We start from the raw sequence: 144,179 nt of genomic DNA on the forward strand, positions 1-144,179 counted from the left end.
GACTACCTGGTGCATACTGTGCATTTGGTAGCTCAAGACACTTCCTGCTGCCCTTGGATTGGCCAACGCTGCTCACGTGAGCAATGCCAGCCAATCGATGAACAGAGCTGGACAAGCAGGAAGTGTCTCAGTCACAATATGCATCAGGTGCAGCCATCTTGGATGCCCCAGGAATTAGCATATCTGCAATTTAACAGACGAAAACGAGGGCAGCATGTAAGTGTTCTGCTTGTTCTTCAGTTAATGTGATTTTATAGATATACCTACTGCCCTCTGGTCCAAACAGCTGGTATCCGCGGCCTGGATTCAGACTGCGCTCCGACAGCCGACTAGGCCTGTGTTAAAGAATCCCAAGTTTTCGTGCTGTTGATACAAATCCACTCCAAACCACATCTTCACTTTTAAAATCCACTTTATTTTGCTTTTTTCATACAGGACTTAAGGCATCTGCACAAGACACACAATTCTTGCAGAGGTTATAAAATCTTTCCTTTTTATTCACTATTTCATCTTTATTCGTTTGTACATGTTGGTCAGGTACCATTCACTTATTTGTCATTTTTGTTCCCTAAAACTGTGTAGGCTTTTGAGATATGACCGTTAAACCAGTGTTAACTCAATTAAATATTTACATAGCACAACACATTAAGCTTGAAACACTCACAGAGGGGCTTCGGGGAGGGAATAAAATCACATCAAAAATAGGACGAACACCACCAGTATTATGTTCGGAATCAGCTATTTACAGGTCCCCTAATATGAAATGATAATTTATTTGTTCTTTTTATGGTCTGTAAACTGGCCCCCAGCACTGGGGCAGAGAAACGCGTGCACGGACGAATTTAACCTCTTCGCGGCCCGAGGGGCTTGTAAAATTCTAAGTCGCCTCTCTAAGCTCAGAAGAGGTTAAAGCATCATGTTGGAAGCACATTGTTATGCTACCCTGAATCATGTGCCATTTACAATATCTTCCCAGATGGTTTCAGGTCCTACAAAAGCAGGTATGGCTGATTAAAAAAAATTATAATAATAATAATATTAAAAAAGAAAAAGAAAAAAAGAAAATAAAAATAAAACTATGTCTTCAACTGGACATTGTTCATCTGCCTATCTTAATCTTTAATCTCTAATTTAAAATTCACACGACCAAGGAACTTGTCTCGGTCGTCGTTATTCTTCAAGTTTGGGGATCCATAAAGCTTGCACTCGAGCACTATTTCTGACGTACCAGTGGAATTTGAAGAAGGTGTGACTTTCACAGCGACCAGGGGCTGCACGTAGTTCACCTGCAGAGAGAATTGACTTTTTTTTATATCCCAAAGAGAACTTGATTAATTACAAAAGAACAGCAAACAAGGATATCCTTTAAGGCAGGGTACTGGCTCCCCTTAGAGAGACCAGATATGTATGAAGACTTATAGGCAATGCTCCATGGGAAAATAATATGCAAAGAGGTATCTCCCAGGGAAGGAGAATAGTCTCACTAGCGCCACTATTTGGAAGTTTCTCCCTATGAGTCAAAGTCCAACTTTTTATCAAGCCTTGGGACATGACAAGGGAAAATAGCTAATTAGGGATAGCTAGAAAGATTTCATGCATACTACACAGGTCACTATTACACACCTGTAGGCACTTTGAGGGCTAATTTTAAAAGCCTCCATAAGCACAGTATGGGAAAATACCTCTGTATTATGGTATGTGTTTCTGCATGGTACATGGAGGTACTGTATAAGGCCACTGTAAGCTATGGACATCATATTTGGCATCTGTGTAATAGAGATCCTGAAAAAAGGCCTAAAAGTCTCAACAACAGCACAGCGAGGAGTGGTGGAAGAGGGAGAGTTAATATCACAATGGTCAGAGTGCTGTCCATGGCACTATGGGATGTTAGGTCGGCTGCAAAGTACTGCAAAATGAGGGCTCCCACATTATAGGCACACAAAAAGCTGAATTTACAAAAACCGGGGAAGAGGTAAAAGCACCCAAAAAATACTGGTTAGGAACTACATGTAATTTCCATCTCCAGCTGCCAAAGGATGATTAATTTTTAAATGAATAAGAGGTGCAAAGTCCAGTCAAACCTACATTTTTCATGTTTGTTTGGAGGATGGTTCCTACAGAAAAATATAGTCAAAAGCGCTAAAAAAAATTTGCTCCTTGTGGAGTCAATGACAAATGGTGAAAAAGTTGGATGTGTGGAGCTTTCTAAGCACTTCATGTTGGTCCTGAAGACTTTGTTTAACAGAGCTCAACCTATGTGGAGATGTCAAGGTTCTTACATTTACCAGGAACTCTGGGTGGATGGTGCTATAAAACAGGACTTACAGTGATATCACGAAATGCCAAAGAAGCATTTCTGGATCTTGAGGCCACCAGAGTAACAGGAACGATCTAGAGCTACATTACTCAAGCTACAGGTTGTAATAACTGCAGAGCAGTGATATCATCATTTTAATGAGCTGTCAGCCCTCAGGAGCCGCTAAGCTTCATGTGAATACAACCAGTCCTATGTACATGGAATCTCAAGCCAAAGCAAACGTTACATGAACCAGAGATCTTCTGTGACTTTACAAGTCAAAACTTAAACACGACATATACTCATATAAAAACAACAGTCACTTACGTGAGTTTTCTTGCCATAGTATGGATAGTACATCAAGTCGATCTTCCCAAACTCAGGGAAATACTGCAGGCTTATGTTCTCCGCCTGCACAAAAGAAATCGGATGTCAGACCTGGTCCATCAATGGAGGCATTGTCACACTGTACCACCGATCTAATCAGTTATGGATCTAATCATTTTTTATTTTTTTTTGCATAACTATCCTCTATGCTCAGATTTCTTGCTGCTTTCCTATACACCCTACCACAAAAGAGGTCAACTGGGTACAATACAAAAAAAATAAAAATTTCCTGTCTCGGCCAGAGTGGACTCTTAAAAGATGCAATGGACTGGGTTTGGAAGAAACAAAGACCCAAAGACCCAAACTCATCTATGGAGGCCTACCAGCTATCCTGAAGTTGAATTCCAACATGCCCGATCCCTAGTTCTCATAGGAGATGAGCAATTTATTCTCCTCTGCTCACTGAAATAAACATGTATGATATCAACAGAGCATGCAGGTTTATGGCATAACTGGGAGGTGTCGACAGTCAATTACCTTGACCATGTAAGAAAACATCAACCGACCTCAATCCAAATTTTGGTGGTCAATTATTAAGACCGGAATTTTCCACTAAGGTCTTAAGTCCCACTGTGCTGCTGGAGGAAGCACCAAAGTTATGTGGAGGAGCAGGCCTCTACATAACTTTGGCGTTTCCTCGAGCAGGCCGTGCAACAGACTTGGGCCCCTTGCAGACGAGCGTTTGTCTGCAGCACAGCTCCCGGCCTGACCTCCCAGCACTGACGGGGTCACATAGTATTATATTGATTTATGATGCTATGCAGAACTGGAAGGATAACATAGCATCATAAATCAATATAATGCTATGTGACCACGTCAGTGCTGGGAGGTCAGGCCGGGAGCTGCGCTGCGGACTAGCAGCGTGACAAATGCTCGTCAGCAAGGGGCCTTAAATCTACACCAGTTCCAAAAACTGGCGTGGAAAATGTTGAAAGAGACGATCCTGCCCGCTTCCCCGGCCCCGTTTCTCGCCCTGTTGGAAAAGTGTAGTGAGGGAAAAAGTCGCAATGTTTTGACGCGAGATGGCACTCAACAAAATCTGCAACTGATATGTGGCACAAAAGTGGCATAAATAAATTCCTAAAAGACCCCCATCTTTTTTTTTTTTTGTTAAGGCCCCTTGCACATGAGTGTATGCATTTTGTGGTCTGCATACAGTAATTCCTCAAAACGCGGAAACCGGCTGCAGGCATGTCGCCATTTTGTACACATCCTGTACAAATCTTCTATTCTCGTCCACAAAATGGACAAAAAGAGGACATATTCTACCTTTTTTGCGGGGCCACAGAATTTTGCATTTTGGGCCCTGTCCAAATGAATGGGCCTGCATCTGATTCAGAAAAAGCGTGGATCGGATGTGGACCGAAAATATGGTCGGGTGCACTGGGCCTAAGGGGTAATCATGTGCACAAGCAGGACACAGAGCTGCAGCAGGGAATACTTTTCGACCAAAATTTTTGTGCCCTGGTATCATGTCCAAAAAAAAGGAGAACTGGCATTCTTCCTAACCATGGTCTGGGCCTACACCTGGGTATCACTGCAGACTTCTAGGTACTATAAATATATTAAATAATATCATGTATTCACTACTACAGAAGTGCCTCCCACATGGGGCCAGCATCAGGGTCTTTATCTGAGAAGTGTATTCTCTGTGTCCCCCCCAGGCAGCGGGAACACAGTTTGTTTCGTGAGCAGATAACCACAAGGCACGAATCCTACAAAGCTTTATGAACATTTGTTCCACAGCTTCTGATGAGGACTGTGACTTTGTGTATTCAGCTGTGGATGGAGCAACTTACAGCTGCCTGAAGAAAAACAAAACACGTGAGGGAAGGAGCATGGGTGTGACTGTATGACAGGGGGTAAAGGGTGCTGGCTTACAGCCGCTTACACAGGAACAGGCCCCGCTGTGTCCTGCATACCCCAGCAGTGGGAAAAGCTCCACATACTCTAAGTAAGCAGAAGAAAATGGAGCCACAATCATAAGTGATCACACAGAACAAACAACGCGTTCAGCCATATATTTCTTGTGGTAATCCATGTTCTAGGACTACACCCAAAGACCCTAAAAAGTGATAGCGGTAACTTGCACGTGAAGGGGCTTTATGGTCAGGATAGGGCAAAAATATCAGCTTCAAGGGGGTAACGCTGCAATAATCTGCACTGCTGCTACTATGCAGACACCGCACAGGTAGAAGGACCCAAGAAATTACGAGTCTGCAATGCTTGCAGAAGTGCTGTAGACCCTTCAAACAGCTGATTGGTGGGTTGCCGAAAGTACAATGGCTTGGCTAGGACAATTCCTTCTTACATGATTATGATATAATCTCAGGTGGTCCTACTGCCAGTGGAAGCATGCAGGTAAGAAGTATCAGATATAGGACAATGAAATTAACGGGCCATCCTTGTAATCCTTGTCCACCGGACACAAGCTCTTTGTAATTAAATCCAGGTTCAACAAGGTTTAGACAATTTCCAAAATGTGGATTTTGCTGTAAATTCATCATGGAGTTACCCTTTGCGTCTTATTTGAATATCTGAAGGCACTTTTAAAATGTTTAACCGTGGTTGCCAGTAAAAAGCAGAAAGCTGCAAATTTGTTGCAGAAACTGCTTTCATCCATCTATATGGGGATTGTAAAAACCCCACGGCAATGTTGCCGAAACAACCTCATTCAGATGAATTCAACTGTCATGGACTTTTCTGGAAACAAATCTATGTGTAAACCTGGGAATGTCGGATAAAGATTTTTGTAGATTTTCTGAGACTAGCATCCATGTACTAATAGCCAACCGTTCCCTTTTCTTCTTGTTAGCAAATATCATGTGTGTCACACCTCGGAGGTATTCACTTAGGAATTTATAAGATCCTTATTATGGGGCACACTCCTTGCCTCTGATATACTGGTAATTTGGTCAATAAGCACCACTTACCTTAGAAGTACAGTTAATATGAGGATTTCCATCAGGTTTTAGTCCAATAATCTAAAATAAAAAGTGAAATATAAATAAGTAACGATGTGTGTTACTATAATATATCTGAGGCAAACATAGCATTTTCTTATTAAATATAGATATTAAACTAAAAAGCGACAACCTCCCACTAGCTAAATCTCTAATAGACCTGCATGATATAGACAACTTTTTGCTAGATGCCCTCACTGCTGTCGATAACCTGGTTTAGGTGCCCTCTTACTGCTGTAGCCAACCTTTTGCTAGATACATTCTTACTGCTGTAGATAACCTTGTTAGATACCATCTTAATGCTGTAGATAACCTTGTTAGATGCCATCTTACTGCTGTAGCCAACCTTTTGCTATATACACTCTTCCTGCTGTAGATAACCTTGTTAGATGCCCTCTCACTGTGGCAGATAACCTTGTTAGATGCCATCTTACTGCTGTAGATAACCTTGTTAGATGCCATCTTACTGCTGTAGATAAACTTGTTAGATGCCATCTTACTGCTGTAGCCAACCTTTTGCTAGATAAACTCTTACTGCTATAGAAAACCTTAGATGCCCTCTTAGGTAATGCTAGACTAACAGGTGGGACGTCTCCTGATTGGGTCTGTTCACAGCATTACTCAATGTTGGCTCAGGGTCTACAATGGAAACTCATTGACTGCAGTGCTCCTCATGACTGTTCAAGCCGAAAGTAGTAGCACTGACACCAAAGGGCCCAAAAATGGAACGGTGGTTGTCCACCCTCTTTAAGAAGCATTTGAAATGATTGTATATTGGCTAATAAGCACATCTGTAAAAAGAGGGGCATATGATTTCTTGGGATAATAAGACTATGCCACCAGTATGTGGTGCTACAATTATAGAAGTTACATAAGGGTCCATTCACACGTCCGTTTTGGTGTTCCGCATCCGTTCCGATTAAAAACGGAACGTTATGCGGATCCATTCATTTTCAATGGAATCCGCAAATAATCGGACAGCACTCATGGTGCTCTCCGATTCCGTGATTCCGTTCCGTTCCGTGGGTTCCGTTATTCGGATCCTGGAAAAAAAATATACCCTGTCCTACTATTTGTCCGATTTTGCGTTCCGTCATCCCATTCTAGTCAATGGATCCGTCAAAAATGCGGATGACATGCTAAAAGCATCCTCATGTCATCCAGATTTTCGGATCCGCAAAAAACAGGAACGTTTATCTGGAAAGGTAAAAATACTGACGTGTGAATGCACCCTTACTCTAATACGGGAGAACTATTAGCTGGCCATAGGGTAAATGTTGGCTGAATGCTCATTTGGCAGACCGCAATCTTTCTCGATCGTCGCTACACCCCCCCTCCCCTGCACACATTTTGCCAAGCACGCATGCATTGTGAATAGTAGGAAAGCTGTTGCCAGACACTCCTGGTGGGAGGCATATCTCCCTAAGAACAAAAGAACCGGAAAGTGAAAATCCAACTGCCGGATCCTTATTTCCCCCAAACACTTGCCATCAGGGGAGAGTCAGAAGATCCCCTATGCACATCGAATGGTCGGCTGTTCCTGCCAACATTTATCTATTGTGTAAGGTCGACTTAAAGAACTTCCTCTAAGACTGGAATGTATCAATCCCCCAGGAAATAAATGGAAGATGTGTGGAAATACTCTGGATTTGTCCTTTGCCATCATATGCTACTACTGTCTCTTACACAGATAATAAAATACACATACCCTGTTCATCTTGACTAATACACATGGACTCCCATCATTGTACCCGAAATACTCATTCCCCTCAAGTCCGGCACAAGGTCCCAGTGAGGACCTGTTGAACCGGCAAGACTTCTTTTCATTGACTCCTTCTTGCTCGTAGTAATGGCCTTGCGTGCAGAGCACATTTGAAGCTTGTGTGGAGTCATTGTATGCTGGAAGACACAAGGACAACATCTTTACAAGCAACTGTTCCAGGTAACCCTAGTGCAACCAACCTGGAACATGCTTCTTAAATTCATCACACATGTAAACAACGGAAAGCTAGGCTTTAATCTGACCCCCAAAAGGATTTAAGACCTAGACCAACAGTGAAGAAATATCTTGTTAAAATGTTGGAAATCGCAGTCTTTGCAGATATTTTTCTGCCTCACTTCTAGCAGGACAGAAGGTCACTTTGGCCCTGCTGAGAGCTGAACAAGTGACCTCCTGATCACAGCATGTCCAAGAAAGGCACATGTAACCATTTCACTGCCCAATGACCGAGCTGTACAGAGCACAGAAAGATTTCAACTGCTCCAACATCAAGGGACGAGGACCGCTGGGTTTTATAAAGCAGAATTCTGATAGCAAAATAACAAGGAATCTTGTATAAATGGTAAAATGGTGCTGAGCTCTTACTTTTTGTCATACAGTCAGGTCCATAAATATTGGGACGTCGACACAATTGTAAAATTTTTGGCTCTATACACCAACACAATGGATTTGAAATGAAACGAACAAGAGGTGCTTTACCTGCAGACTGTCAGCTTTAATTTGAGGGTATTTACATCCAAATCAGGTGAACGGTGTAGGAATTACAACAGTTTGCATACAGTATGTGCCTCCCACTTGTTAAGGTCCCAAAAGTAATGGGACAATTGGCTTCTCAGCTGTTCCATGGCCAGGTGTGTGTTATTCCCTCATTATCCCAATTACAATGAGCAGATAAAAGGTCCAGAGTTAATTTCAAGTGTGCTATTTGCATCTGGAATCTGTTGCTGCCAACTCTCAAGATGAGATCAAAAGAGCTGTCACTATCAGTGAAGCAAGCCATCATTAGGCTGAAAAAACAAAACAAACCCATCAGAGAGATAGCAAAAACATTAGGCGTGGCTAAAACAACTGTTTGGAACATTCTTAAAAAGAAGGAACACACCGGTGAGCTCAGCAACACCAAAAGACCCGGAAGAACACAGAAAACAACTGTGGTGGATGAAAGGAATCCATGTTCTTTATTATGTCAAAATGAATTCTGCTTTTTGCTGAAGTTTTGTTTCTATGTTAGGTACTAACTCTGATTGCTGTGAAACTAATATACTGTAAGGTTTCTATTCTCTGTAACCCTGAATCTTATCTCTTTGGCACTACTCCCGGACAATATTCCTAATATGGAAGTTCCGTTTTTGTTTCTATTTCTCTGAGCGTAGAATGAAACGTGTTAATATGATAGGTTAAATACATAACATACGATGATATGCTAATAAAGGGGGTAAAGCCCCCTCTATATAACCTGTGTGCATTAAAAATAAACCTCAGAGTGTTCATTCAGTACATCACTGTTGTGTCTTTCGTTACTTACTGAGTGAAGCGCTCTCCTGACGTCAGAAAGGACTCAAACCAAGCCGATACTAGAAGATTGGTGCCAGGGGTACCAAGTGGGACTCAGAGATTCCTATCAGTCAGAGATTCCTATCAGTTGGGGGCTCGTCCGGGATCGGGAAGGTTTTCCTCGTGTTCGGTAAGGAAGGCATCTGTTATTGTCCTCTAGCCGATCCGAGAACCACGTCTCGATCTAGTAAGTAGAACCTACAACTTCTAGTATAATTACTGTATCAGGGATACAGGGTACAGACTCCGGGAGTCTGGGGGAGTGACCCGGGGACTCCGGGAGTCCGCCGTGAGGATCACTCAGAGAAAATATAGTGCGCACTACATAATATTGTCTCAGGGAGACAAGGATGGAGCTTGGTTTGACTCTTTTAACGTTGTTTTAAAGTATAAGATTATTAGAGTTGAGATAAGGATACTGATGTCCGGGTGGTAAGTGTACGGACTGAAGTTCACTATTTGCATAGAGTTTTAAGGACATTGCATTGTTGTTTTACTGTGTTGCGGAGGTCTGCAATACGCCCCACCCCCGGCTGGGAGCAATCCATTAACCCGCAGATAGGTGAACACAAGCGGCAGACCAAAGCAACAAATTATATGTTTGATGAGACACTCTGATATTTTCTGATCAGACCTGAGTCCTTTGCCTAGTTGACAGCATTAATTTGTCGAATCCTTAACGCTTCAGTACAGCCAATCCTAGGAAAGTAGCATCATTAAAATATCAGACGGAATGGGGTCACAAGGGTCTAAAACAAATCATCCCAAACCTGAGACGGGAGAAACATGCAAAGTTTATGTTGCACGGTGTAGTCCCACAAATTACTTCCTATTTAACCCATGGGTGGATAACTTAGCTGGATGGACTGAGTTCATGCAAGCTGCTAGCCCCTTTTCCCAGGGACGGCGATAATAGCCCGTACCACATGGACATGATAAAGGGTCTTTGTCTGGGAGACAAAGAAGCATGGCCACATTTTGACCATGACCCGTCCTAGGATATGGATTACATGATACAAAGGAGTAGAGAATCCTGCAGAGTAAGTAATGTTATATGTGTAATATTATTATAGAAGACAAAAATTGTTCAATAATTTTCTTTCCCCAGCAGTGTAATGTGAGAATCCAGCTTTTAACAAGAATTATTATATATGTACAACATTAACTAAGAACACCTGACATATAAAATGATTTGGGTTTAACAAAATGACTTTATGATTATAACATGTATATTGTCTTACAGCGACAGACCATCAGCAATTCTGGGTGTGGTGTGGAAAGCTGTGTTTGTCTGTGCTGCAAGTTTTGGGATGAAACAAAGACAATTGTGTGATTAGGATGGAAGACAAATGATTCAGTGGAATGTGAATGGGTGTGGCTCTGAGTTGTAGTGGAGTTGAAAGTGTGAAAGAGCCCTAATGGATGCTTTAGGGGAGCTGTGTGTGCAATTCAGTTTTAATGTGTAAGGGCGTGGTTATGAGCTTTTTGTGAAGATGAGTACATGAAATGTATATGAATGTGTATGGAGTACGATATTTGTTTTCATATAATATGCGCATTGAGAATTTTATTTTATTTTTCTTGGAAGTTTTTGGTTTTTATTGGTGCCAACAGCATTGATCAAGCTGTAAAATTTTTTTTTTTATTATTGAAGTCAATGAAAAGTTTTAATGGGCCCTTTGTGTGTTCATGTCTGTATTGTCAGATCTGTTTGTTTCAATGTTTGAAGTTATGTGTTACATGTTAAGTGTTGTGCTTCACATCAGAGCTCTGTTCTCACGGACAGAAGGTGGACCACAGCGTCCGACTAAAAGGGGTGGACTTAGATGACTGAGAGTAGGATTCATGGTAGATAGCAGTGCAACCTCAAGTGTGTTAAGTAAAGATTTGTTCATTAAGCTTGACTTACAAGTGTCAGCCAAAAATCAGGGCATAAGAGTACACTCAGATCTCATTCCAGTCTCTACACCAGTGCCACTGATTCTTGCAAACATACAGAACCACCCAGAACTTAACAACATTAACCCTGCATTATGGTCTTCAAATGAATATGACACAGGATTCATAGATTGCACACCTTACAAAGCTACTGAAAAACCAGGTGTCATTTCAGTGTTCCAGAAACAATACCTACTGCCAAAAGAGAAACTCGATGGACTTAGGCCAATGATAAAAGAATTCCTACAAAAGGGAATCCTGGAAGAGGTGATTTCACCCTACAGCACGCCCGTGAATCCAGTGACAAAGGCAGATGGTACTGCCCGCTTTGTACAGGATTTAAGGGCCATCAACAACATCATTGTGCCTATAGCCCCTGTTGTACCTGACATCACTCAATTACTATCTGCCATTCCAGCAGACGCTGTTTGGTTCAGTGTGATAGATCTGAAAAATGCATTCTTTTCTATCCCAGTTGACAAGAAGACCAGACTAATTTTTGCTTTTTCCTTTGACAGATGTCAACTGACCTGGGGCAGAAATGCCCTAGGGATATGCTGATTCACCTGTAGTGTACAGCATAGTCCTCCAAGCCACGTTAAACCATGGCACCCCCCCCCAAGGTTCCGTGTTGTTGCAATACGTGGATGATTTACTGTTGTGCAGTATGTCAGTGGAGGCCAACATTGAGGATGGTATATCACTGTTACAATGGTTGTTTGAATGTGGACACAAAGTGTCATTAGGGAAAATGCAATGGTGTAAACAGCAAGTCGAATACTTGGGGTTTGTCCTGAAAAAGGGGGAAAGGAGGATCAGTCCAGGGAGAGTTCAGTCTGTAGCGGGATTGGTCACCCCGCACTCCAAGAAGGAAATGCTATCCTTCCTTGGAATGATAAACTACTGCAGACAATGGATCCCAGACTGTTCCTACCATGATAATATCTTGAGACAGGCAACACTGCAGGACAAACCTGATTTAATAAGATGGTCTTCAGAAATGTACAATGCATTTGATTATCTGAAATGTTCATTAATGTCAAGTCCAGGATTGGACCTCCCTGACTACAAACTTCCACATGTTTGCACGACAAAATTGTAAAACCATGGCGGGTGTACTGACACAAGAACACGGAGGCAAGTTGCGTCCTTGTGTATTTTTTCTCAAAGGTAATGCCCACCCCTGTTCAAGGGATGCCGGCATGTCTGTGTTCTCTTGCAGCCTGTGCTATGATGGTAGAGTTGGCAACTCCTTTCACAATGTGACGTTACACCATTTTGCACACCACTCATGATGTTGTAGGCCTACTCAAGGACATCCGCACTCAACACAGCAGGCAGCTGAGCTCATTGCACTCACTAGAGCATGTATTCTACATACGGATAGATCTGTCACCATTTATACTGATAGTAGGTACGCACATGGGGTAGTGTGGGACCATGGTATGATTTGAGGAGAGGATTCACGGCAGCAGATGGTAAGGATCATGTCTCACAGGGCAATGCGCTGGCAGATAAGGTGGCGAAACGAGTGGCCAAATGCAACCCCACAGGTCCATGTAACCATTGGGAGATGCCATGTTTGGCACCTCCAACCCCTGAGATGTCACAAATGCTTACTGATCTTCAAAGATATTCCACTGAACAGGAACAGCAAGACTGGTGTTATCCAGTATTGCAGAAAAATCCTAAGACAGGATTAGTCTGCAAAGAGGGGGTAGGATATAACAGTATTGAGAATCCTTACAGATACTCATGGGAAGGCCTTTCCCCACCCCCTGGGCAAGACGCCCAATGATAGTGCAGGAAGGTGATCTTGATTTAATAAGGGAAGAAAATGTCACCAAATTGATACAGGTTCTTAATAAAACTGAGGAAAAAGTTGCTTGTAAGTCTCCCTCTCTTCCACAGGAACCCACCCACCCATACAGGGTGGGGGATGAGGTAGTGATCAAAACACTGAAGAAAGGAAAATCCCAAGGTGACTTCGCATATGGCCAACCCACTACCGTGGTTGCAGTAACCAGAACAGCCGTGCTGACTGAACAGTCTCCAACTTGGATCCACGCCACCCGAGTGAAGCTTGTGAGAACAAGAGAGGAGGCAGGAACGGGGGCAGACAGCCCTGACCTCCAACGAGGCCCAGAGGTACTAACGGGGGCAGACAGCCCTGACCTCCAACATGATGAGCTCCTCACCCCTTTCTGGGAAATGGTTGAATGTACTGACTAAGATTGCTTCAATAATCTTGTTGATTTTACCAATTAGTAGTAAGGGAGAAGTAGCCGCAACTAGCAAGGGCGGCGTCATCACTTTTTGGTATAATTCATCTAACACTCATGTAGCCACCTACACCTTTTGCGTTTGTGATATCTTGAAAACATGTTCATATTATAACTATTGTTCCAACGACTATGTAGAAGGACAGGCCTATATATGTGTAACAGACTCATACTGGGGAAAAGGTTGTGGATACTGGGGATCAGTGGGATGGAATACAGGGACAGAATGGGGATATAAACCAGAAAGCGCCCTCAAAAGGAGGGATAAAAATTCTAAGTCCCTTTTGACTAGAATGACACTCCTTGAGAGAGGGACGTGTTATGTGGACACCTCCTCATTGAATTATTAAAAAAAAAAAAAAAGGTCAGCGGAAATGAAGATTGTATTGACAATAGACAACCCTGGTAAATATGATGAAGGAGATTATGTATTGGGATGGTACTTCCATAAAATGTGGGGAGCTGAGACTTCTCAGGTAACACAAATGTTCAAACTTAGAGATATGTATAAGTCTAAGGAATACCAACCCATCACAGGTGTCCCCAAAAAACCCACTAGCCCCACATATAGTTTATTTAAAAAACCTAAGGGCCATATCTAATCCCACATATGAGGATACTTTGGCCATGGAGACGGGTTTTTCTGATGCTAATTTGTGGCTGGAGTGGATGAAGTACAGTGCAGCCTCTGTGAATAAAAGTAACTGTTACATATGCGGTGCTGCCAAACCACACCTAGGTACCATACCCCTAGTGTTACCAGAAAGTGTGGAAGAATGTTTTTTGACTCTTTTTGTTAATATGTCTTATAACCACAGTGCATGTACAGAATGGAAATCAAAATACCCTCTTTTGTTAAAAAATCCTCGCCCAGGGGCAGGCATCCAGGTATATCCAGGTAACTACACATGTTACAAGGGGAGTACACATGGGAGGAATGTACAGAATTTCACCAAAGGTTATTGTCACAAATACAGCAATCTGAACATATCCCTCACTCAGAACCAAGTGTACTCCATAGGAGATGTGTACTGGATCTATGCAGATGGAAAGATAAGATCCAGATTGGAAGGTGCCTGGAAAGGTGAATGTGCGCTTGCCAAAGCTATAATGAACATGCACATTTTACTGAATCGGATATTATAGACAAAGGGGTGCTAAAGAGAAACAAAAGAAGCAGCCCCCTTTCAAGTTTTTGACCCCCATGTGTATATAGATGCAATAGGTGTTCCAAGAGGGGTCCCAGATGAGTTCAAAGCTAGAGATCAAGTAGCCGCCGGATTTGAATCAATATTTCCTATCATTACTGTGAATAAAAATGTGGATTGGATAAATTACATATACTACAATCAGCAAAGGTTTGTAAACTATACTAGAGATGCATTTCTAGGGGTAGCAGAAGAACTACAAGCGGACTCAATCATGACATTCTAGAATCAAATGGTGTTAGATATGATTCTTGCAGAGAAGGGCGGAGTGTGCCGAGTATTGATTGATCCAACCTCCTGTTGCACATACATACCAAATAATACTGGCCCCACTGGTAAGGTTACAATAGCTATAAAGAAGCTTGAAGATCTGTCAGTAGAACTGGAAAAGAACTCAGGTATAAATGATCCATGGGATCAATACTTTGGGTGGTTCACAAATTGGAAACAAGGTCTCATGCAACTAGGGATTGTCATACTAATAGTAATTGTAGTAATAGGTGTAGTAGCATTATGTGTTATTCCCTGTGTGAGACGAATGCTAGAAAAAGGGCTCTCTAATATGTCATTATATCAGACTACTGTACCCCAGGAGGATCGAAGCTCAGATGGGTATAAGAATTACCTAATATCGTATAGAGAGAAAAAGGACAAGGAAGGAAAGAACCATGTAGTGTGATCCACTAAAGGTTCTTAAGAGGGGATTTGAAAGGAATCCATGTTCTTTATTATGTCAAAATGAATTCTGCTTTTTGCTGAAGTTTTGTTTCTATGTTAGGTACTAACTCTGATTGCTGTGAAACTAATATACTGTAAGGTTTCTATTCTCTGTAACCCTGAATCTTATCTCTTTGGCACTACTCCCGGACAATATTCCTAATATGGAAGTTCCGTTTTTGTTTCTATTTCTCTGAGCGTAGAATGAAACGTGTTAATATGATAGGTTAAATACATAACATACGATGATGCTAATAAAGGGGGTAAAGCCCCCTCTATATAACCTGTGTGCATTAAAAATAAACCTCAGAGTGTTCATTCAGTACATCACTGTTGTGTCTTTCGTTACTTACTGAGTGAAGCGCTCTCCTGACGTCAGAAAGGACTCAAACCAAGCCGATACTAGAAGATTGGTGCCAGGGGTACCAAGTGGGACTCAGAGATTCCTATCAGTCAGAGATTCCTATCAGTGGATGACCAAAGAATGCTTTCCCTGGTGAAGAAAACACCCTTGACAACAGTTGGCCAGATCAAGAACACTCTCCAGGAGGTAGGTGTATGTGTGTCAAAGTCAACAATCAAGAGAATACTTCACCAGAGTGAATACAGATGGTTCACCACAAGATGTAAACCATTGGTGAGCCTCAAAAACAGGATGGCCAGATTAGAGTTTGCCAAACGACCTCTAAAAAAGCCTTCACAGTTCTGGAATAACATTCTATGGACAGATGAGACCAAGATCAACTTGTACCAGAGTGATGGGAAGAGAAGAATATAAGCATACCACCTCATCAGTGAAGCATGGTGGTGGTAGTGTCATGGCGTGGGCATGTATGGCTGCCAGTGGGACTGGTTCTCTTGTATTTATTGATGATGTGACTGCTGACAAAAGCAGCAGGATGAATTCTGAAGTTTTTCGGGCAATATTATCTGCTCATATTCAGCCAAATGCTTCAGAACTCATTGGACGGCGCTTCACAGTGCAGATGGACAATGACCCAAAGCATACTGCAAAAGCAACCAAAGAGTTTTTTAAGGGAAAGAAGTGCAATGTTATGCAATGGCCAAGTCAATCACCTGACCTGAATCTGATTGAGCATGCATTTCACTTGCTGAAGACAAAACTGAAGGGAAAATGCCCCAAGAACAAGCAGGAACTGAAGACAGTTGCAGTAGAGGCCTGGCAGAGCATCACCAGAGATGAAACCCAGCGTCTGGTGATGTTTATGCGTTCCAGACTTCAGGCTGTAATTGACTGCAAAGGATTTGCAACCAAGTATAAAAAGTGAAAGTTTGATTTTATGATTATTATTCTGTCCCATTATTTTTGGTCCCTTAACAAGTGGGAGGCACATATGCAAACTGTTGTAATTCCTACACCGTTCACCTGATTTGGATGTAAATACCCTCAAATTAAAGCTGACAGTCTGCAGTTAAAGCACATCTTGTTCGTTTCATTTCAAATCCATTGTGGTGGTGTATAGAGCCAAAAATGTTAGAATTGTGTCGATGTCCCAATATTTATGGACCTGACTGTATGTCGGACCAACTGGAGATCCAGATTATCAGTTGCTAGACAACTGGACTTTTTACTCTACAATGCGATTCAATGAGCGACATTTATTAAACACTTTACTCCATTATCATGGAGTGCAAAAGTCGCCAATTATGGAGCACCCCATATAAATTCGGAAAAATGCAGAGAAAGGGGGTGGGGCTTTGAGCTACCCGCCACATTTAATATACTTTTCGCCAGAAAGTGGTGAAAGTTATAGCCGAAGTCTACGCCAGTCTTGATAAATGTTCCTCAATGTGTATATATTAAAGGGGTTTCCAGGATTTTGATATTGATGGCCATCAATATCAGATTGTATGGGGTAGAACACCCTTCACCCCTGCTGATCAGCTGTTACCTTGTAGCTCTGGTGCCAGAAGTTGGCGCAGGAACTACAGAGCTCCGCCGATTGTGCAAGGGACAGAGCTGGTAACTGCAGCACTGTTCCCATTCACTTCTATGGGGCCAGGGCTGAGTGAAAAACGCAGAATATAGAACATGCTGCGTTTTTCACGCAACGCAGAAGTGATGCGTGAAAACAAAAGGCTCATGTACACAGACCCATTGAAACGACTGGGTCAGGATTCAGTGCGGGTGCTATACGTTCACGTCACGCATTGCACCCGCGGGGAAAACTCGCTCGTGTGAAAGGGGCCTAAAGAGTCAGAGCAATTTTGGGCAACAGTGGAGAGAAGCTGCAAGGAAATCCAATCCTCTACAGCTGCACTTTTATTAGGCTAATGTGTTCCCGAGCCATCGCCCAGGGAAAGAGAACCATCTCACTAGTGCCACCTTTTGGAAGTGGCTCCCTATGAGTCAAAGTACAACTTTTTAACAAGCCATGGGCCATGACACGGAAATATAGCCAAGCCAAATATCCATCCATAGGCAGCTTTTTCGGGGTGCTTGCTCCTCGTCAGTATGGAGTAGGATTCAGGCTGGCTGAGTCCAATGCCTTGGAAGAAGATTAGGTAGCAGCGTACTAGCTCTCCTTTTCCCCACTGGGAGACACTTCTAAAAGGTGGAACAAGCCAGAAGGTTCTCTTTCCCCAGTAGATACCTCTTTGCATAATGGAGCATTGCCACAAAGTTTCCCATGGAGCATTGCCACTAAGTCTCCATACACAGCTGGTCTCTTTAAAGAGGACCTTTCACCAGAGGAAAGCCTCTAAACTAACTATACAGAAGTGTAGAGCGGCGCCCAGGGATCCCACTGCACTTACTATTATCCCCGGGCGCCGCTCCGTTCGCCCGGTATAGCCTCCGGTATGTAAGTAGTTAGGCTCCACCCACTTGATCCTGCCTGCGTCTTCTTCTCCTATGCTGTAGCGCTGGCCAATGGCAGCGCTCAGCTCATAGCCAGGCTATGCCCGGGGATAACAGTAAGTGCAGCGGGATCCCTGGGCGCCGCTCTACACCTCTGTATAGTTAGTTTAGAGGCTTTCCTCTGGTGAAAGGTCCTCTTTAAGGAGAGCCAACACCCTGCCTAACCTGATATGTCGAATTGTGGATAAATCAATTCCCTTAGGCCTCATACACACGACCGTTCTTCTGGTCCGCGTCCGAGCCGCAGTTTTTGCGGCCCGGGTGCGGACCCATTCACTTCAATGGGGCCGCAAATGATGCGGACAGCACTCCGTGTGCTGTCTTCATCCGTTGCTTTGTTACGTAGCCCCGCAAATTATAACATGTCCTATTCTTGTCCGTTTTGCAGACAAGAATAGGCATTTCTACAATGGGCCGCCTGTTCCGTTCCGCAAATTGCAGAAGGCACACGGGCGGCCTCCGTATTTTGGGGATCCGCAAAAAACGGAACGGTTGTGTGTATGCGGCCTTATACAGACAGCGGTTCACCATAGCTAAGCCTGCTCACCCATGTAATAAATAACACATTGACTTACGTGATAGAAATGAGTGAAGAACTTTAGTATAGACTTCATACGAAGACTTATCACTCTTGCTGAATGAAATCTCCAACCCAGCAGATTTAGGAGAAATCATAAGACCTAAAAAACAAAAAAAACACAAAACTTTGTTAAAGCTACAATTGCATTAAAGGGGTTGTGCACTAATTTTCTGACCTCTCAGACTGGCAGTAGCCATGCTGGTGATCATGCTGATCCCTGGCTCGTTCGCTTCCTGGTCTCTGCTGTTTGTCTCGGGTCCTTCCATGTAAACTTCCTGTTTGACGCCGCTATAGGCAACCACTGGCCGCTGCTTCCCTTGCGTCAAATGAAGTGGTCACGTGATGCAAAAGAAGCAGATTACCGCTGCCGCCAGTAACTGGTGGCAGGAGAGTCAAACTGTAAGTTTACATGGATGGACTCGAGACAAGCAGCGGAGACCAGGGAGCGAACGAGCCGGGACCCGACAATCTGGTAAGTGACCACCAACGTGGATCTCGTCTGTCTGATAGGTCTGGAAATGAGTACACAACCCCTTTAAGCTATATTACTACAAAATTACAAAAATCAATCAAAAGTAATCACTTCAAAACCACATACAACGTTACTGTAGTGACGTATGCATCATCGTCATTAATGAATAAGTTGTAATCATTAAATCAGCATCTGAGGTTTACGACATAATGTTTGGTGACAAAAGGCGGCATGGAAAGGCTTGCACTCACAACAAGTTCTCCATGAAGCAATTCTGTATAGATCTGGTGAAAGGTAAAGCAGAGCATTTATAAATAGGGTGCTTACAGGGGGCAGCGCCCAGGAGACAGGCGGGTCAGGTCTTACAAAGCCGTGAGTGTCCTGCTGGGGGATTGACGATGTCATGTGGAATTTTGGTGTGAAAAGCTTTTGTGCTGCCATAGGGGGAAGGTGCGGGCTTCTGGGGCCTGAAGAAGGCTGCACACTAAACTTGTTGTCAGGGTGCTTTAAAAGGACAAAAAAAACAAAAACTAAACAGCACATACAGTACTCGACTCGTACAAGACCAAGCACTGGCACAAACCTAAAGATGAGTATGCCACAAACCAATGTCTACGCCAGCTCTCCACTTCTTTCTGTTGTCATTTACAGCAGTTTTCTGGCCTAAGTAATGTTAATTTGCCAGAGCATGTTTAGAAATAGCAGAATGTCACCAATTGTGGTGTAAAAGGTAAAGAGGACCATAAAAATCTGAGTTTCTGGTTCTGTTTTTCTGGAACAGGGGGCATGTCACAAGTGTCAAGTAAAAACCATAAAAACGCAATCTATGGACTCATCACAGTCTTCCAGGGACGTTCACACGAAGGCTTTAGAAGATAAGCACAGGTCATCTACAACGCACAGAGACCTACCTGGAAGGTCTCTGCGACAACAACATATCACACATGATGATGTGTGTGCGCTGTTGTCACCCAGTGCATGCATGGACAAATAGGGTCAGTCACTAATGCCTTGTTCTCCTGATGTGAAGTGAGGCCTGCACCTATCAGGTATTCGTGACATACCCTGTGGAGGAGAGTGCCCATTTACGGTAAGAAATAATACCTGAAATTCTGGGATTTACTTAAAGGTGATGGAGCTGTTCGTTCACAAGAGTAGCCTTGGTCCCACTGAAGGGTCTGACTCCACAGCGATAGTTCCTATAGAGTCCTGCCTGTGATAGAGCTCCATAGCAGCATAGCAAATATCCCATAGACTGTAATGGTAATTCACTGCAGTCTATAGGAGAAGTGATGATTGCATGTTAAAGTAGCATAAGGCCACTGTAATAAAGTGAAAAAAAAAAAAATACTAAAAATTGAAAGCACCCCCCATTCCCCACATTAAATAAATAAAAAAAATAATGCTCATAGGTACCGCCGTATCCCAAAATGCCTGAACTAAACCAAATATGAACATATTTATCCCGTATGGATAATGGTGTAACAGGACAAAAAAAATTGGCTCATTCAGCTGCGTTTTTTATCGCTTCAAAAAGTCATACACGCTCCAAAAAGGTACATTAAAAACAACAGATATCCTGGCAAAAAATGAACCCTCATACAGCTATACGCCATTTGAATTTATTTCCAGTTTCCCACTACATCGTAAGCAATCATAAATGATGCTGTTAGAATGTAAAACTTGTCCCACAAAAAACAAGCCCTTGTACTTGCACAGAAAAATATAAAAGTTATGGCGCCAGGAAAGTAGTGAGTAACTAAAACGCAAAAATGGAAACTCGCCTGTTAATGAAGTGGTTAAGATTCTTTATGAGGCCAGCTGAGGAACCAGATCACGGACATCATGATTGTTCTTTGTGCCCAGAAAACAGGCAACTACCCTTTCCATAGCAAACCCAGTGTGCAGTTAGCCCTAAATTGGTTTCTTCTGCCCTAAAAGGAATCTGGGTATTAAAGAGGACCTTTCACCGATTATTACCCTATGAACTAACTATACAGACATGGAGAGCGGCGCCAGGGGATCTCACTGCACTTACTATTATCCCTGGGCGCCGCTCCGTTCTCCTGCTATGCCCTCCAGTATCTCTGCTCACTAAGTTATAGTAGGAGGAGATACCAGTCCCTAAGTTATGGTAGGCGGAGTCTGCCCTTGTTCTGCTCTAGCGCTGGCCAATCGCAGCGCAGAGCTCACAGCCTGGGAGGTTATTTTCTCCCAGGCTGTGAGCTCTGCAATGCGATTGGCCAGCGCTACAGAAGAACAAGGGCAGACTCCGCCTACCATAACTTAGTTTTAGTGAACGGAGATACCGGAGCCTATAACGGGAGAACGGAGCGTCGCCCGGGGATAATAGTAAGTGCAGTGAGATCCCCGGGCGCCGCTCTACATGTCATATATAGTTAGTTCATAGTGTAATAATCGGTGAAAGGTCCTCTTTAATGTAAAAAGATTAAAGGGGTTTTACGAAATTTTAATACTAATTACCTATCCTCAGGATAGATCATTAGTATGTGATCTGTGGTGGTCCGACACCTGGGATCCCCTCCGATCAGCTGTTGGAGAAGGCAGTGGCGCTCGCAGTAGCACTGCAGCCTTCTTTCCACTTTTCCTAGGCCAGTCACAACATATTCATCGGTCACGTGGCCTAGGCGCAGCTCAGCCCCATAGAAGTGAATAGGGCTGAGTGCGATACCAAGCACAGCCGCTATATAATGTACAGAGCTGTGCTTGGTTTGCTGCAAGAAGGAGGCGGAGCTCACAGGAGCGCCGATACCTTCTCAAACAGCTGATCGGCGGGAGTCCCGGGTGTCAGACCCCCACCGATCAGAATGTAAATGACATTAAGGGTCCATTCACACGTCCGCAAAATGGATCGGGATCTGTTCCGCAACGTTGCGGTCCATCAGTATAAAAAATCTTAGAAAATCCTTTTAAATCCAAGATATTCAATAAGGCAGTCGCCATGGTTTTCAAAAAATACCATATTTTTAAGCTAAGATGTCAGATACACTCAGGTCATGTGTAAGAGAGGCACAGGCCATTAGGAAAACAGAATGGAGACTTGTCAGTCTAGTGTAGGCTTCGTGTCCTGCCTGGAGGCTTTCAAGAAATGGCAGGAGGAGGTGTAATGGTCAGCTGCACAAGGCCTTCAATGAAGCATGAATGGGATATGACAGGAGCCGGAGTACAAAGTGTATTGGGTCATAGGGCAGTCCTCTAAAAGTAAGTGAAGGTAGAATGAGGTGGGGCACAATTGGAGAAGATAAATGAGAAAATAATTTGAATTGTGATAAGAACAGATGAGAAAGAATTCAGCAAGACATTACATAGATTCAAGTATGAAGGGAACCCAATTTGACAATTCCATTAACCCATCCAGATGTGTTCTTCCTTATCTTTACCCCAGATTCAAGATAGCTTGAGGAGAGAGGTATGAGATGACCAGCTTTGTGAAAACAAAAAACAAAAGGTAAGCTGGCCAGAAACATTTACAGTACAGACCAAAAGTTTGGACACACCTTCTCATTCAATGAGTTTTCTTTATTTTCATGACTATGAAGGCATCAAAAAAACTATGAATTAACACATGTGGAATTATATACATAACAAACAAGTGTGAAACAACTGAAAATATGTCATATTCTAGATTCTTCAAAGTAGCCACCTTTTGCTTTGATTACTGCTTTGCACACTCTTGGCATTCTCTTGATGAGCTTCAAGAGGTAGTCTCCTGAAATGGTCTTCCAACAGTCTTGAAGGAGTTCCCAGAGATGCTTAGCACTTGGTGGCCCTTTTGCCTTCACTCTGCGGTCCAGTTCACCCCAAACCATCTCGATTGGGTTCAGGTCCGGTGACTGTGGAGGCCAGGTCATCTGGCGCAGCACCCCATCACTCTCCTTCATGGTCAAATAGCCCTTACTTTCAAAGTTTTCCCAATTTTTCGGCTGACTGACTGACCTTCATTTCTTAAAGTAATGATGGCCACTCGTTTTTCTTTACTTAGCTGCTTTTTTCTTGCCATAATACAAATTCTAACAGTCTATTCAGTAGGACTATCAGCTGTGTATCCACCTGACTTCTCCTCAACGCCACTGATGGTCCCAACCCCATTTATAAGGCAAGAAATCCCACTTATTAAACCTGACAGGGCACACCTGTGAAGTGAAAAGCATTTCAGGGGACTACCTCTTGAAGCTCATCAAGAGAATGCCAAGAGTGTGCAAAGCAGTAATCAAAGCAAAAGGTGGCTACTTTGAAGAACCTAGAATATGACATATTTTCAGTTGTTTCACACTTGTTTGTTATGTATATAATTTCACATGTGTTAATTCATAGTTTTGATGCCTTCAGTGTGAATCTACAATTTTCATAGTCATGAAAATAAAGAAAACTCTTTGAAAGAGAAGGTGTGTCCAAACTTTTGGTCTGTACTGTATGTCGGTCAAACCCACCGATTTCAGCCAACCATCTAATATCATCTCGCTCTGCTCATCTCCGAATATCCTGGAGCAACGGCAAAGGTAACGAAGAACACATCTGCACGTCATTGGATGAGATACGATACATGAAGATCATTAGGGTAAATTGCAGACATTATTCATTGATCAACGTCCCATAATCAAAGCTGCAGATCAGTAGATAATTAATAGTGAGGACATAACAGACAGGACTACCCATACTACAGGCCACATGAGTGACTCATCCATGGAGCCGGCGCACTGCGGAGAGAGAACAGTTTATGTAACAGGATAAGTACATTATAAAGGTCGACTATTAGGTCTACAAATAGACAAAGCACTTTACTAAGCTCCTTCAGGAAAGCGGCAAAATGAATTCCCTGGATTTCTGGAGCACCGAGACGTTCTCAAAATGGTCACAAATCCCACACAATGCCTTAATAACATTATATAAAAGGTACAACAGTGAACAGCTATGCGAGGCGTTTGGTGCAGAGATGTGGGGGCACTTCATCAATAGCTGGTATCCCCACACTGTTACGCTGCCCCATAAGTGCCAGACTTTGGTTGAAGGCATTAACAAGGATTATGGCTGGAATTTTAATGTGTGTCACCCCTCCTAATATCCTTCTAAGATGGCTCCAGAAAGCCCAGATATAAGAGTCTGGTCAAGCTTTAGCTTTTGTTTTGCAATCCGCAGAATATTGATGCTGTCATTGATGCTGTCAGTGTTTCATACTTTTTGCAGACCCACTGACTTCAATAGGTGCGCGGTCTGCATTTTGCAGACGAATTCTATCTTTCTGAGGAACAGACATACGGATGTGGAAAGCACACGGATGATCTGCATGCTTTTCGCATCCATATGTCTGTTCTGCAAAAAAAAAAAAAAAACATGTCCTATACTTGGCCACAGGCCCATTTTAAGTCAATGGGTCTGCAAAAAAAATAAAAAATAATGTGGATGCAACATGGAAGGTATCTGTATAATGTGGACCCGGTCTTGTGCATGAGGCCTTAAAATGTGTGTGTTCCCCTCTTTATGGCAACAATGTAAAAAGGTCAATAAGAAACCCTTCCTGAAAAAAATTGGCTACAGCATTCGCCTGGGTCCACACCAGTAGTGTAGCCTAAAGCAGTCCTCAGACTTTTATATTAATATACCCTAACCTTAGGTCCTCAATATCCTGCACCCAAGCCAATTGGCTGTTTTTCAGAAGCTCAGGAATAGGCACCAGAATATGTAGCTTCGCCCATAGTGCAGTGGATGGAGCTAGGGAACGGGAGGAGCACTGCTACCACTGCAGGGAACGGGAGGAGCACTGCTACCACTGCAGGGAACGGGAGGAGCACTGCTACCACTGCAGGGAACGGGAGGAGCACTGCTACCACTGCAGGGAACGGGAGGAGCACCGCAGTCATCAGCTCCATCCACTACACTATGGACGGGATCAGCAGGGGTGCCAGAAGTCAGATTGCCACAGATATTGATTGACTACAATTCCCAGCATGCTCCATTTATTTTTTAGGAGAGTTCTGAGAAGAGCAAGTATGCATGCTGGGAGTTGTAGTTTCACAATAGCTGCAGTTCCACAGGTTGCCCACCCCTGAATGCTAAAGGAAGTCCATCAATATAAAAATCCCGCAGAGGTTCTTTAAAGAGGACTAAGCATGAGTATATTTTTTTATTGCAAAAACTAATAGCTTAAAAAAAAAAAAAAAAAAAGTAAAATTCTGTACTATACCTATTTACAAAATATGAAAAAAGCCTTTTTATGGAACATAAATGACTTGCCGCGAGATCATACAGCTACAACAAAAAACTGTGCTGAATGAAGAATTTAATGGTTATGCACATCTACAAAGGAATATCATATAACACACATGGGAACATTTAAATACTACAGTATATCGGTCACTGCTACAGCCGTGAGATCTCGTGGCTTTGAAACACTATGCCGCTGGGCATGATGGGAGCTGCTCCTGCGGGGAGTCAGGTCATTTATAGATCTAGCATGTGCCATAAAAAGACATTTTTCTTTATTATATTTTTCATTGAGGGCTATTACATATTTTCAACAAAAACATACTATACACCCGTGACTGGTTGTCTTTACATATCCTGAGCTATATTATAATGTTCAAATGAACTTGAGAATATATTAAAAAGGGTCACTACCCTGCTCTCTCTCCTCGCTGCACAAGACGGGCTCCATAGAACTCTATGGGCTCGCCTCGATTCGGTCCTCAGCAGCAAGTGGAGAGAGCGGACTATGCGGGGGCTTCTCTCCCCTTGTTCTAGAGATGTGTCTGTCTAAGTCTCTGACATATCAAAGGTTTTGTGAAACGTTAGTGACCCTTTAAAGGAGGAAAAAGAAAAAAAAACAACATACCAGCACCAACAGTCCGAAACGCGCCACACTTATTCAATAATGTGTCTCATTTAGACATATTTGTACAGGTCATACAAGTTGAACTGGATGTAAATCCATACAAAACATCACTCTATATTGAAAGCTACTAATCTGATAAGGAGAGTTTGTGCTGTTCTAAACATGACTCCAAGGGAGAAGCTTCCTGCTAAAACGCGTGGGAATAAAAATCCTATAAGACATAGCAAACTGCTCTTCCTTCCCGGGTCAACATATCAATAAGTAGCTGAAATAATTCAGACAAAAATCTATACTGAGTATATATAAAATATAACTTTTACTATAATTTCACTAAAAAGCATTGGTGGTTGCAGTGAGACATAGACAAAATAACATACATACGTATAAACACATATATTGCCACCATCTAGAGCCGTGGTAAGGTAATAGTGGGTGGGTCTTACCCCGTCCTGTAGACACACGACCAAAGGATGGTGGGTGGCGTCAATGCTCCAGTGTGGTAACAGGCACTAGTGCCCAAGTGCTTTGTTGGTATGGCAATCTGGACACTCCTATAATGCCCTGGTCTAGAGCCCTCCCTATATGGATGGTCGGGGGCTATCCTCATAGACCTGCCTCAACGACACGGAGCACTCGCCCCGACAGGGACGACCCCATACGGAACCTGTCCCTAAATGGGGCCTATACCCTGTAAATCCCTTACTGTTGGGCCATACAGTAAGGGATTTACAGGGTATAGGCCCCATTTAGGGACAGGTTCCGTATGGGGTCGTCCCTGTCGGGGCGAGTGCTCCGTGTCGTTGAGGCAGGTCTATGAGGATAGCCCCCGACCATCCATATAGGGACGGCTCTAGACCAGGGCATTATAGGAGTGTCCAGATTGCCATACCAACAAAGCACTTGGGCACTAGTGCCTGTTACCACACTGGAGCATTGACGCCACCCACCATCCTTTGGTCGTGTGTCTACAGGACGGGGTAAGACCCACCCACTATTACCTTACCACGGCTTCTAGATGGTGGCAATATGTGTTTATACGTATGTATGTTATTTTGTCTATGTCTCACTGCAACCACCAATGCTTTTTAGTGAAATTATAGTAAAAGTTATATTTTATATATACTCAGTCCACATGTGGTAAATAAGTTTATAAGAGGTGCGACATATCTCTGCACACACATACCTGGTGCATAGAGATACTTTTTGTATATAAGTAAAAATCTATACTGCCATCTACAGTTGCACAATGAATGTTGTATGGCAGGTTATATTCAGCCAGTGTTTTGCCTGGTTTGGGGTTGTCCCAACATTTAATGTTAGTTTAATATAATTTTGCACAGAAAACTTTTTTTTGTAATTTACTTTCTGTATAGTTGTAAGATATTCCCCTTACTTTACTATGATGGCACCCTCTGGCTGTTGTTTAATCTGTATAATAATGTGCATGTCCACCTACTTAGCATGGTCGCCCATGCTCAGATCCATCCTTGAAGTTATTTTTGAAGTTATAATGGAGGTGGGGGGGTATGCCTTTAGGTATGTAAAGAGGTATTCCCATTCAGGACATTTATAGTATAGCCTGTCGATATGCCATAAATGTCAGATAGGACCCATTCCTATCTCAAGAATGGGGACCCACCATGAATGGAGAGCACGCACATGCTCCATTCACTGCTATAGGACTTCCAAAAATACCCAAGAGACCATAGCAGTGAATGGGAAAAAAAAACGAAAAAAAAAACGAAAAAAAAACGAAAAAAAACCCCACAACAACAACAGTGTGTGTGTCGCCTGCTCTCCAATCATGGCAGGGCCCCATTCTGGAGACAGTAGCAGGTACCGGGGGGTGGGCCTGCAACTATTGGACATTTCTGGCTTATCCTACTGATAGGTCATAAATGCCCCAGATGGGACAACCCATATAAAAACTGTTTGTCCGTATTAGAAGCAAGACATGAAGCATTACCTGGGAAGGAAACTCGATCCCGATACTTGGGTACATTGTCATCCAGTGTTTGCAGCATTACCCACATAGTTAGGGTAAAGAGTCCGGCCAGGAAGCCATAGAAGACCAGGTAAAAGAGCAGGATCAGAGCTGTGGAAGGAAGCAGAGCACAATTAATTCTCTATCACCGACAAGCGGCTACTAAAAGTGATTTATACCTTAAAAAAAATAATAAAAAGACGAGTAACCATAACATTAGCACAAGCAGATGTCAGGGGTGGAAGAGAGCAGCACTGATTCACTCGGCTCGGTGAGAAGATCCAGTAAGTTATCTCCTCTTCCCTCCCAGTCATACGTCTTCAATAATACAGCCTAGCCCGCTGTTCCATCTCTAGCATAAGGACTGTAGTAATGAACTGCCGAAAGGATAGCTTCCCTACCGGACACCTTTCTAGTTTACATATGGCGTTACATCATGAGCTCTCCTCTAGTCACAAGTCAAGAGGTTGCGTCATGAAGACAACACCAGTCCATCTCCACTACTAGGACATAGGATGACAGAATTACCAGCTGGCCTGTAAACACATAGCCCCTACCACTGCTGAAAATGTATCCATAGGTAATATTATTACAAAGAGGTCTTCATAAAGAGGGGCTTGCATAGAGAACACACCGGGCCAAACCTCTTCAGACTGCAAGATGATCGTTAGGGTGCCCCCCCGTTAGGGGGACCCCTACCTACTCAATACACAGGCATGAAGGGAAAACATAGAAAATACATTTTCCCTGGGCACCACTGCAGGAAGAACGATTCCACTGAGCCGATTGCCATGTCATGTGTACATCCAGCCTGCCAGTGTGGGACTAAGGCCCTATGCACACAACTGTATTTTTGCTTGCATCCGATTTGCATTTTTTGCGGGTTGGAAGTAGACCCATTCATTTCAATGTGGCCACAAAAAAATGCGGACAGCCAGTGTATCAAGGGTTTTCCAGATGTTTTTGGCTTAAAAAAATAAAATAATTTTTTTTTACATAACCTTCCCCCTCAATAAAATGTTTTTTTCCTGTATGCTTCTGGAAAACGGATGACAAAAGGGGGCAGGGGGCTAGCGTGAGGGGCAAGCCTCCACATGCTAATAGAGTTACTATAAATCACTCCATAAATTGTCTTAGATTGTTACACGGCAGCTCATACGCAAGTACATTTCAACTTGATGTGCCAAAATTATTAAGAGGCGCGAGTTTCTGCAGGAGGATTATAGTTGTCTCTCTAGCGCCACCTATCGGATGGCCACACTATAAGTCAATGTGTGACCCTAAGGCCTTTTTCACACGAGCGTGACAAATTAGGTCCAGATGCGTTCAGCGAAACTCGCACCATTTTGCAAGCAAGTTCAGTCAGTTTTGTCTGCGATTGCGTTCAGTTGTTTAGTTTTTTTTATGCTCGAGTCCAATGCGTTTTGATGCGTTTTTCACGCTCATGATAAAAAAAAACTGCAGCCGGAAAAAGCAAAGCTCCATTGAGAGATCCGGTGAGGCAGCGCGGGATCTATCAGGTAAGTAATCATCTATTCTTTATTGCAGGTCAATCCCATGAGTTGTCCATTTTCCAATTGAAACCGCTTTAAGTAACTGCTTTACGTAACCAGTCATGAGGGGGGGGGGGGGCAGCTGTGCATTCCATAAGCAAAGGCAAAAAATAGTAGGGAGCACAACGATGGCACCCAACTACTCAGCCCTACAAATGATGCACCTAATAGCAACACAAAGGTAGCAGCACCCAGCATGTCTGCTTAACGTAGTTATCCTAAAATTCTCCCAGCCCCAATAAAAGCCTGAAAATAAAATAACATCCTATTTTGACTTCTTTCCAGTCATTCTCTGCAACGCAGTGGAATACGGTTGCAGCAAAGTAGGTGTTAAAGAAGCTGTCCAAGTTATAAGAATATTTCCCCAGCAGCTATAAAAGGAATAAAATAACAGTCACGCTTCCACCTCTCCTCCACTGCAGCTTCCAGGGCCTGGTCTCTGTTTGTTTCTCTGGCTGCAGCGGTAATGTTCTGTGTGCAAAACATCACCGCTGCAGCCAGTCACCGGCCTCAGCAGTCACGTGAAGCAATCTGTTGAGGCCATTGATTGGCTGAATGGTGATCTGCAAAGCATGGAACGTCCCAGCAGCAGCCAGGAAGATGATTGAAGCGCTGCAGGACTGTAGCGCCAAGCTGGAAACGGCAGGGGAAATTAATGGTAAATTTACTACTGCTGGGGACGTATTCTTTTAATGCGGACAACCTCTTTATTTTCTTCCACATGCTATAGAAAATAATCCTGTATAATCCTTGCCTGGCTTGTCTCTGTATACCCGGCCTCCTGTCATGATGTTTAATCACATGCTGCAGTGATGGACCAAGACGTCATCGCAAGAGACCGGTGTAGGAACACAGATGCGTTTCTATTAGGGTACCAGGGAAGGTTAGTATAGTCAGTTTTTGTTTTTTGTTTTTTAAATTTCACACCCTTTTTCCACAGGTGAAATCTGCAAAAAAAAAAAATCTCGTTTGGTAGGGATTGGATGTTTTCCACTAAACCTGGACGTATCCCTCACGCAGTGAGGCAGGGGCTCCACATAAAAGTTCAACTTCTCACTATAGCCACTGAGGGCATTTCGATGGGATATTAGTGCACAACCATTGTGATGCCCGTTAGAATGATGTGACAGGATGGGTTCACCCGGTGGACCATTTTAGTCAACTGTGTGGGGTCCAACACATGAGAACACAGCACTTTTGTGGTGCTAATGCCATATCAGCAGCAGAATCTGAACATGGACGAGCTGAGATCAATTGAGAATGCAATTCTATGTAACCTAGCGAAAAATGCTTCAACGTGTACTATAACTATATATAAAGGAAACTAAAAAAGTGAATATGCTATAAAACTAAATTCTCTACTGGCAATCAGTAACGTAAAGCTTCTTGGTCTCTGAACAGTCCCATCAAGTTATCTGTTGGCTGAATGACCCGGCCTCTTGTTCCGTCATATCAATCACTTGTCTGCTGAAGAGGTTGGCAGGGAGCTGTGAAGTGGCTGCAGCCTCGCCCTCCATGACCTCAGGAAAACTAAAGCCTTACACAGCCCTCATTGATATTAATGGGCGGTCATAACAGTGCATGGATATACTGTATACTCCAGAGGAAAAAAAACGGTTTCTTTAGTGGCACCTCTAGGTAAGTACCCTATCAGTCAATGTCCAACTGATTAAAGAGCCTTCAAAAATGGTTAGAGAAAGCCGAATCAGAGATGGTTCTCGTCCTTCTGGTGGAGAGTCAATTGACACTTTTTTTCCCAAGGAAGCATTGCCTGCAAAAGTTAACATAACCATCAGCCAAAACCTTCACCCCCCAGTGGCAGATTAAGGGGGAATAAAAGGATCAGTCACCTCAATATGCTCGAACCTTAGCTCTCAAGGGAGATAGGCCACAGTCAGGGGAGTCTCGCAGAGGACTTATCCTCTGGATATCATCCGTATCTGACCAGTGGAGGTCAGACACCCGGACAATCAGCTGTTTAACAAAGCACCGATGCTCGCAGTAGCGCCTTGCAGCTTACCAAGCGCAGTGCCGTACATTGTATAGCGGATGTACTTGGTATCATAGCTCGGCCCCATTTACTTCTATGGGGCTGAGCTGCACCTAGGACAAGTGACCGATGAACGTGTCTAGGCAAAGCTTCGAGAAGGTCAAGGTGCAACTGCGAGCACCAGTGTCTTCTCAAACAGCTGATTGGTGGGGGTCCCAGGTTTCAGACCCCCACTAATCAGATACTGATGACCTTTCCTCTGTAAAAAATATCTTGTAAAACCCCTTTAAAAGGTTCCCTACCCTAGAAGGATCTCCACAAACCTTCTAAGAGACAAAGACAATATTTTAGCTGCTTTGGCCGAGAAACTACCCACTCACCATAATATACTCATCAATTTAAAAAACAGAAAACAGACCAACCAAAAGCAAATCTGAACCCTGGGAAGTCAATCATTCCAATGCATCCTAATGACCAACAAGTCACACAACTTTTTTTTTTTTGTTAAAACTCCATCTAATCCTGCCCAGATCATTGGCTATGCCAGTAATCTGCATAGAAATACCCCCCGACCGATGCCTTTACCAACAATATGACAGAGGCGGACATGTCACCCAGGGATCGGGATTGCACAATCATGCATACCTCATAGGAAAACACTGCTGCTGCGCTTCTTTACTGAGAAAAACTGGCCACGTGGCGTCTGCCTCCCTCCTAACAGTTTACAGCTGCCACTGCGCCAACAAGGGAGACGTCTCTTGTGTGGACAGTCATGCGATTTGTAGACAGACACTGATTGAAGCCATGGTCAGGATCCGCTTGCAGTTTAGCGCCAGTCAATGGAGCCAAGCTGAGAGCGGGCCCACAGCATCCAAAGTGACCAACCAAGAATTTATGATGAGGGGAATATCTCAAGGCAGTTTTGCTCGAATCTGCGTTGGAGTACTTTATGCCACATTTTCAAATGTCCATGTTGTAACCTCTAGAGCAGGGGTGCACAACTTTTTTTTGGTCTGGGGACCACATTGTCACATTGCTCTATTTCAAGGGTCCGCCTTGAAATTATTATTATTATTATTATTATTAAAAAAGTGCCATTCATTCCATAGCGCTGTACATATGAGAAGAGGTATACATACATAATACAGACAATTGCACTAATCATAAACAAAACTAGTTACAAACTGGTACAGAAGGAGAGAGGGCCCTGCCCGTGAGGGCTTACAATCTACATGGTATAGGAGAAGGACAGAGTAGGTGCGAGTTAAGTAGGTCATGGCGGTATGGAGGCAGCAGGGTCACTGGTTGTAGGCTTGTCTGAAGAGGTGGGTTTTCAGGTTTCTTTTGAAGGATTCCACTGTAGGTGAGAGTCTGATATGTTGGGGTAGCGAGTTCCAGAGTATGGGGGATGCATGGGAGAAATCTTGGAGTCGATTGTGGGAAGAGGTGATAAGAGTAGAGGAGAGAAGGAGGTCTTGTGAGGATCGGAGAGTGCGTGTGGGGATGTATCGGGAAAGTAGCTCAGAGATGTAGGGAGGGGACAGGTTATGGAAGGCCTTGTATGTATTTGTTAGTACTTTGAAGTGAATTTGTTGGGCAATGGGGAGCCAGTGAAGGGATTGGCAGAGGGGAGAGGCAGAGGAGTAAGAGGGTGAGAGGTGGATTAGTCGGGCAGCAGAGTTGAGGATAGATTGGAGGGATGCGAGAGTGCTAGATGGAAGGCCACAGAGGAGAATGTTGTAGTAATCTAGGCGGGAGATGATGGGGCATGTACAAGCATTTTCGCAGATTCAAAGTTGAGGAAAGCACGGATGCGGGAGATGTTTTTGAGTTGGAGGCGGCAGGTGGTGGAAAGGGCTCATTTGCATCAGCCTATTACACAGGTCAATGCAAAGTGAATGGGGAGGAATGATAGCTACCACAGTCATTCCTCCCTCATTCACTTCTAGTGATTATTGGTAGAACATCCCCGATTACACAGGGAGATGCACTGACGAGAACTGTACAACCTTTATTCTGATAAAATACGCAAAACAGCTGAAAAACAAATGATTGCTTATTTATCGGCAGCACGATTATACAGGCCGGATATCAGGAATTAGCGTACCTAATGAACACTTGTTCCCAGTAATTGTCCTGAATATAGTGCAGTGTATTAGGCGCTTAAAGAGGACCTTTCACCATAATAAAAGCTCTAAACTAACTATACAGACGTGTAGAGCGGCGCCCAGGGATCTCCCTGCACTTACTGTTATCCCCGAGCGCCGCTCCGTTCTCCGGTTATAGCCTCCGGTATCTTCCTAGTTAGGCTCCACCCAGGGGAACCTGACGCCGTCTCTTTCTCCTATGCTGTAGCGCTGGCCAATCGCAGCGCTCAGCTCATAGCCTGAGAGGTTTTTTTTCTCTCAGGCTATGATAATAATTTTTGCAATTTATTTTTTTGTTTTATTTGGAGGAAACTTACAAAAAAGTTTCCCACACTATTGCTCCTTATTCTTTAAATATACAAACTGACACCAAACTAAATTATTATAATTAGTTCCCTATTCTGTGTCGGTCGTTTTGTTATATAATATGTATCATTTAACCTGAATGGGGCGATAATGGCGTCAGTTTTGGTTGGTGTGAGTTTTTTTTCTTTTATGTATTTTATTTATTTTGAACTTAAATTTTTTATATATTTCTGCTACATAAAAGACTGTTGGTGGACACTAAACACTCATATTTTGCCATTTTTCCATTTTATTTGTATTTTATTATAATTTTTTTTATAATTTTCTAATATATATATTTCTTTATATATATATATATATATATATACATATACACACACACAGTATATCACAAAAGTAAGTGCACCCCTCACATTTTTGTAGATATTTTATTCTATCTTTTCATGGGACAACACTGAAGATCTGACACTGATACAATACGAAGTAGTCCATGTACCGCTTGTAGAACAGTGTACATTTGGTGTGCCCTTAAAATAACAACACACAGCCATTCATGTCTAACCCACTGGCAACTAAAGTGAGTACACCCCTAAGGGAAAATGGACAGATTGTGCCCAAAGTGTCAATATTTTGTGTGGCCACCATTATTTTCCAGCACTTCCTTAACTCTCTTGGGCACGGAGTTCACTAGAGCTTCACACGGTGCCACTGGAATCCTCTTCCACTCCTCCATGGTGACATCACGGAGCTGGTGAATGAGAGAGACCTTGCACTCCTTCACCTTCCGTTTGAGGGTGCCCCACAGCTGCTTAATAAGGTTTAGTTCTGGAGACCTGCTTGGCCAGTCCAGCACCTTTACCCTCAGTGTCTTAACAAGGCAGTGGTCATCTTGGAGATATGTTTGAGGTAGTTATCATGTTGGAATATTGCCCTGTGGCCCAGATTCCGAAGGGAGGGGATCATGCTCAGCTTCAGTATGTCAAAGTACATGTTAGAATTCCTGGTTCCCTCAATGAACTGTAGCCCCCACAGCCGGCAGCACTCATGCAGCCCCAAACCACGGTACTCCCACCACCATGCTTGACTGTAGACCAGACACACTTGTCTTTGTACTCCTCTCCTGGTTGCGGCCACACACGCCTTACACCATCTGAACCAAATAACTTTTTCTTGGTCTCATCAGACCACGGGACATGGTTCCAGTAATCCATGTCCTTAGTCTGCTTGTCTTCAGCAAACTGCAGGCTTTCTTGTGCATCATCTTTAGAAGAGGCTTCCTCCTGAGACGACAGCCATGCAGACCAATTTGATGCAATGTGCGGCGTATGGTCTGAGCACTGACAGGCTGACCCCCCCCCCCACACCGGCTCTTGAATATATTATATTAGAAGCGGCGCTGGACTCAGGAAGGCGGCGCTGGGCACCGGACTGAGGGGTGTGGCTGGGCACCGAGTTAGGAAAGGACATCCCCTTGGGCACCTTATGTAAGTCATTAGCATATCACTAAAATCGATTTTATAAAGAAATAAATCAAGACTATTAGTTAATAAGGGCATCATTTAATACAGCTCAGGGAGACCTACAAGTAGCTATGTTTTACTGTAGGGGGTAAAATGGGGTGACAGAATCCCTTGCATCCTCTATTGTTCGTGGAAATACAAATCCAGGCTTCCCGCTGAAAGAATAAATCAAGTAAGAGATTAGCATGTAGACATCTCCTGGAGACTACTGATGTAAGGTTGTCATCCACATTAAATGTATGAAGAAGAACTTGAGGCGATTTGCTGACCATCTAATGTATATGGGGCCCCTCTTGACTCTCCACCACGGCAGCTGTCCTGGCAAAGAAGAGTCAGAAAAGCTGGATCTTAGGGAGATAAGCTGCCCATCAGAGATTTCTGGCGGCATGTTCTACCATTCACAACACATGCACACTTGGCAGAGCTGAGCATTCAATTGAGGGGGGATCCACAGACAAGTGTTTGCAGCACAGTACTTTAAGGGCAGCTTACAGGAATATTAGGTTTCTGAACATCTACAAATGGATAATTAAATGACTTGCCTACATTAGATTACCCTCTTTGAAACACGTTGTGGAATTCGGGTGGTTTTTCTGAGTAGATTCCAGTGCAGAATAACCGCCGCATATTAGAGTACCAGCAAGGGGCTGCAGTCATTTTTACTCCAGGTACCCTAGGCCTCGTCATAAGTTAGACACTTTCTCCACCAGTGCAGTGGGGCAACAGAGACAGAGGTAAAACACTGGTCTTTGTAAATGACCCCCAAATGCGGTATAGGGCTAGATCAGAAAGTAGTACTCTTCTGAAGAAGTGAATGCGAAACGCGCGTTGAGGGGCATACCAACAGGCGATTGCGATCTCCACACACCACAGAGGACTTTAGGTAAGAGTGTATATATGACCAGGCTTTCAGATTTCCCTGACATGAGTCACGAATTATCTTATGTAGACTACCATGATACTGGTCTGTTTGTATGATAGATATGGGACATGAGGCATGGTAATTATTTAACTCTTTACCTCTGATGGTGGTGTGTGGTTACCCACTATGCACCACATATAGCGGCTAGGTGTATCCTAGAAGACATTGACATATATTAGGTCTAGGTCAGACTATAGACTGTAAGGCTACTTTCACACTAGCGTTAGGAGCGGATCCGTCTGATGTTTCCTCAGACGGATCCGCTCCTATAATGCAGACGTTCGCATCCGTTCAGAACGGATCCGTCTGCATTAAAACTTAGAAAATTTTCTAAGTATGAAAGTAGCCTGAGCGGATCCGTTCAGACTTTACATTGTAAGTCAATGGGGAATGGATCCGCTTGAAGATTGAGCCATATGGTGTCATCTTCAAGCGGATCCGTCCCCATTGACGGACCCGTCCCCATTACATTGTAAGTCTGGACGGATCCGCTCGCCTCCGCACGGCCAGGCGGACACCCGAACGCTGCAAGCAGCGTTCAGGTGTCCGCTCACTGAGCGGAGCGGAGGCTGAGCGCTGGCAGGCGGATGCATTCTCAGTGGATCCGCCTCCATAGAGAATGCATCAGGGCCGGGCGGCTGCGTTCAGGAACGCTCGTGAGCCCCTTCAAACGGAGCGCACGAGCGGACACCTGAACGCAGGTGTGAAAGTAGCCTTATCCTTTCGGGACCCTATATGGTGGTTTTATTAGAGGAATGCTAGCTATTGCACGTTGGCACTGACATGTTTCGCCGAGTACCGGCGTCTTCACGGGTTAGGGCGGAGTGTGAGCGTGTTTTAACTCGGCTTGATTATAAGACTTCTGTTTGTGATGCCATCACTTGGAGGCTAGCCTGTGGGAATGATCACCAGGCTAGCCTCCAAGTGATGACATCACAAACAGAAGTTTTATAATCAAGCCGAGTTAAGACACGCTCACACTGCCCTAACCCGTGAAGACGCAGCTACTCGGCGAAACATGTCGGGGGGCAGCGTGGATCTCACGTTTTAATACAGTACAGTCCTTCAGCCAATATACATAGGGGACAATTGATACATTGTGCCTGTACTCATACTGGCAGCGCGCAGCCAGAAAGGCAACAATGTATAATCCTAGATAGGTAATCCTAGATAGGTGATCACTAATAGGAATACAGATACTAATTCCAATTGGTTGAGATGTACTGGCAATTTTAATATATTCTATAGGTGTATATTATAAGTATTACCAATAAAGGTTAAGTTTTAGGATATAGGAGGTGTAGGATTAATAGGTGTAAGGTAGTCCTAGGGACATTGGGCCCACCCTCGGTGCAAAAAACTGCTCATTTGCATACGGATGAAGAGTACTTTTTCTCCAGAAAGAAGCAATGGATCACCAAGTCAAAGGTATCATTACATTTATCTGAGCTAGCCCTACTGAACATTGTTGCTGGTGTAACAGTGAATTTCCTGGTGACAGACCCCATTAGACGATGTATCCACCATGCAGTCACTCATTATGGTTGTTTCCCAATGGACAAGAGCACAAGTTGGTCTCTGGTTTACAACTTATACAACACTATTTCCCCCCATGACAACCAACGGCAGCTTAACAAAAGTCTATGGAGCCAAGGTTAACTGAACGTTAAGGACATACTGTATATATATGATTTTTTTTTTTTTCCTATTTCTATTAACTTAGGGCCTGAACACTACTGGGAAGCATTCCTCTATGATTGGCATGGCGTCCGGGCCTGCTGGAAGTATTGTGAAGCCAGGACTGCAGTCCAAGTTTCCTCACACATGTAGGAGGCCAGACTGCTCAGGATGTGAAGTTCTTCAGAAACTGACTGCCCACAAACAGGACAATATGCAGCATTTATACTGCGGCGTCCATAATGTCCAGTTCTGGCAGGTCACAGAGGACTGTTCTGGACCCTTCGTCAGGTGCTCGACTGTTCAGTAGACTACAAGAAATACCTGTAGAACTGAACAGGTATTCCTCAAGTTATCATCATGAAAAAGGTCACAGCAGTGATAATGCTGGGTGTACACCCTGTGCCCGCTGGAGGTGTTAAAACCCCGCCTAAAGCAAGTCAACATATTGTGGGGATTCGCTCTGGTAGGCAGTTTAGCGGACGCAGTACAGAGGCAAAAACAAAGTCTTTGACTTAAACAGTGCAGTGTTTATTCACATAAACAAAAATGACAGTTTGTCGTCTTGGTGTTTATTCACACCATGGCAAGTCCACAGAACAAAAAGCATTCACCTTGTCAGCGGTTTTGGCAGTAGCAGTCCCCAACAGGCTTTAGGACCTGCTTCCCAGCAATACGGCTCTCAGCCCTTTAGTACGGCACACATCATGCAGATCTCAAACCACAGAGACTCCACAGATTCATGTGAAATGAAGGATAATCTGCTGAGACTGAGAATGCTGGCTGGGTTTTATATCCCTAGCCAAAACCCGGCCTGGAACTTGGGGAACAGCCAACCACCCTGCACTATGGCTGCTCCCAGTAAGAGCCGGCCCAGATCGGCTTTACAGCCACACTTAGGCTCAGTTCACACCTGAGCGTTCTGAAAGGAGCGCTCTGTATGCGCGATTGTACGGACGTTTACAAGCGCGCATACAGAGACAAGTGTGCACACAGTGTCGCGCGTTCCCGAAAGTCTATGTACGGGAACGCGCGACAAGCGCCCAAAAAAACGCTCCTGTACTTGTGTGAGCGTCGGGCGTTTTACAGCGCGATCGTACGCGCTGTAAAACGCCCAGGTGAGAACCATTCCCATAGGGAAGCATTGGTTTCTCCTTGTTGAGCGGTTTACAGCGCGTAGGAACGCGCTGTAAAACGCTCAGGTGTGAACTGAGCCTTAAAATTACCGACTCTTACCTCACCGAGGCCAGGAACCTCGGTGACACATATCTTCCGTCTTCTCCCTGGTCTTCTCCAGGCCCACCCTACACTGTTCTGACTGCGTACAGCATCAGGATGTAGTGTGCACTGTGACCTCACGCTGTACAGTGCAGCATGGGCCTGGAGAAGAGCAGAGATTTTGACTGGAGAAGAGACCGCTGGCCCTTCAGAGTAGGAACAGAGCTGGAGAGGTAAGTTATTGTATTCATTTTTAGCTCTAATAAGGATCCTAGATGTGGGGGGGGTTGGGTCAGAGCTGAGGATCTGAGATGGGGGGGGGGTTAGAGCTGAGGATTTGAGATGGGGGGGTTCAGAGCTGAGGATCTGAGATGGGGGGGGGGGGGGGGATTTCACAGCTGAGGATCTGATCAAAAATATTTTTTTTTCTATTTTTTCCCCCCTCTAAAACCTAGGTGCATCTTATCAGGTGTGTCTTATAAAGCGAAAAATACAGTAGCTTCCTGCTCCAGGCCTAGTTATCATGTGATCACTGGGGGTATCTGCACGGCTTATAAACCTGCCCCCAGCAACCATAACCTATACATTCTCCATTTAAAAACAACCATTAGGCCCCTTTCACACGAGCGAGTTTTCCGCACGGGTGCAATGCGTGAAGTGAACACATTGCACCCGCACTGCATCCTGACCCATTCATTTCAATGGGTCTGTGTACACGAGCGGTGATTTTCACGCATCAGTTCTGCGTTTTTCACGCAGCCCTGGCCCCATAGAAGGGAATGGGGCTTCAGTGAAAAACGGAAGTGTGGATGCAATGCGTTTTTCACTGATGGTTGCCAAGAGATGTTGTTTGTAAACCTTCAGTTTTTATCACGCGTCTGAAAAACACATCAAAACGCATTGCACCCGCGTGGAAAAAACTGAACAACTGAACGCAATCGCAGACAAAACTGACTGAACTTGCTTGCAAAATGGTGCGAGTTTCACTGAACGCACCCTGAACACATCCGGAGCCAGTCCGTCACGCTCGTGTGAAAGAGGCCTTATGGAAAAGGGACCCAATTTTGAAAAGTATTTTAGTTGTACTTTGTGCTATAAAAAAAAGTGAAAAACAGACTTTTTTTTTTTACCTAGACATAAAAAAAAGACCCATGTAACCCCCGACCCCTAAAAAAAATAAAAAAAAATAAAAAAAAATAAAAAAAATTGTGGCTCCCAAAGATGAATCTAGGAAAGCAGAAAACGTCTCTAGTCAGGAAGAGTGGTAAATGGGCTCGTCTTGAACTAGTTTAAAAGTGCCACCAAAAATACTTTTTAAAAAAGTCATTAAAAATGCCTGTGAATATGTGTAAAGGGTGCCTTTATCATCTTCATCGTCCCACTGTTTCTCCACTCATTGCTTTGTTGATTTCTAGTGTATATTTTTCTATTCGCTTGACATGATCATACGGGCAGTAACCCTATCTAGGCCGCTAAAATAGCCCTTTCAGGTGCTTGCTTTACAGCAGGTACCTGAACATTGGAGAATCATTACTAGATAATGGAAGTACTGTTAAAAGGGGTTTTCTGGGATTACCGGGATTTTTAACAGACATGGTCATGTAGTTGTTTACCTCATGTACATCTTCTCCATGCTTTTTTTTTTTTACCGTGCTTGATTTCCATCCTGTTCTCATGATGCACTTCTCTGCCACAGCTCCTGCACTGCCTCCAAAAACGTCCAGCTAGTTTATAGCTCCTCCCACCAGCTAGTTACATAGACACTCCCCTATCACTGACACACCCAATCACAGGAAATAAGAGCTCCATGGACATGGTCATGTGACCACAGCCCAAAACGGCAGACAGGAGCAATAAAGGTAAAATAAATACATTACAAAATTACAGCTCTCTTCATAAATGATTGTTTTAAAGGATTCATCATCATCTGAATACTGAAAAATATTAGCACTCTGGTGGGATGAGGACACATCTCATGGCAGCTTTAGTCACCCGCTAGTCTTCCAAGATGAGAAGCAGCAACGTGATAATGTCCATTGTCTACCTCTGACTTCTTGGCTTTTAATGCGGCCTAATACAGGAAGCAAATCTAATTCCCAGAAGAATATCTGTCAGTACGAGCCGCAGGACAGCACGGTGAATACACTCTCATTTGGCTACGGTTCCTGCACTAAGTCAGGTAAACACAGCATGTCCGGTGTAAAAGAATGGCTTCCGGGACGCTCGGCTGTGGTGCAGCACTGGAGGAGACATGTATGCAGAGTGCTCGCTTACGGACAGCAGCAGAAAGTACATCACCGGCAGCAGCCACGCCTTTGACATCCGATGAGTTGGCCACAGACGTGGACCTCATAGCCCATTTCCACATAATTCAGATCAGCAAGTCCAGGTTTACCACATAACTCAGGGAAAAAAATCCACTCAAAGGGATTGTCTCAGACAACCCCATTCAAGACACAAACAGCTGCAGGGTAAATGTATGATTACACAGTATCTACATCCATGTAATACAAGGGCGGTGTCACGTTGTGTGCGCCGTGACACGGTTGCCGTGCATGCTGTTACCTGCGGCAACATGTTGTTGCAGCATATAGGTGGCTCCTTCCCTGTCTGGTGCCAGAGGGGTTAATTATCTGGCTGGTGTGGATTTAGGTGTGGCCTTGTGGCTCTTTACATGTTGTATTGTGAGTCTGAGGTCAGTGGCCCTCCAGCCTTTGTGTTAGCTGGAGTGTTGCTCCTTTCCTGGATATACCATCTATCCAGTGGGAGGGCCTCCTAGCTAGACATACTGTCACAATGGGGAGTGGGGGAAAACTCCCCACCATATAGCGTAGGAAAGTGGGGAAGCAGCTAAGCCTGAACACCAGGAAAAGGGAGCAGGTCACCTCCTAGAGCCGCCCTGACTCCTAACCGTATGAGCAGACCCAGATGGTAGGTTGGCTCATACACTGAGGGGTGGGAGTGTCACGGACTCAGTTGTGTGCGCCGTGACACGGTTGCCGTTCATGCTGTTTCTGGGCTCATACACAGGAACCTCAGACACTGAGTTGCCCTGAAGATCCCTGAAATGAGGTTAGGAGCAGGAGACGACCTGTTCATCCCAGACACGGATGAACAGGAGTCTCCACTGACCTAGCTACACGGAAAGGGACAGCCAGTGAACAGCTGGATCGGCAGGTAAGAGCCCAGAAACAACATGCACTTGCCTGCCACGGCCACAACAACCACCGGACCGCCATACAGACAGGAAGCATGGTGGCCCCAGGCAGAGCTGCTCACCGACTTGTGATTCCCCCTTTCGGGGAACCCTGACACACCCTTCCGGAGGTTATGTGACTCACAGGGGAAAATGTCTAGCAAACACGCTGGAAGACAGACACCACATGCCAGACATGTAACGACAACTAGACATACAACAGACCCCGCACATAACCCACACCAAACATAGATACAAGGGAAGGTATATACATAGGGAACATAGGGGAGACATTGATGTCTAACTAGGGCAACTGACCTCAGACTCACAACACAACATATAAAGAGCCACGAGGCCACACCCAAGACACACCTAAATCCACACCAGCCAGATAATTAACCCCTCCGGCACCAGACAGGGATGGACCCAGGGGAAAGGAGGAGCCATCTGCATGCTGCAACAGCATGCACAGCAACCATGTCACGGCACACACAACAGAGGCCGTGACAGGCAGCACAAGTCCACCACACAGGAGACACTAATACGAAGCAAAATCATATAGGGGCCCTCTATGGTGTCCATATGTCCTAATAGCACACATGAACAGTGGCTGTCTTCATGACACAACCCCTTTAATGTCTCCACAATCACAGTTGCTGGATCAAGCTAAAATAATACTTGTGTGGAGCCAAAGCTGACCATACACGAGGGCCCAATAGTAATTTACTGTGTATGGCCGCCACCTGTCTCCCATCCCCCTACTGAAATAACATGCAGTACAGGAGTCAATACATTGCCAACGCCGAAACAACTGACCGACTGGTAAACCTGGATTTAAGTTGGCCATCTTGTCCACTGTTCCCTGTTACCAGCCATTCCAGGCGTTCCTGTATCCAGGATCCCCATTTAAAACCGCATGTTCCCAAAAGCCGCTGTCACCTTCAGTTTGGTTTCTGAGGGCTTCTCAGGACTTTATCTAAATCCTTTATATCAGCTAACCTGTGGAAGAGAGAAAGTTTCAGCAGTACTTACCCTTCCATCTCGCCACCGATTCCACCATCTTGGCTGTGATCGAGTGGCCGTACGTGCTCCTTTGTCTTCTAGTCCGGAGGGGCCGCCAGGCCAGCGGTCAAGTGATCGCAGCCGGGAGTGCAGACTGGTGCCGCGACATGCTGCGAAAACCTTCCCTCACATGCATAGAATAGAAATTATACAAAACCCTTAGGCCCCGTTCACAGTTTACAGCCTGACCTGGTTGAGGATCAAGCTACCGGAGCTCACCGTCTCCGGCATTGCCGTATATAACTGTGTACTGCTGGATCCCCAGGCAGCATTTAGGCCACGTGTGGCTGCACTCTAAGGCTATGTTCACAGTACCGTTGTGAATCCAGAAGCCTGATCCGACAGGCTGTTCCAGCATAAATGGCGGGTTTTGCCTGGACTTTGGCCGCCATTTATGCTGGAACAACCCGTTAGATCAGGCTACCGGATTTACATTTCCTTAGAGTTAGAGTACAGCCACATGTAGCCTAAATGCTGCCGATTTTCTGGATGAGATTTAAGAACCACACCAAATCTGCAGTGTGCGAAAACAGCCCTAGATTATTTCACATGATTGACAATGGCTAGTGGAAAAGCATAGTAGATAACAGCTCATAGAGGAAACCCGATGCGGAGGACGGCGATGGAGAGATAGCAGCAAATAGCCTTACAAAGCAGGGGGCATGTAATACAAGCCCTAATACAAGATCAGCAGCAGGAAGGACAGATAAAACCTGAAAAAACATGAATACATTTTATATATATATATATATATATATATATATATATATATATATAGCATCAAAGGATGAGGCAGCACTCCAAATAAAAGTGAAAAATGGTGGATCTTTATTCCCCTTGCAACGTTTCAACCGCTCAATGCGGTCTTTCTCAAGCATACAATACAGGGAGTGCAGAATTATTAGGCAAGTTGTATTTTTGAGGATCAATTTTATTATTGAACAACAACCATGTTTTCAATGAACCCAAAAAACTCATTAATATCAAAGCTGAATATTTTTGGAAGTAGTTTTTAGTTTTTTTTTAGTTTTAGCTATTTTAGGGGGATATCTGTGTGTGCAGGTGACTATTACTGTGCATAATTATTAGGCAACTTAACAAAAAACTAATATATACCCATTTCAATTATTTATTTTTACCAGTGAAACCAATATAACATCTCAACATTCACAAATATACATTTCTGACATTCAAAAACAAAACAAAAACAAATCAGTGACCAATATAGCCACCTTTCTTTGCAAGGACACTCAAAAGCCTGCCATCCATGGATTCTGTCAGTGTTTTGATCTGTTCACCATCAACATTGCGTGCAGCAGCAACCACAGCCTCCCAGACACTGTTCAGAGAGGTGTACTGTTTTCCCTCCTTGTAAATATCACATTTGATGATGGACCACAGGTTCTCAATGGGGTTCAGATCAGGTGAACAAGGAGGCCATGTCATTAGATTTTCTTCTTTTATACCCTTTCTTGCCAGCCACGCTGTGGAGTACTTGGACGCGTGTGATGGAGCATTGTCCTGCATGAAAATCATGTTTTTCTTGAAGGATGCAGACTTCTTCCTGTACCACTGCTTGAAGAAGGTGTCTTCCAGAAACTGGCAGTAGGACTGGGAGTTGAGCTTGACTCCATCCTCAACCCGAAAAGGCCCCACAAGCTCATCTTTGATGATACCAGCCCAAACCAGTACTCCACCTCCACCTTGCTGGCGTCTGAGTCGGACTGGAGCTCTCTGCCCTTTACCAATCCAGCCACGGGCCCATCCATCTGGCCCATCAAGACTCACTCTCATTTCATCAGTCCATAAAACCTTAGAAAAATCAGTCTTGAGATATTTCCTGGCCCAGTCTTGACGTTTCAGCTTGTGTGTCTTGTTCAGTGGTGGTCGTCTTTCAGCCTTTCTTACCTTGGCCATGTCTCTGAGTATTGCACACCTTGTGCTTTTGGGCACTCCAGTGATGTTGCAGTTCTGAAATATGGCCAAACTGGTGGCAAGTGGCATCTTGGCAGCTGCACGCTTGACTTTTCTCAGTTCATGGGCAGTTATTTTGCGCCTTGGTTTTTCCACACGCTTCTTGCGACCCTGTTGACTATTTTGAATGAAACGCTTGATTGTTCGATGATCACGCTTCAGAAGCTTTGCAATTTTAAGAGTGCTGCATCCCTCTGCAAGATATCTCACTATTTTTGACTTTTCTGAGCCTGTCAAGTCCTTCTTTTGACCCATTTTGCCAAAGGAAAGGAAGTTGCCTAATAATTATGCACACCTAATATAGGGTGTTGATGTCATTAGACCACACCCCTTCTCATTACAGAGATGCACATCACCTAATATGCTTAATTGGTAGTAGGCTTTCGAGCCTATACAGCTTGGAGTAAGACAACATACATAAAGAGGATGATGTGGTCAAAATACTCATTTGCCTAATAATTCTGCACGCAGTGTATAGTGTCATAGCAGGGTATATATACCCACAATGCATAGCATAAGATAAAGTGATAATAATCCAATTACAAATAAAAAGTCATATGTGAAATACAATAAACATTTCAAACTTGTGAAAATAATATTCATAGTGATTCGTATACTTCGATACAGCATATGAAAAATCAATAACCATACTATAAGCAGAACAGTACATCAATAAGTGATAATCAGACACATTACCATAATGTGATATCACCTGTGTAGAAATAAAAGTGATCAAAATCAATAAAGTTTAAAATCAACACACGCTGCGGTACAAGGACCTGAGCGCCAGATGTCCGCGTCCTCACAATCAAACTGCACATGCCCCGGATCCCAGCAACGTCAACCCACACAGACGTAGCCCAGTGACGTCAGCAGACACGTGAACAGGCACCTGACCTGCCAAACTATCACGTGACCCATCAGGGGGAGGCGTCAGGACGCGTCATGCAGGAGGTGCAGGGCGAGCGTCGTCAAGGCAACGACGCCGGCATTATCGGCGTAGTTGCCCCAGTAACCGCCAGCCAAACAACGCCGGCAGCGACACGCCCATGCTAGAATGAGTGGGCCCGCGCAGCCAGACAAAAGGAGACAGGAGAGAAATACGGGGCATAGTAATCCTGAATTAACAAAGCAAGCATAAGGGAGCATATACATATTCCCACATGGCGACTATAATACAGGTTTACACATCAGAGTGAACGTGGCGTATGTATAGCGGCACCAAGAGGGAGCACCTTCAACTAATGTGCCATACCAGCATGAATGAGGTGGGGGGACAGGGGGCAGTGGTCCGGCCATTCTCATGGCACGACCACTGATCCATAAAGGGTTTTGGGTCAAGGACACGTGTCTGCTGACGTCACTGGGCTACGTCTGTGTGGGTTGACGTTGCTGGGATCCGGGGCATGCGCAGTTTGATTGTGAGGACGCGGACATCTGGCGCTCAGGTCCTTGTACCGCCGCGTGAGTTGATTTTAAACTTTATTGATTTTGATCACTTTTATTTCTACACAGGTGATATCACATTATGGTAATGTGTCTGATTATCACTTATTGATGTACTGTTCTGCTTATAGTATGGTTATTGATTTTTTTTATATGCTGTATCGAAGTATACGAATCACTATGAATATTATTTTCACAAGTTTGAAATGTTTATTGTATTTCACATATGACTTTTTATTTGTAATTGGATTATTATCACTTTATCTTATGCTATGCATTGTGGGTATATATACCCTGCTATGACACTATATTGTATGCTTGAGAAAGACCGCATTGAGCGGTTGAAACGTTGCAAGGGGAATAAAGATCCACCATTTTTCACTTTTATTTGGAGTGCTGCCTCATCCTTTGGTGCTATACTTACGATAGCCGTGTGAGCCTGCGGCAGTGAGGATTACCTGCACCCACCTCTGCTGGTCTTGTGCTGCTGTGGCCCTTTTTTTGTTTTTTTATATATATATATATATATATATATACACACACACATATTTTTATATATATATATATATATATATATTATATTATATATACACACAAACACACATACGATATAAAAAGAGCTGCACAAAAAAAACATCTTGAGTGTTGTGTCGAAAACAATTAACCCCTACATTCACTTCACATGAGAACGGTTCGCAGCCCCATGGGAACCAGGAAAATCTTCTAATTCGACTTCAACTAATTAATACTGCATGAATAGAGGCCATTTTAGTGAGGGGAAGGGAAGCCAAGTCAAGTGAGGTACCAGAGCCAAGACCCCTCCACAGAACAGCGCAGTGCAGCTCACGGATCTACACCTGCAATCTGCCAATGACTGCGGCACGTTAACATTGGGTGGTGGAGCCAGCCGGGATCTGTACTGCAACACGGGCAGAACTGCAAGACTGTCAGCAGGATAAGGCCAGGTCCAGGACACCGCACCAGTCTTCAGTACTGTACTGGTATGGCCAAACATGAAATACAGCAGGCAGCATCCTACTGGGTACAATCCATATACTGCATTTTTCAGACCGGTTTAGACAACCTGTTCGTTCAATGAAGTGGAGGGGTTAGGCCCCTTTCACACGAGCGAGTTTTCCCGCGCAGGTGCAATGTGTGACGTGAACGCATAGCACCTGCACTAAATCCTGACCCGTTCGTTTCAATGGGTCTGTGTACGTGACATTTTTTCACGCATCAGTTCTGCTTTGCGTGAAAAACCCCAGCATGTTGTATATTCTGCATTTTTCACGCAGCACTGGCCCCATAGAAGTAAATGGGAATTAAGTGAAAAACGCATTGCATCCGTAGGCAAGTGCGGATGCAATGCGTTGGTTGCTAAGGCCTCTTTCCCACGAGCATGTTACGCATCGCACCCGCATGGAAAACTCGCTCATGTGAAAGGGGCCTAAGAGATGTTGTTAGTAAACCTTCAGTTTTTCATCACGCGCGTGAAAACCGCATTGCACCTGCACAGAAAAAAACGGAACAACTGATCGCAATCGCAGACAAAACTGACTGAACTTGCTTGCAAAATGGTGCAGGTTACACTGAACGCATCCGGGGCCAATCCTTCACGCTCGTGTGAAAGGGGCCTAAATGTCAATAACTTTGGGGTCTGGCATAGAGGGGGTTAATAGTTTTGGTCAGCTCTCGCTACCCTTAGGGCTCATTCACACGACCGCATAAATGAGTCTGCATCTGTTCCGCAATTTTGCAGAATTGCAGAATAAGGGCAAACCCATTCATTTCAATGGGGCCGCAAAAGATCTTCTGTTCTGCCTCTCCGCAAAAATAGGCATTTCTATAATGGGCTGCCCGTACCGTAAGTTGCGGGAAGCACATGGACGGCATCCGTGTTTTGCAGATCCGCAATTTGTGGACCGCAAAACACAGTGTGAATGCGCCCTTAGTGTATGGCCACTGAAACAACCAGCAATGGTGCATGTGGTCACCTCATTAAATGTACCTATCCAAGTACATGAGTCTCCTGCGTTTACTCTGCGGTGTCCTGCCATGCCTGTTCTGCTAGATTCTACATTTTTTGGGGATGTTTTTTTTTTTACTCTCTATGTTGATAACATTATATAAATACACGCACACAGCTCCGCAGCACACACATTATATATACACACACAGCTCTGCTACGTATACAGCTGACAAATACTTCTACATATACATCTGACATACTGTACATACACCTCCGACATACTGTACATACACCTCCGACATACTGTACATACACCTCCGACATACTGTACATACACCTCCGACACACTGTACATACACCTCCGACACACTGTACATACACCTCCGACACACTGTACATACACCTCCGACACACTGTACATACACCTCCGACACACTGTACATACACCTCCGACATACTGTACATACACCTCCGACATACTGTACATACACCTCCGACATACTGTACATACACCTCCGACACACTGTACATACACATCCGACACACTGTACATACACATCCGACACACTGTACATACACCTCCGACATACTGTACATACACCTCCGACACACTGTACATACACCTCCGACATACTGTACATACACCTCCGACATACTGTACATACACCTCCGACATACTGTACATACACCTCCGACACACTGTACATACACCTCCGACACACTGTACATACACCTCCGACACACTGTACATACACATCCGACATACTGTACATACACCTCCGACATACTATTTATACACATCCGACATACTTCTACATACACATCCGACATACTTCTACATACACATCTGACATACTGTACATACACATCTGACATACTGTACATACACATCCGACATACTTCTACATACACATCTGACATACTGTACATACACATCTGACATACTGTACATACACATCCGACATACTGTACATACACATCCGACATACTTCTACATACACATCTGACATACTGTACATACACATCCGACATACTTCTACATACACATCCGACATACTGTACATACACATCCGACATACTGTACATACACATCCGACATACTGTACATACACATCTGACATACTGTACATACACCTCTGACATACTGTACATACACCTCCGACACACTGTACATACACCTCCGACACACTGTACATACACCTCCGACATACTTCTACATACACATCTGACATACTTCTACATACACATCCGACATACTGTACATACACATCCGACATACTGTACATACACATCCGACATACTGTACATACACCTCCGACACACTGTACATACACCTCCGACACACTGTACATACACCTCCGACACACTGTACATACACCTCCGACATACTTCTACATACACATCCGACATACTGTACATACACATCCGACATACTGTACATACACATCCGACATACTGTACATACACCTCCGACATACTGTACATACACCTCCGACATACTGTACATACACCTCCGACACACTGTACATACACCTCCGACACACTGTACATACACATCTCTCTTTCACACACTATTATCTTGTTTTCTTCTTTCTGGTTTGGCCCCTTCCACTCGTGACAGCAAAGGTCCTTCAGAAGCAGAGTAAGGCTACTTTCACACCTGCGTTAGGTGCGGATCCGTCTGGTATCTGCACAGATGGATCCGCACCTATAATGCAAACACTTGTATCCGTTCAGAACGGATCTGTTTGCATTACCATGAACATGCAAACTGATCCGTTTTGACTTACATTGAAAGTCAATAGGAGGCGGAAACATTTTCAATTGCACCATATTGTGTCAGTAAAAACAGATCTGTCCCCATTGACTTACATTGTAAGTCAGGACGGATCCGTTTGGCTCAGTTTCGTCAGACGGACATCAAAACGCTGCAAGCAGCCTCCAGAGCGGAATGGAGGCGGAACGGAGCCAAACTGATGCATTCTGAACAGATCCTTATCCATTCAGAATGCATTGGGGCTGAACTGATCCGTTTTGGGCCGCTTGTGAGAGCCTTGAAACGGATCTCACAGGCGGACCCAGAAACGACAGTGTGAAAGTAGCCTTAATTGGAGAGTTTTTCTCCTTTACCTTCAAGATAGAGACCTTCAAGATGTTGAGGGCTGTCTTTCTAAGGCCCCTTGCAGACGAGCGTGTCCGGATTAGGTCCGGATGCGTCCCGGTGCATTGCGGCAAACCCGCGCGAGTAGGAACGCAATTGCAGTCAGTTTTGACTGCGATTGCGTTCCGATGTTCAGATTTCATCGCGCGGGTGCAATGTGTTTTGCACGCGCGTGATAAAAAACCGACTGTGGTTTGGGTTAGTTGTTGTGTAGATTGTATTATTTCCCCTTCGAACATGGTTATGAGGGAAAATAATAGCATTCTGAATACAGAATGCATAGTAGAATAGGGCAGGAGGGGTTAAAAAAAAAAATAATAATAATTTAACTCACCTTAATCCACTTGTTCGCGCAGCCGGCATCTCTTCTGTCTTTAACTGTGAGCAATAGGACCTTTGATGACGTCACTGCGTTCAACACATGGTCCATCACATGATCTATCACCATGGTGATGGATCATGTGATGGACCATGTGATGAACGCAGTGACGTCATCAAAGGTCCTATTGCTCACAGTTAAAGACAGAAGAGATGCCGGCTGCGCGAACAAGTGGATTAAGTAAAAAAAAATAAAAAATTATTTTTTAACCCCTCCAGCACCATTTTACTATGCATTCTGTATTCAGAATGCTATTATTTTCCCTTATAACCATGTTATAAGGGGAAATAATAAAGATCGGGTCCCCATCCCGATCGTCTCCTAGCAACCGTGCGTGAAAATCGCACCGCATCCGCACTTGCTTGCGGATGCTTGCGATTTTCACGCAACCCCATTCATTTCTATGGGGCCTGCGTTACGTGAAAAACACACAAAGAGGAGCATGCTGCAATTTTTCACGCAACGCACAAGTGATGCGTGAAAATCACCGCTCGTGTGCACAGCCCCATAGAAATGAATGGGTCCGGATTCAGTGCGGGTACAATGCGTTCAACTCACGCATCGCATCCGCGCGGAATACTCGCCCCGTGTGAAAGGGGCCTAACAGTCCCCTCTATGCACTTAACGATCCTTCATGCTTGTTTCCTGCCAGCACTGATCACACAGATGTCGTGCAGGGAGAGAAGTATGTAGACACACACCCAAGCTGTCACTATGATTCTGTAGAAATAAGGTCAAGCAGAGGCACATAGCATTATAAATCAGTATAAGGCCTCATGCACGCGACCGTTGTTGTGTTCCGTGTCCGTTGTTCCATTTTTTGTGATTTTCTGCGGACCCATTGACTTTCAATGGGTCGGTTGAAAACTCGGATAATGCACCGTTTGTCATCCGCATCTGTGATCCGTGTTTCCAGTCCGTCAAAAAAATAGGACCTGTCCTATTTTTTTCCTATTCAAGTCAATGGGTCTGTGAAAAAACACGGAGGCACACAAGATTGTCATCCGCGTCCGTTTTTTTCCTATCATTTGCAAGGCAAACTTGACTTTGATTTTTTTTTCACTTTTTTATGTCTGGTGATCCTCCAAAAATCAAGGAAGACACACGGAAACGGATCACGGAACAACGGAACAGCTTTTTGCGGACCGCAAAAAAATACTGTCGCGCGCATGAGGCCTAATGCCGTGCGCTCCTGCAAGTCCAGAGCAGAGGATCACACTCACACACGGAGCGCGATTCCCGCAATGGACTCGCTCCTGTGAAACAGCCTTAAATCGTACACAGTGCATGCATGCATTGTCCAAGTCTTTGTTTTTCCACCGACTGTGAGACTAAGGCCCCTTTCACACGAGCGAGTTTTCCAAGCGGGTGCAATGTGTGACATGAACGCATAGCACCCGCACTGGATCCTGACCCATTCATTTTAATGGGTCTGTGTACATGAGCCATTTTTTTTTTTACGCATCGGTTCTGCGTTGCGTGAAAAACGCAGCATGTTCTATATTCTGCGTTTTTCACGCAGCCCTGGCCCCATAGAAGTGAATGGGGCTTCAGTGAAAAACGCATTGCATCCAGGAGTTCGGATGCAGTGCGTTTTCCACTGATGGTTGCTAAGAGATGTTGTTTGTAAACCTTCCGTTTTTATCACGCGCGTGAAAAACGCATCAAAACGCATTGCACCCGCGCGGAAAAAACCGAACGCAATCGCAGACAAAACTGACTGAACTTGCTTGCAAAATGGTCCGAGTTTCGCTGAACGCATCCGGAGCCTATCCGTCACGCTCGTGTGAAAGAGGCCTAACTAACTAAAGTCTATGGGGCTCATTTACTAAGACTGTCTTTTTATGCTGGTCTTATTTCCCCCCTCTGCGCTGCCATCATAAATGAAGCATGTCTGTGGCAGTCCGAGTAAAAACGATGGCAGCCCCTGGCTGGCATACTTTTTTTTTGCTAACATTTTTTGTACTTTTCATGGCGCAAATATTCATGGTGGACACGGCGCAAGAAAAGGGGACTATTTTAGGCCTAAAATAGTTGCAAATCCCTCATTCAATGTGCCCCTATGGGTCAGTGAAAACCACAGACCAAACATGAATGGCATCCGAGTTCTCTTGGTGGTTTTTCCACTGACCACTGCTAGGAGATACTCTGGAAATCCCTTTTCAGCCTAGCAGTGCACGTGACATACAGAGAACACAGAAAGAAAAAACATACACACGGACTAACTATTAACCCTTCCCAGACATCTTCACGGACACATGGTTAAAACTGGCATAATATATAAGGCTTCCTTCCCACACACATTTGCTCTGTTTTTTTTTTATTTTACCACTAAAGGATGCTACGGATCTAGCAGCAAAGAATGCATGTATTACTTGTAGTTTTTGCCACGGAAATGGCTGTAGACACTCCATTGCAAAGGGTTAAATCTGTGGCATAGATGGACATGCTGCAGATAAGGGGGTGTTCACATCTCCCTTTCATTTTCCGCTCTTCTAACCCATCAGATGAAAAAATAATAATAATGAGCCATTTCCACCTGAGATGAGATCTCTTTTTTTTTTTACGGTGGGGGGTGGGGGTTGGTACTGCAGACCCTTTTTTTTTCCCTTGTCTAAAAAAAAAAATATTGTATCTCAAATGGAAATGGATCGAATAGATGCCAAATGTGCAACAAGATCAGGTTTGGGGTTTTTTCTGTTCCTCTGACGGATCAGAAGAACAGAAAATGAAACGGAGATGTGAACCCTCCCTTATCCGCACCGCAAGTCTCATCCGCTTTGCCGGTACCGCACGACACAGCGGATCACTGCACAATCATCCGCGGCATATCCACCACGTGTGAACGCACCCTAGCTGTTCCATTTCACTTTAGGGTCTTACTTTTTTTAAGTAATGTGCATTGTGAGAATGCATAAATGACGGGTGACGCAATGTGACATGATGACGTACACCATATGCCATCATGCGGACTGCAGCTGACGCTTGAGTACCACAAGCGGTTTTCACAGGTGAAACATTCGACATGTTTAAGGCCTCTTTCACACGGGCGTTGCGGGAAAATGTGCGGGTGCGTTACAGGAACACCCGCGATTTTTCCACGCGAGTGCAAAACATTGTAATGCGTTTTGCACTCGCGTGAGAAAAATCGCGCATGTTTGGTACCCAAACCCGAACTTCTACACAGAAGTTCGGGCTTGGGATCAGTGTTCTGTAGATTGTATTATTTTCCCTTATAACCATGTTATAAGGGAAAATAATAATGATCGGGTCTCCATCCCGATCGTCTCCTAGCAACCGTGCGTGAAAATCGCACCGCATCCGCGGATCGCGGATGCTTGCGATTTTCACGCAACCCCATTCACTTCTATGGGGCCTGCGTTGCGTGAAAAACGCACAAAGAGGAGCATGCTGCGATTTTCACGCAACGCACAAGTGATGCGTGAAAATCACCGCTCATGTGAACAGCCCCATAGAAATGAATGGGTCGGTATTCAGTGCGGGTGCAATGCGTTCACCTCCCGCATCGCATCCGCGCGGAATACTCGCTCGTGTGAAAGGGGCCTTACTCCTGGTCAGTTACCGCATTGCTAAACCACATGCAGTTTTCACACACAGCTTGGGTATGTTTAGACAGAGGATTCTGTCCGTGACCAAATCCTCCGCCTATCCCATTGAATCCCACTGAATGGGGCTACATCAAGCTCCCGCTGCACCGCTGTGAGGGGTCCGCATAGCAACTGCGTCAAGAATGGACCTGTACATTCTTGGAGCGGTCTTGAAAACCCTGCGGCATAAACCCTTGGCCGCATGAACTGCGGTGTGGCACTCCTTTGAAAACAATGGGAGTCAGTTTCAGCTTTGGCCCAATTTTCCACACCGTATCCGCGCTGAAACCCGCACTGAGGATGTCTGTCTGAACAAACCCTTAAGCATACCTGTTCATGGGTGCGGGGTTTCACAACAGAAATTGTGCGGATTTTGATGCGGTTTTTACCCAATCTCATTCACTTTGCTGGTAACTGTATTACGAAAAGCCACAGCATATGCAGGTAGCCTTGGGGTACGAGCACACATTTCAGGTTACACGCATTTTTCCGCATGCAAAAACCTCCATGTAACGGCTCATGCACACAGCCGTTGCCATCTTTGCAGTCCACAAATTACGGATCCGCAAAACACGAATGCCAGGTGCGTTTCCGCATTTTGCAGAACGGAACATCCTACCCTCTATAGAACTGTCCTATCCTTGTCCCATAAAATGGAGAATAGGACGTGTTCTATTTTTATGCGGGGCCACGGAACAGACATACGGATATGGACAGAACACGTGTATGCTGTCTGGATCTTTTGCAGCCCCATTGAAATGGTTATAAGGGAAAATAATAGCATTCTGAATACAGAATGCATAGTAAAACATCGCTGGAGGGGTTAAAAAAAAAATAATAATAATTTAACTCACTTCATCTCCTTCTGTCTTCATCTGATCTCTGTGCAGCAATAGGACCTCTGGTGACGTCCCTTCGGTCATCACATGATCCATCACATGATCTTTTACCATGTGATGACCGAAGTGACGTCACCACAGGTCCTGTTGCTGCACAAAGATCAGATGAAGACAGAAGGAGATGCCGGGTACGCGATCAAGTGGACTAAGGCGAGTTAAATTTTTTATTTTTTTTTATTTAACCCCTCTAGCGCTGTTTTACTATGCATTCTGTATTCAGAATGCTATTATTTTCCCTTATAACCATGTTATAAGGGAAAATAATAATGATCGGGTCTCCATCCCGATCGTCTCCTAGCAACCTTGCGTGAAAATCGCACCGCATCCGCACTTGCTTGCGGATGCTTGCGATTTTCACGCAACCCTATTCATTTCTATGGGGCCTGCGTTGATTGAAAAACGCAGAATATAGAACATGCTGCGATTTTCACGCAACGCACAAGTGATGCGTGAAAATCACCGCTCATGTGAACAGCCCTATAGAAATGAATGGGTCGGTATTCAGTGCGGGTGCAACTCACGCATCGCATCCGCGCGGAATACTCGCCCGTGTGAAAGGGTCCTTAGTGCAGGTGGCCGCACATAAGGCTAGCTCTACACGACGACATTTGTCGCGCGACAGATAGGGCACAACTACACTGCAACATTTGTCGGACGACAACTATTTTGCGACGCAACAATCGCAGAAAAATCCATCTCCAATGGATTTTTTGGGACCGTCGCAGTTGCAGCATGTTGCAGTGCGACATCATAGACTATCATTATAAAAATTGTCGCGCGACATTGGTGCGACAAATGTCGTTGTGTAGACCTAGCCTAAGAATCACATGAATTTCCGTGCGGATCTATGTGCGTTTCTGCACCATATCCGCAACAAAATCTGCAATTTTCAACCTCAGTTTTTGTTGCGGATTTGATGTGGTTTTGCAGTCACATGCTGCGGATTTTGTTGCAGAAGTTTCCGTGACTTAAAATTAGTTCTGTTGCCCCCCCATTCAGATTAATGGAACTGATTTCCAGTTGCGGAAAGTTCCGAGACAAAATCCACAGGGTGTGAGTGCAATTTTTTTTTTTAAAAAAAATAATAAATTATTATATGCGACTTGCTTCTTGCATGACTATTTTAGAGCCGTGATTTGGCTGTAGAAATACTGCCGAGTCACAGAAATTCCCAAGCGTGTCGCATGCCTCACGCGACTTACGTTGCGTGTCGAACTGCAAAACCATTGACCCTCATTAGCGCCAATGTCGCCGTTAACCACATCTCAACCGCCGTTAACCACATCTAAAAGTGGCGCACCTCCCCAGGGGGCACAAGCTGAAGCCTGCCTCGTAACGTGCACCATAGTACACACGCTTGATGGGGAATATGGGGGCAGACCACTGGACGATGCCAGGTCTTGACTGCCATTGTTCAGAGCTAGCTCTGTACATAGGAACCCAGCAAAAATGATGTAATAAAAAAAAACTTAAAAAACCGTAGCTCGTAAGCTTAGGATTGGCGCTGCTTTTGTCTCATTATATAGTGATGTTCCTCGGACTGTAGGCTGCTGCTGAATATGCTAGCTCTATATAAATGATATATAAATATAAATATTTAAATCTCAGCAGTCATAAAGAGAGCAAAGGACCCGGCGGCACCTGGCAAACAGCAGATTAACCCCGAAAATCTGCAGAACAGCGAAGAAAAGAGCCGGCGAATTCATGCGGATGCAGTAACGGTTACTGTGACACTCACCTATTCATTCGACCTACGCACAGAATGAATAAAAAGGGGGAGGAAGAGAAAAGGCAAGAAAAAAAAAGTGCTGATTGGGTTCTGAAATCACAAGACGGCAGCAGCAGCGGGAGTGGAAATTTCCCTTCCTCTCTCAGTCAGCGGCATCACCAGGGTCTTATTTCCATTTCAATTGTGGGGAGGCGGCACATGACAAGAGCGGCCTGGAAGTCTTAGAAAAGGAGGACAGATCTTAAAGCTGCAATGTGATCCGAGGATTGAGCGTCCCCGAGAAGTGGGGGTCCCCCCCCTATTATAGATGGGCATCTCTGTTTAACATGTCCAAGTACCACAGGGACACTTACATAGCGGCAGAATGGCTGGCAGCGGTGACATTTACAAGGAGGGGGATGACAATGCGGGCACATTTGTATCTTCTTGCACTCAGGCACTAAAATAAATCGCCAAGCGTCTTCCAGTATAAGGTTAGACTTTGACGTCTTACCTGGAGGAGACGTCCCAGGGTCACAACTCTTCCAGGACAAAACATTTTAACCCTTTCAATCTCCTGTGGATATTCAACTAAATGATGTAATAAAAAGCCGACCAAAGCGAATACCGTGCGTCATATCTATAAGGCACCTGTCCACGGCATAGGAAGCCATTTTGTAGGCTGTGCTAGAAAAATCTTCGTCGCTCCATTGATTGCGAAGCCAGTCCAGGACGGCATAGAGTTCATAGCCGAAGCGACTACATGACTGTACAACGTCTATCAGTACATTACTATATATACCTCAGCCATGTCATCCATTTTATGAGCAGCCAAATTCTGAGGTAAGGCAGATAAAGCCCTCACAAGATCGACTAAATAATATATATATAGTCATTCATTTAGGCCACAAAATGGACTACTGGGCAAAACCCATTATAAGAAACGGTAATGATAGGGGCTTGGCCTGAATAGGCTTTGCACCTCATGGTGCCATTGAAACATAGGTTGCTATGGACTGGGTTTTCTGCCTTTTCTCCCCTTGTCTGTTCCCTTGTGTTTCTGTTTATTTCCCTCAGGTGAAGTAAGCCAGCTGGATACCGGGCAGCTTCTGGATTGGTCAGTGTGGCTGAAGGGTCAGTGTTTACTATTGGTTAAATCAGTTGCTGTCCGGTTGCTGGGCCTTGTTCTATTTTTATCTAGGTCCTGGATTGGTTTGTGGAGCGGTTCGGCGGGAATTCTACCTATTTAAGAAGGTGTCGTACCTGTGAAGATCAGTCGCCGTGTCAAGAACAGTGAAGAGGCTTGTCCCGCCCGCCCTCCCTTGATTATTGTCGCGGTCTTTGTTTCTTTAAAGGGGGGGTTAGTCGCTCAGAATTCTGGGTGGATTTAAATTAATTCAGTAAATGGACTTTAATTTTATTAATATGGTTTTATACTGGTTTTAAAATGGTTGAGTTATGTAACCCCCAATAATTTAATAAAGACCGCGGCCTTTTCATCCATTTGAAGTTCCTGTGTTTTTATTATTTATTATTACAGCCTTATGTTGGTAAGGGTATATGACTTTAAGGTTATTGTTGAATATGGCACCATTCCCCCACCATTATAAAGTATTACCTCGCTTACAAAGCAACTTCTGTACTAGGGAAGCAGACGGGCACCAGGAATAAATGAGCAGTAACTTTGCTGCTTGGCACTGCCATCTTGTTTGGCTGGAAAGCTATGGACTAATGAGAGGGCACATAATATTACAGACTGCAGTTCTGCAATGGACCACGAACACCGCGTCCCGTGAAACCCAACGTTTAATTTCGCCACAGCCTGCATATAGCATCTGTTCCCAGAATACAGGCTATGGGGGCCTGTACTACCCCTGTACACCACAAAACGTGCATCAAGTAAATGGTCAAAAAAAAAGTGGGCAGAGCAGGTGGTGCGTGGTCAGCACATTTATTATCATCTACGCCAAAAAGCTGCCATAGATTATACCTGAAATCAACACCTGTTTGCCTGCTGGTGCAGATTTCAGCTCTGGAGCACGGACTGCCACAAACGTGCCACAATTATTAAGAGGCGTGTAATAACTGAGACTTCGGGGGATAGGCTGAGGCCGGTGTGTCCTCCATAGGAGTCTATCACTACTTTAGCAGCTGCTCAGCTTTGAAGGGTCATTTATCAAAAGTAGAGCAAAGGGAAAGTGATGTTGCCCCTAGCAACCAGTATCTGCATTTTTCCACAAGGCCATTGAAAATGACAGCTGACATCTGACTGGTTGCTATGGGCAACGACTCGATTTTTCTCCTCCATCGTGTGCACCACCACGGGCTCTCTATGCAAGTTACTTAACATTATTATTCAGTGATGCTTCAGCTTCGTCATAACCTTCAAATCCAATCAATCCCAAACTGAAAGCGGCCTCCCACACCACCGACGAGTACATTCACCACAAATGGCTGTGGTGATGGACTTTTTAATGGTTCTATTCATACGCCCATTTTATTTTATTTTTCTTATAGGCAGTGAATAATGGACGTCAAAAAATTTGACATGTTGGGCTGTTTTTAATGACCATTTTAGGCCTCTTGCACACGAACGGGCCGCAATGCACAAACGCCGTCCGTGGGGCAGCCGCAACGGATGGCGGATCCATTTACTTTAATGGGTCCGCGATCTGGCCGTTCCGCAAAAAGATAGGACATGTTGTTCAATCTTTTTGCGGAACGGAAGTACGGGATGAAACCCCACGAAAGTACTCCGTAGTGCTCCCGTAGGGTTCCGTTCCGTATCTCCGGATTTGCGGACCCATTCAAGTGAATGGGTCCGCATCTGTGATGCGGAATGCCCACGGAATGGCGCCCGTGTATTGCGGATCCGCAAATGCGGTCCGCAATACGGCCACGGAGTGCACACGTTCGTGTGAAAGAGGCCTTATTTCCAGTCGTGTGAATGTAGCCTGAAAAAGGACCTGTCGTCTCTCCTGACATGTCTGTTTTAGTAACTACTTATATTCCCTATTCTGGAGCATCTATTCTTAGGACTATGTTGTGCCATTCCTTTATTATTCCTGCTAGAAGGTTATGAATGAATTGCTAGCAGTTTACAATAAAGGTCCAGAGGGGTGTTACCAGTTAGGGGGGGGTGTCCCTGCACAGTCTGACATCGACAGCACTAACTGGTAATACTCATATGGACCTTCATTGCTGGCAGTTCATTCATAACTTCTAGTAGAAATAATACAGGAATGGCACAACACAGAGCCACAAGAATAGATGCTCCAGAACTGTTATTACATGGGGGATACAAGTAGTTACCACAGCAGACATGTCCGGAGAGGGGCGAGGTGTTCTTTAAAGCTACAAAAGGTCAGAACAGATGAATGGACTCCTACAATTACTGCCTGGCATGGTTCCAGCGCACAGTGCATACATCCCATGATCAGATAGCAGCACCGCCTGCAAGTGATACCAGAGTCGCCCCCTTTACGATGCCTGTAGGCTGGAGATTGCTGCTCCTGCAACAACCAGGCTAATGAATGGAGGGGCCTACAGTGAGGAAAAAAACGGAACCCGTCGCTCCTCCCCCAAGTGAGGGGTAGTCCTGGGTGCACACAGGGGCTCATCTACCAACGCCTAGCACAACGCTAAAAATACATACATTTTTACATTAAGGGTCTTCTCGCACAGCGTCATTGACCCCCGTTAAAAACTCACACACCAGGAAAAACTCCCAACGTATCCGTTAAACAGAGGTTGTGACCAATGCGTAACAGTGACGTCCATCATCCACGCAGTACTACGGTATTGGTCACATTTAACAGATATGGTTTTAGTTTTTTTACAGCATGAACGCAGTCTGTCCTGATACTCCATTCAGTAAAAATTAAAAAAAACGTGACTCTGACGTATACCAGTCTGGTAAACGGGAGCTTTATGTGTGCATTTAACGTATGCTGCGGTGTCATTTTTGCTGCGATTTTGCAAAAACTGCAACATAATGATGTGCAAATAAAAATATGCTAGAAGTTGGAAAAAAATATTAAAATCTACTGCTGACAATCTGCTGGAGAAGTGATATACAATATATGTGTGTATAATACTGGTGGACCACCAAATGTCCACCTCATGTCTATGCCCACAAGGGCCCTAAACTAGCGCCAATAACCTGTATCCTGAGCCCTGGTCTCATGTAGGAGAACATCTCAACTTCTGTCCATCATTGTTAGTGTCCTAGTATCGGAGGGACTGTCCACGGGGGACTATTCCGCTAATGACCCATTAAATCTGGCCACACATCTGTCAATCGGTGCCAGATCCAACTAGCGTTCCGAATTCTTCCACTGTGAAGACGCCGGTCATGGTTGAAGTATTATTTATGTGACGTATTTTCTAGTATAATTAGTAACGAGAACGTAGGACAAAACCTGAACTAGTCACCAATGGACCAAGTGTCCCTCAGTATCAGCCCTAGGACCGTGACAGGAATCCAAGGATTCTATCCTCATTATCCCGTCAGGATGACAAGGGGTTAATTGTGGTCTTCAGGCAGATCTGCAGTTTTGACTATGACAGACCATCCCCCCATCCCCTTCCAGAGACTGAGAGCTTCATTCAGACAAGAAGATGGGGAGAAAACCAAGACGGTAAAGAAAAAAAACAACATCAAGGAGCTGCAAGGCTCCTCATCGAATGTCTTCAACCTACCGCCAACCCACCTCTCCTTCTAACAAGTGGAGAAGGGTTACGAAGGAAAGAGCGAGGACATGGGGGGTGTTCTCTGCCCATGTAGAATAAGATGGCAGCCCCCCTTGCCGTCTCCCATCCACAGTCACACACAGCTCTATTTTTAGCATCCAATGCGGCTGACTTCAGAGGCGCCCCCCACCTCCTCCCATCCACCACGAAATGTGTCACACCACCGATACAGAGACTTCCCCTGCCATTGCCATTATGATTTAACCTCAAGCAATGAACGGTTAATGGCAGGTGTTCTGCTATATCAGGATGATGATGGTCTGAAGGCTCAAGGATGCCTATACGCACCGCCATTACGTAAGCGCCAACCATGTATAAGTCATCCATCTGGTGTCACTCGCTGCAAAGAACCCAAAAAATGAAAACCCCTCCTGTACTAAAAGGACGTCGCCAAACCCACCCTTACATTATCAGGACGCCCTTGTCACTTCCCGACGCCGTCTGCCAACCATGGCGCCAACTGACCACCGCCATATATGAGCTTATACGCAATACACCACCTGCTGTCCCCAGTCGGACATCTTCCATCACTGGTAAGGGCCACCACCAGATAAGACTCGGTGGCATACTCCCCCTTGTCCGCAGGGGTCAGCAGTTTCTGGAGATGTTATCATTGCCCCCCTACAATTCTCCATCCTATAGGATCCGGCAGCCAACTAGATCTATAGGCACATCCATTATCAGATAACAGGATGATCCCTGCCTTGAGCCTGTATGGAAAATCCTCGAACATCCAACTTTTAATTCATCAGGATGCAACCAACGTCAGAATAGACTCCCTAAGGAGACATCCCCCTAAATACTGCATCAGTACCCCATCCTAACTTCTGCAAGTATAGTGAGCCTTCCGAGGGTCTCGGTACCGGAACCACTGGATGGCTCTGTGTCAGGCTGGCAGTCTGAGCTGTCACCGTGACAGGTGTGGGACATGCAGGGCAGGAGCAGCAGAGTGACGACCCAGCATGCACCGACTCACTGCAGCAAACAGTAAATCATACAGCCCATAGAATCAATCAGGGCAGTGCCGCACAGTCAGAACCACGGGTGAATCGACGGCTGCTGCGCTTACCCCCAGCTGCTGGCTGTGCGGCCCAGGATCCTCCCACTTCTCGGGTTGTAGATAAACATGCTTCCAATCAGACGTGGGCCTGCTCCCCCACTTCTTGTTCTCCTCCTGGCCATGATGATGCTGGAGATGGCGGCGGTCTTGTGACGCAATGACTCCCGGAGCTGCGATGCATGGATAACGTGAACTCGCAGCCTGGACCACTACGTCCCGGCCGGCACTCTCCAATCTGAGACCGCTGCGGCACCGACACTCAATTCCCGGCACGGCAGACAAGGGGCGTGTCAGCGCGCAGCAAATCAGAGAACCGTTAGGAGAAATAGGGGCGGGGTCGAAGGTTTCGGACAACCAACGGCGCTCGGGGGCGGGCGTGGCTTTACAGACTAGTGGAGGGAAGCCCTGCGCAGGAGGGCGCGGTTAAAAGATCCGGTCCAATCAGCGCTATTGCTGCATAACGGGACTCGCGCCTAGCCTGCCTTAGCGGGAGCGGGGGACGAGCTTGGTAGAATGAAGCAGTGCGCGCCCCGCCTGGGCGCGTCATCGTGAAGCGAGGCTAGTGCTCTTCCCCAGCATCACACCGGCCACCAGGGGGCGCTGATGGGTACATGATGATGAAGATGCTATGGGTGGAGGATTGCCTTGGCTATTTATGGCACTAGTGTTTTGAGAAATTGCCCCAGGGGGATTAGATCTTCAGGCTGTACTCCACCCTGCTAAAAAAAAATGCCACCTACCTAATGCCCTTGGGCAAACAGTGCCAACAGCGAGTGAGACGATGGGTTGTGGTGGTAATAGTACCAAGCTGCCCAACTGCCCTGAATTTGCCAGGACTGTCCCTGAATTTACTAGGAGGGGGGGTTTTGGTAATTGGTTGCCCCAATTTTACCATCCTTAAGTTGGTAGGTATGTAGTACTCACTGTCCTCGCCCAGGCAGAGTGGTTGGAGGGCACCACCTTGGTGCACTTGGTTTCAGTGGGTTTCGGGTGCAAGGCAGGAGCCCCTTGGAGTGAAAGGCTGTGCAATACGGTGGCCAGTGCAGGCAGTAATGCAGTACAAGGATGAGGCCCGTTTTAGATGAAGAAAAGGACTGCATTCCAAGGCTGTGTATAGGGAGAATGGGCAATCTGAGCAATCTTCCCAGTTCAGCAGGGGTGCAGTTTACTCTCTCTTCTCTATTCTCCAGTTCGCAGAGGCTTTTAACAGAAGGCGCCAATCTGTCTCTTCTGTATGGATAGGAGGTCTGACCCTTTCTAACCCCAACCGAAGGCAGTGAAGTCCACAGCCAAGATACATGCATTACCATCACTAATTTTTTTGTCCATGGACTGTCCCAACCTTCATTTAGGTCCAGTTCTTCTCTCCCTCAGAGGCTGGCACTTGTTACAGTATTGATAGAGGCATGGGGTATAAAAACATAACCTTTACTTCATATGAAAAAAAAATGACCACAAATATGGATAGTAAGTACAGTAATAAGCAAACCGTGCTCACACAAGAAAATAAAGAGACACCGATACACAAAAAATAAGGGGCATAGGCAGAGGTGAATATCAGGGGCAGGCAAAGTCCCAACCAGGAGAGAAGATCTATCCCTACATAGGCGCTGTCTACCCACCATCAGGGTAATTCCCAGTGTTCAGGGGTAGGCAGCGCCTATGTAGGGATAGATCTTCTCTCCCGGTTGGGACTCTGGCTACCCCCTGGATTTTTACCTCTGCCTATGCCCCCACTTTTTGTGTATCATTGTCTCATTATTTGTGGTAGTTTTTTATCAATTATGAAGGTAAAGGTTATGTTTTATACCCAATGCCTCTATGTAATCCCTGATTAGCCATGGTTATATAATATATATATATATATACATCTCTCTAGATGATGGCTGGTGTATCTCTGCTGCTTTTCCTCCACACCCCAGCTACCGACGGCACGCGTCTCAGCTTCTTACACTGGCTACACACGACACAGCTGCAGCTCCTAAGGGGTGGGTCCAGCCCACATCCAGCAACTGTATCCAGGAGGCCAGAAAATGTAACCCTCTTATTCCCACTTTGGGATATAAAGTACAATTTAACTAATTTAGGAGTGAACCACACGGTCATTGCAGCAATGCCCTAAAGCTAGCATCAGCCGAAGTGCCCATTCTGTTACACGGGGCGGTCATGACACAGGTGTTGGTTCGCAGGGTAGCAGACATAGAAGCTGCTGTGAGGCCAATCTCCACTCAGACATAAGGTGCTTTATCCCTGGGCACTAGCGGACCACAAGATATAAGCTTTAGATGGTGAACTTGGTCATGGTGGACTGGGGCCCCATTCCAGGCTTTGCTATGGGGCCCCATGCCTGCACATAGAAGTATGCTCACCCTAATGTATCGTTATGCACAGGCGTATCAGTAGCGTGTGTCACTGCTGCCGTCACTGAACCGCCATCTATTGATAGGACTGATAACTAGTGCTCATCATGGGCATGCTATCTATGGAGACATTGGGGGTTTCTGACAAACTTAAAGGGGTCCTCCAGCTCCATGTAAATAAAGTCAAAATACTGGATAATGAAAGGCAGCTTTCTAATAAACGTTGCGTGCAAATTCCTCATCAGTTTCAAGATCTCTGCTTACTGTGAGTAAATGAACACACTCTTTTTTACATCCAGAGGCTTTTCTGTCCTGATTGCTACAATGCATTAGCGTGGGTGAGGCAGATTTTTTTTCTGGCGTTTTTCTGACTTTTGCTCTTTTTGCCAATTTTTTTTTTTTACATGTATTTTTCTGTGTGTTTTTTTTAAAATGCCACCTCCATGGCAATTTTTTTTTTAATGGCAGCTTGCTCTGGCTATGGAGTTTTTGTAGGTATTGACGCCAGCCGGAGACGAGTGTCTCGTGCAATGGCTGTGCAGTTACATAGTACCCTACGTGCCACTGTGCCCCAACTGTATTACACCCAGATTGCCCCCATGAGTAGTACTTATGGCCACCTAAATCTCCGGGGTCATTCTGATAAATGACGCCTCTTAATTGTAGAATTATTGAGATGCTTTCTCTGACATTTTCTTCTCTTCCACATCATCCACTTTACGTTAATTAGCAATTTGAAAGTCACCATTTGACCCTTAGGCTAGGTCTACACGACGACATTTTGTCGCACCGATGTCATGTGACAATTTTTATAAATCCATTCGAGATGGATTTTTCTGCGACCGTCGCATTGCGACACCATAGACTACCATTATAAAAAGTGTCGCGTGACATTGGTGTGACAAAATGTCGCACGACAAATGTTGCAGTGTAGTTGTGCCCTATCTGTCGCGATACTTATTGTTGCGCCACACATGTCGTCGTGTAGAACCTAGCCTTAGTCCAAATAGCGCCTGACCTTGGCGACCTCTATATGTGGCTCGTTATTGCTGTTACCTCTGCTCATGGAAGAGGTGAAGGGAGGGGGTCAAGTAAAGAAAATGTGGGGGTACACCAGCCAACCATGGGAGAGGATTGAAAGGATGGTAAGCGGCTGCCTGCATGGGCACATGGAGGGGCACGTTTAGCAAGAGATGGGTCTCACGGTTGGGTCCTGTTCATACTGCTGCATGATTGGAATTGTAACGGAACAGCTGAGCCCCCAAAACGTACCAAGCAGATGATAGGAAAAGAGTAACATTATGTATATGGAGCCAGAAAAACCGAGCAGGGGAGCCTGGGACCAGTGATGGCCAGTTCGCATTGTTCGCCCGCGAACATATGCGGGCTGCCATCTTTTTTCACAAGTCCGGCGAGGCACAGGTGAGCCCTTACCTGTGCCTGTGCGCGAGCCGGTCTGAAAACAAGTGTGATCAGCGGGAGCAGGCAGTTCCGAGAACTGCGTTTGTTTTCAGACCGTCTCGCGGCAGAGGTAAGGGCTTACCTGTGCCTCGTCGGACTTGTGAGAAAAGATGGCAGCCCGCATGTGTTCGCGGGCGAACAATGCGAACTGGCCATCACTGCCTGGGACAGGCTCAGGCACTGCCACACTAGGTTTTTTTCTTGGCTTTTTTGGCTTGTAAAAAAACGTAATGAAATTCATGCATTTTTACAAGCGTTTTTGGGGTAACTTTTATTTTAGCCCCCTTTTTTTTCCCTAGAGCAGGGGTCAGCAACCTTCGGCACTCCAGCTGCTGTGAAACTACAATTCCCAGCATAAAATATACTTGGCTTTTCTTGTAACTCCCATAGAAGTGAAAGGAGGATTCTGGGAGTTGTAGTTTCAGAACTGCTGGAGTGCTGGAGGTTGCAGATCACTGGTGTAGAGAGAAGTCTATGGGACCACATCTAACAAGAGCCCCACCCAGAGCATGCCGCAAATTGGAAAAAAAAAGTCTAGGAACCAAACACCACAAAAAAAAAAAAAAGACCTCAATGAGCCTCATTTTTTAAAACCGTCTTAGCTCAGAGCTCTCCTTTCATTTCTTAAAGGGGTTAGACCTCCAGACGTGGCAGCCCCACAGTGGGGATGATGCCCACCGGGTCCCCGCCGCTGGATTCGGTCTGTGTGGCTCCTGGGTCGGCTGTCCCGCTCGCCTCTTCACCAACATCAACATCCATCCGAAGCTGCTTTGCTCAAAACTTCGGTTTAATGCTGTATAGAAATACGTCTCCGTACAGCGTTAAAATGTACGGCCTCTGATGAGGGGAAGTCAGTTATTCCCAGAATCTGAGACTTCAGTGAATAACAACTTCAGTATTTGATTTTTAAACTGAAAAAACTTTTTAAAACTTGGATCCAAACTTCGGATGGTGGAGGCAATCAAATTCTGAATTTTATAATAGGAGTAACAGGACAAATAGCAGAAAAAGGCACAGTTCCAGGGTAGATCACAGTTCATTCCTCTCTCTCACAGAAGCAAGTACTCCCTTGTTCTCTCTCTAAAAAACTTTTTAACAGTCTTTCAGCAGAACCACAGGCGTGCAATGAGGTTCTTATTACCTTCTTCTGCAGTTCCCAAACTGAGGGCTACAGATATATAAATCCAGGTGGCCATAGCATGGGGATGCATTAGCAGTATTCTCTCCACAGCAGCAAAGTCTTCATGCCATAAACGAGCACAATACCTTGAGTCTAATGCATGGCCTTGTGGTGGTAGACTCAGAGACAGAGCTGGTCCTGGTAGGAGCTATCAACACATACGTCTCTCCTCTAGCTTCTCCTCAGACTAGATTTTTCTAAACCACTAACTAGGGGAAAAACCAGTCCATCACCTAGCAACCTAAACACAGACTGCCAATGTGTTAGCTGTTAGTTTGCCAATACATTGCTGTTGAGTTCACATAAAACATGATAAATCTCAACATTTAACTTAAGAACATTCCATTAACTGTTTAAGTATTAGTTAACCTTTTGCAGTAGTCCTCTGGGGTACTGCACCATTTTACATGAAAATCTGCAATGTCAAATCCCCAGTTATTCAGTCATGTGAGCACCCAGCCTTAGGGTTCGTTTACACATAGGTATTTTGTGGAGCTTTTTGCCACTTTTGTGGAATTTTTTGCACATGGGTTTTTGAAGCTTTTGTTGCTGAAAAAACATCAGCGCAAAATGTTAGCTAAAAGTCTATGGTAAATATGAACTGCAGGACATACATGTAATTTTTTGGGCTAATGGTATTTTTTTTTTTTATTGGTGCCATTTTTATGTCTTGGTGTTGTTTTTTTTCTCTTTTATATTTACCTTTCCAACAGGTGGCAATGCAGGTGAATCTGCCATAGGCTGCATTCTTAAATAAATGCAGTCTATGAGACGTGATCTAATGATAATGTTAAAATCCCTAAGGCCTCTTTCACACGGGCGTTGCGGGAAAAGGTGCGGGTGCGTTGCGGGAACATGCGCGATTTTTCCGCGCGAGTGCAAAACATTGTAATGCGTTTTGCACTCGCGTGAGAAAAATCTGCATGTTTGGTACCCAAACCCGAACTTCTTCCCAGAAGTTCAGGTTTGGGTTAGGTGCTGGGTAGATTGTATTATTTTCCCTTATAACATGGTTATAAGGGAAAATAATAGCATTCTTAATACAGAATGCATAGTACAATAGCGCTGGAGGGGTTAAAAAAAAATAAAAAAAAATTAAACTCACCTTAATCCACTTGCTCGCGCAGCCCGGCATCTCTTCTGTCTTCTTTTTTGCTGTGTGCAGGAAAAGGACCTGTGGTGACGTCACTCCGGTCATCACATGGTCCATCACTTGATCCATCACCATGGTAAAAGATCATGTGACGGACCATGTGATGACCGGAGTGACGTCACCACAGGTCCTTTTCCTGCACACAGCAAAAAAGAAGACAGAAGAGAAGCCGGGCTGCGCGATCAAGTGGATTAAGGTGAGTTAAATTTTTATTTTATTTTTTTAACCCCTCCAGCCCTATTTTACTATGCATTCTGTATTCAGAATGCTATCATTTTCCCTTATAAGCATGTTATAAGGGAAATTAATAATGATCGGGTCCCCATCCCGATCGTCCCCTAGCAACCGTGCGTGAAAATCGCACCGCATCCGCACTTTCACGCAACCCCATTCATTTCTATGGGGCCTGCGTTACGTGAAAAATGCACAAAGAGGAGCATGCAGCGATTTTTACTCAAAGCACAAGTGATGCGTGAAAATCACCGCTCATGTGCACAGCCCCATAGATATGAATGGGTCAGGATTCAGTGCGGGTGCAATGCGTTCAACTCACGCATCGCATCCGCGCGGAAATACTCGCCCGTGTGAAAGCAGCCTTAGGCGACTTAAAAAAGTTTTAAAAAAAAGCTTTTAAAAAAATGCAGGTGAATCTGCCATAGGCTGCATTCTTAAATAAATGCAGTCTATGAGAGACGTGATCGAATGATAATGTCTAAAATCCCTTAGGCGACTTAAAAAGTAAAAAAAAAAAAAGCTTTCACAATTTAAAAAAATATTCAAATCACCCCCTTTCCGCTTAATAAAAATAAATGAAATAAATAATGATCGTTTGCTCTGCCATGTCTCAAAACGTCCATACTATTAAAATATAAATACGGTAGTTTTTCCGCAAAGGAAAAAAATGAAAATGGCCAATTTGCCATTTTTTCGTCGCTTCACCTTCCCCCCTAAAAATGAATAAAAAAGTGAATACAATTAATCTAACACACTCTAAAAAGGTGCCAATAAAAAGTACAGATCACCCTGGGGCTAAAAGGGTTAAAGGGGTTACCCAACACCTATAATGCCCCCGAAATGCCCAGGCCCCTCATACTGGTTATACGTACCCCGCTTCCCGGCACCTTCCTTGTTTCTGATGCCCGCACAGCCACCTCTGCATCTCCCCGTCACATGGATCAAAACATATGGGGGGCAGCCAGTAGCAGGCTGCGATGGGAACGAGCCTCCCTAGCATCGCGGGTGACACTAGGGAGGCTCATCCCCGTCACGGCCTGCTGTTGGCTGCTGACAGGGAGATGCAGTGGCAGCTATGCGGGCATCAGAAGCGACGTGGGTGCTGGGCAGTGGGGTAAGTATAACCAGTATGAGGAGAGCGGCATTTTGGGGGGCATTATAGGGGTTGGATAACCCCTTTAAGGCTTGGGCTACACGGTGACGGTGGGTAGAACTACAGTGAAACGTGTCATACGACATTCATCTTGCACCAATGTCGATCAAAATTTTTTGTACTGATAGTCTATGGTGTCGCAGTGCGACATGCTGCGACTGCGACACGACTTGGATGGATATTTGTGCGACTGTCGTGTCGTAGTCGCAGCATGCTGCATGTCACTGTGCGACACCATAGAAAAATGTGTGACATTACTGCGACAAATGTCGTGATGTAGCCCTAGTCTAAATGCAGCATGTCAATGAAACTTTTTTTTTTAGTTTTTCCATCTAAAAATGTCAAAAAAAAAATACCACAAAAACACTATTAAAAACATAAGCAATATAGAGAAAACACAAGTGGTAGATTGATGTGTGCAGGGGCCTCCTCTGAGGCTCAGAGGCTGATTCTTTGGCTTACTGTCAGTGAACAGGACACCACTTCCTCCACTTCTTGCATTTACACCTCTATCTTCTTCAGGAGGAAGTAATTTCAGGCAGATTGAGTGCCGCCAGCTACAGGAGGACGGCACCATCCCTCTTCTGCTATGGTTTTATCGTCTTCACGCCATTTCATTTGTGTTCGGAGGAGAATTTTATCAAATGAAATCTTTCTTCTAACCTCAGGGCTCCGAGAATTACACTGACTGGAAGCAAGAGAAATGTGGTCAGGGCTAATGCAGGTTACAGTGATGGAATGACTAGTATAATATTACCTAAAACACCATATTCATGAATACGTGTAGGATAATTAAAACCGCTGTGCACTCGTACCTGATCCTGAGGGCAGGTGAGCACATACACATGGTTTTTGTGAGAAAACCCCAATATGTTTCGTGGCGGTTGGAATTAATTTGGAATTTTGATGTAGGCTTCTAATTTGCATGTTTCGCATAAGGGGCGTTGGCTTGTATTTATTTACATATTGATGGGTGTGGTCTAAGGTGGGCACTGGACTCTTACTGTAGACTGCTGGCAATTCCTTTATAAACTTCTAGTAGAAATAATAGAGGGATGGTACAACATAAAGTCACTAGGAGAGATGCTCCAGAATTGTTATTACATGGGGAATGTAAGTAGTTAAAGGGGTTGTCTTAATATTGCTGATCTAACCTCCGGAGGGGTCATCAATATCAGATCGGTGGAGGTCCGAATCTTCCTAGGCCGGTGATGACAGTACCATTCAAGTGAATGGGGCTGAGCTGCAATTCTAAGCACGGCCACTATCCAATGGATGGCGCTGCGCTTGGTTAGCTGCAAGGTGAAAGCCACAGCCTCTTCAAACAGCTGATCGGTGGGGGTGCCGTCGCTGTCAGACCCTCGCCAATCAGGTATTGACCTGAGGATAGGTCGTCAATGTTAAACACCCAGAAAACTCCTTTAAATCCTTTTTAAGCCAATGTATTTATAGACATGGCATTTTGTTACACTGAACATCTATCCATTAAAGGGTTATCCAAAGCCTATAATGCCCCCCCCCCCCCCCTCATATGCCCAGGCCCCTCACACAGATTGTACTTACCTCGCTCCCCATCATCCGCTTATGATGCCGGTGTTCTGCCAGATCTCTATAGATTGCCAAAAGTCTATAGCGGAAGTCACGTGGTGCGCTGCGCAAGCGCACAAGCGCACTTTCACGAATCATCCCTGCAGCCTCCATAGAGACGTCTTAAAGTGACAGTCACCTCAAGTAAAATACAGCATCTACATTAATTTGTACCCTCGCGGGCTCGCTTCGCTCGCCACGCATCGGGCTCGGCCTCGCTGCGCTCAGCGTTTAGTAAAATTAACTCTATGCCGCCATTGATAGTAAAGAAGGAAATGGATGGTAAAGAAAGAGATGGATAGTCTCTTTCTTTACCATCCATTTCCGTCTTTACTATCAATGGCGGCATAGAGTTAGTTTTACTAAATGCCGAGCCCGATGCGTGGCGAGCGAAGCGAGCCCGCGAGGGTACAAATTAATGTAGATGCTGTATTTTAATGGAGATGACTGTCACTTTAAGACGTCTCTATACTCTTAAGTGTGCGCACGCGCGGTGTGCGAACTACTGCAGTGGAGGCTACAGGAATGATTCGAGGAAGTACACTTGTGCGCTTGCGCAGCGCGCCACGTGACTTCCGCTATAGACTTTCGGCAAACTATAGAATTTCGGCAGAGCACCGGCACGGCCGCTGCTGCATCTCCCCGTCACGCGGATGAAAACATCCGGCGTCGGGGGATGGGCAGCCAATAGCAAGCCGCGACGGAAACGAGTCTCCCTAGTCTCACCCACAATGCTAGGGAGGCTCTTTCCTGTTGCGACCTGCTATTGGCTGCCCTCCCCCCCTTCATCGCCGGATGTTTTCATCCGCACGACGGGGAGATGCAGCGGTGGTCGTGCTGGCATCAGAAGCGAAGCGAGTGCCAGGGAGTGAGGTACTATCTGTGTGAGGATCCCGGGCATATAGAGGGGGGGGGCATTATAGGCTTTGGATAACCCCTTTAAGCTTCTATCTTCGTCCGTTTTTCACACAGGACTTCTCCATTCAAGTGAATGGGTCACTGAAAAAAAAACTGAAGCAAAAGTGAAGGAACCTCATCAGAGACAGAACTCGGACAGGTTTTACATCATTCATGTGCGTGACCCCTCACGGTGTCGGACATGTAAATTCAGTAGAGCAGGACTGTCCAGAATATTCTGTCCAGAGTCTTTGTGAATCTGGATGAAAAGCAGAGATGTAAACTGAAGCTCCTGGGATCCGATGCAAAACCTTAGTTTTATGGTTTTACAGAGGAAATGCCCTTTAAATATTATATATTAGCACAGACTGACGTGCAGGTTTTAGCTCACGGACTTGTCATTTTACCTTTTTTTGCAGCTGCTTAAAATGTCTCAATGAAGAGGATTCTTGGAAACGTACGAGTGAAGTGAAGCCACTACACACTGAATGGAGACATACGTCAACAGATAAGATGTACTTGACTGTCTCCAGCACATGCTGATGGCTTCCTGGCCGCTGGGATGCACTTGATCTCTGGGCTCCTTATTTAGTAGTTGTTAACCTTCACAAGTAGAAAGCTGGCCGTGCACTTTAGATAACTGATGGTCAACAGATATTCCTTCCCTGGCCACGTGCACGTTTGGCTCGGCCAAGTAGGCCTATGTTTTCAATAGGGAATGAACTGCTGTCAGCATCTTGTCATCTTGTGAGAACAAGACAATCAGGGGAGTGAGACTCAGATTTCTGCACATTTTCATAAGCTTTAATGTCATTTACTTTTAAGAATTAATCTAAACCCCTTTTAAAACTGCCCACTGTTCCTGCTGTGACCACGTCTTGAGGAAGTCTATTCCACAGATTTACAGTTCTTACGTTGAAAAAGCCTTGACACTTAAAAGGGTTTTAGGAGACTTTGAACATCCTCAGGATAGGTCATTAATATCTGATCGGTGGGGGTCTGACACCCCGGGACCCCCTGCTGATTGATCAGCTGTTTAAAGGGTTCTCCGGGAATTTAGAAAATGAAATGCTTAAAGAGGACCTTTCATTAGAATAAAAAATCTAAACTAAGCCATACAGACATGGAGAGCGGCGCCCAGGGATCTCCCTGCACTTACTATTATCCCTGGGGCGCCGCTCCGTTCCTCCCGGTATAGGCTCCGGTATCTTCATATGTTCAGCTCAACTGGGTGGAGCCTGCCAGCGTCTCCTTCTCCCAGGCTGGCGTGCTGGCCAATCGCAGCGCTCAGCTCATAGCCTGAGAGAAAAAAAAACCTCTCAGGCTATGAGCTGAGCGCTGCGATTGGCCAGCGCTACAGCCTGGGAGAAGGAGACGCCCAGGAGAACAAAAGCAGGCTCCACCCAGTTGAGCCGAACATATGAAGATACCGGAGCCTATAGGGGAGAACGGAGCGGCGCCCAGGGATAATAGTAAGTGCAGGGAGATCTCTGGGCGCCGCTCTCCATGTCTGTATGCTTAGTTTAGATTTTTTTATTCTAGTGAAAGGTCCTCTTTAAATATTACTTTATTGTAAATATATTCCCATATACCTTTCATTGTTTATAATGGCTCATTTTATTTAGAGAGCAATCATTACGAGAAACAAAATGGCCGCCATCATGTTAATACACACAAAACCTGTCCTAATCATACAGGAGGACATGTTACTTCTGAGCACTGAGGTAAAGAGCTGCCTCCTCCTCCTCTCCTACTTGTCATGGATTATGATCCTGAATACAGTTTAATAAGATCTTCAGCTAAATCTCTTTAAGAATGGAGCTCATGAGGAGACATGAAGTACAGAGAGGATGGACAGGACAGACCCGTGGTATGGAGACTGCATACAAGTGCTGCTGCACATTATCCACACATCCACCCCCACCCTCCTCTCTGTACTTCATGTCTCCTCATGAACTCCATTTCTACAGAGATTTAGCTGAAGTTCAATATTATAACTGTATTCAGGATCATAGAAGATGAGGCAGCTCTTTAGCTCAGTGTTGTGAAGAAACTTGTCCTGCTGTGTGATTAGGACAGGTTTTCTGTGTACTAATAGGACAGCGGTCATTTTAGTTCTCCTAATGATTGCTCCATAGACAAAACGAGCCATTATAACTAATGAAAGGTATTTGGAAATATATTTATAATAAAGTAATATTTAAGTATTTTAATTTTCATAATTCCCGGAGACATCCTTTAAGAAGGCACCGGAGTTCCTGTGAGCGTTGCCTTCTCCCTCCTTACCAAGCGCATCACCGTACATTATATTTCGTCTGTGCTTGGTATCGCGCTTCTATGGGGCTGAGCGTGCCTGGGCCATGTGAGCGATAAATGTGTCGTCACTGGCCTAAGAAAAGCTGCAAGAAGGCCGCGGAGCTACTGCGACACCCGCTGCCTTCTCAAACAGCTGATCGGCGGGGGTCCCAGGTGTCGGACCCTCACCTGGGATAGGTCATCAGTATTAAAGTCTCTGAAAAGCCCTTTAACACTCAATCCTTTTGTTCTCCTGGGACATAAGCCATCATCAGAGGTGTCTAGAAGCGCCTTACTTCTCTCTCCCCATTAGAACTATACAAGCTGTGCGTGTATGTGCATGAGGGAGTCGGGAGAGACAGTTCTTGAACGAACAAACCCTTTAGGTGGGGGGTGCCATAGACATTAAATAGCTATCAGATAGCGCTACTATCTGCCATGTAGGCCTCCTGCACTAGACCGTATCATTTTTGCACTCCACAAACTAGAAATTCACAAAATACGGACTCCTTCCTTGTGCAATCAGCATTTTTCTCCATCCATTTATCGAAAAGTCTATTCTGTCAGAACAACACCTTTAAAGTCCAGAGTCCCAGTGCACATCTGTGCAACATCACTGTCCTAAAATTGAGGGTATGCAACATTTAGGTAGGTCATAAAATAATCCTGAAGCTCGATTAATTTTATGTACTGCAGCAATTATTGTATTGTCTGTAGACAAATGCCATAATGCCAACTGGAGAAGAAGACAGAAGACCAAGCTAGATGTTATCACTGACTGATGAATGGCAACTGCTACCATTGTTTGCAATGTACTTGTCCTACAAACGAACAATAAAACAGTCCCATGCACGGTCCTTGCCCTGAATAAACACGTCTTTTATGTATCCATTATCTTCAAGGAAGCCCTCTGTAGTACCATTTCCTTATCTCACCTGTTAAACCTATAGTTATATCTGACTCACTAAACCTCCCTTTGGTCCTACACAATGAACATCATAAGTGTTTCTTTTCCTGCCAAAATTGAGTTTGCATAAACAACACACCGACAGACCTCTGCCCTTGTCTCCAAAGATACGAGAAGATCTATTTGTGTATTGGTGGCAGACAACCCTAATGCCTGCCCAGTCACATTAATGGGGTTGTCCCCAGACTAAAATGATCCCCTATTTACAGGATAGGGGATAAGTGCATGATCGGTGGTGTACATGCGACCTTTGTGGTCCCCACCAATCATGAGAACAGTCCTGTGTCCTTCCCCGCGAATGGATGCGTGGTTTGAGCATGCGTCCTAATCTGTAGGGGACTGTCGAAGATGTGAGCGCTGTACTTGGCTATCATCTGCAGTATTACACACTATGCAAACACAACATATGGACTAAGTCCCTCACTCTGATACAATAAAAATCTGAGACTCGTAGCATATATTTTGATCAAAACACACTATCAAAATGTATAGGCTACATGCACCTGTGAAAAAACGGACATGTGATGTACATTTTTATAACGACCGTCCGTTTTAAGACCAATGGTAGTCTATGGGGTTATTCACATGGCAGTTTTTTTGACTGTCAGTGAAAAACGGACGTAAAAAAAATAGAATATGTTCTATTACATCTATCTATTACAGACTGCCCTCCATACCAATTGAACGGGGTCCATTTTTAACGTCCGTTTCTTATAAAGGCATCAGTGAAAAAAACGTTCATTAAAAAGTGTCATTTTTAACAGAGGTTTTTTTCCCACTGTTGTGTGCGTCTCTGTGGCCGTGCTGCGGCCCCGCAATTTGGGGAGCCACAATGCACGCAACACCCCGCCGCAGCGGATCGAGGACCCATTCAGAATGCACACGGAACGGTGCCCGAGTATTGCAGATCCGCAAATGCGGTCCGCAATACGGCCACGGAGTGCACACGTTCGTGTGCAATAAGCCTAAGAGTCCCAGACTTTATTATATCGGAGTGAGTGCTGTGTTTGTATATGCATTATTTCCCGTGATTTTATAAATGTCGCCATGCACATGCACATATTCATTATCATATCGTGCAGGATGTTCTGTATTTTTTTCTGTGATTTTTTTTTATCTCTGAAAGTGCCATAGAGATGAATGGAGCAGCATGATTCATATAGATGGACACAGGGACCCATTCCCATGAACAGTGGGAATCTGAATGGTCGACTCCCCTAATCAGACACTTATAGGGGATACATTTCGATCTTGACATAACTAATGTGACACGACTGTTGCAAATGATCCAACACTGTTGGATTTTTGATCCCAGGTTGAAAGTTGCTTGCACTGTACACCACAATAATGTTGCATTTGACTGCAACTTTCCTGCTACTTTCCTGTTATTTGGCTGTTTATTTTTTTTATTTCAAAGATAAAACATCTATAGTTGTGCGACAGCAAGTTGCAGACAAGTCCCAAAAAACTGTTTTGGTCACGTGATTTTTCTGAGACTTGCTTTTGCACAACATATATCGCCATGTAGCCTGGGGGCCGCACTGTAAGGTAATATAACTATTTCAATACATGTATTCTGGTGAAAGCTCCTATTTAAAGCTGAGGGCAGCAACAAAAAAAAACATTGTTTTAGCTGGTGGCCTACCATCCTGTGGGTGTTCTCAGAAGGGTGGGTCTAGAAATAACTGCCAATCAAATTCATCCGTTTTTCATGTCCGTTTTAAATGGACATGAAAAACTGATGCAAAACGGACATTAAAAACGGACACACGGCCAGAAAATGTATGCACACGACAGCCTTAGGCTACATGCCCACGACAGTGAAAAATGGCCGCATGACGGCCGTCTAAGTAGCGGCCGACACACGGCCATTTTTAGCACCAGTGAAAGTCTATGGGACTATTCACATGGCCGTTCTTTTAACGGCCAGTGAATAGCGTCCGTCCAAAAATAGGACATGTCCTATTTTTGGCCGTTTCTACGGCCGGATGAACCCCATTGAAATCAATGGGACCGTTTTTAACGGCTGATTGACAGGAGTGCACCCGTCAAACGGCCGTTAAAAATAGTGACACAGAGCATTTAGGGGTTAAAAAAAAACCTCACCTCTTCCACTTACTCGCGGAGCAGCAGTCTCTTCTCTCTTCATTGAGCAGGAACCTGCCGAAGGACCTGCGATCCTGCGTGGTGACTGTAACCACGTGGGAGCGCGCTGTGACGTCATCGCGCACCTTCGGCAGGTCCCGTTCTGTGAAGAGAGAAGAGACTGCTGCAGGGCGAGCAAGTGGATAAGGTGAGGGTTTTTTTAACCCCTAAATGCTCTGTGTCACTATTTTGGGGGGCATTTTTGCTCTGTGTCCTATTTTTGCTCTGTGTCTATGGGGGCAATATATAAATAACGGGGAGCATTATAAAGCTGGGGGCCCTAAACAATGCAAAAACACACTATGGGGGACATTATTTAAGATGGGGCCTACATGGGGGGATTATTAAAGCTGGGGGCACTATAAATAAATGATATACACTGTGGTGGACATTTATTTAGCTGGGGGCCTACATGGGGGCATTATTTTAGCTGGGGGCCTAACATCCTGTGGGTGTTCTCAGAAGGGTGGGTCTAGAAATAACTGCCAATCAAATTCATCCGTTTTTCATGTCCGTTTTTAACATGAAAAACTGATGCAAAACGGACATTAAAAACGGACACACGGGCAGAAAATGGATGCACACACTGATGCAAAATGGCCATGAAAAACTGACAGTGTGTGCGTTTTTTTTTTCACTGTCCTGTGCATGAGGCCTTAGGGTGTGCACAAATTCTCACCCCTGCTCTTAAAAGGTCAGTTTGCACACAGACTAATCTAGGCAGCATTCCTAGGGTGCCTGAGCTTTAGGTTCCTGGCTTGTCTAGTCCTCAAAGGTGTGCTAATATATTGTTCTATTCTCCTGTGCCCAACCTTTGCCTTATCACTGCATTGACCCTCTGCCTCCTGCCCTCACCTACTGCCTGCACAAACTCTGATTATCCTGACATCAACTTGTACACTGGCCTTGCTCTTTTCTGCCCCTTTGATGCCACACACCAGTGTCTCTTGACCCACCTGAGTTAGCAGCCTGTGAAAGGAAACTACTACTAGAGGTAAAAACTTGTTGGCCCACGCAGCGAAGTCCACATTCCCATAAGGGGCTGAAGGGTGAAAACCAGGGGTCCACTTTGACAGCTCCCTCAGGAGTAGCCCCGAGCCAAATACTTTCAGTAGGCACCGTGGATCAACACTTGTGCATATGCGTTAAAGCTATCCATCAGGCTAGTCGGGCAGAGGAACAGCTTGCCGGAGATAATCGTATCTGGCATAGCCGGATACTGCTGTTCACCACCACAGCCCATTGACTGTAATGGGACCCGCGGGTGATCCGGACAGTTTCTGACTTGAGTGCTGGGATTCAGCCAGACAAAAACTAGTGCAACCCTGTTTTTGTCTGGCCGAATCCCGGCACTCATGCCAGAAACTGTCTGGATCCCCGCCGGGTCCCATTATAGTCAAAGGGGTGTTGTGCAGTGCCTCAGCCCCATCCAGCTATACCAGAAATGATGAACTCTGGAACAGCTTGCCAGATAGTTTTAACTCATATGTGAAAGTAGCCTTACACTGAGCTTGTGATATACAGGTTTATGATTTGGAACAGTAAAATAAGAGCAAAAATTAAAGTCCTGACAGGACTCATAGGAAAGACAATCAGATTTTGTACTATAGACACTGTTTATTCCAAACCAGGTGCTTTAAGTAGTGTTGCCAACCCTTTTCATGCAAGTAAGAAGACTATAGCACTCCGAAATTGATGTGAAATTCTGTAGATTTATTATAATTCATGGGAAAACAAGGTGTGACGTTTAGGCCAAGTAGTGACCTTTCTCAAACACTATTTGCCAGAGTAGTACGTGCACACTACTGTGAAGTCTCACTATTCCTAGTGCCATCATATTCAATCTGATTTTTTCTTTGGCAAACAGTGTTTGAAAAAGGTCACCACTTGACCTAAACTTCATATGTTGTTTTGCCATGAATTACCGTATAATAAATCTACGAAATTTCTCATTGGAAAGGCAATGGGAGTCCTACTGACAGCTCGCCCTGTATCAATGTGTGAATGCTGGGGTGGATGGCATAATTAGGACGATCACTGTCTCTTCTAGGAGTCCTTTCAGAATCTGCTTAGCTTTTTACTCAGAAATCCTGCTCCAATTTATATACATCACAGAGCTCTGCTTTTCTACCTCTTTCTTATGGTCCTTTTACTTGGGCTGATGCTGGGCCAATAACAAGTTGCAATTGACATAATTGAATCACCGGTGTCGCTCATTTAAAGGGCCTTTTACACATTTTTACGATCATTAATTCCCCTTTAAGTTTGCATATTGTCGGCAGCAAAACAGACTACGATTTTAGGTGCCTCATCAAAGATTCAATCACTTGACAAACAAAGGTTTATTCATTTATCGGGCTGACTGCTCAGTTATCAGGAATGAGCATTTGTAATAGGCCTCTTATGTTGCTCCCAGATATGGAAGCATAACCCGGCAGGTGTCCTTATGTAACACCCCAGAGTGGTGTTACCACTCCTGCACTCGGCTTCTATCTGTGTCTGCTAACATTAATGTCATCTATGCCTTTATTCCAGGTTCACCACACTGTGCATTCCTAATATTGTATGTAACTGTTTATTTCATGTAATGTGCCTGGGTCACCAGCAGGTGGCAGCATATATGGCAGAGCTACATTTAGATAGAATGAAACCTTACATTCCATTCTAACACCCCCTCTGTGGAGAAGTGGGCGAGTCCTACTTCCTGCTGGAAGGGCGGGGACCAGTAACAGTCTAGTCTAGCCAGGGCCGGTGCAAGGATTTTTGCCGCCCTAGGCAAAGATCCATTTTGCCGCCCCCTCATGTCACTCACTCACACACAACCATTCATGTGTGGGGTTGCTTCTCATCCAAGGGAGTGGGCTCACTCACAATTTTGCCCAAAAACACAGCCATGAATAAAGAATGGTACCAAAACACCTTCCAACAGCAACTTCTTCCAAAAATCCAACAACAGTTTGGTGAAGAACAATGCATTTTTCAGCACGATGGAGCACCGTGCCATAAGGCAAAAGTGATAACTAAGTGGCTCGGGGACCAAAACGTTGACATTTGGGGTCCATGGCCCGGAAACTCCCCAGATCTTAATCCCATTGAGAACTTGTGGTCAATCCTGACAAACTCCAAGAAGTGATTATGAAAGAATGGGTTGCTATCAGTCAGGACTTGGCCCAGAAGTTGATTGAGAGCATGCCCAGTCGAATTGCAGAGGTCCTGAAAAAGAAGGGCCAACACTGCAAATACTGACTCTTTGCATAAATGTCATGTAATTGTCGATAAAAGCCTTTGAAACGTATGAAGTGCGTGTAATTATATTTCACTACATCACAGAAACAACTGAAACAAAGATCTAAAAGCAGTTTAGCAGCAAACTTTGTGAAAACTAATATTTGTGTCATTCTCAAAACTTTTGGCTACGACTGTAGAATATTCGCAATTACGAATATATAGCACTATATTCTAGATATTCGCGAATTTTCGAAGTGCCAATATTCGCAATAAAAATTTGGGATTAGAATATTCGTAATCAACACTAGTAATGATAAGCGTATCTGGGGTAGCAAAGCAGAGTCTAAGGGTAGAAGAGAAATCTATCCCTATTTGGCCCTAGAAGTAATCTCTGCCCAGGGATGCCCCCTGATGGTGGAGGCACCCTGTCCCCGTGCTTAAAACCTGAGAAGAACCCTGTTAAGACCCAACATTAGTGTACATATCCGATGTGTACATATTGTTTGGGTAAAGAACCTATAAACATATATAGATGACACAGAAAATAACAAACCCGACGCGTTTCATCCGCATCTGGCAGTTCATCAGGGGATGGTCAATATAAGTATTTGTAGGGGATAATATAATAGATAAAAAATAATAATGATAAGATACTTAGCTCCCTGAAGTCACATGTGGGGTTGATATATACAGAAGACCATGTCAGCAGATACAGATGCCTGAAAAAATTTTTTTTTAACAACATTGTCACTACAAGCTTGTAGGGTGTAAGAAGATCATGAGAAAAGAGTTGTACTTATTGACATGGAAAACCCACAGCGCCTCGCACGCCTAGGTTGGGGAGCTATTGCGGCTAGTGAAAGGACGCCGGCGCTCAGAATTTAAGCGCAGGTGCCATATGAAACTTCCGGACGCCGGAAAAGATACTTCCAGCCGGTGGAGTGCATGGATGAGGAGCAAGCACGTGACTTCCGATACTTGGAGCGCACGTGTGGAATGCAAGGCTCCAAATCGGAAGTAAGGAAAGCGTGAGTTCCGATATAAGGTGATGATACCCTAGATCAGGCATGTCCAAACTGCGGCCCTCCAGCTGTTCCAAAACTACAACTCCCAGCATGCCTGGATAGCTTACAGCTATTAGGGCATGCTGGGAGTTGTAGTTTTGCAACAGCTGGAGGACCGCAGTTTGGACATGCCTGCCCTAGATGCTACAGGAAAGTGCTTGTAATCGGCCCCTGAATTAAAAACAAGCATGATAAGTGTATAAAACTAGCCACATTTTTGTATTGAGAGGGGAGAGAAGTGGAAATTGTTAATAAATAGATGAAAAATGAGAGGGACCCCATACCGGTAGTGGGGTACCTACAATCACTATGAAGAAAATGAGGGGATCTAGATATATGGGTCACCATTAATGCTACAGGTGCTTCTCGCACCATCATGGTCCAGTTGGGAACAATACAATTACTAGAGGTAGAAGCTATAGTTGAAAGGAGAAACAATTCAAATGAAACAGGTGTAGGTCAGTCTTTCGTTTAAGCTGCCTGGTGACTGGGAGCGGAAGCGATATATCCATTCAGTCTCCTTCTGGAGAATCTTCCAGTCCCAGGCACTCTTTCTAGGAGGCATTTGAACAACCTCAAGTGCCGAAAACATAAAGGAGTAGAGGTTACCCCCATGATGTTGAATAATATGATTAGCAATGGGGGTATCATTACATTTGATGATGTCATTAGTGTGTTTGCACACTCTCCATCTAAATTCTCTATATGTCTTCCCGATATAATCTTTGGGGCAAGTGCATTGGCATATATAAATGACTCCCCTAGTCTTACAATTTATGAAATTTATGATTGTAGGAGTGTGGTTAGTTACCGAACAGGTTACAGATTTTGTTGTTTGTATAAACTTGCAGGCCTTGCAGGTGCCACATCTAAAGACTCCTATTGGTCTTCTATCTAGCCATGTACCCTTTCTAATTGGACCAGTATAATGGCTATGTACCAAGCGGTCCTTTAAACTTCTACCCTTTCGATATGTGATCTGCAGGAATGGTAGGATGGCTTTGGATAGATCCTTATCCATGACTAGGATGGGCCAATAGGTTTTTAGAATAGCTAAGATTTCCTTATTGGCTACGTCAAATGTCGAAATAAGACGGATCAGATTGTCATCATTTTTCTCCAAAGCTTTGGGCATCAAGAGATCGCTCCTTTTTCTTTTCTCCGCTATCTGAAACGCTTCTTTCAAGATAGAGCCGGGGTAGCATCTCTGAGATAGTCTATTTTGTAATTTTCTTGACTCATGATAAAAATTCTCATAATTCGAACAATTCTTGCGAATACGCAGGTATTGCCCCTTGGGGATACCTCTTTTTACTGTGACCGGGTGATGACTACTCCAGTGTAAAATACTATTCGTAGCGGTGGGTTTTCGAAACACCGAAGTTGTCAGATTCCCAGAGGTAAGTCTCACTTCAATATCCAAAAAAGTGATACACTCATGTTGTATTTCAGAAGTAAAGCTCAGGCCAATTACATTATCATTGAGGGTGACGATAAGGTCATTAAACTCCTCCCTGTCACCATTCCAGATCAGAAAAACATCGTCGATGTAACGAGTCAAGAAAAGGATCTTATCGTTCCACCAGACCTGATGGTCTGGGAAAACGTATTGATCTTCCCACCAGCCCAGGAAGAGATTAGTATAAGTGGGGGCACACAGGCTCCCCATTGCTGTCCCACTGAGCTGGTGGTAAAAAGATCCATTAAACAGGAAGAAGTTATGGGTTAGAGTGTATTCAAGAAGGCGCATAATGAACTGATTGTGATTCTGGAAGTGAGTGCCTCTGGTCATGAGATAGTGTGCTGTTGCCGCCATACCTCTATCATGGGGTATGGATGTGTACAAGGATTTCACATCTATACTAGCAAGAAAGCAGTGAGAGTCAACAGAGATAGTTTCAATCTTGCATAAGAAATCCATAGTGTCTCTTGTATATGATGGCAACGACCCCAAAAAAATCCCTCAAAACCCTGTCTAAATGGACTCCGCAATGATGAGTGAGGGAGTCAACTCCGGACACAATGGGGCGACCCTTAAGTACATGCAGCCCCTTGTGCACTTTTGGGAGACCATAGAAAGTTGCCAATTGAGGAGACTTTGGGAAAAGAAACAGATATTTTGTGTTATTAATGACTCCCTGTTCCAGACCCTCCTGAAGGATAGATTTAAGTTGTATCTGGAACGTAGGGGAGGGATCGCTCGGGAGAATCCTATAGCTGTTCTTGTCATTTAACAGATCTAAACACATTTTCTGATATTTTGGATGGTCGAGTATGACCAAATTACCACCTTTATCAGATGGTATGAGCATTGGACATATTATCGATAATGAGTGTACAGCAGTTACAGTATGGGTCTATAGGGAGAGAGAAGGAGATAGGTAGAGTGAGAGAAAGTGGGAGAGAGACAGGGAGAGGGAAACAGTAAGGGAGAAAGAGAGCAAGAAGGAGAGAGAGAGAAAGAGAGGAAGGGAGAGAGAGAGAAAACGAGAGAGAGCAAGAGGGAAGGAAAGAAACAGAGAGAAAGGGAGGGAAGGAGAGCGAGGAAGGGAGAGAGAACAAGACAGAAGAAAAAGGAGAGAGAAAGAGAGAGGGAGGAATAGAGAGCTCGAAGGAGGGATAGGGTGACAGAGAGAGGGAATCTGAAAGGGAGCAAGAGAAAAGAAATCCTGAGGGAGGGAGAGAGAAAGTGGGAGAGAGAGAGAGATGGGGAGAGGGAAAGGGCAAGGGAGAAAGAGAGAGAGAGAAAGTGAGAGAGAGAGCAAGTGGGAGAAAGAGAGGGAGGGGGAGAGAGAAAGTGAGAGAGAGAGAGAGCGAGAGGGAGGGAAAGAAACAGAGAGAGAGGGAGGGTAGGAGAGTGAGAAAGGGAGAGAGAGCAAGAATGAGCAAAACAGAGAGGAAGGAGTAGAGAGAAAAAGAGAGGGAGAAATAGAGATAGCGAAGGAGGGAGAGGGTGACAGAGAGAGGGAATGTGAGAGGGAGCAAGAGAAATGAAATCCGGAGGGAGAGAGAGAGAAAGTGGGAGATAGAGAGGGAGGGAGATAGATGGGGAGAGGGAAAGATCAACAGAGAAAGAGAGAGAGAAAGTGAGAGGGAGAGAAAGAAACAAAGAGAGATGAAGTGTAGGAGAGCGAGAAAGGGAGAGTGAGAGAGCAAGAGAGAGAAAGGAGGGGGGAGAAAGAAAGAAAGAAAGAAAGAAAGGGATGAATAGAGAGAGGGAAGGAGAAAGAGACAAGGAGAGAGAGGGTGAGAGAGAGGGAGTGTGAGAGGGAGCAAGAGAAATTGTGAGGGAGAGAGAGAGGGAGGGGGAGAGAGAGAGCAAGTATGAACAAGAGAATGAAAGGGAGGAATAGAGAGACAGGGAGGGAGAGGGGGAAGGAGGGACAGAGAGACGCAGCATGGGAGGGAGCAAGATAAAGAGTGAAAGAGTGAGGGAGAGAAAGAGGGTAGGAGAGAAAGAGAGGAAGGGAGAGAGACAACAAGAATGAACAAGAGAGAAAGAGAGAGGGAGGAATAGACCAAGCGGGAGATAGAGCGAAGGAAGGAGGGACAGGGAGATGTAGAGAGAGAAAAAAGAGCGAGGGAGAGAGAGAACCAGAGACAGAAAGATTTATGGTGTATAACGCATGTAAGTCCACATTTACAGAAGCAGTCATTGACATCCATCAAAGAAGGAAAATCATTGCGATTATACTACATTTGTCTATCCCACTCTTGTGTCATTCTGGTGATTTAATACAAGTGTTTGGTGATGTTACTGTCTATATATGTAAAAATAACCAACTTTTTCACATCATTTTCATAGGACTAATATCAGTACATACACTTCAGTCATCCACATCCATGTAAATGGCCTCTTGTGAGCTCCCCAGGTAATGTCTGATGTAGCAGTGGAGACATCCAAATCAATGGATTGATTATTTGTACAGGGTAGTTTACGGATCGTAAAGGTCGAATGCAATAGTGCAGCACAAAACTGCTTTTGGTAATGCAATTATGTGTAAATGCACTGGTTTGTGGATTAAAACAGAGATCAATCAGTCAATTAATTAATAAATAAGATAGAAAATAGGAGGCAAGAGGTTAAAGTGAACCAATCATTGGTGGCCAGGAAAAGGACATATTAGACAGATTTGATTTTAACATGCCTGATTTTTCCATTCCTGGAGCTAAAACTGACCATACTCATTTGATGTATGTCAGCTGAACCGGCCAATTTCAGCAGAATCGGCTAACCATATGATTGGGGTATCGGGGGCTCCCGACTTTCTTCTACCAGGAATGCTTGTGTATTGGGAGGTTGGGAGAGATCACTGTTGGTCCACATTATCTCAGTTGTGGAGTATTACCCACCTCCCTTTTCAAAGAAACACATATTTGGCTTATTCAAATGCAAGTGGCTTAGTTGTATGCCCATATCTGACCAAAAAGTATTAATATGCAATGAATAGGTCATTTCAAATGAAGTATTATTGTATTCTCTATTGTATTCTCCTCTGGCCAAAATTCTGTTCCACCCTTCTCTGCGTTCAGAGATGGGCTAGCATCCTCAGTACCTTCCATGCTCACTCTCTTCTCTTGCAGCGTCCCACTGCAGAGTAGCGGTACACTGCAAAAGAAATAAAAACGGTATTTTTGTGTAGAATATGTATTTACTATATTAATTGTATGCAAGGTGTTAATAGGCCGTATTCATATCCACGACTAGATGGGGTGGGTGTCACACTCTCTATATAGAGAGGAGGAGAGAAAACAGCGGAATCGGTCAATCTAGTCTAGACCAGTCCTGTGTCAGAGCAGAGAGTGCATTTCAGGATAACGACTACCATCAAAAATCGCGGAACATAATGCACTAACACAATAGATGCAAACATTATATATGGACTAAACCCTCATTCTGATATGATAAAATCTGAGACTCTTAGCCAATATATTTTGATCAAAACATATCTGTGCCCGCCTACCCAGACCAAGGTGGTCTCCTTGGGCGCTGGTAGGCGGGCACAGATGTGTTTTGATCAAAATATATTGTCTGAGAGTGTCATGAACTCCATTCCTACAGAGATTCAGCTGAAGATCTTATCAGCTGTATTCAGGATCATAATCCCTGACAAGTAGGAGAGGAGGATGAGGCAGCTCATTAGCTCAGTGTTCTGAAATAACTGTGTTATTAGGACAGGTTTTGTGTGTACCAATAGGACGGCAGCTATTTTATTTCTCCTAATGATTCCTCCCCAGACAAAACGAGCCATTATAACTAATGAAAGGTATTTGGGAATATATTTATAATAAAGTAATATTTAAGTATTTTTGTTAATTTTTGGAGAACCTCTTTAATAATAAATAATAATAAGCCATCACTAGTTAGGCAGTGGCCCCCGGTATAGCTATTTCACTGATGGCTCAAGCTATACCTCTGGGAATAACTGAATATATATTGTATACAAATCATATTGTACCTTGGATTGCATTTGTAAATTGCCTTTAGACTGCGATAGCCGTGGTACTGGTTTGCAGTATATTACTCTCTGCTCGGTTCAGGTTTCTGTGTCATAATTAAGCAGAGACACATATCACCAGCAATCCTCCCTGCCAAATGTAATATCCTGCAGCCGCAGTTTGTAGCAATTTAAGGCCATCTGCTTCACTGCAAACAGATTCCACTGAACCTTTACAAGATAAATCCCTTGTCATCATGTGATTTACTTTCCGAGGAAGCTTTTATTTCATTTATAATGCAGGTCCAATCTCGGAGAAGCCCGCTTACCAGGGCAGTGACGTTAGGACTTTCTAGCTGCATCTCTCTGCACCACAATCAAAGATTTTTTATTCCTACCATTAAGTTTAAAGTGATGTAAAGTCTTTCTCTTGGCATAAAAATGTATGGATCTTGTTTTTAACATGGCTGTCAATGTTACTACATTTGCTCTGGAGCTCATCCGCTATTGTATCAGTGGATTAGGGGGCCCTGACACATGGCAGATTTTGCTGCAGAAATTTCTGCAAATGAAAATAAGTTTCATTCATTTGAACGGGGCTTGCAGAAACCTATGTGCTGCCAACCTATTCAGATAAATGGAACTGGTTTTCAGTCGCAGAAATTTCTGACACAAAACCTGCCACGTGTGACGGCACTCTTAGGCCTCTTTCACACGTCTGTGTCCATGATGACATCTGTGACAAGATGGTCAGTGGTTCATCCGTGAAGATGATCGTGAAGAATCTGTGTTTAGTCCATGTGTCTGCAAACTCCATGTGTCATCTGTATTCCAGGGACACAGGCTGAAAATTAGTTTCCAGGACATCTCCTAGCAATGATCCTTGAAAAAACACTGACAGAATACGGCTGTCATCTGTGTTTTATCAATGGTTTTCATGGACCCTTTAGATGTCATAGCTATGCGCTTTATGTCCCGGCCTGGTGGTCATGTGACCGCCGGGGCCGGGAGAGTGCAGGAGCTGTCAGGTTTTCCATAGACCGCGATCAGCCCTGCACTGAGGCTGTACAGCACTGTATTCTGCTGTACAGCTTCTCTGGGGTTGTATTTCCACTGTAACTGGGGCTACTAATGTATGTCAGCCCCAGTTACAGGATAAATCAATAGTGAAAAATAAAAAAGTGAAGTTAAATGTCCTCCAGAGGTCTTGTATGACCTTATGGGGGACACAATGTGTAAAAAAAATAAAATAAATGTAAGTGTTTTATAAAAAAAATTAAAAAAAAGCTAAAAAAAATAAAGTAATTAAAAAAAAATGTGAAAAAATAGAAAAAATAAAATCGACATATTTGGTATTGCCACGTCTGTGATGGCTGGCTCTATAAATATGTCATATGATCCACCCTGTCCGATAAACACCATTAAAAAAAAAAAAAATGTAAAAAAAAAACATTTTTGTCACCTTACATCATAAAAAGTGCAACACCAAGTGATCAAAAAGGCGTATGTCCCACAAAATGGTACCTGTAAAACTGACATCTCATACTGCAAAAAATGACCCCCTACATAATAAAATCTCTCAAAAAATAAAAAAAATATAGCTCTCAGAACATGGAGACCTTAAAACATAATTTTTTGTTTTAAAAATGCTATTATTGTGTTAAAGTGAAATAAATAAATAAAAGTATACATATTAGGTATCGCTGCGTCCATAACAACCAGCTCTATCAAAATATCACATGACCTAACCCCTCACGTGAGCACCGTAATAAAAATAAAATAAAAACAGTGCCAAAAAAGCCATTTTTTGTCACCTGCATCACAAGTGCAACACCAAGCGATCAAGAAGGCATTTGTCCCCCAAAATAGTACCAATCAAACCATCACCTCAACCCACGAAAAATGAGACACTAAGACAATTGGTCAAAAAATAAAAAAGCTATGGCTCTCAGACTATGGAGACACTAAAACATCATTTTTTTGTTTCAAAAATACTATTATTGTGTAAAACTTAAATAAAAAATAAAAAGTATACATATTAGGTATTGCCAAGTCCGTAACTATCTGCTCTATAAAAATGTCACATGACTTAGGGTACTTTCACAGTAGCGTTTTTCTTTTCCGGCGCTGAGTTCCGTCCTAGGGGCTCATATCCGGAAAAGAACTGACCAGTTTTATCCTAATGCATTCTGAATAGAGAGTAATCCGTTCAGGATGCATCAGGATGTCTTCAGTTCAGTCTTTTTGACTGATCAGGCTTTTCAGAAAACCGTAGCATGTTGTATTTTTACCTCCGGCCCATTGACTTGCATTAACACCGGATCCGGCGCCGTGTGTTCCGTCAAACCGGATCCGGCTTTTGCATGTTAAACCCGAAAAATGTGAAAAAAAAGTTAAAGTCCATAAATGGCGGATCCGTTTTTTCCAATGCATTTTTTCATTGTGATCAAACCACTATGTAAGCCCCACAAAGTGACTTCAGACTTTAACTAGTCCTTAAAAAGTGGGTTTTGGATATTTTCTTAAAAATTTTAAGAATTGTTTCTAAAATTCTAAGCCTTCTAACGTCTTAAAAAAATAAAATGACATTTACAAAATGATGCCAACATGAAGTAGACATATGGGAAATGTTAAGTAATAAATAAGGTATCACTTTCTGTTTTAAAAGCAGAGAGATTCAAATTTAGAAAACTGTGAATTTTTTCAAATTTTCGTTAACTTTTGGATTTTTTAAATAAATAAAGGTAAAACATATTGACTCAAATTTACAATTAACAGGAAGTACAATGTTTCATGAGAAAACAAAAATTCTGAATGGCTTGGATAAGTGAAAGTGTTCCAAAGTTATTACCACATAAAAAGACACATGTCCGATTTGCAAAATTAGGCCTGGTCAGGAAGGGGGTAAATGGCCCGGTCTGGAAGTGGTTAAAGTACATGTTAAAGTACATGTTTTTCGTGATGCCAGTTGCAGGGAAGCAATAAGGGCACAGGGCCCCTCATAGTGATGTAGTAGATGGTACCCAGGTGTAGGAATGCCAGAGTGGTGTAGGGTAGCCTAAATATCCCTCTATGATGGTGCATGTGTCACGGTGCTCCTTCCTGGATATGCTGGACCCCAGGCGTTGCCTTCCGAAAGCAGAAAAAAAGGGTAGTTGAATTAGGAAATGAAGAATAAATTTGAGTCCAGACCTTGTATATAGTTGAACAGCAGCTTTACTTGAATAAACGTTCATCAGAAACAATCTTCAAACTTTGTCCTGGTTCCAGCAGGCGTTAGCATGAACTGTGGCAGGCAAACTCCTCTCTGCTACATCTGTTTCTCTCTGGCACTGCTGTACTGACAGGATAGCTGTATAACTTAGCTTTCTCTGGGTGCTGCATCTTAACGTTGTAGTCTGGTCTGTCTCTAAAGTGGTCCAGGGAACTTTACTCCTGGCTTCAGAGGCTTCCAGCTTCTGCCTCCATTTCCAGCCGAGCTCAAGGTGCTCCAGCTGGTCTAGACAGGGCTCGTCGAACAGGGATGAGTTCCTGCTGCCTTCCCCTAGCAGGGGGTACTCTCCACTGACTCCTAACTAGAACTCCACCCTTCCTGCAGCAAGTGGGACACGCCCACCACACCACAGAGGAGGGTGTTAGAATGGAATAGAGAGCTCCATTCTTTGTACCTGTAGCTTTGCCATTTATGCTGCCACCTGCTGATGAACCAGGCATATTACACTTGAACACAAACAGTTGCAAAATAGGAGATGCACATTATGCAGGACCTGGAAATAAATACACAGGATGACACTAGGTTAACCATAGAAGATAGTGGTGTGGTGCAAAGGTGGTAATGCACCTCTGGGGCATTACATAACCCCTTACTTAAAAGTCAAGCCGCCCTTGGCTTATATATATATATATATATATATATATATGTGCTCTAAGGGTACCAGGGAAAAATTTTAAGTGCTGCGCGAAAATACACATACATATAAAGACTGACATATAAGACGGCTACCTATGGGTTCCTGCTGTCTAACCACGGTTTTCCATCTCGCAGCGAACTGATAAACCTAATATACTGCACTAAGTGCTCAATACTCCACGATGTGGCCATAGTCGTATTTGGAGAATGGGGGTGTACTGTAATCCCTCCACATGCTATGATACGCCTGCAAACAGAAGGGTGGCTTCATCCTGTATTCACTTCCTAGCACCAAGGTCTGGTAATGCTTTATGCTTCATTACCTTGATGTCTAACCAGGTAACTTTTACACATTTTCCTAGGCTTGGCAAAGCACAAAACCTAGACATAACCTTGGCTAACCACAAGGCCTTAAAACATATAGCAATTATGAGGATGAGGCCGAGCTCTCTAATCTCTCCAGACACATAATAGCAGCGGGTTACCATAGACGGTCTTAGATCTGCTTGCGACTTACCACTTGGTTCTCCCTGGGTAGCAATACAATACCTAGCTAGCTAACAAAAGGTTGCATAAGAACCATTAGTATTTAATGTCCTCAGAGGCAGTCCATAATGAGCAATATTGATGTAAGATTTGCTTGTGACGTACCAGACGTCCCCAGAGGCAGTTCATAATAAGCAAAGAAGTAAGGTGCTGACTATCTTGCTAACGGTATTATTTTACCAAAGTCCATACAAAAAGGCATATAATCACATTGTGGCACCTGTAAAAAATACACACAATGGGTACAATACTTGAAACGTTGCAGAACCTGTAAAATATTATTGTAAATCACAGTGCAAACAGATAAGACAAACATATAAGGCACATATTTCAGCGCAATCAGGTAGTGCAATTAAATCACATTTGAGTCCTTCCTTCAGGGCTTATAGATAAAGTGCACCGAAAGGGAACAAACGTGCAAAAGAGTCCTTTGTAATCCATGGGAAAAATGTAATGTCATTATTTATAATCCACATGAGGTCGTAAAGTCAATATTTGTAATCCCCATGAAGTAACAATGCAATAGCAGCATAAGAGCATAAGAACGCATTTAGCAAAAGGGGGTCCCCAATAACCTGAAAAGGAGGGGGGGAAGGATTGGCCGCTGTTGAGCGCAACTTGGAGGTAGAAGATAGATGGGAGAGTCCTTACAAACATGGCCATCTGGGTGAAGACTAAAAACAAGGGCAATACAACCATAAAAACCGGTCTAGACAGGGCTTGTCCAACAGGGACGTGCTTCTGCTTCCTTCCCCCAGAAGGGGGTACTCTCCACTGATTTCTAACTAGAACTCCACCCTTTCTGTAGCAAGTGTGACACGCCCACCACACCACAGAGCGGAGGGGGAGGGGGGGGGGCTTGAGAATGGAATAGAGAGCTCAATTCTTTGTACCTGTAGCTCTGACACATTTATGCTGCCACCTGCTGGTGAACCAGGCATATTACACTTGAACACAAACAGTTGCAAAATAGGAGATGCACATTATGCAGGACCTGGAAATAAATACACAGGATGACACTAGGTTAACCATAGAAGATAGTGGTGGGGTGCAAAGGTGGTAATGCACCTCTGGGGCGTTACATGTGGAGAACATGGACATCACATGTATGTGATTCACTGACGTGTGAAAGCCTTTTACGTTCAACGCTCACTGTGATTATATGATGATTTTGGTGACACGTGCAGCTATTGTCCAGCAATATTATGACTGAATATCATAGGTAGGGTTAAAGGGGTTATCCAAGAGTAAGACAGACCTCTCAGATTGGCCATCTCATGGTGGAGATCATATTTACCTGGACCCCGCTGCTGGGTTTGGAGTCTGGTGCTCCCAGGCCGGCTCTTCCTCTCCCTGTCACGCTGAAATCAACATCTGTCGGCAGAGGTACACGTGACCGCTGCAGCCAATCACAGGCCACAGTGATGACCTGCTCATGTGACCGGTTTAGCAATCCAATTGTGAGCCGTCATGCCGCCAACATGGAAATCCCCCGGCTGGCCATATCCATAATTCCAGGTGTCTTATTGACAAGACATGACTATAAATCTGATCCATCAAATTAACCCATCTGGATATTGATCAGGTTTTAGGTTGTTATTATTATTAGGCTAATGAAAAAAAATTCCCATCCCAATGGGAGATGGTCGAACCGATTGAACATGTCTTTTTTCAATCCATTATTACATTATTTTTATTTGTGTAATGTATAGGGGGAGTGATGCTGATCATTTTTGTAATATACTTTAATTACTGAAATCGTACATTTCAATTATAAAAATAGCTGTAAAGTGGCCCATTTTGAGCCTTAGCAATGCTCCTCTGTCCTCGGTTTACATAGCAGCGGAGACTGTGCTCAACACTGACCGTGTTATGTAAACTGAAGACAAAGGAGCGTTGCTAAGGCTCAAAATGGGCCACTTTACAGCTATTTTTCTAATAGAAATGTATGATTTCAGTAATTAAAGTATATTACAAAAATAGTCAGTATCACTGCCCCTATACATTACACAAATAAAAATAGAATGGCAGTTACACTTTAACTATTTATTTGTGTAGATAAAAAAAAAAGAACTGGATGTTTTGAGTTACAGTAGTGCCTCTTGGCTGGCAATTCTTTACAAGCTCCAAAAAGAGCACAAATGATCGTCGACAAATAATCACTCATTCCACTGACACAGCTAAGGCGTTGTTGTCGTCGCTCATTTTTGACCAGTGTAGTCCAAAAACCAACGTTGGTATGTAGAGAATATTTGTGCAGTCAAATTTAATACAGGACTTGCTGTACTTCAAGGGAGAATGAGGGACCTAATGTATGAGGAGCCCAAAGCTAAAGGACACACATGGTCAGTGGTGGTGTGGCTACTGAAGAATTTGCATTGGAGCCCAGGGGCTTCATGTTCGGCCTCTGCTGCGCGTGTTTCCTGGTCTAATTATCCTGCACTAGATATTTTCCTGCCCTGGTATGACATTGCACGCAGAGCGCTGAGGCATTCTATTATTATGGTTGACTTTCATAGATATATATAGAAATATCTGCCAAGCTCAGGGGAAAAATCATCATTAGTAATAGTGGCCTTGTGCAGTCCTATGGTGAGAAAGGCATCTGGAAAAGGGATGAGGCGTAAGTAAGCAGATGTCCAGTATGGCGAGCGATGACTCACTGACAAGTTATTAACAGATGACAGCACACCTCTATATACACAGCACTCAGGCACGGCAAACACGCTGCATGTCTCCCATGACACACACGTGTCCCTGCACACTATCTCCTACTACAATCACCAGGCTCCTTCATTAATGCACAGACTGCAAGAGGGGGAAAGAACACAACGCTCTCTGTGGGGGCTGTACTGGCATCGGCGAGTGCGGTCTGCGTCTTCCAAGACTCCATAATTAAAGGGAGTCTGTCACCACAATTTGACATTATAGACCGCTTAGGCTACTTTCACACTCGCGTTTGGTGCGGATCCGTCATGGATCTGCACAAACGCATCCATTCAGATAATGCAACCGCCTGCATCCGTTCAGAACGGATCCGTTTGTATTATCTTTAACATAGCTAAGACGGATCTGTCTTGAACACCAATGAAAGACAATGGAGGACGGATCAGTTTTCTATTGTGCCAGATTGTGTTAGTGAAAACTGATGCGTCCCCATTGACTTACATTGTGTGCCAGGACGGATCCGTTTGGCTCAGTTTTGTCAGACGGCCACCAAAACGCTGCAAAGCGGAATGGAGACTGATCGGAGGCAAACTGATGCATTCTGAGCGGATCCTTTTCCATTCAGAATGCATTAGGGCAAAACTGATCCGTTTTGGACCGTTTGTCAGAGCCCTGAACGGATCTCACAAACGGAAAGCCAAAACGCCAGTGTGAAAGTAGCTTTACATAGAGCTGTAGCATAACTATACATGAGTCAAATTGTACCTTTGTTGTGTTGTTCTGAAGTTCCCCAGAGGCAAAATCGCTGTTTTATTCATATGTAAATGAGGGCTTGCAAGTGCCCAGGGGCGGCGTTCGGGCTGTAAGTGCCCAGGGGCGGCGTTTGGGCTGTAAGTGCCCAGGGGTGGTGTTCGGGCTGTAAGTGCCCAGGGGCGGCGTTTGGGCTGTAAGTGCCCAGGGGTGGTGTTCGGGCTGTAAGTGCCCAGGGGTGGCGTTTGGGCTGTAAGTGCCCAGGCCGGTCTGTCTTCTTCTCACATAACTCCTCTCCAGCCTCCTGTTTGTCCCGCCCTGTAAGCCTCTTGCATCATCTAGTGTACTGGATGAGATCCCGCCGGTGCATGCGCACTGCATGGGGCGATGCCGCTGCCCACAATGGTCATCACAGTGCGCATGCCCGGGCCGACAGTGAACTTCGCACTCATCGGATCTCGGCCAGTACACTGGATGACGCAAGGGGTTTACAGGGCGGACCAAGCAAGAAGCTGGGAGGAGTTATCTAAGAAGAAGGCAGAGCGGCCTGGGCACTTACAGCCCGAACGCCGCCCCTGGCCACTTGCGCGCCCTCATTTACATATTAATAAAACATCAATTTTGCCTCTGTTGAACTTCAGAACAACACAACAAAGGGACCATTTGACTCATGTATAGTTATGCTACAGCGCTATGTTAGCGGTCTATAATGTCAAATTGTGGTGACAGTCTCCCTTTAATTGTATGTAACCTCATCCAATGCCAGCGCAATCTAGAGGTTAGTGAGGAAGGAAGGCGGTAGCGTCCTATAGAATGCTAGGTTCTCAATGAGATGCGCTGTCCCTTGCAATTAGACACACCGGGGGATATTTATCAATAATGGCGTATTTTGCGCCAGAAAAATCCTTAGAAAAAGTGGTGATTTGTTTCACTTAATTTATCAAAAGGCGCTTGCTATTTTTAATATGTGTCTTTTGCAGTTGTAGGCTAAAAATCCGTCATTTTATAAACAAATGATTTTTTTTACACTGAAGTGTTAAAATGTAAGATTTAATTGTATTTGCAAAAATGCATCTGTGCTAAACCGACTATGAGCGTGCGACTTCTTTAATGCCGACATGTGTCACTTAATCGCTAAAATTGCCATTTTTTTGGAATAAAAGTTGCACCTATCTGATCTGCCGTGTGCCTTTTTAACAATTTAGGGCAGGTTCGCACTTGCGTTATGGAATTCCGTTATAGGTTCTGTTTATACCGGAATATAATGGAATTCTCGGACGGAATGCAAAACGGAAGCCTTTAATTGGCATTCCATTTTGATCCGTCATAATAGGAGTCTATGGGCAAGCATACGGACCAGTCTGGTTTCAGTTATGCAGGACTCGTCTGGTTTCCTGTAGACGGAACTTTGTTTTTCGTCCTGCATAACGCAAACCAGACGGATCCGCTATGCTTGGCCATAGACTTCTATTATGACAGATCAAAATGAATGCCTCTTATAGGCTTCCATTTTGCATTCTGTCCAAGAATTCCGTTATATTCCGTTATAAACTGAACCTACAACGGAATACCCTAACGCAAGTGCAAACCCGCCCTCACACTACCGCAGACACAAGCTTACTCTACCGCTACATTTTGTGCCTTTTAAGCCAAACATAAGTTGATAAACGAGATGTAATATACGTCAATTTGGTAGCCCTGACCACTTTAACACTCGAAATACTTTTCTGGTGTGTCTCATTGTTTTTGGTGAAAAATAAGGAAGACAGAGTTGACATATTTGGGGTAAAATGCCATTATTTTTGGCGCATTTTGCATAATAATTATGGCACAACATGATTAGTATACTTAGTATTAGTATACTTAGATTAGTATACTTACGTAAACTATGTTCACATCTCCGGTGAACGTATCCTGCAGGGTGTTCTGCCGGATTCTACACTTCACCACCAGAAGTCCCCATTGACTATAATGGATTCAGCGGTGGTCCAGCCACCTTCTGGCATAAATGCTAGGCGTCGTCTGGAAAAATAACGCTGCATGCAGTGTTTTTTTCATCTGGCTGACAGCCGTCATTTTTGCCAGAGCAGCCCACAGGATCAGGCATGCCGGAGATGTGAACAAAGCCTTATACACACTTATCTGGGACTTTAAAGTGATTTTCCAAGATTCTGATATTGATGACCTATTTTTAGGCTAGGTCATCAATATTAGATTGACGGGGGTCCAACACCCGGCACTCCTACTGATCAGCTGTCTGAGGAGTCTGAGGAGACCGTGGTGTCACGCGGCTTACCAAGACAGGGCTGGCCATCAGTTAGCTCCTGTGCTTGGTAGTGCAGCTCAGCCCCATTCACTTGACCAGATCTGATATTGATGACCTATCCTGAGGGTAGGACGTCAATTTCAAAATCTGAGTCAGCATTTTTGCTCTGAAACCAAGAATAATGCCTGTTAGGGCTTACAGAGTGTATTAAATATTTAATTGTTCAGTCTGAAAACCCTTTTGGTTGAATATGTAAATTACATGTTAAGTGCACCGAGGGTGTGACCTAGGCTCTCGGTGCACCCTAGGTCTGCCACTGTTATGTAGAAATCCCTTCTTTCCTTGGTTGATTGACAGGGTCAGATGTCTGAATTCTTCTTTCTCCCGTGCAGTACAGGACATTGCCCCTGCCCTGGAGACAAGAACAGTAATGTGCATGCATCAAAGTCGTGCTGCACGGCGCAGGTGCGAGGTAACATGGCCAGAAATGAGAAGAATTCAGACATCTGTCAATCAACTATGGGAAGGAGGACTTCAGAGAACAGCGGCAGAGCTAGGATGCACAGAGACCAGGGCACGCCCCTGGTGCACTTAACGGTTCATTTACATATTCACTTAAAGGGGTTATCCCATGACTAATGTAAAAAGGAAAAATAGACATCATATAATTAATGACACTCTCTTTCTAACAAAGCTAGAATCTCACATGGATCCATTCATAGCTCTGCTAGATTTATATCAAGCAGACAGCACAAGGGGAGTGTCTTTTCTGCTGCAGATAAGGGGGTGTGCCTCAGCTCTCCCTATCACAGCTCAGGGGGCGTGTCTCAGCTCTCCCTATCACAGCTCAGGAGGCAGATGAAGGATGAAACTGAGCAAGTGCGGCCATCTAAGTGAGCAGGTCAAAGAAATAAAAAACACAAGCAGCAGGTGGCGCTATACAGATACATTTTATTGAATAGCTGACTGCTTTACTACATTTCTAATTACATGCAGTTACAAAAGAATTCAGATCCAGGTGCTGGTTTGTAAACTAGAATATATTTCGTGGGACAAATCCTTTAAAAGTGTTTTTCAGAAGAATGCAGTAGTGCAGTGAAAATGAAAGTTAAGGTTTTATTACACTCTGCAAGCCCTACCAGGCTGATTGCTTGGTTTACCAGCAAAAGTCTGAATGTCTTTTCTCCGGGGGCATGTCTTTTCTCCGGGGGCGTGTCTTTTCTCCGGGGGCGTGTCTTTTCTCCGGGGGCGTGTCTTTTCTCCGGGGGCATGTCTTTTCTCCGGGGGCATGTCTTTTCTCCGGGGGCATATCTTTTCTCCGGGGGCATGTCTTTTCTTCGGGGGCATGTCTTTTCTTATTGAGCGTGTCTTTTCTCCGGGGGCATGTCTTTTCTTAGGGAGCGTGTGTTTTCTTTGGGGGCATGTCTTTTCTCCGGGGGCATGTCTTTTCTTAGGGAGCGTGTATTTTCTCCGGGGGCATGTCTTTTCTCCGGGGAGTCAAATTGTACCTTTGTTGTGTTGTTCTGAAGTTCCCCAGAGGCAAAATCGCTGTTTTATTCATATGTAAATGAGGGCTTGCAAGTGCCCAGGGGCAGCGTTCGGGCTGTAAGTGCCCAGGCCGGTCTGTCTTCTTCTCACATAACTCCTCCCCAGCCTCTTGTTTGCCCTGTAAGCCTCTTGCATCATCCAGTGTACTGGATGAGATCCCGCCGGTGCATGCGCACTGCATGGGGCGATGCCGCTGCCCACAATGGTCATCACAGTGCGCATGCCCGGGCCGACAGTGAACTTCGCACTCGTCGGATCTCGGCCAGTACACTGGATGACGCAAGGGGCTTACAGGGCGGACCTGTAGTTATCTAAGAAAAAGGCAGAGCGGCCTGGGCACTTACAGCCCGAACGCCGCCCCTGGGCACTTGCGCGCCCTCATTTACATATTAATAAAACGTCAATTTTGCCTCTGTTGAACTTCAGAACAACACAACAAAGGGACCATTTGACTCATGTATAGTTATGCTACAGCGCTATGTTAGCGGTCTATAATGTCAAATTGTGGTGACAGTCTCCCTTTAATTGTATGTAACCTCATCCAATGCCAGCGCAATCTAGAGGTTAGTGAGGAAGGAAGGCGGTAGCGTCCTATAGAATACTAGGTTCTCAATGAGATGCGCTGTCCCTTGCAATTAGACACACCGGGGGATATTTATCAATAATGGCGTTTTTTGCGCCAGAAAAATCCTTAGAAAAAGTGGTGATTTGTTTCACTTAATTTATCAAAAGGCGCTTGCTATTTTCTTAGGGAGCATGTCTTTTCTCCGGGGGCATGTCTTTTCTCCGGGGGCATGTCTTTTCTCCCGGGGCATGTCTTTTCTTAGGGAGCATGTCTTTTCTCCGGGGGCGTATCTTTTCTCTGGGGGCATGTCTTTTCTCTGGGGGCGTGTCTTTTCTCCCGGGGCATGTCTTTTCTTAGGGAGCATGTCTTTTCTCCGGGGGCATGTCTTTTCTTAGGGAGCGTGTCTTTTCTCCGGGGGCATGTCTTTTCTCCGGGGGCATGTCTTTTCTCAGGGAGCGTGTCTTTTCTCCGGTGGCATGTCTTTTCTCCGGGGGCATGTCTTTTCTTAGGGAGCGTGTCTTTTCTCAGGGAGCGTGTCTTTTCTCCGGTGGCATGTCTTTTCTCCGGGGGCATGTCTTTTCTCCGGGGGCATGTCTTTTCTCAGGGAGCGTGTCTTTTCTCCGGGGGCATGTCTTTTCTCCGGGGGCATGTCTTTTCTTAGGGAGCGTGTCTTTTCTCCGGTGGCATGTCTTTTCTCCGGGGGCATGTCTTTTCTCAGGGGGCTTGTCCTTTCTGCTGCAGCTGAAGGATGAAACTGAGCATGTGCTTCCGTCTCAGTGAACAGGACACAGAGATTGGGAAAAGTACAAACAGGAGGTGTTGCTTTAAAGATAGAGTTTATTGAATAACTCAGTAACTATAATACACTTTGAATGACATGCAATTACAAAAGTATTCACATCCAGGTGCTAGTTTAAAAACTGTAGCAAATTTTTCATGGGACAACCCCTTTAAGGGTACGGCCACATGGTCAGTTTCCTGATGCAGTTTTGGAAGCCAAAATCAGGAGTGGATCATAAAAGGAGAAGTATAAAGGATAGATACGAATTCTCCTCTTTTTTGAATTGGCTTCCAAAACTGCATGCAGAAAACTGACCGTGTGGCCATACCCTAAGGCCCCTTTCACACGGGCGAGTATTCCGCGCGGATGCGATGCGGGAGGTGAACGCATTGCACTCGCACTGAATCCTGACCCATTCATTTCTATGGGGCTGTGCACATGAGCTGTGATTGTCACGCATCACTTGTGCGTTGCGTGAAAATCGCAGCAAGCTCTATATTCAGCGTTTTTCACGCAACGCAGGCCCCATAGAAGTGAATGGGGCCGCATGAAAATCGCAAGCATCCGCAAGCAAGTGCGGATGCGGTGCGATTTTCACGCATGGTTGCTAGGTGACGATCGGGCTGGGGACACGATCTGTATTATTTTCCCTTATAACATGGTTATAAGGGAAAATAATAGCATTCTGAATACAGAATGCTAAGTAAAATAGTGATGGAGGGGTTAAAAATAAAAAAAAATGAACTCACCGAGTCCACTTGATTGCGTAGTTGCGGATCTCTGTCTTCTTCTGTAATGTTGAGCTGCCGGCTAAGGACCTGTGGTGACGTCACATCACATGATCCAATCACATGGTCCCTCACCATGGTGATGCACCATGTGATTGGACCATGTGATGAGCACAGTGAAGTCATCAAAGGTCCTATTCCTGTGCACAGCAAAGAAGAAGACAGAAGAGATGCCGGCTGCGCGATCAAGTGGATTAAGGTGAGTTAAATTATTATTTTTTAACCCCTCCAGCCCTATTTTACTAAGCATTCTGTATTAAGAATGCTATTATTTTCCCTTATAACCATGTTATAAGGGAAAATAATACAATCTACAGAACACCTAACACAAAACCGAACTTCTGTGAAGAAGTTCGGGTTTGGGTACCAAACATGCCGATTTTTCTCACGCGCGTGCAAAACGCATTACAATGTTTTGCACTCGTTCGGAAAAATTGCGCATTTTACCGCAACGCACCCACATCTTATCCGGGCAAAAAACATGACGCCCATGTGAAAGAGGCCTAAAAGAAGAGACATCTTAAAGGACAGATACGATGTCTTCTTTTTTTTTATTTATAAAATCCTGTTTTTGGCTTCCAAAACTGCATGCAGAAACCTGACTGTGTGGCCGCACCCTTAGGGCTCTTTCACACGAGCAGATGCCGTGCGGGTAATCCGCTGCGTAAAAGAGAGCCAGGCCCCGTTCCGGACAGCAGAGACAAGGAGCATGAACATGATTAGTAAGTCTCTTTGCCTCTCTGTGACCTTTTTACTACAAAATCACAGTGAAATAAAGTTGTCACCGTGATTTTGTAGTAAAAAGGTCACGGAGAGGCACCAAGCATTAGCAATGTTAATGCTCCGTGTCTCTGCTGTCCGGAGTGGGGCTTGGCACTTTTTACCCGCACGGCATCCGCTCGTGTGAAAGAGCCCTTAGAAATCCAGTTGGATGACTAGCGAAACATCAGAAGAAGAAAAAACAAACAAATCCAGTTGCTCTGGCTTATTACTACTGATATTATCTGTCCAAACATTTGGCTGAACCTGTTGTAGATTCCTTCAGCAGATCATGTCTGTGATGTCTCAGATCTTCTCAGTTCCCATTATAGTTATAATCCCTTGTAGCTCTGCCCAGGATACAGGATCATTTTAGACCAATTTATAAAACCTGAAATACCTTGTATTCCCTTGGGAAAATAGTGAATGAAGTAGACGTACAATGCCGGCTTGTGTGATGTGAGAGTCAGTGAGACAGCTAGAGACGTGAATTACTGCCCCCTCCAGAGAAGGAGTAATCAGTATTCATGGCTCACTGGCCTTGTCAGCTGTAGGGTATATTTATGACATGCAGGCTGAGGGCGAGCATGAATTGGTTCTGATTGAAAAGGCGAAAGAGATCATTACAAGTGCATCCCTATAAAGGAGGCCAGGGAGAGCAGTTTCATGAGGATCTTTCATATCCCGCCACATCAGATGTTCACTGATCTGCTCCTATGTCCCTCCATGGCCTGTATACATCCTGATACTGTTTTTACTGGAGAAAGTCAGGGCTCCGTTACTTTTGTTCTTCTGGTCGTGTTCGTCTCTTGTTGTGATTTCAGGACACTGACTGCTTTTGTTTTTCCTCCACTTCTAACATCTGTGTTGTTCTTCCCCAGCTTTTGTCTGTCTATGAGAATGTCCCCTGAAGTTTATACAGACTATTCTGCAAAAGTTAGCCGCTTCCCTGCAGGGAACTAGAGGATGATGGCAAAGTTTTCATATTTGGTGGATACATGCCACACTGATGAAGGACAGGCAGACGCGCAGCTTAAGCCTATTTCACAATAGCTTTAGGAAATTCTGATATATTTTGCGTTCAAGAGGTTGTCTGAGATTTTGAGATTGACGGCCTATCCTCATCCATCAGATCTATAGGGGTCCAACTCCCGGCACCCCCGCAGATTGAAGAGACATCACGCTCATCGGTCGCATGGCCTAGACCAGCTCAATGCCATTCAAGACAATGGGACTGAGCTGCAATACAAAACACAGCTGCTATTAACTGGATGGCGCTGTGCTTGGTAAGCCACGAGGTGGCTGCAGAGCTGATCGGCAGGGGCACCAGGTGCCAAACCCCACCAACAGGGGCGAATTGGGAGCTTAAAGTGGCCCTGGAAAAAAACCTAAAAGTGGCCCCATGTTGTACGTTCAAACTGACAGAAGATGAGCCAAAGTAGGTGGGGACAACTGAAGTAGGAGGGGCCTGCAATACTGTAGTGCAGGGCAGAATACCACCCCAGACCCAGATACCACATTGCAGCACAAAATACTGCACCCCTCATCATAGTATTCAACTGTATCACCATCATGAGGACAGTAATACAGCTGAGTTCAGGAGAGCACCTGAGCATCAGATCATTATGTACCTGGAAGAAGGCTTGAATGGCCACTTGGGCATCGGCCCACCGGGAAATTTCCCTGTAGGGTCGATGGCCAATCCGCCCCTGCCTACCAATCTGATATTGATGATGTATCCTAAGGATAGGTCACCAACATAAAACACCCAAAAAAACCTTTTGTTTCAATCATAATCCGTGATAATCTAGTTCTTACCTGAAATGGAAAGATCCAAAATGTGTGATCAATTTATGAATATAACCTATGCCCCCCTTCACAGTTAAAGGGATTTTCCTGGGGATAAGCCATCAATGTCAAATCAGTGGGGCTTCCACTCCTGGCACCTCCAGCAATCAGCTGTTTTCAGTAGCTGTTGTGCAGTGGAACCAGACAAGGCTTAGGCTAAGTGTGAAAATCGCAGCATGCTCTATATTGTGGGGCTGAGTGAAAATCGCAAGCATCCGCAAGCAAGTGCGGATGCGGCGCGATTTTCACGCACGGTTGCTAGGAGACGATGGGGATGGAGACCCGATCATTATTATTTCCCCTTATAATATGGTTATAAGGGAAAATAATAGCATTCTTAATACAGAATGCATAGTAAAATAGCGCTGGAGGGGTTAAAATAAATTTAAAAAAAATTTAACTCACCTTAATCCACTTGCTCGCGCAGCCGGCATCTCTTCTGTCTTCTTCTTTGCTGTGTACAGGAAAAGGACCTGTGGTGACGTCACTCCAGTCATCACATGGTCCATCACATGATCCATCACCATGGTAAAAAATCATGTGATGGACCATGTGATGACCGGAATGACGTCACCACAGGTCCTTTTCCTGTACACAGGAATGTATTAAGAATGCTATTATTTTCCCTTATAACCATGTTATAAGGGAAAATAATACAATCTACACAACACCTAACCCAAACCCGAACTTCTGTGAAGAAGTTCGGGTTTGGGTACCAAACATGCCGATTTTTTTCACGCGCGTGCAAAACGCATTACAATGTTTTGCACTCGAGCGGAAAAATCGCGCATGTTCCCGCAACGCACCCACACCTTTTCCCGCAACGCCCGTGTGAACCCAGCCTTATTCTAGTGAATGGGAGCAGCTCTGTAGTAACCAACCATGAGCACTATATATGAAGCCAGTTCTTGGTGTTTATTTGCCTGGTTAGAGTGCACATCAGCTTCTGACAACAGTTGATTAGTTGGGCTACTGAGAGTAAAGCCTTCCCCAAGCTGAAGGATAGATTATCAATAAATCCAGAAAAACCCCCTTAAATGATAAAATGATACATGCTTGTAATGTCTATACAGATCCCATGAAATTCTATGCTCCCTCTAGTGGTGGGTGCAGAAAGACAATTTTATAATTCATCTCTCTGCCAGTGTGAATGGAAGCAAATAAGTTGGAATTTTGATAAATAAATAAAAAATCATAATATTACAAATATTAAAGGCCTATCCTAAGGATTCATCATCAATATCTGATCATTAGTGGTCCAACACCCACTGATCAGCTGTTTCCAAGTAGCTCTGGTGCCAGAACTACAGAGATCCATTGTGCAGTGGGACAAAGCTGGTTATTGCAGTTCTGCCCACTTTCATCTCATTGGATGGAGCTTTAGTTCGGAATGACTGCAGAACAGCTGATTGCCTGGGGTGCAGGGTGTTCGACCCCCCACCGATCAGATATTGATGACCTATCCTGAGGAGAGGCTATCAATATTATAAGGGTCCATTCACATGTCCGCAATTTCGTTCCGCATTTTGCGGAACGGAATTGCGGACCCAATTATTTCCATCGTGCTGCCCGGATCCGAAACTGCGGATCCGCACTTCCGGGTCCGCAATTCCGATCCCGAAAAAAATAAAACATGTCCTATTCTTGTCCGCAATTGCGGACAAGAATAGGCATTTTCGATTAAGTGCCGGCGATGTGCGGTCCGCAAAATGTGGAACGCACATTGCCAATGTCCATGTTTTGCGGATCCACAGATCCGTGGATCCGCAAAACACACACGGACGTGTGAATGGACCCTAATTCTGGAATATCCATTTAAGGCCAGGGGATGAGATACTAGACCAAAAATATGCTTTATTTTTTATATCCTTTTTATTTTTACCAATTTCCCATTGATTTCAAAAGAAATAAACTGTGAGCCAAGCTTTAAAGGGTTTCTGTCACCCCACAAAACTATATATTTTTTTTTTTGGATAGTTAGATTCCTTATAGCGCGATATAGGAGAATATAATAGTCTTACTTACTTTCATGCGGCCGATTCTTTATAAAACGAAGTTTTATAATATGTAAATGAGGGCTCAACCAGCAAGTAGGGCGTCTACTTGCTGGTAGCCGCAGCAGAAAACCGCCCCCTCGCCGTGTTGATTGACAGGGCCAGCCGTGATCTCCTCCTCCGGCCGGCCCTGTCAGTAATTCAAAAATCGCGCGCCTCTGGTCATTCGGCGCAGGCGCTCTGAGATGAGGAGGCTCGTCTCCTGAGTGCGCCTGCGCCGATGACATCACCAAAAGAGAAGACGTCATCGGCGCAGGCGCACTGAGGGAGTGCTGAGGAGACGAGCCTCCTCATCTCAGAGCGCCTGCGCCGAATGACCAGAGGCGCGCGATTTTTGAAATACTGACAGGGCCGGCCGGAGGAGGAGATCCCGGCTGGCCCTGTCAATCAACACGGCGAGGGGGCGGATTGCTGCTGCGGCTACCAGCAAGTAGACGCCCTACTTGCTGGTAGAGCCCTCATTTACATATTATAAAACTTCGTTTTATAAAGAATCGGCCGCATGAAAGTAAGTAATACCATTATATTCTGCTATATCGCACTATAAGGAATCTAACTATCCAAAAAAAAAAAAAAAGAGTTTTATGGGGTGACAGAAACCCTTTAAAGCCGGATTAACAATTGCTAGACATATTATCCATCCATATTACTTGTGTGTGTCACAGCCTGACCTCTGGCTTAACTGACCTTACGTGTACACTGACATGCTGGGTTGGGGAGTGTGACCGCTGCAGCCAATCACTGTCCTTAGTGGTACACCACTGAGGATAGTGATTGGCTGCAGAGGTCATGTGCAGCGGTCTCGTGCCATATCTGCTGTTTATAGACAGACAATGGCAGGGGAACAGGATCAACATCACAGAGACCGGCACTGGAGAAAGGGGTGAGCATAACGTTTTGGGGTTGTTGTTTTCAAAAAAATAATTTTAGGGCTTGTTTAGGATTCTTAATAATCCCCCTTTAAAGAAATATTATTAATTTATACAAATGGGCCTGAAATAATAAAATTCATTTGGCACTGAAAGAAATATTTTGTTAAAATGTTATCTCAGTGACTGCAGGATTTGGTTATCTAGATGCTTCTACGTGCTTCTTTGCCATTTCATTGGCTTCATAGATGCAAATCTATATCTTTATATGGTCCACCATGAATGTCTCCTGCATAATTCATCCATGAATGACATCTATATAGACTAGTGGTATGGACATAAATAATCCACCCTTCCCTGTAGCTGCGGTGACCTGAGATCACCTCTCAGGAACTGAATAACTACACATACTCTATTACCTGAGCACCATAACTGTCTCAGTGATAGGAAACAGAGGGTGGTTATTAATGGTACACACTCAGATTGGGTCACTGTCACTAGTGGAGTACCTCAGGGGTCAGTATTGGGCCCTATTCTCTTCAATATATTTATTAATGATCTTGTAGAAGGCTTGCACAGTAAAATATACATTTTTGCAGATGACACTAAACTGTGTAACGTAATTGACACAGAAGAGGACAGTATACTACTACAGAGGGATCTGGATAGATTGGAGGCTTGGGCAGATAAGTGGCAGATGAGGTTTAACACTGACAAATGTAAAGTTATGAACATGGGAAGGAATAATGCAAGTCACCCGTACATACTAAATGGTAAAACACTAGGTCTGCCCTGCTCTCCTGGTCCCCTGCTTTCTGGAGCAGACATTCCCCTGACTGGCAGAGGAAGTGTCTGGTTGCAGCAGTGCTCTCTCTGAACTGACATCCCCCTCATCTGACAAACTTGTTGGGGTGTGTCAGATCAGGGCTAGCCTCCCTGGCACTCTTCCCTCTACCCCGCTTTCTAACTGTTACCCAGCTAGCTATCTCACTTTCCTCAGCCTCCCCGCTACCATCCTCCCCCACATCTACCCCAAAGAGTGCTTGCTCAGCGAGCAGCAAACTCTTTTCCAAATTGTCAGTGGCATGCAGGGCCGGTGCAAGGATTTTTGCCAACAGAAGCGAAGCTACATTTTGGCTCCCCCCCCTTGCAGCTCACCTGGCCCGGTCCTGTCTGCAGCAGCAGGCTTCTCCTCTGTGTGGTCCTGGTATCTTCTCTCTGCTTCAGACATTCGCTGGTTTGAGGACCGCCTTCTAAGACGCACTGGCCCATAAGACGCACCTAGGTTTTAGAAGAGGATAATAAGAAAAAAATATTTTCCATTGCAACTCAGGTCAGACCAGCAATCAGACCTCCAATGTTAATCAGTGCAAATAAAATAAAATAAAATAACTTACCTCTCCTACTCCTAGACGCCGCCGCTCCTCACCACCAGAGCTCTCTCTCTCTTCTTCCTGGTTCTCGGCTGTCAGCTGTGAAGGTTGCGCACAGTGAGGTCACATGGTGCGCAGCCCTGCACAGCAGACAGCCGAGCGGAGGACCAGGAAGCGGTAAGTACAGATCCTTCACCGCTTCCCGGTCCTCCGGTACTAATGAAGCGCTTCCAAAATTGAAGCGCTTCATTAGTGTTTGCCCCATAAGACCCAGGGGCGAAAAATACAGAGAAAAAAGTTTCATTTTTTCCGCCCCCCCCCCCAATCTCTGCGCCCTAAGGCAGCCGCTTGGTCTGCCTTATTATAGCACCGGCCCTGGTGGCATGCAAACATTTGGGCACCCCTGTTTTACTGTGACCAGTTAAGCAAGTTGAAGATGAAATTATCTCCAAAGGGCATAAAGTTGAAATTGACACATTCCCTTTGTATTTTAATAAAAAAAATAATAATTATGTTCATCTTTTACATTTTCAAAATAACAAAAAAGGGAAAAGAGCCCGAAGCAAAAGATTTTGGCATCCTGCATGGTTAGCAGCTAGTAGCACCCCCTTTGGCAAGTATCGCAGCTTGTAAACTCTTTTCGTAGCCAGCCAAGAGTCTTTCAGTTCTTGTTTGAGGGATTTTCATCCATTCTTCCTTGCAACAGTCTTCCGGTTCTGTGAGATTCCTGGGCTGTCTTGCATGCACTGCTTTTTTGAGGTCTATCCGCAGATTTTCAATGATGTTCAGATCAGGGGACAATAATAATAGATCACAGCAATTCAACTTGAATCAAAGATGCTTTTTTATTGCTGAGTACATAGAAAACAAGCGGCAGTAGGTGTGTGAACGTTTTCGGCGTGTAGGCCTTCATCAGACACTAAAAATGCAAAGAAGGAAATATAATCATATAAGAAACATTGAAAAAGACAATACAATGACTGACATGACATAAAGGATGGCTGTTAATACAGAAAATGACTATGCTCATAATTGAGATATACCACAAGTGTTATCCTGATTACAAAATACCGTGCTAGAATCTGCTGGAATAATAGCGTATTTGTCTACAGAAGGCGACCGGAAGGAAGGCTACATTTCCGGTGGATCTGATAAATAACTAAGGCATGAATACAGACACAGGATCTTATCATTGGTGATACATCAGAAAATTATAGACAATATCCTTGTACATGAGGGCAAAAGGTCCCTAGAATTACCCTAAATACACTGAAGGTAGTAATCTGTAAAATACAGTCACCTCATGTAGCTAAAAAAAAGTTCCTATCACATAGTAAAGAAAACTCCATGTCAAATGCATAGCAATATACTGAGGCCATACCCCCCTGTGGTGGACTTACCTGTGCCGCAGTTAGGTATCTAGGAGAGGAATGGTAGTACACCGTAGGTAAAGAGGCAGATTCGCACCAGTTGAAGGAAGGCGTGAATGGTCGCCCGCCCAGTGGAGGTATTTATAAAAGAAACGTAATTGGAGGCTTCCAGGAGCAGTACTCGCCTACCTCAGGAGTGAGCTATATAGTTTAATATGGTGACCTCTAGTTGGCGTACTATATGAGCAATGCTATATGTGCAACTACATTTCCACATCAAGCTGGGGAGAGATGGATTGGGCATGTTGGATTTGAACATTCTCAATTCTCTTGCTCTCAGGAGGTTTTCTGATGGAGGTTTTCTCACCTCTTCCATTCACAATACATGCATGCTTGGCCAAGCATGTATCTGTATGGGGGATCGGGAGAGACAGCTGTCACCCGAAGGGGTATAAGACTTCCTTCACACCTAAATTTTGTGCGGCAGTTTTTTAGGCTTGTAAATATGCCATGAAAATCATGCATCTTTTTACACAGATTTTGTTTGTCGCATTTGCAGAGGTGGACTGGGAAATTAAAGTGGCCCTGGTAAAAAACCAAAAGTGGCCCATGTTGTAGGTGGGTCCAACCTGACAGAAGACAGGGACAACACAAGTAGGCAGGGACAACACAAGTAGGCAGGGACAGCTGAAGTATGTGGGGCCTGCAATACCATAGTGCGGCACAAAATACTCCTTCAACAAAACCAAATGCCACAGTGCTGCACAAAATACTGCCGCACTAGCCACAGAACTCAACTGTATCACTGTCCTGATGGGTCGGCCCACCGGGAAATTTCCCTGTATGGTCTATGGCGAGTCCGCCCCTGTACATTTTACTGGTCACACATTTATGACGTCTTTTTTTATGGTGTTTTTTCTATATAGAGAAATCTATGGAAAAATGCACGAAAAACACACCCTACCAAGAGCATACTGCAATTTAAAAAATAAAAACAAAATGACATGAATCAAAAAAATGCTACTGAAAAAAAATAACAAAACAAAAAACAAATGCATATTTGTACCGTGTTCTATAATTACCATAGACTCACAGCTTACATGTTGAGGTAGAATTTTTTTCTACAAAACCCGCAGTAAAAAACGCAGTTGAAAAAGCTGAAAAACTTCAAAAGTTGGCAAAACACCACATAGAAAACTACATGTGAAATCTGCCTAAATTGCCTACATTTGTTTTGATTACTTACTGTATTATTTGTGTGTTACCTCCCCAAGTGTAAGCTGCAGAATATTTTCACATTTTCTTTTTGTGTGCTTATGAAACAGTTCCCTGTAAAAGTCATTGCAGACTGTAAAGTTAGGCATTAAATAAGGATCTATGCTAAACCAACAAACAGGTATGATATAAGTCCCAGGATCAGATCATCACTGGTGCTGTTGGGGTCCTGCTCTAGGCTCAACTGATTCCGGTGCAAGTTTGAATGTCATAAACCCACAAGGCACTTGTCATGTTTTTGTTTTTTTTAGCATCGTTATTTAAATTCTAAAAAAAATCTAAAATAAATCCAGGGGTTACAGCCACCGTTGCAGCGTAGATACGAGGTAGCCTGATGGAAGCTGCTGCGCATGAGTGCCTATGTGTGCTCCCACGGTCCTGGCCACCAGAGAGGCTGAGCTTTTTCCTATAGTGTACCAGCACGGCCACCACTGCTGAATTGCAGGGTGGTCATAACCCCTGGATACAAGCAGTGTATAATGTGATGGAGAAATGAGTCTAACCAGCAAAGGAGGCAACATGGACAATCACAATACATTAGTAAGTGCCTTGTATTAACTTTCTCTACATGATAAATGCCGTTTGCTTAAGACCTCATGCACACTAACATATATTCTTTCCGTGTCCGTTCCGTTTTTTTTGCGGACCCTATGCGGCACCATTCATTTCAATGGGTTCGCAAAAAAAACAAAAACGGAAGTTAATCCGTGTGCATTCGGTTTCTGTATGTCCGTATTTCCGTTCCGCAAAAAAATAGAACATGTCCTATTATTGTCCGCATTACGGACGAGGATAGGACTGTTCTATTAGGGGCCAGCTGTTCCGTTCCGCAAAATACGGAATGCACACGGACGCCATCCATATTTTTTGCAGATCTGTTTTTGCGGACCGCAAAATACATACGGTCGTGTGCATGAGGCCTAAGTGAGACAACCCATTTACAGGGGTTATCCCAGGAATAATGTAAAAAAATGAAAATCATACATAATATAGTACATGACAACCTCTTTCTAACAAAGCTAGAACCAGCCCTGCAACTGACATGGACCTATGCAACTGCTTGAAAAAGTTTCCATTGAGAGGACCGAAACGTCGCATCTGGTGGAATAAAATACGCACATTATAAGGGAAGTGCCGTGGAGTTTCTTTTTCTACTTAGTTGGTGGACCACATCTACAGCCGCTGGCACTCCTTTACTGTCTGGATTGCGGTGCTGCCCAGAGTTATATATTGTTATATTTGACATGGACCCAGTGATCTCCCAATTCATTGCTCCAATTGTTCCGCTAGATATATTTCAAGCTGTAAACTTAGGGGGCGTAGTTTTTCTCAGAGGGTGTGTCTTTCTGCTACAGCTGGTGGCAGTTGAAGAATGGAACTGAGAATGTGCTTCCGTCTCAGTGAGCGGGACAGTGAAATTAGAAAAAAGCAAACAGCAGGTGGCGCTATACAGATGGATTTCATTGAATAACTCAGTAGCTATAATACATTTTTAATTACATGCAATTACAAAAGTATTCAGACCCAGGTGCTGGTTTGAAAACTGTAGAATATTTTTCGTGAGACCACCCCTTTAAGTCCTGGAAAACTCCTTTAATGATAACTTGTAACCTCTCCTGACATGTTTTAGTAACTAATTGCATTCCCATGCAATAACAATTCAATCTGGAGCATGTATTTCTGTTGTGCCATTCCTTTACTATTCCTGCTGAAGTTATAAATTGCCAGCAGTCTGCAACGAAGATCTATATGAGCATACAATTGGGGGGGGGGGGGGGTTCCTGTACAGGCTGACACTGGCAGCACTCATTGGCTAGTAAAGTACATTTATTAATATGGCTATCTCTCCTCATAGCACTGTATTGCGCAATCTGCACAGTAGTGGCGAAATGCCAGCAGCATTGCCGTGACATGGACCAATGACCTACTAACTCGCCCTCTGGCTTACATTTCTCGCAACTCCCTTGATGTCGGCTGTCTGTCTCTGGTCTCCTCAGAGTGTCAGCAATAAAGATGGCTGTGTCTGCATTTATCAACACAGGTATCTCTCCACATGGCATATCTGCAAAGTCTCTAACTGGCCACGTTATTTTGCCACACTCAATATGGCACACAGTATTGCCCTTCGCTAGGTATCACAGCAGATGGCTGGACTTTAGTCAGGCCAGGCCTCCTCTGCAGACCACGGCTGCTTTTAGAATGCAGGGGCTAGGTGGCACTTCTTGGCATCTTGTTCTATCTGGTGGTGCACTCTTACCGCTAGTGCCACTCACCTCCACTTCTACCTAACTATACAAAGGAATGTGCAGCATCTCAGTTCAGGCTCGCAGGGCTGTAGCTTTGTTGTTCTCCTGCATTTCATGCAACTCACCATAAGCAAGGGTAGATTGGCCACTGGCTCTACAGGGAGAAATTCCGGTGGGTTGGTGTCATTGACATACCGAGACATACGATGTCCCGGTGACAGTGAGTGGCAGCTCTGTGAGACTGGCAACACGTGATTTGATCTGACAGGGTTTTCTTGTGGATCAATAGGTGTCTGTGTTGTTTCTGGTAATAGCGACACCCCTTGCCTCCAGGTGTTGCTTATGTGGTCATTTAACCTTCCTTATTTATAGTTGCTTCTCCCACTATGCTGTGCGGTTTATAGCTTCTGTGCCTGTGAATTGTTTGTGGTTGGATCTCGGCTGAGTTCCCGGTGCTTCCATAGCCTCTGTAAAGTTAAGTCTTTCCTTTCCCTTTTGTATTTTGTTTGGGTTCTGTGTGTTGCATTTCCCTATTGTTTGTATTAGGCCTGAAGTAGACTCCTGTTCGTCCTTCCTTTTCAAGGAACAGGTAGTCTTGTCCCTGCCATTATTACCAGGGTCCTATAGGGCTAGATAGGACTTTAGGTATTCCTGCGTATGAACTCACCTAGCTTTGGGGTCTATTCATACTGGTAGTCAGTCAGAATTTTGGTTAGAGTTTTTACTAGGTGTCCATCTTCCTTCCCTAGTTCTCAGGCCTGATTCCCTGTTCCCCCTTCCCTCCTATGCTCGGTTGGTGTTTCCCTCCCACACCGAAGCGTGACAGTTGGTCATGACATCATAATGCCAGGTGACCCAAATATGTGTGCAGTACCTCAGCATCATTCCAGGCCTGCATGTTCTAAGAACCCATAAGATGGTACATTGTGTGTCATCTCTGCTCCTCACCGACATCACCTTAGTATTATACAATTGTACAGAAGGGGCACAGTCTACATACGGGGCAAAAAGATCCTTCTGTAAGGATTGACACCCTTATAAAGAGGAGAGCTTTGATGGGAGACTGAACAGAAACATCTGTAAGCACAAAACGCACTGAACTCAAGAACTTCACCTACAATATAAGAAATATACAAACTGCCTGCCCAACCCATACCAACAAGAGAACTTACTGGGGAGATTTTCCTCAAAAACAGACAATGAAAGGTGTGATTTGTGCTGCAGTTTTCTTACTTTTCCTCTTCTTCGTCACTGCTGGTAATAAGGGGTGAAACCTAGAACTGACCGAAGGATGAAAATAACTGGAAGCAAGTATACTTCTTCAGCTTGATAGATGTAGAACGTTGTGCTCACCTTGTAGTGTGAATAGTGTGTGTGTGTGTGTGTAAAGAGGGGGACAGGATCAAGTGTTGTGTTATAGTAAAGAAATAAACAAGTGAGGCATCATTCTGTTATCCACATTACTGATAACTGATATTGATATTTAATCTATTGGCAGTATAAACCCTGTGGTCACCAAAACTGAAGGTGGCACCAAAGAGTGACAGGTGGCTGCCTCTGTTGAAACATAGCTGTGTTGTGGGGGTGCTACAGGTTAATGCTGTTATGGGGACACTGTTTTAAGTAATATACAGTATGTTATGAACCACTGCTTTATGTTTATTCTGTTATGGCGGCACTGTTTAAGTAATTTCTGTTGTGGGTTACTGTTTCTAGTTAGTTCTTTTATAAGACATTGGTTTACATAATTCATTTTACGAGGCAGTATTGCAGGTTGTTACAGCCACTGTTTTAGGTCAGTTCTATTATTGGGGAACTGCACTGCTTATATAGTTTTTCTCTTATGGGACACTGTTTCCAGTTGGTTCTGTTATGGGGCCCTTTTTTTTGTCTGTTCTGTTATAGGGTTCTGTTTTTAGGTCAGTTCTTTTATGAGCCGCTGTTTTTGGTCAGCTGTTATGGGGTACTGTTTTAGTTCATGGGGCACTGTTTTAGTTCAGTTCTGTCGTGGGGCACTACTGTAGGCTGGTTCTGTTATGGGCACTGGTATAGGTCAGTTCTGTTAAAGGGCACTCTTTAATTTCAGTTTTGTATGGGACACTACTGGAGGTCAGTTCTGCTATGGATGCTGTTTTAGGACAGTTCTGTAATTGGGAACTATGTTAAATCAGTTCTGTAATGGGGCACTATGTTAGGTCAGTTATGTAATGGGGCACTATTTTAGGTCATTTTTGTTATGGGGGTTGGTTCTTTTATGGGACACTGTTTTAGGTAAGTTTTGTTATAGGGCACTGTTTGGCCTCTTTCAGACGGGCGTTGCGGGAAAATGTGCGTTTTGCACTCGTGTGAGAAAAATCACGCATGTTTGGTACCCAAACCCGAACTTCTTCACAGAAGTTCGGGCTTGGGATCGGTGTTCTGTAGATTGTATTATTTCCCCTTATAACATGGTTATAAGGGAAAATAATAGCATTCTGAATACAGAATGCAAAGTAAAATAGCGCTGGAGGGGTTAAAAAAAAATAGTAATAATTTAACTCACCTTAGTCCACTTGATAGCGCAGCCCGGCATCTCCTTCTGTATTCTTTCTTCAGGACCTGGGTAAAGGACCTGTGGTGACGTCACTCCGGTCATCACATGATCCATCACATGATCTTTTACCATGGTGATGAATCATGTGATAGACCATGTGACGACCGGAGTGACGTCACCACAGGTCCTTTACCCAGGTCCTGAAGAAAGAAGACAGAAGAGATGCCGGGCTCCGCAATCAAGTGGACTAAGGTGAGTTCAATTTTTTTTAATTTTTTTTTAACCCCTCCAGCGCTATTTTACTATGCATTTTGTATTCAGAATGTTATTATTTTCCCTTATAACCATGTTATAAGGGGAAATAATAATGATCGGGTCTCCATCCCGATCGTCTCCTAGCAACCGTGCGTGAAAATCGCACCGCATCCGCACTTGGTTGCGGATGCTTGCGATTTTCACGCAACCCCATTCACTTCTATGGGGCCTGCGTTGCGTGAAAAACGCAGAATATAGAGCATGCTGCGATTTTCACGCAACGCACAAGTGATGCGTGAAAATCACCGCTCATGTGAACAGCCCCATAGAAATGAATGGGTCGGTATTCAGTGCGGGTGCAATGTGTTCAACTCACGCATCGCATCCGCGCGGAATACTCGCCCGTGTGAAAGGGGCCTTTAGGTCTGTTCTGTTACGGGATACTGCACTGCTTCAAGCTGTGTATTTTTTTATTTTTTGAACTGTTTTATTGTTTATCAAGCCAATAACATGTTTACAAACATTTTAGTCATTACAGTCATTATTTTAAGGGGCACTGTTTCCAGTTGCTTCTGTTATGGGGTGTCATTTTTAGTTCAGTTCTGTTATTGGGCACTTCTATTAGTTCTTTTATGGTGGCACTTGTTCAGGTCTGTTATAGGACACTACTGTATAGGAGCTAGATATGGCCTTGCGGTTTGCCCGGCGGTCTTTTCGCAGCGAACTTTGCACGTTCGCGATTCACCGAACATGCAAACATATGGCGATATCCGCCGGCACCATATTCTTTTGCATTGAGCCGAACTTTGACCCATAGAAAAAACTTCAGGAAAGTCACGGCACTCTCAGTCTTGAATCAAAACTTAGTGTTTAATCACACCGAAAAATACAGCTGTGCTGTATTTTTCGGTGTCATTAAACACTTAGTTTTGATTCAAGACTGAGAGTGCCGTGACTTTCCTGAAGTTTTTTCTACGTTTGAGGGGTCCCTGAGGCCGGGACAACGCCACGAGCACCGCCGCCATATCACAGACTATTTGTTCTAGTAAGTGGTGCTGTCCTATTCTATTTTTTATGAACTTTGATCCATGACACAGACATCAGATGGGACAGGACAGCCAATTGAGAAGTTTTGAGGGGTGCGATATACCTAATTACACAAAATACTGATTAAAGGGTTTTTATATACTTGCTTCCACAAAATACTGATTGAGGGGTGCAATATACCTGCTGAGCGCGCTGAAACAGGGAAAATTGACACACGTGCCGTGCATGGCACACATCCTGAACTTATTCAAGCAACGATTCGTTGTCAAATACCCCAGGGTCCAGGATGTCTTGCGACAGGCCAGGAAAATCTCTGGCTATTTTAGAAGATCTTACACGGCCATTGCTCGCCTTGCTGACGTTTAGCGGCGACACCACCTGCCCGTCAGATGTCTGATTTGTGACAGTCCGACGCACTGGAACTCCACCTTGTATATGCTTGATAGGCTGCTCCAGCAGAAACGTGCAGTTAACAACTACCTGTACGGACTCTGCAGCAGGACGGATTCTGGGAGCTTGGTTTATTTTCATCACACCAGAGGCTGCTCATGCACGACGCATGCAGATTTCTGCGGCCATTTGATGAGATCACCAAACTGGTCAGTCGCAGACAGGGCACCATCAGTGACATCCTACCTTACACCTTTTTCGAGAGTGCATTGCGTCGTGTCATTGATCAAGCCATTGAGGAGCAGGAGCTGGATGATGAGGAAGGCGCAATGCTGAATTAATTCCGGGGGGGGGCTACCCTATCTGAGACAAGTTAGCAGATGTCTGAAGAGGTGTCAGAGGAGGATGGTGGCTGGGGGGAGGTGGAGGAGGAGGAGCAAGAAGAGCAGGCTTTGAGGGTGACTTTAAACTTTTTGGGGATCCCTGGTGTTGTCCACTGCTGGGGGGAAGAGACCGAGGATGAAATTCTTCGGGGGCGATGAGCAGGAGCCAAGGCGCTCCACCGCTTCCAATTTAGTGCAAATGGGGGCCTTCATGCTCCAGTGTTTGAAGAGGGACCCCCATATAAAAAGCATAAAGGGCAAGGACCAGTACTGGGTGGCAATGTACTTAGATCCCCCGTACAAACACAAAATTGCGGACATGTTACCAGCATCACAGAGGGCTGTCAGAATGCAGCATTTCCAGGCCTTGCTGCTAGAGATGCTGCATTTTGCTAGAAGAGGGCGGTTTGAAGATGTGTTGGTCACTTCGGATATGAGATCATTCTTGCAGCCGAACCCATCGACAGCCGCCCTCCAGATCCAGCCTCAGGGAATGCCTAGACCGACAAGTGTCCGACTACATCGGGTTAACGGCCGATGTGGACGCTCTGAGAAGCAAGGAACCCCTGGACTACTGGGTGTGCAGGCTTGACCTGTGGCCAGAGCTGGCACAATTTGCCATGAAACTCTTGGCTTGCCCCTCGTCGAGTGTCCTGTCCGAAAGGAGGGCGGTTTGAAGATGTGTTGGTCACTTCGGATATGAGATCATTCTTGCAGCCAACCCATCGACAGCCGCCCTCCGGATACAGCCTCAGGGAATGCCTAGACCGACAAGTGTCCGACTACATTGGGTTAACGGCCGATGTGGACGCTCTGAGAGGCAAGGAACCCCTGGACTACTGGGTGTGCAGGCTTGACCTGTAGCCAGAGCTGGCACAATTTGCCATGGAACTCTTGGCTTGCCCCTCGTCGAGTGTCCTGTCCAAAAGGAGGGCGGTTTGAAGATGTGTTGGTCACTTCGGATATGAGATCATTCTTGCATCCAACCCATCGACAGCCTCCCTCCGGATCCAGCCTCAGGGAATGCCTAGATCGACAAGTGTCCGACTACATCGGGTTAACGGCTGATGTGGATGCTCTGAGAAGCAAGGAACCCCTGGACTACTGGGTGTGCAGGCTTGACCTGTGGCCAGAGCTGGCAGAATTTGCCATGGAACTCTTGGCTTGCCCCTCGTCGAGTGTCCTGTCTGAAAGGAGGGCGGTTTGAAGATGTGTTGATCACTTCAGATATGAGATCATTCCTGCAGCCAACCCATCGACAGCCGCCCTCCGGATCCAGCCTCAGGGAATGCCTAGACCGACAAGTGTCCGACTACATCGGGTTAACGGCCGATGTGGACACTCTGAGAAGCAAGGAACCCCTGGACTACTGGGTGTGCAGGCTTGACCTGTGGCCAGAGCTGGCACAATTTGCCATGGAACTCTTGGCTTGCCCCTCGTCGAGTGTCCTGTACGAAAGGAGGGCGGTTTGAAGATGTGTTGGTCACTTCGGATATGAGATCATTCTTGCAACCAACCCATCGACAGCCGCCCTCCGGATCCAGCCTCAGGGAATGCCTAGACCGACAAGTGTCCGACTACATCGGGTTAACGGCCGATGTGGACGCTCTGAGAAGCAAGAAACCCCTGGACTACTGGGTGTGCAGGCTTGTGGCCAGAGCTGGCACAATTTGCCATGGAACTCTTGGCTTGCCCCTCGTCGAGTGTCCTGTCCGAAAGGACGTTCAGCGCAGCTGGGGGAATCGTGACTGATAAGCGCACTCGCCTAGCTCACGACAGTGTGAACTACCTCACATTTCTAAAAATGAATGAGGCATGGATCTCGGAGGAATTCAACACCTGTGACGACCACGTGTAATTGAATTTCCTCATGCCAGCCCATACATATCCGCCACCACCCAGAACAAAGAATGATCCTTGTCTTATGTATATACAGCGGCATAAAAGGCCTTTTCTGTTAGGTGAATACCTAATTTTTGGGGCCTGTACTCCACTGGCCAACAGTAAAATTGTTATTCAGTGACCGCCTAATGTACCTCCAGCCACATAATCACTTGTTCTTTTCTGTCAGGTGAATGCCTAATTTTTGGGGCCTGTACTGGCCTACAGTAAAATTGTTATTCAGTGACCGCCTAATGTACCTCCAGCCACATGAGGTTACTTTCACACTTGTGGCAGTGTGATCCGGCGGGCAGTTCCGTCGTCGGAACTGCCCGCCGGATCCGCTGATTTGGATGTGACTGAAAGCATTTGTGAGACGGATCCGGATGCGGATCCGTCTTACAAATGCATTGCAAGAACGGATCCGTCTCTCCGCTTGTCATGCGGACAGACGGATCCGTCTTGTATTTTTTTTCACATTTTTACCGGTCTGCGCATCCGAAGGACAGATCCGGCATTCCGGTATTTTGAATGCCGGATCTGGCACTAATACATTCCTATGAGGAAAAATTCCGGATCCGGCATTCAGGCAAGTCTTCAGTTTTTTTCGTCGGAGATAAAACCGTAGCATGCTACGGTTTTATCTTTTGCCTGATTAGTCAAAACGACTAAACTGAAGACATCCTGATGCATCCTGAACGGATTACTCTCCATTCAGAATGCATTGGGATATGCCTGATCAGTTCTTTTCCGGTATAGAGCCCCTGTAACGGATCTCTATGCCGGAAAAGAAAAACGCTAGTGTGAAAGTACCCTAATCACTTGTTCTTTTCTGTCAGGTGAATGCTTAATTTTTGGGGCCTGTACTGGCCTACAGTAAAATTGTTATCCAGTAACCGTCTTATATACCTCAAAGCCACATAATCACTTAATGTTAAAAAACATTTTTTTTGTGGGATCTTTTGCCAATGATCCCCTTCTGGTATGTCACTGTCCATGTTTTAGGACTATTTGTGCACTTCTAGTAAGTATTTGGTGGCTGCAAATATGACATGAAGGTTTTTCAGATTCACCTGCCATTAAAGTGAATGTGGCCCGCCGCGAATGCGCGGTTCGCGAACATCCCGGCCGATGTTCGTCCATCACTAATGGGAGCTCACTTGTATTATTGATGGATTTTGCAGCTTGGTCCTGTTGTAGCTAGGGATGAGCGAATCGACTTCAGATGCTTCATCCGAAGTCGATTTCCATAAAACTTTGTTGTAATACTGTATGGAGCGGGGGCTCTGTAAAGTATTCGAATGTATTGGCTCAAATGAGCCAAAATTATAACTTTGCGAAGTCTCACAAGACTTCGTGTAATAACTTCAGCAATAAATTATTACTGTAAAAAAAAACTTGCTACCGAACTCGGCTTCGGTTCCAAGGTACCACTTGCCAAATTTCTAATTTGCTGTTCTTTTGGTCACGTTGCTCCTAAAAATGGAATAAAAAGTGATCAAAAAGTCTTATGTGACACAAAATGGTACCAATAATAACTTCAGCTCACCCCGCAAAAATGAGCCCTCACACAGCTCTGTATACAGAGGAATAAATTATACCGGGGAGCGCAGCGCTGGCCAATATAGGAATGGACAACATAATAAAAATACAGTATTTCATGTCATAAATCTTCATAGTGCACCATTACAATCCAGTGTATCACATGTTGGTATTACCGATACTGGGCCTTCTACTATAAGTGGACACTACAAATGCCCAGTAAAGGCTACACTCCAAATCATCATTATGTGTTCAAAGCCAAAAATACATTCAAAATATCATCTACAGCATGAATTTCTCCCTTCACCACTCTTCAATATGTTCTATCTATGATGTGAAGGTTTTATAGGAGCATATCAGTAGATAATTGACTGAATCTTTAATTCTCTTAGCCCCTCATGCTGACCAACTGCAAAGCTCAAACAAAATATCTTTGGTTATGAGATGAAAAAGAACACAGACCTACACCTATGATTGCAAGTAGAGTCGAGCGGACACCTGGATGTTCGGGTTCGACAAGTTCGGGCGAACTTGAAAAAAAAGTTCGGGTTCAGGACCCGACTTGACCCGAACTTGACCCCGAAACCCGAACCCCATTGAAGTCAATGGGGACCCGAACTTTTGGGCACTAAAATGGCTCTAAAATAGTCCTGGAAAGGGCTAGAGGGCTGCAAAAGGCATCAAAATGTGCTTAAGAGCATGGCAACTGTTCTGCAAACAAATGTGGATAGGGAAATGACTTAAAATAACATAAAATACTGAAAAATTATAAATAACAATTTGGATCTAGGAGTAGGAGGTTGAGGAGGTGGTGGATGGGTGGATGTGGCGGTGTAGGTTGACGTGGCTGTGTAGGTGAAAGCGGCTGTGAAGGAGGAATAGGTAACCAACACTGATTTGTGTTATTTTTTATTTTTAAATTGGGACATATAACAAAATAAAACAAAGAATAAGTGCACTTGAGTACAAGAATGAATGGTTGAGGCTGGTATAAATGTCTATTCTGCACAAGGTACGGACTAGTCCTGTGGGATCCATGCCTGGTTCATTTTAATAAACGTAAGCTTGTCCACATTGGCTGCGGCCTGTGATAATGCTCTCTGCCGTGCTAAACACACGTTCACACTATACACTGGCTGCAGGGCAGGTCAGCACCTCCAAGGCTGACAAAGCTTTTCCACATTTGTGCCATGCTAACCCTGCCTTCTCAGGTGCTGGCGGTGCCCCAGCTGCATTGGCGACCTCTTCCTCCTCCTCTGGCTTCACTAAATTTAGTTCCCTGTCAGCAATGCAGAGCAGGGGTTCATTCACGGCAAAAGGGGGTTCATGTCATCCAGCAATAGAACAGGGGATTTTGAGAGATTTAGGCCCATGTCACCCAGGCACAGCAGGGGTTCATTCACGGCAAAAGGGGGTTCATGTCACCCAGCAATAGAACAGAGGATTTTGAGAGATTCAGGCCCATGTCACCCAGGCACAGCAGGGGTTCATTCACGGCAAAAGGGGTTTCTTGTCACCCAGCAATACAACAGAGGATTTTGAGAGATTTAGGCCCCTGTCACCCAAGCACAGCAGGGGTGTGTATACGCCAAAAATGCTAAAATGTCACCCGACAATTGAAAATAAGAATATTTTCAATTTAGTGCACTAAAATTGGCACTTTTTTGCATTAAAATGGCTCTAAAATAGTCCTTGAAAAGGCTAGAGGGATGTAAAAGGCACTAAAATGTGCTTAAGAGCATGGCAACTGCTCTGCAAACAAATGTGGATAGGGAAATAACTTAAAATGAAATAAAATAACTATAAATTATAAATTATTAACCTGCAACTCAGAGAAGGAGGTGGATATGGAGTCGGAGGTTGAGGAGGCGGTGAATGTGGTGTTGTAGGTGGAGGCAGCAATGGAGGAGGAGGAGGCAGCCAACAATGTTTTATTTTTTATTGGGGTAGGTAGCCCCCAAAATATTGGGACAAATAAAAAAAAAGAAAACAAAGAATCATTGCACTTGACTTGAGTACAAGAATGTATGTTTGATGGTGGTATAAATGTCTATTCTGCACAAGGTACAGACAAGTCTTGTAGGATCCAAGCCTGGTTCATTTTAATGAACGTGAGCTTGTCCACGTTGGCTGTGGACAGGTGGCTGTGTCTGTCTGTATGACGCCTCCTGCCATGCTAAATACACGTTCAGAGAGTACACTGGCTGCAGGGCAGGCCAACACCTCCAAAGCATACAGGGCAAGCTCTGGCCATGTGGACAATTTGGAGACCCAGAAGTTGAATGGGGCAGAACCATCAGTCAGTACGTGTAGGCGTGTGCACAGGTACTGTTCCACCATGTTGTTCAAATGCTGCCTCCTGCTAACACGCTCCATATCAGCAGTTGGGGCCGGTTGTTGTGGCGAGGCTACAAAGCTTTTCCACATGTCGGCCATGCTAACCCTGCATTCTGAGGTGCTGGCGCTGACACAGCTGCGTTGGCGACCTCTTCCTCCTCCCCTGCCTTCGCCTTGTGCTTCCACTTGTCCCCCGGCGTCAGTCGGGAATGCTCTCAGGAGCGCGTCTACCAGCGTGCGCCTGTAGTCGCGCATCTTCCGATCACGGTCCAGTGAGGGAATTAAGGACGGCACATTGTCTTTGTAACTGGGATCCAGCAGGGTGGCCACCCAGTAGTCAGCACACGTTAAAATGTGGGCAACTCTGCTGTCGTTGCGCAGGCACTGCAGCATGTAGTCGCTCATGTGTGCCAGGCTGCCCAGAGGTAAGGACAAGCTGTCCTCTGTGGGAGGCGTCTCGTCTGCGTCCTCTATATCCCCTCAGCCACACACCAGTGATGGGCCCGAGCTGCGTTGGATGCCACCCCACTGTGAACATGCTTCATCCCCATCCTCCTCCTCATCCTCCTCCTCGTCCTCCAGTAGTGGGCCCTGGCTGGCCAAATTTGTACCTGGCCTCTGCTGTTGCAAAAATCCTCTTTCTGAGCCACTTCTAAAAGACTGGCCTGAAAGTGTTAGAGATGACCCCTCTTCCTCCTCCTCGTCCTGGGCCACATCCTCTTCCATCATTGCCCTACAGTAAGTGTTTTCTCAAGGAGACATAGAAGTGGTATTGTAACGATGATAACGGCGTCATCGCCACTGGCCATGTTGGTGGAGTACTCGAAACAGCGCAACAGGGCACACAGGTCTCGCATGGAGGCCCAGTCATTGGTGGTGAAGTGGTGCTGTTCCGCAGTGCGACTCACCCGTGCGTGCTGCAGCTGAAACTCCACTATGGCCTGCTGCTGCTCGCACAGTCTGTCCAGCATGTGCAAGGTGGAGTTCCACCTGGTGGGCACGTCGCATATGAGGCGGTGAGCGGGAAGGCCGAAGTTACACTGTAGAGCAGACAGCCAAGCGGCGGCAGGATGAGAACGACGGAAGCGCGCACAGACGGCCCGCACTTTACGCAGCAGCTCTGACATGTCAGGGTAGTTGTGAATGAATTTCTGCACCACCAAATTCAGCACATGCGCCAGGCAAGGGATGTGATTCAAACCGGCTTGTCCCATAGCTGCAACGAGATTTCGCCTATTATCGCACACCACCAGGCCGGGCTTGAGGCTCACTGGCAGCAACCACTCGTCGGTCTGTTGTTCTATACCCCGCCACAACTCCTGCGCGGTGTGGGGCCTGTCCCCCAAACACATCAGTTTCAGAACGGCCTGATGACGTTTACCCCCGGCTGTGCTGAAGTTGGTGGTGAAGGTCTGTCGCTGACCGGATGAGGAGGTGGTAGAAGAGGAGGAGGAAGCCGAGTAGGAAGAGGAGGCAACAGGAGGCAAAGAATGATGCCCTGCGATCCTTGGCGGCGGAAGCACGTGCGCCAAACAGCTCTCCGCCTGGGGCCCAGCCGCCACTACATTTATCCAGTGTGCAGTTAGGAAGATATAGCGTCCCTGGCCGTGCTTACTGGTCCACGTATCTGTGGTTAGGTGGACCTTGCTACAGATGGTGTTGCGCATTACACACTTGATTTATCCGATACTTAGTTGTGCAGGGAGGGCACGGCTCTCCTGGAGAAGTAGTGGCGGCTGGGAACGACGTACTGTGGGACAGCAAGCGACATGAGCTGTTTGAAGATGTCCGTCTCCACCAGCCTGAATGACAGCATTTCAAAGGCCAGTAGTTTAGAAATGCTGGCATTCAGGGCCAGGGATCGAGGGTGGCTAGGTGGGAATTTACGCTTTCTCTCAAAGGTTTGTGAGATGGAGAGCTGAACGCTTCCGTGTGACATGGTGTAGATGCTTGGTGACGGAGGTGGTGTTGTTGGTGGCACATCCTCTGTTTGTTGGGCGGCAGGTGCCAACGTTCCTCCAGAGGCGGAGGAAGATGCCGTGGCAGCAGCAGAAGAGGGAACAGGAGGGGCCTGAGCCCTTTCTTGGTTTTGAAGGTGCTTACTCCACTGCAGCCAGTGTCTCGCATGTAGATGCCTGGTCATGCAGGTTGTGCTAAGGTTCAGAACATTAATGCCTCGCTTCAGGCTCTGATGGCACAGCGTGCAAACCACTCGGGTCTTGTCGTCAGCACATTGTGTGAAGAAGTGCCATGCCAGGGAACTCCTTGAAGCTGCCTTTGGTGTGCTCGGTCCCTGGTGACGGTGGCCAGTAGCAGGCGAACTGTTTTGGCGACGACTGCTCTGCTTTTGCACCCTGCTCTCGCTTTTGCTACGCTGTTGGCTCGGTCTCACCACTGCCTCTTCCTCCGAACTCTGAAAGTCAGTGGCACGACCTTCATTCCATGTGGGGTCTAGGACCTCATCGACTCCTGCATTGTCTTCCACCCAGTCTTCCTCCCTGACCTCCTTTTCAGTCTGCACACTGCAGAAAGACGCAGCAGTTGGCACCTGTGTTTCGTCATCATCAGAGACGTGCTGAGGTGGTATTCCCATGTCCTCATCAGGAAACATAAGTGGTTGTGCGTCAGTGCATTCTATGTCTTCCACCCCTGGGGAAGGGCTAGGTGGATGCCCTTGGAAAACCCTGCCAGCAGAGTCTTCAAACAGCATAAGAGACTGCTGCATGACTTGAGGCTCAGACAGGTTCCCCGATATGCACGGGGGTGATGTGACAGACTGATGGGCATGGGTTTCAGGCGCCACCTGTGCGCTTTCTGCAGAAGACTGGGTGGGAGATAATGTGAACGTGCTGGATCCACTGTCGGCCACCCAATTGACTAGCGCCTGTACTTGCTAAGGCCTTACCATCCTTAGAACGGCATTAGGCCCGACCAAATATCGCTGTAGATTCTGGCGGCTACTGGGACCTGAGGTAGTAGGTTCAGTAGGACGTGTAGCTGTGGCAGAACGGCCTCGTCCTCTCCCTGCACCAGAGGCTCCACCAACACCACGACCATGACCGCGTCCCTTATTAGATGTTTGCCTCATAGTTAGCGTTCACAAAGCAAAGTAAAAAGTGGTTAAGTCATGGTTTGTAGAGTGAAACTAAATCGCACCTCCTCATTCCTATACTATTGACTACTGTATGTAATAGGCAGCATTTCTTATGATAAAACATGGCTATACAGCGGTTATATCAATCATTTGCTGTGCACTATTAGGAGGCAATTAGTATACAGTTTGATCAAAGAGCATAGGCCCACTTACCGCGACAAGGTTTCCTCCTGTTAAGTGGGAACCTACTCTGACCGTAGCGCAGTGCCGTGTGGCGATCACCGTGTCTCCACACTGCTCCAGCAGGAAATGGGATCCAGCAGCCAACCAGCCGCCCCGCTGTACAGCGGAGCCACCTAGGCCTCGGATCCCACAGCTCCACCAGCACAGCACAGAAACAGCGACAGCCGCCATCCAGCGCCGCATGTGAACTGGTGCTAAAGGATCACCTGTTCACAGCTTCTCAGGAACTCCAACTGAGATGTGGTAGGAATTAAAACCCTGTGCAGACTACTGCTAATTTAAGTACAGAGCACCTGTGTCACATGGGGAGGAGTGCTGACTTAGTATGGGGGGAGAAAGACTATAGAACGAATAAATCATGGTTTGTAGAGTGAAACTAAATCGCACCTCCTCATTCCTATACTATTGACTACTGTATGTAATAAGCAGCATTTCTTATGATAAAACATGGCTATACAGCGGTTATATCAATCATTTGCTGTGCACTATTAGGAGGCAATTAGTATACAGTTTGATCAAAGAGCATAGGCCCACTTACCGCGACAAGGTTTCCTCCTGTTAAGTGGGAACCTACTCTAACCGTAGCGCAGTGCCGTGTGGCGATCACCGTGTCTCCACACTGCTCCAGCAGGCAATGGGATCCAGCAGCCAACCAGCCGCCCCGCTGTACAGTTTCACTCTACAAACCATGATTTATTCGTTCTATAGTCTTTCTCCCCCCATACTAAGTCAGCACTCCTCCCCATGTGACACAGGTGCTCTGTACTTAAATTAGCATGTGTCCCCAAAAAAACGCATAAAAAACGCATGGAAACTGCAAGAGGGAAAAAAAAAAAAAAAAAAAAAAATATTATTTATTTTTTTAAAAATCAAGGCTGTATAGAATTATCCCTTGATTATGTGGGAGGATTCCCTTGCAAACTGGGAGTAGCATGAACAACAGGTGTCCGAGATTTGGGAAGCAATCAAAGGAATGGATAAAAAAGGAGGCAGAGCAGGCAGACACTTGACCACTGAGGAAGGGAGAGTGAATCTACCCGTAACGCGTATGGTGAAACAAGTGACGTACCTGCATTGAAAAGCCTCCGATAATACTGTATGGCCATACAGAAGAAAATCTCTACAGTAAAGGATTAACTATTCTTATCGTCGAAAGCTGCACCAAAGGAAATTGCGGAACAGAGTGGCAACTCCTGCGATCTTTGGAACTCCTGCGAAATTTAAACCAGCTTGCTGTATGGAGCGACTGAATAAGCCGGCAAATATTTAAAGCTCCATTGAAGCAATAGGGAGACAGCAGACGCTAGACGGTAAGCCAAACATCGATTTAAAGTTTTCTCCAATCCAAAGCTCATATCGAGCTTAAAAGGATATGCTATAAGAGACTTTTCACATTATCAGGATTCCTGTGGACACTTTATGAACATATTGCGCTCCCAGTGAATACACCTACAACATTTTCAGTGACATTCAGTTTCCCAAATTGGGATAGAGCGCTAGAAGATAATACCCCCTCTTTCCCAAATAACAGCATATACTTGGAGTTTCTTGGTGTGATATATATTATTGAATTTATCGACACTATTGAGTCATATGAATATAGTATCGATCATATCTACCACAATATATGTGACTGTAATGTTGTATATTATTGCTACATTGTTCTTATAAATTTTATTACTTGTATTTTATGGGGATATAATAAATATTTTCTGCACATGTCAATTTGGTTGCCAAGTGTATGAGTGCTCGCTCATTACTCTATTACTTAAATTAGCAGTAGTCTGCACAGGGTTTTAATTCCTACCACATCTCAGTTGGAGTTCCTGAGAAGCTGTGAACAGGTGATCCTTTAGCACCAGTTCACATGCGGCGCTGGATGGCGGCCGTCGCTGTTTCTGTGTTGTGCTGGTGGAGCTGTGGGATCCGAGGCCTAGGTGGCTCCGCTGTACAGCGGGGCGGCTGGTTGGCTGCTGGATCCCATCGCCTGCTGGAGCAGTGTGGAGACACGGTGATCGCCACACGGCACTGCGCTACGGTTAGAGTAGGTTCCCACTTAACAGGAGGAAACCTTGTCGCGGTAAGTGGGCCTATGCTCTTTGATCAAACTGTATACTAATTGCCTCCTAATAGTGCACAGCAAATGATTGATATAACCGCTGTATAGCCATGTTTTATCATAAGAAATGCTGCTTATTACATACAGTAGTCAATAGTATAGGAATGAGGAGGTGCGATTTAGTTTCACTCTACAAACCATGATTTATTCGTTCTATAGTCTTTCTCCCCCCATACTAAGTCAGCACTCCTCCCCATGTGACACAGGTGCTCTGTACTTTCACCCCAGTAACCAAAAAGCCGTATTTCTGGGCTAAATGTGACAGTCACTTCTGCACGTCTTATTCCAGATGTGCAGTATATTAGAGGGTTTTTTCACCCCAGTAACCAAAAAGCCGTATTTCTGGCCTATATGTGGCAGTCACTTATGCACGTCTAATCCCAGATGTGCAGTATATCAGAGGGTTTTTTCACCCCAGTAACCAAAAAGCCGTATTTCTGGCCTAAATGTGACAGTCACTTATGCATGTCTAATCCCAGATGTGCAGTATATTAGAGGATTTTTTCACCCCAGTAACCAAAAGACATATTTCTGGCCTAAATGTGACAATCACTTATGCACGTCTAATCCCAGATGTGCAGTATATCAGAGGGTTTTTTCACCCCAGTAACCAAAAAGATGTATTTCTGGACTTGCAGACATGCAGATAGCCTGTGCTGGTGCACTATCGTTGCATAAAATGGCTGCCGATTATGTATTGATATTGACAAACTGAAGTAAAAAAAGTTCGTTTTCAGCAGTAGTTGGCTCAGGGCAGGCTTAAAAAAATAGTGCACTGCACCCACAAAACACATTTGCTGTACATCGCTGAGTAAAAAAAGCAGTTCTTGATAAGATTTCTCCCTGATCTCTCCCTCACAGCAGCTGCAGCCTCTCCCTACACTAATCCGAGCAGAGTGACGGGCGGCGCTACGTGACTCCAGCTTAAATAGAGGCTGGGTCACATGCTGCAGTTGGCCAATCACAGCCATGCCAATAGTAGGCATGGCTGTGATGGCCTTTTGGGGCAAGTAGTATGACGCTTGTTAATTGGCTGCTGTGCAGGCTTTCAAAAAGCTCCAAGAAAGCGCCGAACACCGAACCCGAACCCGAACTTTTACATAAATGTTCGGGTTCGGGTCCGGGTGCCGAAAAACCTAAAGTTCGGTACGAACCCGAACTTTACAGTTCGGGTTCGCTCAACTCTAATTGCAAGCCAACTGTCTGAAGACCTGAAAGCAGAGGAGGTTAAGAAAGAGCGAAAAGAGGCAGAGACATATTGGTAGTAGGAGAATAGGAAGATGAGGAGGAAGACAAGGAAACAAGCGATGAGAGGTTAAACAATGAGGAGGAAGAGTGTGAATAAAGACACTGGGGAGGATGAAGACCGTGGGGAAGAAGATGAAAATTGTGGAGGATGAAGTCAATGAGAAGAAGGAGGATGAAGACACTGATGAAATGAAAGGAATAAGAAATATGAAAAAATGAGGACAAGGGGAGAAAATCATAGAAGAAGTTGAAGAGTTCAGTATCAGGCAGGATGAAGATAGAAGATACTGTACATCAGCAAAAAAGAACATAATCTGGAACATCCTCTTCAGACAGTTGTGGCAGTGATGGTACTACATCCAAACTGTAACAGCAACAAACAATCTAAAAAGTGTGATAACAATTGTTAGGTTAGAGACCATTAAAAATGGAATTATAATAACAGCAGTATTAGGGCTCATGCACATGACAGTTGGCTGTTTTGCGGATCTGCAAAACTCGGATTCCGGCCACGTGCATTCTGCATTTTGCGGAACGGAAAGTCTGGGCCATAATAGAACAGTTCTATCCTTGTCGTAATGCAGATAAGAATAGGACATGTTATATATTTTTGCAGATGCCACGGAACGGACATACAGATGCAAATACTGTCCCCATCTTTTGAGGCCTCATTGAAGTCAATGGGTCCGCATCCGACTCACAAAAAATGCGGATCGGATGCGGACAGAAAATGTGTTTGTGTGCATAAGCCCTTCTTATAATAATATCAGATCTACTGATACTGTATATATTTTATCATATAACTTTAATAATAAAAGCAGTAATAATAATGATAGGCAGAAACCAATGATCTAGGAATGGTCGGCTTTTCCCAGGTTCAAGAAGAATTTGCCCCCTGTGATATATATTGGCCAAATGTGTCCAGGAGTTTCTACCTTTTCTGGATCATAGATCTAGGTATAGGGCACTTCAGCGCATTAGTTATCTAGTACATCAGATAGTGTAATAATGTATTAATGCATTATGATAAGTAATAATAGTAATATCATTATAATAGTAGTAATCTAATAGTGCAAATAATAATGATAATAATAATAATTTCAGTATTTAGGTTAGTAACTATTACAGTTGGATTCAGGGGTTGGATCAAGGGTTCTAGGACCTATTGCTTTTTCCAGGGTTAGGAACGAATTTTTACAATGGCAAGAATTTGCCAAATGTGTGGGTGAAAAATATTAGATTTGGTCATTTATTTATTGATGAAAATGAACCAATATCACATGTCTGTGAGTGGCAAAAAGTATGTGAAGTTGTGAACCTTTGCTTTTGGTATCTAGTGTGACTCCTGGTGTGCAACAATAACTGGAACTAAATGTTTCTGGTCATTGTTGTTTAGCCATTCACATTGGCTTGGAGGAATTTTAGACAATTCATCCCTTCAAAACAGGTTCAACTCTGTTATATTGGTGGTTTCAGCCCATGAACTGCTCGCTTCAGGTCCTTCCACAACATTTCTATGGGATTATGGTCAGGAGATTGACTTGGCCATTCCAAAACTTTAACGTTATTCTTCTTTAACCTTTGTTTGGTAGAACAACTTGTGTGTTTAGTGTCACTGTCTTGCTGCATGACCTACGTTCTCTTGAGATTTAACTCATCGACCAATGTCCTGACATATTCCTTTAGATTTTGCTGGAATAATTCAGAATTCATTGTTCCATCAATGATGGCTGGCAGTCCTGGCCCAGATGCAGAAAAACAGGCCTAAACCATTATACAACCACCACCGTGTCTCACAAATGGGATGAGGGTTTTATGCTGGAATGCAGTGTTTTTCTTTCTCCAATTATGACTCTTCTCATTTAAACCAAAAAGTTCTATTTTGGTCTCATCCTTCCACAAAAAATTGTTGCAATAGCCTTCTGACTTGTCCAAGTGATCTTTAGCATATGTCCCTGACAATGTCGCACCTGCACCACTGCACATGAACATTTGCTGCTTTGGAAGCAGAAGCAAAGCATCTGTGCTTGTGCTGCAACTAAGAGCAGCAGGGTAGGTGCAAGATTGTTAGGGCTGTGAAGACGTATGGCCCTGTCTATCAAGCAGCAGGGGGAGGCCTTTTTCAGTACCTGGGACAGCCCTTGGCAGGCGAAGAACTCCTTAGGATGACGGTGTAAACAGCCAGTTTAAAAAAAACACTGTGCCATAGCATTTTTTCAGCTTTTTTAAAATTAGGAACCATTCCATAAATTGTCCTTTATTTGCGGCAGAAGCCTGCCGGTGTTTATACACGTGGTAGTGTAGGAAAAAGCTGTGGTTTGTTATGAACAAGCGCACAGCAATTCTCCGTGTTTTTTTTTTTAGCTCAAAATGGTTTCTGAGTTTTAAACATAGCATAGAGCTGAAGGACTTGCCAAAATCCTGCCTCCTCCCTCCCAGGGTCATGTGATCCTCTATTTTCATCCTGTCTGTTTCCCTTGCATTTTCACAGTAAAATGGCTGGCACCATTTTGCGCAATTCATCTGAATCAAATTGCCAAAACTTCAGATTCATTTGGTAGAATGTTTGTGAAATTCGGAACAAATTTGATTTGCTTAGAGGTGACTCTTTCATCTCTAGTCCAAATATTTCATTTTCTTCTGGTTAAACAGCTTTAAAGGGGTTGTCCCATCTGGGACATTTATGACATTGAAATGATATGCCATAAATATCTGATAGGTGCTGGGACCTGCTACTATCTCAAGAGTCCCATATATCTGCTATGGGACTACTGAAACTAGCCAAGCATAGGAGGTTCAGAAAGGTGAGTGCAATGTTCTTTTTAGCATTTTTATACCCTCACTGCCATTAAAAAAATATATATAACTCAGACCCAATGCAACACATAATGTTAAATGTGAGGACTGAGGGAAGTCCTTGTCATACATTTATAGAACAAATTTGCCTATAAGCAAAGACTGTACAAATGGCTGCTTCCTGCCACAGATAGGATTTTGGAAGAGCTATTGTGTGGAATATGTCAGGACATTTGATATACTCCTTCTCTCTAACAAACATGTACATGGGATTCTTAATCAGAGAAAACAACCGAGCACTTAATAATTCACCCCGTCCAGATATATCCTGAAATCTGCTGTGTGGAGAGTCCTTGACTTCAGAAGTGCGTTAGGAACCTCCATGCTAGGGAATTATTTGTGGATCTATTACACTATAGCCTTGTCCCTCTGGAAAGTTGCCTTGTCCTTCACAGCCTTCATCTGCGCTACCTTTACAGGAGAAAAATAAATGCCACTGCCACATCTTGTAGTTGTAAACAGGGGAGTCAGCTGGCCGCGGCCATTGGTGTGGAACAGGACAACAAGATTAGGATGCGGAAACTAGCATGCTTAGCATATATGACACAGACTGCTGACCCTTCTGTCCTCTGACATACACAATGTGATAATTCATTCAAATGACTGTAGCATTCTGTGGGCAGCAGGCCAAGAATCTTGCATTGGCACCGTACCATTTATATACAGGGTCTAGCTGTATATATGCCTGATAATGATATAAATAAATACAATGTATCCAAGCTGCAATGCCCATGCCCATTGACTGGTGTGGTGCTGTTTCTGGAAGAATATTTTCTAATCCAGGACAACCCTTTGAAGGGCTTGCCTGATTATATCATCTATGACATAACACCATTGTCAAAAACCAATGGGTAGCAATACTCAAATAAAACTAACTTGGAATAGTATCCAAGGAGTCTGTACACATAAAGTACCACACCACTTGCCTCCTGGGCATAGGTGAAGGGCTCAGTCCACATCTCCTGATGTGTAACAGGGTGGGAAACCCAATTAAAATATTTGTTGTATCATCACCATCTCTGACAACCTTATCTGCACGTCTTTTACATATATTTATAGGGGTTGTCTTGTTAGAAAGGCCCAGAAAATAAGCTGATCTCAAGGTGTCCTGCTGCTGGGGCCCACAACAAAAAAATCGTGGTCTGCAGGGGAACCTGGCAACAAGTGTTGAGATTTCTATCCTCCGGATAGGTCATCATTATCATTGGGGTCCGAGCCTTGGCATCCCCAATGTTTCAGGGAGCTGTTGCACTTACAAAAGCTCTGGTGAGCAATGCAGACTCTGAACAGGTTTCCAAAGACAGCACCATGCATCATATAGTGGCAGTGCTTGGTATTGCAGCTCAGCCCCATTGACTTGAATGGGGCTGAGCTGCAACTACGCCACATGACTGATGTACAGTGATGTTACTGGCCTAGAAAGAGGCTGCGGTGCTCAAGGCTTCTTCTAACAGCTGGTCAGCGGGGGTTCCAGGTGTCTTACCCCCGCAGATCTGATACTGATGACCTATCCCGAGGATAAGTCATAAATATCTTTTCCTGGATAACCCCTTTAAGAAAAGAGCGCTGAATGTCTAATAAGGACATCTAATAATGATGTTGCTTATATGCTATTTGAAAAACAATCCATATAGTATCTAGCTTCTTTAAACTTAAACAGTCACTCTACGTTCCCACAATTTAATTTAATAGAGAATGGTGTAACTAGCTAGTTTCTAAATCACTTCATTTAAAAAAATCTGCCTGCATCCAACTGAAAAAAAAAAGAAGTTGTAAAGTCATGGCCACTAGGGCTCTCACTTCAACCCAATATGCTGTCCACTGCCTGTTGTCAGGTAAGATCCATCCCTGGTAACAGAGACCCACAAGACGGCTCACAGGAAAAGGGGGCATGCCAGAGCTAGCTGAGATCCTGAGCCTGATAAAAGAACTGCTACTACACTCCTGTGTGTCTGTATGGTTACCCCCTTCCTCACCTGTTCTGTGAGCTCTGGAGCTGAAAACAAACATAGTAGGAAGTAAGGGAATGGATTTCACAGAAAGGATTTGGCCCCTGCTTCTGAGTGAAATGCATCTAGCTGTGCATCAATAACAGGGAATAATATGGCTGAAAGACATTAGGGAAGCCTCAAACAGACCGTTCACAGTTATGATTATACATAAAAGCATAGCCATTATGCAAACATTTTTGGAAAACTCAGGTACACTTTAAGCATGGCTCCATACCTACGTACTCACCAACCTGTTACGTGATCTCCACTATGTGTATATAACCTGCCCTTATCTTTAGTCTGAAAATTGAATTAGAGATTTATGGAAAACGGATGCTTGGGGCCATTTATTTGCTATCATAGTATGTGTTTTTCTGACTTTTTAAAAAAAAAGAAACCTCTTTTCACTCTTGTAATGTAATTGTTTAAATCATATTGTAATTGGAGTGTATGGGGATGGGGGGTTCGATCAATGAGAACCTTGCCACTTCCATGAATAAATGCACTGAGAGGTGTCTTCAGCTTCGTCCCTGAACATCAGGTGGATGGTAAAATGACTAGAGCCATGTTGCAGTTCCATGCACAATGGCTGACCAGGTAAATCAATAAATTAAAAATGTGTTTAAAATCGGAGTACCCCTTTAACCACCTCCGGACCGCTGTACGCAGATTCGCGTTCCGGAGGTGGCAGCGCTGCGCACAATCACGCATATACGCGTCATCTCGCGAGATGCGAGATTTCGCTCAAAGCCGGCCCGCGCATGCGCATCGCGGGCCGGCAAAATTCAAAGAACAAGTTCGTCACCAGCCTGCCAGCAACGATCATTGGCTGGCAGGCTGGCGATTTTCAAAAAATCCAATCAAAAGTCATATAACAGATCATATTAGTAAATATGATCTGTTATATGGCTTGTCTGCTCCTGTGCTGGTCCTTTTCGTCGGTTGGATCCAGCACAGGAGCAGACTGAACTGTGAGTACACCAAACACTACACCTTAGCCCCAGATCACCCCCCTGCACCCCAATTAACCCTTTGATCGCCCCTGTCAATCACTAGTGAAAGGACAAAAAGTGATCAGTGTAAACTGTCACTTTTTTTTTTTCACTGGTATTGGCTGTTAGGTTTTAGGGATAGTTTAGGCCCCTTGATTAGGTAGTTAGCGTCAGTTAGCGCCCACCCCACCGCACCGCAGTCACTTTTATTCGCTGAATAGCGTATCGCTAATCAGCATTTGTACTTTTATAGTATCTGTAAGTGATCAAAACTGATCACGGTCAGATCTATAATAGTATTAGTGTCACTTTAGTTCACCCTCCACCCAAAACGCATTATTTGCCCGATCAGGCCTGATCGGTCGCCCACACGTGCGTTCACCCACGCCCGCCCCACCGCAGTGACAAAAAATATATATTTTTTGATCACTGCACATTCATTTTACACGCACTGCGGCGATAAAAAAAATCAGTTTTGATATAAATTTAGTAGTCCAAATGTCAAACAGGGGGTATTCTTCTGAAGAGGCCTACAGGATTCTGACCCAGTCGGATGAGGAGTGGGAACCCTCATCTGACGAATCTAGCGGGTCAGAATATGAACCTGTAGAAAGCAGTGGCTCTCTGACCCAAAGTTCGGACGAGGAGGTTGAGGTCCCTGGCAGCACCAGGCGTACCCGGCCCCGTGTCGCTAGACCACAAGTTATGCAGGATCCGCTTCAAGAGCAGCAGAGTGGGGCTGTCGCTGCCGGATCACGTGGTGAGGCATACACCAGCAGCGCAGCCCTCCCTGGACCTAGTACCAGCACTGCCGTACAACATGGTGACGTGGCGAGCACCAGAAGGGCAGTTGAAGCTGGTACGGTGGCACGTGCAGTAGTTACCCCGTCGCAGCCACCGCACAGACAGGCCCGTAGAGCCCCTAGAATCCCTGAGGTGCTGGCAAACCCTGATTGGCAGTCACCAACTTCAGCCACACCTGTAGTTCCCCCTTTCACCGCCTAGTCTGGAGTTCGGGTTGAGACGGCTCAAATCGGTTCGGCCCTGGGATTTTTTGAGCTGTTCTTGACTGCGGAGCTCTTGGACTTAGTCGTGGCAGAGACCAACCAGTATGCCACACAATTTATATCCGCCAACCCGGGAAGCTTTTATGCCCAGCCTTTCTTGTGGAAACCAGTCCAAGTTTCCGAACTTAAAATTTTTTTGGGCCTTCTCCTCAACATGGGCCTGACAAAAAAGCATGAATTGCGGTCATATTGGTCCACGCACCCGATTCATCACATGCCCATGTTCTCTGCTGCTATGTCCAGGGCACGATTTGAGGCCATCCTCCGTTTCCTGCATTTTAGCGACAACACCACCTCCCGTCCCAGAGGCCACCCAGCTTTTGACCGGCTCCACAAAATTCGGCCCCTCATAGACCATTTCAACCAGAAATTTGCAGATTTGTATACCCCCGAGCAAAACATCTGCGTAGACGAGTCCCTAATACATTTTACTGGGCGCCTTGGCTTCAAACAGTACATCCCAAGCAAGCGTGCCCGGTATGGGGTCAAATTGTATAAGCTCTGTGAAAGGGCCACAGGCTATACCCACAAATTTCGGATCTATGAGGGAAAAGATCAGACCCTGGAGCCGGTCGGTTGCCCTGACTACCTGGGGAGCAGTGGGAAGACAGTCTGGGACTTGGTGTCACCCTTATTCGGCAAGGGGTACCATCTTTGTGGACAATTTTTACACAAGTGTGGCCCTCTTTAGGCATTTGTTTCTAGAACGGATTTGCGCCTGTGGCACCGCGCGAGCTAGTCTCGTGGGCTTCCCCCAACGGCTTGTAACCACCCGTCTTGCAAGGGGGGAGAGGGCTGCCTTGTGTAACGAAGAACTGCTCGCGGTGAAATGGAGAGACAAGCGTGACGTTTACATGCTCTCCTCCATTCACGCAGACACGACAATCCAAATTGAGCGAGCAACCCGTGTCATTGAAAAGCCCCTCTGTGTCCACGACTATAATGCGCTCATGGGAGGGGTGGACTTCAATGACCAGATGTTGTCTCCGTATTTAGTTTCCCGCAGAACCAGACGCTGGTATAAGAAGGTGTCTGTATATTTAATTCAATTGGCGCTGTACAATAGTTTTGTTCTCTACAGTAAGGCTGGGAGAACACGATCTTTCCTCAAATTCCAGGAAGAGATCATTGAGAACCTCCTTTACCCAGGAGGTTCCGTGGCCCCATCCACCAGTGTAGTTAGCCGTCTACACGAGCGACATTTCCCCAGTGTCGTTCCTGGTACCTCAACCCAACCGTCACCCCGAAAAAGATGTCGTGTCTGTAGCAGGAGTGGAATAAGGCGTGACACCCGCTATTTCTGTCCTGACTGTCCTGACCACCCTGCCCTATGCTTTGGTGAGTGTTTCCGGAAGTACCACACACAGGTACACCTAGCATAGGGATTGCATCTCACAGGACAGGCACACAGGGCTATTAGGGCCCTTTTACTCTCAGCTGCTGCAAACCTCTCCTTTCACCTGGGATAAAGTGCATAACGTACTTTGCCACATCTTTGGGCGATTTGCGCTTTGTACATTGTCCCATGGGGAAGGAGAGGTTTGTTCTATAAAGGTAAAAAAAACTAAACAAAAAAAAAATTACCGGTAAGTAAAAAAGTTAAAAAAGTTAAAAAAAAGTTAATATGTTCTGTTCTAAAGTTAATAAAGTTATTGCTTTGCGGCCTGGTTTTTTCTTTTTTGTTTTGTTTTTTTTACCTTTCAGGTGGACCAACCGATCGACCAGCTGCAGCACTGATGTGCATTCGGACAGAAGCATTGCGCTGCTGTCAGATTACACGCAAGTCGGTGTATGCGGCGCTGCAAGACGAGATTTCTCCTCTGCAGTAAAAGATATGTTTGCCGAGGCATATGAGCTGAGGAGGTGGCGGTGTTCATATACTTTGGCAAACACTTTGTATATATAAAAAAAAAAATCCCGGCAATGATTTATTCATCCACATCGATTGATGTGAATGGAGAAATCTGGTTTGCCAGGGCATACGAGCTGAAGTGGGTATGGATGTTGGGTGGAGCTCCTATGTCCTGGCAGACGCCTTTCCCCTCCTTTTTCTTTTTTTGGCAGAGATTTTTTCATCCACATTGATCGATGCGAATGAAGAAATCTGTGCCGTTCATTTTTTCTTTCAGCCCAGAGGCTGAACGGAAAAAAAAAATCTCATTACCCGTATGCTCAATATAAGGAGAATAGCAGAAACTCCTAATGCTGGGCATACATGTAATGATTGCGGAGACCCTCAAATGCCAGGGCAGTACAAACACCCCACAAATAACACCATTTTGGAAAGAAGACACCCCAAGGTATTCGCTGAGGGGCATATTGAGTCCATGAAAGATTGAAATTTTTGTCCCAAGTTAGCGGAAAGGGAGACTTTGTGAGAACAAAATGCAAAAAATCAATTTCCGCTAACTTGTGCCAAAATTTTTTTTTTTCAATGAACTCGCCATGCCCCTCATTGAATACCTTGGGGTGTCTTCTTTCCAAAATGGGGTCACATGTGGGGTATTTATACTGCGCTGGCATTTTAGGGGCCCCAAAGCGTGAGAAGAAGTCTGGTATCCAAATGTCTAAAAATTCCCTCCTAAGAGGAATTTGGGCCCCTTTGCCCACCTAGGCTGCAAAAAAGTGTCACACATCTGGTATCTCTGTATTCAGGAGAAGTTGAGGAATGTGTTTTGGGGTGTCTTTTTACATATACCCATGCTGGGTGAGATAAATATCTTGGTCAAATGCCAACTTTGTATAAAAAAATGGGAAAAGTTGTCTTTTGCCAAGATATTTCTCTCACCCAGCATGGGTATATGTAAAATGACACCACAAAACACATTCCCCACCTTCTCCTGAGTACGGAGATACCAAATGTGTGACACTTTTTTGCAGCCTAGGTGGGAAAAGGGGCCCACATTCCAAAGAGCACCTTTCAGATTTCACAGGTCATTTACCTACTTACCACACATTAGGGCCCCTGGAAAATGCCAGGGCAGTATAACTACCCCACAAGTGACCCCATTTTGGAAAGAAAACACCCCAAGGTATTCCGTGAGGGGCATGGCAAGTTCCTAGAATTTTTTATTTTTTGTCACAAGTTAGTGGAAAATGATGATTTTATTTTTTTATTTTTTTTCATACAAAGTCTCATATTCCACTAACTTGTGACAAAAAATAAAAACTTCCATGAACTCACTATGCCCATCAGCGAATACCTTGGGGTCTCTTCTCTCCAAAATGGGGTCACTTGTGGGGTAGTTATACTGCCCTGGCATTCTAGGGGCCCAAATGTGTGGTAAGGAGTTTGAAATCCAATTCTGTAAAAAATGACCTGTGAAATCCAAAAAGTGCTCTTTGGAATATGGGCCCCTTTGCCCACCTAGGCTGCAAAAAAGTGTCACACATCTGGTATCTCCGTACTCAGGAGAAGGTGGGGAATGTGTTTTGGGGTGTCATTTTACATATACCCATGCTGGGTGAGAGAAATATCTTGGCAAAAGACAACTTTGTATAAAAAAAATGGGAAAAGTTGTCTTTTGCCAAGATATTTCTCTCACCCAGCATGGGTATATGTAAAATGACACCCCAAAACACATTCCCCACCTTCTCCTGAGTACGGAGATACCAGATGTGTGACACTTTTTTGCAGCCTAGGTGGGCAAAGGGGCCCATATTCCAAAGAGCACCTTTCGGATTTCACAGGTCATTTTTTACAGAATTTGATTTCAAACTCCTTTACCACACATTTGGGCCCCTAGAATGCCAGGGCAGTATAACTACCCCACAAGTGACCCTATTTTGGAAAGAAGAGACCCCAAGGTATTTGCTGATGGGCATAGTGAGTTCATAGAACTTTTTATTTTTTGTCACAAGTTAGTGGAATATGAGACTTTGTAAGAAAAAAAAAAAAAAATCATCATTTTCCGCTAACTTGTGACAAAAAATAAAAAGTTCTATGAACTCACTATGCCCATCAGCGAATACCTTAGGGTGTGTACTTTCCGAAATGGGGTCATTTGTGGGGTGTTTGTACTGTCTGGGCATTGTAGAACCTCAGGAAACATGACAGGTGCTCAGAAAGTCAGAGCTGCTTCAAAAAGCGGAAATTCACATTTTTGTACCATAGTTTGTAAACGCTATAACTTTTACCCAAACCATTTTTTTTTTACCCAAACATTTTTTTTTTATCAAAGACATGTAGAACAATAAATTTAGAGCAAAAATATATATGGATGTCGTTTTTTTTTGCAAAATTTTACAACTGAAAGGGAAAAATGTCATTTTTTTGCAAAAAAAATCGTTAAATTTCGATTAATAACAAAAAAAGTAAAAATGTCAGCAGCAATGAAATACCACCAAATGAAAGCTCTATTAGTGAGAAGAAAAGGAGGTAAAATTCATTTGGGTGGTAAGTTGCATGACCGAGCAATAAACGGTGAAAGTAGTGTAGGTCAGAAGTGTAAAAAGTGGCCTGGTCTTTCAGGGTGTTTAAGCACTGGGGGCTGAGGTGGTTAAGATGGATATATAGACATTGACTGAACAGTTATGCCCCTTGAGTTCAAGGGGACTTCAGATATTCAAAGAGTCTTGATAGTATCTGATAGTACTGACAAATAGCTAATGTCTACGGGCAGCGTTGGGCATGATTCTGATGGCCACATTGTCTTTAGATCCTTGTGTGGTTAGGTATGGTTCAAAATAGAGCATGCCCTGAGTTTCTCTGCATGGACCAAAACGGAAGTATGAATTGCACCATTGACTTCTGTGGACTTGCTCATATGCAGTCTGTTTCACACGGACGAAAAATACGGCTGTGTGAATGAAGCCTTAGTGTGAATATTAAAATACCCCACACACTAAGGGCAAATCATAGACTTATATCAGGTACTTATACAGGTACTTTCTTATTTTATTACATTTTTTGTTGTTGATCCCACCCCATTGTTATTCCAAAGCACTGATTAAAAGCCTTTATGAAAATAAACATTAAAAGTAATTACCAAGTGGCGGTATATTTCTGTTTATTAAAAGGAATTTGTCACCAGCAAATGACCTATTATTTCCGTTTTTATGTTTAACACATTTTAGAATTTTTTGTGATTTTTTTTTAACCCTTTGATTACATGCCGATTTTCTGTTTTTGCATTTTCGTTTTTTATAACTTTTTTATTTTTCTGTATGAGGGCTTGTTTTTGCAGGATAAGTTGCACTTTAAAATGGAACCATTTAATATTGCATATGATGTAGTGAGAAGCTGGAATTTTTTTAAAAAAAGGGTGGAATTGGAAAAACAATGCAATTGTGTCATAGTTTTATGGGTTTCGTTTTTATGGTGTTCCCTAAGTGGTAAAACTGACCTGTCCCGTTCTTTTTCTGGGTCAGTACGATTACAATGATATTACATTTATATCATTTTTCTTGTGCTTTAATATTGAAAAAAATATTTAAACTTTGGAAAAAATGTTATCTGTAGTTTTTATTGATATCATTTCAGAGTGTGTGTGATCACTTTTTATTCATTTTTTTTGGAAGGTGTTCACTATACGGGATGAATACATTTATAATTAAAGGGAACCTGTCATCTGGATTTTGTGTATAGAGCTGAGGACATGGGTTGCTAGATGGCCGCTAGCACATCCGCAATACCCAGTCCCCATAGCTCTGTGGGCTTTTATTCTGTAATAAAAACGATTCGATACATATGTAAATTAACAGAGATGAGTCCTGTATGTGAGATGAGTCAGGGACAGGACTCATCTCAGGTTCATTTGCATATGTATCAAATCGTTTTTTTTACACAATAAAAGCACACAGAGCTATGGGGACCGGGTATTGCAGATGTGCTAGCGGCCATCTAGCAACCCATGTCCTCAGCTCTATACACAAAATCCCAGTGACAGGTTCCCTTTAATAGTTTGGGCATAGTGAGACGTGGCAGTTCATATGATCTTTATATTTTTTATTGTTTATTTTTATGATGGGGAGGGGGAGGTGATT

At 44.6% G+C, this 144,179-nt stretch overlaps 1 protein-coding gene across 1 annotated transcript; it reads right to left on the minus strand.

Moving 5' to 3' along the window:
* Nucleotides 1-394: 394 nt before the first annotated feature.
* ATP1B3 (ATPase Na+/K+ transporting subunit beta 3) lies at nucleotides 395-63,701 on the minus strand. The gene is made up of 7 exons (XM_040427775.1): nucleotides 63,450-63,701; nucleotides 27,875-28,003; nucleotides 18,582-18,686; nucleotides 7,355-7,545; nucleotides 5,617-5,667; nucleotides 2,624-2,707; nucleotides 395-1,286 (listed from the first exon to the last, which is right to left on the minus strand). Exons 1-7 carry the CDS (start codon nucleotides 63,559-63,561, stop codon nucleotides 1,113-1,115), a joined length of 846 nt encoding a protein of 281 aa, XP_040283709.1. The 5' UTR covers nucleotides 63,562-63,701; the 3' UTR covers nucleotides 395-1,112.
* Nucleotides 63,702-144,179: the final 80,478 nt, after the last annotated feature.

This window comes from Bufo bufo, chromosome 4, assembly GCF_905171765.1.
Source record: "Bufo bufo chromosome 4, aBufBuf1.1, whole genome shotgun sequence".
NCBI classification, from domain to species: domain Eukaryota; kingdom Metazoa; phylum Chordata; class Amphibia; order Anura; family Bufonidae; genus Bufo; species Bufo bufo.

Coding starts and splice junctions, on each gene's coding strand:
- ATP1B3 (XM_040427775.1), bottom strand. CDS start 63,561: ATGGCCAGGAGGAGAACAAGAAGTGGGGGAGCAGGCCCACGTCTGATT. Junction 18,687..27,874: donor GGATCGAGTTTCCTTCCCAG/GTAATGCTTCAT, acceptor TTTGTTTTTTAG/GTCTTATGATTTCTCCTAAA. Junction 5,668..7,354: donor TATTAGTCAAGATGAACAGG/GTATGTGTATTT, acceptor TTTTTATTTTAG/ATTATTGGACTAAAACCTGA.